At 45.5% G+C, this 142,692-nt stretch overlaps 5 protein-coding genes across 11 annotated transcripts in view; 1 reads left to right on the top strand and 4 right to left on the bottom strand.

The window, feature by feature from the left end:
• Gstm4 (glutathione S-transferase mu 4) overlaps nucleotides 1–4,330 on the bottom strand; it is a 5,065-nt gene extending 735 nt beyond the window's left edge. Inside the window, exons 1-8 of one of the 2 annotated variants that reach the window (XM_005076624.4) lie at nucleotides 4,127–4,330; nucleotides 3,875–3,950; nucleotides 3,436–3,500; nucleotides 3,057–3,138; nucleotides 2,860–2,960; nucleotides 1,902–1,997; nucleotides 1,712–1,822; nucleotides 1–166 (exon numbers count right to left, since the gene is read on the bottom strand). The exon at nucleotides 1–166 is cut by the window's left edge and continues 735 nt beyond it. In XM_005076624.4, the coding sequence (XP_005076681.1) occupies nucleotides 77–166; nucleotides 1,712–1,822; nucleotides 1,902–1,997; nucleotides 2,860–2,960; nucleotides 3,057–3,138; nucleotides 3,436–3,500; nucleotides 3,875–3,950; nucleotides 4,127–4,162 (657 nt within the window). In that variant the 5' untranslated portion in view covers nucleotides 4,163–4,330 and the 3' untranslated portion in view covers nucleotides 1–76. Of the gene's footprint in view, nucleotides 167–1,711; nucleotides 1,823–1,901; nucleotides 1,998–2,774; nucleotides 2,961–3,056; nucleotides 3,139–3,435; nucleotides 3,501–3,874; nucleotides 3,951–4,126 lie in introns of both variants that reach the window. The other variant, XR_005879356.1, reaches the window with a different exon arrangement.
• A 26,372-nt stretch (nucleotides 4,331–30,702) lies between these two features.
• On the bottom strand, nucleotides 30,703–42,637 carry Ampd2 (adenosine monophosphate deaminase 2). 3 transcript variants are annotated; one of them, XM_005076629.4, is made up of 18 exons: nucleotides 42,504–42,637; nucleotides 37,380–37,510; nucleotides 37,031–37,161; nucleotides 36,651–36,719; nucleotides 36,447–36,558; nucleotides 36,012–36,198; nucleotides 35,635–35,776; nucleotides 35,434–35,523; nucleotides 35,093–35,222; nucleotides 34,194–34,388; nucleotides 33,975–34,106; nucleotides 33,665–33,828; nucleotides 33,254–33,380; nucleotides 33,004–33,167; nucleotides 32,611–32,731; nucleotides 32,179–32,352; nucleotides 31,908–32,018; nucleotides 30,703–31,779 (listed from the first exon to the last, which is right to left on the bottom strand). In XM_005076629.4, exons 1-18 carry the CDS (start codon nucleotides 42,511–42,513, stop codon nucleotides 31,573–31,575), a joined length of 2,397 nt encoding a protein of 798 aa, XP_005076686.1. In that variant the 5' UTR covers nucleotides 42,514–42,637; the 3' UTR covers nucleotides 30,703–31,572. The 3 variants fall into 3 exon arrangements, with proteins under 3 accessions (XP_005076686.1, XP_005076684.1, XP_040607999.1); XM_005076627.4 differs by lacking the exon at nucleotides 42,504–42,637 and adding an exon at nucleotides 41,552–42,426; XM_040752065.1 differs by lacking the exons at nucleotides 32,179–32,352; nucleotides 42,504–42,637 and adding an exon at nucleotides 41,552–42,435.
• Nucleotides 42,638–49,865: 7,228 nt separating this feature from the next.
• Nucleotides 49,866–59,455, top strand: Gnat2 (G protein subunit alpha transducin 2). Its single transcript, XM_005076630.4, has 8 exons — nucleotides 49,866–50,041; nucleotides 52,367–52,409; nucleotides 52,654–52,795; nucleotides 53,430–53,587; nucleotides 55,052–55,180; nucleotides 55,390–55,519; nucleotides 57,723–57,876; nucleotides 58,449–59,455. The coding sequence occupies exons 1-8, from the start codon at nucleotides 49,924–49,926 to the stop codon at nucleotides 58,637–58,639; spliced, it is 1,065 nt and encodes a 354-aa protein (XP_005076687.1). The 5' UTR covers nucleotides 49,866–49,923; the 3' UTR covers nucleotides 58,640–59,455.
• Nucleotides 59,456–64,043: 4,588 nt separating this feature from the next.
• On the bottom strand, nucleotides 64,044–103,794 carry Gnai3 (G protein subunit alpha i3). Its single transcript, XM_005076631.4, has 9 exons — nucleotides 103,552–103,794; nucleotides 83,316–83,358; nucleotides 83,072–83,213; nucleotides 78,014–78,171; nucleotides 75,114–75,242; nucleotides 71,595–71,724; nucleotides 71,069–71,222; nucleotides 67,003–67,213; nucleotides 64,044–66,911 (listed from the first exon to the last, which is right to left on the bottom strand). The coding sequence occupies exons 1-8, from the start codon at nucleotides 103,667–103,669 to the stop codon at nucleotides 67,023–67,025; spliced, it is 1,065 nt and encodes a 354-aa protein (XP_005076688.1). The 5' UTR covers nucleotides 103,670–103,794; the 3' UTR covers nucleotides 64,044–66,911; nucleotides 67,003–67,022.
• A 2,513-nt stretch (nucleotides 103,795–106,307) lies between these two features.
• On the bottom strand, nucleotides 106,308–112,629 carry Gpr61 (G protein-coupled receptor 61). 4 transcript variants are annotated; one of them, XR_001196854.3, is made up of 3 exons: nucleotides 112,502–112,629; nucleotides 107,388–109,506; nucleotides 106,308–106,809 (listed from the first exon to the last, which is right to left on the bottom strand). XR_001196854.3 is itself a non-coding variant. In XM_013118071.3 (3 exons), the coding sequence occupies exons 2-3, from the start codon at nucleotides 108,967–108,969 to the stop codon at nucleotides 106,733–106,735; spliced, it is 1,125 nt and encodes a 374-aa protein (XP_012973525.1). In that variant the 5' UTR covers nucleotides 108,970–109,506; nucleotides 112,502–112,629; the 3' UTR covers nucleotides 106,308–106,732. The 4 variants fall into 4 exon arrangements, 3 of the variants coding, with proteins under 3 accessions (XP_012973525.1, XP_012973524.1, XP_040607997.1); XM_013118071.3 differs by having other exon boundaries at nucleotides 107,922–109,506; XM_013118070.3 differs by having other exon boundaries at nucleotides 106,308–109,506.
• Between the last annotated feature and the right edge of the window lie 30,063 nt (nucleotides 112,630–142,692).

Raw genomic sequence — 142,692 nt, 5'->3', positions numbered from 1 at the left:
TGGAAAGAAGGAAGTGCCAGGGCTACCGGAAGTTCAACTGTCCCAGAGCCCCAGGTTCCCCATTCTCCCTCCTGCCCTACTTATTGCCCCACGTGGCCACCCTTGTATACAGAGGTGTTCGGAGGAAGCGGCTACTCTTCATGTAGGCAGAGATCTTCTTCAGTCCCTAAGAGTCAGAAAAGAAAAAGAAAATGTAGGTTTGCTCTGGGCCGGAGAGGGCAGTCAACTTTCTCTTGCTCACACTGCTAGTAAGTGGCACACATCTCTGGCCTCCGTCTCTCCAGGGCTATACTCTCTTGGCACTCCTTTCCTGGTCTCGCTAAGAGACCCTGCCAGTCCATCTATACAGACATGCTCCTCTTGCATACATGAACTCCATATTGCCTGGTTTCACAGGACAAAGGGACACATTGGCAGATGACCCCTATCTCGTCCAATGTCTCGGCAAAGCCCAGGACAAACTTTACAGATACAGGTAGACCAGAAAAGAAAAGCCAGGCTCGCCCAAATCATTCCCTAAGGAGAAAACCAAACTCCTGCACCTGGTACAGAGCTTCAACCAATCCTGTCTCCAGTCTTGGCACAGGGAGCAGCCTCAATGACAGTTACATGTGCTATTGGCCTTGTACCAGGAGAACGAGCCCCCAGAAAATCTCTAAAGAGTTCAACAGAGTCCAGAGCTGCTTGTATCCAAGGGACCAAGTTCACATTTAGCCTAAAGCTACAGCCTTCAGCTCTCCCCAGCCTCTTCCTTCTCAAAGCCACTCAGTTTGAACCAAATGCTGAGGACTAGCTGAGACAAGGAACGGGAGAGAAAAATGAGTTCCAGACTGAAACACCATTGGACTGAGGTCTCCAACCCCCAAATTTCTAATAAATTAGGTGGTGTGGGTATCAAACAAGTAGTCTCTGGTGAATGAGGGCTCCCTGGCACCCGGGTAGTGCCACACACACCTCCCAGCCTGGTATCCCAGATGCTATCCAATACAGTCGGTCCCAAGATGGGTCTAAGGACCACCTTTTCCTTTCTTCCCTGGTATGACATGTGCCTCGTACAGAAATCAGGAAATACAAGTGAAAATAAGTATATTGTGACATCTCACATTCAACAAGTATATTGGACACTCAAAAGAAAAAATGAAAGGAGGGAGAAAAGCCTATGACACACATTTCAGGGTAGAATTCTCCAACAGGGGCCCCACACAGGTCTCAGCAAAGCATTCAGCAGATCAAGTATAAGTGTTGGTTACAACCTGGTACATCATAGTCATGGGGGATGTGAAAGAAACTCCAGCTACATCACAGCATCCTCCTTGGACCTGCCCTCCTAACCCAGGCTGCATCCACAGCACAATTACTCTCTACATCCTGGTACTTCACAGAATCCTCCTTGGACCTGCCCTCCTAACCCAGGCTGAAGCCACTAACTGCTGCCTTGAGGATCAAGAAGTAAACGGACCCAACACAGCTCTGCTGGTGCTCAGACCTGGAGTAGGTAAGTGACCCTCTCCAGTTTCACATTTCCTTATCTGAGCAGTGGGGCTGAATTCCGCCCACCCTTGAGGAACGCTGTAATGTAATGTATGTAATAGACATAAGGTGTTGAGCACAGACTCTGGCAGAAAGCCACTTATTCTGAACTTCATCTCCAAGCCCAAGAAAACCTCAGGGAAAAGCTGACAGCCCAGATGGAGGGGGATCAGGGCATCACCTCAAAGCGGGCCACAAAGTCTTTCAGGTTTGGGAATGCATCCAGACACTTGGGTTCGAATATAAGGTGCAGGTCCAGGATATCATAAGCAAGGAAATCCACAAAAGTAATCTGCAAAGGGCCAAGAATTAGGGGGCATGAAATTCTGTCCCCTAGGAAGAATTATTACCCCCAACTTCTTCTCTTTTACCTTTTCACCAACAAACCATGTCTGCTTCCCCAAGAACTGTGAGAAGAGCTTCATCATTCCAGGGAGCTGCTCCAAGTACTCTGCTTTCAGTTTCTCCTGAAGCAGAAAACAGCTGTCACCATGGCAGTGTCCGGGTTCATCAGTACTATGTATGGTCCTAAATGGCCAGGGGTGGGCAGCCATCTCCATTGAGATGGTGACCAAATCACTGTCCAGGCTTTGATTTAACATATCAGCATTTCCTTACTAGACTCCATGGTAGCTCACCCCACCCTTCAAATGCAATGGAAAGTGGAAGAAGACTAAAACACCATCCACAATGAGGCATCATCATTCCTGACACCTAAATCTGTGAGTGCCTGGAGCACTTGGCAGGCAACATCAAAGAAGTGAGAACTAAAAGCAGTCAGAGGAGGTGAGAGGTCCACACCAGAGGTTCCAGAAGAATGACACATACTTGAGTTCCCCCATAAACTGAGGAGTATTCGAGACTGAAGGAAAGAAGAGAGAGAAAGTACTTCAGGCTGCTCTTGAGTACCTACAGAAATCATGCTGACTCATGTGGGTGTGGAACAAAGCACTTTGAGATGTTGGAAAGGGCTCTGGGGCAGTCCTTCATCTTGGACTTCTTTTTCTAACCCTTTGAGTATACATGTATTTCATGACCAGCAATGATGTGACCGACCTGGCGGACATGACTTCACTCTCTAGGAGCTTAAAGTCCACCCCGGGAAGTCTGGACTGCACCCAAACATAGGTAGGGCCTAAGGAAGAGTGTTCATTTGACAGTTCAGTATTATGGGGACTGCTGGTGAAAACACAGGAAACATCCTGGAGGATAAGTGGCTAAGAAATTCAAAAGGCAAATAAGACCTGTGCCGATGGGAATCTTCGAGAGCTGACTCCTGACCCAAATGCTGCCTGGTCCAGCCCAGTGTGGAAGGTGGGTAAGACTCACAAAGTCTGGGCTGTAACAGACTCTGGCCAGCTGATTGGAGACATCCATAGCCTGGTTCTCCAAAATGTCCACACGAATCCTCTCCTCCTCTGTCTCTCCACCTGCAACGCACACAGCACACTCACCCTCAGCATCCCACCCCAGCGAAGCCAAGGAGGATGTCCCCCATGCCCCACCCTGCAGCCAGCCCCACTCACACAGGCCGTGCTTGCGGGCGATGTAGCGCAGGATGGCGTTGCTCTGGGTGATCTTGTTCGATCCATCAATTAAGTAGGGCAGCTGTTTGGGCAAGCAAGGACAGTCGGATGGGATATGAGGTCCCAAACTCAATTCCCTGAGTTAAGACAGACATGTGGCCATGGGGCCTGGCACTCAGTGTGGCTAGCATGGGAAGCCCTCCATGAACGCACTGCACAATGAATGGAAGAGCTGGACACAGCCCGTCACAGAAACACTGTGCAGCCACCAGGGATGGGAGCAGATGAGCAAAAGCACTGATCCCAACCCCCCTCAGCCAGGCGAGGAGATGAGGTGGGAACGCCATGCCCTCCCTCACCTCCCCTTCCCTGCACCTACATTGGGAAAGTCCAGGCCCAGTTTGAATTTCTCACTCAGCCATTGGCTTCTATCATAGTCGGGAGCTGTGGTTGACAAGATTACACAAAAAGAAATCAGCCTAGTGTCCAACACTCCTATTTCCAGGGATCTGCAGCCTCACACCCCCAGTCTCACAATCTATGATTCCAGGGATGAAGAATGTTTGGGACCGTGGCCCTAGATCTCTAAGCCTTACAGAGGTTTAGGCATGTGGGGAATGTGATCTAACTTCTGCAGGCGTAGGGGGACCCACCCCTCCTCCTCCAGGCTTCCGTATTGAAAGATCAAGCCCACCCTCTGGAGGTTTCTGGAAAAGGCAGATTCTAAGTCCACCGATAATGTAGTGGAGGTTAGAAACGGGTTGCTAGGCACTAATCGACAGGAACAAGGAAGAAGTTTGACCAGAAGAGTTCATTACCGTCCCCCATGGTGTATCTCTTCTCCTCATAGCTTGAGTCTGTGTATTCCAGGAGCAGGCGAATGGCATGAGCCAGCTGGAGAGATAGGTCAGGAATGGGGGATTTCTACGTGACTTCACCTCCGCCAAGTGAGAGCATGAGTGCAAGACTCTGAGCTAGACAAGCAAAGGGATTCCCCTAGACCCCCTCCCCGTCACCGCTTCCCTCATCCTTGCCCCGCGATCCTTCCCACACGTCAGGTGGTCGCTCACCCCACGGATGTCCCAGTAACCCAGTGTCATGGGCATGGTGCTGGTGTCAGGGACTGAGTCCACTGGCCTCCGGGGTAGGCAACTTTGACTTTATCCTTGTGCTCTATGATAGCTGGGCGGGGCTTGCGCCCGGCGTGGTCCTGACGCTTTAGGTCGGGCCGGCAACACACACCCCGCTTAAGGCTCTTCCCCGGACCGCGTCACCTGCAGAAGCAAAGCTAATAAGCTCCGCCCCCAAGAGGCCGGAAAGCGTAAGTTGCGATTCCGCCTGCAGTCCCGCCCCCATCCCGCCGAGCCGCTGTTTGTCAGACAGCCCTGGCTGCTCGCCCTGCTGCCTTCGGAGTGTCAAGCCACAAGGGACTAGGCACTTCATCCCTTTGTCAAACAAGACAGACTCCTGCCGGGCTCTGCCGAGGACCGTAGTACGAAGGTGATGTCTCTCTGTCTGGCGGAGAGTAGTCTCTGTTTAGAAGTACATCTGAATTCAAAGAGATTGTTTCTATCACAGATAAACCTTTGATTCAAAAAAGTATGAAAATGAAAATTTTGATTGTTCATACATGGTCAGGATGTCTGCTCATATTATTCAGGGACTTAAAACGAGTCACGTGTCTCCTAACAAGTGTAGCAACTTTCTCTATTTTGTGACCATCCGAATGTACTTAAGCAGACTTAAACTTCCAGAAATGACCAAGGCACTTTATAGAAGAAAGCATCCAGCATGTTGGTTTATTGCCTGAAGTTATCACTTCCCTTACTTATATTGTTTTCCCTACCCATTATCAAGGATAGAATTATTTCTCCATGGCTCCCAATGTTTTTGTATGTTTGATTTTTGTTTTTTGAGACAGGGCTTCACGATGTAACTCTGCCTGGCCTGGAACTTATTATGTAGACCAGGGTGCCCACAAACTCACAGAGATCTGCCTTCTGCAAATTTTTGCTGTATGTATTTTGTCCAGTCCCATAAACAAGTCAGCCTTTACGAAATGGAATCCATTGTTCCTCCTGGGAGTTCTCCCAAATTATCTGTGCTTGCCACATTTTAGAAGGTTTCTGGTTCTCCTTACCTAAGCATGATTTCTTGGTAGATGATAGTTTGAATTATCTGGAACTTTGTAAGAACTGGTTGGAATCAGAGCAAGTGAGTATACAGGAGAAGGTATCAGCCTAGTTTCTCATGGGAGACAGTAGAACACAGATAACTCCTGAGGAGTGAGTGTCTTTGTTATCATAAGAGTGGGTTACTTTGTGTCTCAAGATGTCTCATTTTTAATTAGTTAATACCTCTGTGCAACATAGACATCATTGAGTGGAATTAGAGTTCCTGCAAAAAAGGTTCGGATAGCCCCAAGGAAAGCAAACATCTGTGGCAGTCAGAGTAACCCCATATAGATTAAAATTGATTAGCCTTGCCAATAGGCTTCTAATGACCTCAGGGGGAGCCTAAAGCTTTGCAAGAGTGGAGATTGGAATCAACGAGGTGAGAGAAAGTTGTAACACGAATAAAGAAAAGACCCAAAGACTGATATTGGGCTTCAAGCTGAAGTTCAGAATAGCAAAGCAGCCGGCCACTGGCTTCTTTTTTTTTTTTTTTTTTTTTTTTTTTTGTTTGTTTGTTTTTTCGAGACAGGGTTTCCCTGTGGCTTTGGAGGCTGTCCTGGAACTCACTTGGTAGACCAGGCTGGTCTCGAACTCACAGTGATCCGCCTGCCTCTGCCTCCCGAGTGCTGGGATTAAAGGCGTGCGCCACCAACGCCCAGCGCGGCCACTGGCTTCTTACCTCTACCTCAGGCTGAATGGACTGGTCCTGTCACCATGAGCTCTCAGCAAGTCTCAGACTGTAACCTCTCCTTAGTGTGGCTGGAGAATGAATGCCTCTCTGAGACTTTGCTTTTGTCTTACATACTTCCATAATGTTGCGATTAAAGGTGTGAGCTATAATTCTCTTTTAGACTGATTTACTCTAATGTATCCCTGGGTGGCCTTGGACTCACAGAGATCCGTCTATCTCTTCTTAATCCTGAGTCCAAGGATTAAAGGTGTGTGCCTGGTTTCTAAGGCCTGTGGCTGACTTTGCTTTCTGAATCCTCAGGCAAGTTTTAATAAATAATAAACAATATATCACCACAGAAAGTAACTACCAAAGAGGCCTCTTTCTGAAGTTTTTAAAAAAAAGCATCTGTGAAATCTTTGCTGTCAAAATCAAGTGAGTGTCTTTAAGTCAGCAATCACCAGATGCAGAACTGCAGCAGGGATCTGGGAGAAACAGAGGACGCGTCATGGTCTCTTAAGTGACAGGTGGAGTGTACATGGGGGTAGACATAGAAGAATAAAGACAGGAGAGAAAATGCTTTAGACTTTAGAGGGCTTCAGAGGGGAAGATGACGATAGGAAAGGACTTTGACTCCAAATGCTAACTTTATCAAAGTCGGGCACAGACACTGTTCACTTGTGACTCAGCATATTCTGGAAGGTTCCTAGGAATCTCATTTTAAGATTCCCAAGGTTGCTTCGTGTGGTGGTTTGAAAGAAAATGGCCCCCAAAGGGAGTAGCACAATTAAGAGGTGTGGCCCTGTGGGAGGGAGTGTGTCACTGTGGAGGCGGACTTTTCGGTCTCATATATGGTCAAGCCATGCATGGTATTTGAGACCACTTCTGGTTGCTTGCAAGTTGTAGGACTCTCAGCTACTTCTCCAGCACCATGTCTGCCTGCATGCTGCCATGTCCCACCATGATAATGGACTGCACCTCTACACTGTAAACGAGCCATCCAATCAAATGTTTTCCTTCATAAGAGTTGCCATGGCCATGGTGTCTCTTCACAGCAATAGAAACCCTAAGACAACTGGAAAGGTGACTCAGCAATTAAGAACACTTAGTTCTCTTGCAGAGGACCTGGGTTCAGTTTCCAGCATCTTCATTGGGCAGGAGAGATGGCTCAACCATTCAAAGGCTAGGCTCACATCCAGCATCTACGTCAGGTAGCACACAACCTCCAGACCTCCATTGTTACGTGCACATATGTGTACACACATACACACACATCAAATAATAAATAAATCTTTAAAAAATGTTTCCAATAGAATAGCTCAGTGCTTTGGAGGGAATATGTACCCTTTGAGCTGATCAATACTTTGGCGTTTTGTAAAATCCTTTTTATGTTGGTTCCAGGGAAACTTTTCTCAGGCTGCAGATAATAGATAGGTGTTTTGATAATGCAGCTGGTATATCCTGATAACACTGGAGGTACTGAATGAATCCCTTGCACTCCTTGATTATATTTCACACAGCATCCAAGGTTGGGGGGTGAAACTCTCAAACACATGGACCAGCATCTTACTAACTCTTCAGGCGGTCATTCTTGGGCCTAGAAAGGATTATCTGGTATGCATTAAAGCTAACGGTGATGTGGGAAGCTGTGGGAAGCTACGGGTGCTTTGCTCATTTAGTTTCCCAATTCTACTAGCTATTTATATTTTTCCTGAGAATTGTGGAAGATGAGAACAGTAAGCTTTGAGGGAAAATACAAACTTTTCAGAGTGCTTTCATGTTAACTTTATTTTTTTTGTCTTCCATTTCTTTTTTTTTTAAGTTTAAATTTAGATTAGAAACAAGGTTGCTTCACAAGTCAGTTCCAGGTACCTCTCCCTCATGTTAACTTTAAATGAGTGTTATTCCTAAATAGAGAAATGGAAATTTCAGGTTGCAGAGCAAAAGCCAAACAAAAATTATTTCTGGCCAGCTAAAGCTATCCAAGGAAGGGAAAGCTTTAGTTTGACCCTGGGGTGGGGAGGGGAGTGAGAAATGATCAGAGCACATTCACACTCTGCCGCGGGAGGCAGTCACATTAAATCCATGCCAAGGCTAAAGAACCCTCAGGATCCATGTCACACCATGTCACACTGGCGGGAGGACGTGATATCTGTGAAGTCACAGCACCAATGCTGCTTTATTATTGCTGCTTATTTATCACTCGGGAGACATTTTTTGCTCAGCTCCCTTGAAGTTGCTTAAAAATGTGAGCAGACATCCCGACCATGTAAGAGCTCTCAAAGTTTCCCATTTTTCTGCTTTTTTCGAGTCACATATTTGTGATAATTGGAGCCACCTCTTCTAATTTTTCCAAAGATTGTCTTTGCTGTGTGATTATAATCTTTGTTACCTCGGCTGTGTTTAGCTCACTGTGTACCAAAAGCGCTACTCTGAAGTTCTAGGTCCTGTGCTTAACAAATATTCCTTTTAATTATTGCAGCTAAAGTCCCTTGTTTGTTTTATAGGTTTTTTTGTTGTTGTTGTTGCTGCTGTGGTTTGGTTTGCTTTTAGTCATAGGTGTTTGGTTTTGTTGAGACAGTCCTGGAACTCACTATGAAACACAAGCTGACCTTAGCCTCCTGAAAGATGGGACACAGGGTATGAGTCCACCACAGCTGGCTTAAAATTTTTGTTTTCATCTCTTGTTTCAGTTTTATAATTTGCCAAGGCCAGAAAACACAGCATTTCCAATGCATTCAAAGTTGACAGAATCCCACCCCTAAAAGAAAAATTACCTACTATGAGATGAATGCTTTTCCAGATGGAAGATTCAGGTAAAGACAATTATTTCAGGCACCAGAAGTGATTTCATTCCTGATGTAGTCTGTGTTTTAAGAGCAAATTTAGGTCTGTGGTAACACTTTCAAAGACTTTTAAAATGATTTGTATATGTGTCTGTGTATGGATATGTGAACGTGAGTGCAAGTGCCCATGGTGGCCAGAGGCATCCAATCCCCTGTGCAGGAAGTTGTGAGCCACCCATTGTGAGTGCTGGGAACTGAACTCAGGTCCTCTGCAAGAGCAGGATGTACTCATAACCCCTGACCCATCTCTCCAGTCTCAGTCATAACATTTTAAAATATAAGAAGAAAATAAATCAAGCCAGGGCTTATAGGTGACTGTCTAATAAAAGAAAAAGGAAAGATTCAAGAGTGAAAGAACAGAGCCGGGCTGTGGTGGCGCACGCCTTTAATCCCAGCACTTGGGAGGCAGAGGCAGGTGGATCTCTGTGAGTTCAAGGCCAGCCTGGTCTACAGAGCTAGTTCCAGCACAGCCTCCAAAACAATACAGAGGAAACCCTGCCTCAAAAAAAAACCAAAAGAAAAAAAAAAAGAGTGAAAGAACAGAGAATTAATAGAACAATTATGTGAAAACAAAGCTCTAGGAACCCACGTATAAAATAACTAAGTCACCTAGCATGTAAAACCCAGACCATTAATCCAGTACTTCAGCATGCTACTTCTGTGACCATTGATTTTCACACATAGACTTAAAAAAAAAAGATTTGTGATATATTAAAGCTTACTTTCTTTCCGTTTGAGACAGGGTCTCTGTTGGCAACCCAGGCTCTCTCTCTTTCTACCTTCGCCTCCCAAGTGCTAGGATTACACAATGTGCCACCATGCCCAGCTTAAAGCTTTAAGTAAGTTTTTAAGCACATCGTGTAGTTCTGTTGACTGTAAGCACAATGACCTACAACAGATGTATACTACATGTTCACCTTGAGTGGCTGAGGGCATGTACCACTCAACAGTAGCTGACATTTTCTGCTCTGTTAGCCTCAAGCAGACTCCATTGTTGTACTACTCTATGTTTGTACAAGTTCACCTTTGTTAGGCATCTCCTCTAAGTGGAATTATGCAATATCTGTTTCCCTGTAAAGGGTTGATTTCACCTCCCTGATTTATCCATGTTGTATGTTGCAGACTTTCTTTCTTAAGACCAAATTAATATAACGATTTTCTTTATCCATCAAGATCATTTAGGTTGTTTGCATACATTGCAATAAACAGAAAGATAGCATTATCTCTTTGAGATATTGATTTCAATGTGGGAGGCACTTATATCATTAGATGTGGAAATATTGGGATCATGTGGTAGTTTCTCTTTTAATTACCTCCATACTGTTTTTCATAGTGGTTTCACCATTTTCTATTCCTGCCAACAGTATAAAAGTATTTTAGTTTCTGTACTTGTTATGGGGGTGTGGGGTTAGCTACTCTTGCTGGGTATGAAATGACAGTTCACTGTGGTTTTGATTGCCATTCCCTCATACCTGTTAGCCATTCCCATGTCTTCTTTGGAGAAATGTCTACTTTGGTCCTTTGCAAAGAAAGTTCAACAACTGCAAATCAGTCAATCGGAAGTGTCATGTTAACAGAATGAAAGATAAAAATAATATGTCAGTTTAATAGATATAGAAATAGCATCTTGTAAAATCCAACCACTCTTGTTGGAACCTGGTCAAAAGAATGATGAACAGAGAACAATGCTTGAGGATCTATGAGAAAAGCTCCAGGAAAAAAGGCAGAGGGCCCTTACCTCAGGTGCGTATTGTTCCCTGGATTGTCCTTGGATGTGGTTTTGTGCCTCCTGTGTTAAACAGTTACACTGGATTTATAAGACATGTTTACTCTTGTTGGATGTCATAACATAGCTATAGAATCCAATCTGATCACTGCACCCTGAATCTGGATATGGCCTTTGGCCTTGCTTTCATGACTTCCCAGATATAATCTATAGAACGTCCCAAGCAATTGTGTTTTAATTGTTTCTGTCCTGAGAAAGCTCTGGGAAAGGGCTGCTCTGTTAATATTCAGTATGTGCTTACTGGTATCTATTTTCTTGTTTTTCTGATCATGTTTTCTGAACTCAAACAACCTTCCTTGGATCATCACTTTCTTTGTTTCATTACATATAAATGTACACTAAAGCTAAAGTAAAGTCTACAGCATTTGACTGTAGTTCATCCATTGTTTCAGGTTCTCAGATGCCAGGTCTTACAAATACATGCACACACACAAAACCTCAAAAACTAGATACAGAAGCTTTTGAGTTTTTTATACTCACAAGTCAACTAGTTATGTGAACATAATAAAATCCATGTGTAAGAAGCCTACATCATAATTAGCTGTAAAAATTGGGACTTTTTTTCCTCAAAGTTCATATGTAGACTGAGTTTCTTTCTCACCTCTCCCAAGCCGTTTAGCCCCAAATAAACACACGGAGGCTTATATTCATTTATAAACTGTTTGGCTGATGACTTAGGCTTCTTATTGGCTAGCTCTCTCTTAATTATTAACCCATTTCTATTAATCTAATTATTTCCACATGGTCTTGTCTTACTTGAGAAGTGTCCAGACCTATTATTCCTTCCTCAGCTACATGGTGTCTGCTGGTGGCTTCTCTCTCCACATCCTCTCCCTAGAATTCTCCTTGTCTGGTAGCCCCGCCTATACTTCCTGCCTGGCTACTGGCCAATCAGTGTTTTATTCTTGAACCAATAAGAGAAACATATACAGAAGAATATCCACCATCAATCATATGTATGGGCATTTTGCCTGCATGTGTGTCTATGCACACCATGTTCCTTATGACTAACAAGGTCAAGAGAGGACACTGCATCCCCTGGAACTGGAGTCATGGGCAGTTGTAAGCTGCTATGTAGATGCTGGAACTTGAACCTGGGTCTTCTTGCAAGAGCAGCCACTGCTCTTAACCACTGAGCCATCTCTCCAACCCCCTCCTCAAAGATCATAAACAAGGCAATCAAAGATAGCTCTCATAGTTTCTGTTCAACACAACACTAGACATTGTGGCAAGCAAAAGAAATAAAGGCACCCATACCGCAAAGGAAGAAGAAAATTTACCTCAATTTACAAATTTCATAATCCTACACATAGAAAACCTTAGTGTGTTTCAGTGGTAGAGCACTCTCCTAGTATGTGCAAGGCCCTGAATTCAATCCCTAACACCAATAAAAATGAATAATTAGGGCCCAGAGGAATTTGCTTAGCAGTTAAGAGCACATACTGCTCTTGCAGATGACCTAAGTTTGGTTCCCAGCACCTATATTGAATGGCTCACAAGTGCTTGCAGCACCAGCCCCAAAAGATCCAATGCCCTCTTCTGACTTCCTGTCCCTACATACACATACCCACAGACAGGTACACATAATTTTAAAATTATACAAAATCTGTAATCTTCTTTGGAGACTTTGGGTTACTATCAGGATATTAAAGGATTTTTTTTAGTTAACATTTAAAATGCCACATTCTGTAGCTGTCTGGAAGCATTAAGAGTGTTTCCTAGGTAAATCTGGATAGACAACTTTGTTTTCAGTTATTTGTTTTAAGCTTAACCTTTGAAAACATATACAGGGGACTGAGTAACGTTCATCCCTGTTATAACATTTTTGTGTATTTAGTATGGCTACAATGACAGTGTAGGATCTGTCTGGAGAACTGGATTCAACCTGAGAGGCTGTGGAAGGATGTTTTATTCAGAGCCCTCCAGTCTAACTGTAACTGGTTTTACCTTAGCAAACAGACAGTACATTTAAAGAGACAGAGAAACTTAAAATTGTCAGTGACAAGACTATAGATCCGCTGCAGATGGAACAGGCAGGATTTTTGCGTGAAATGTGCGCCCTACCGGGCCCTGGAAAGGCACAACATTCTACAAACAAGTCATATACATAACAGAGCCAGTGAAAGAATAAAACTGTCAGTGACCAAAATAAAAGGCAAAAAGGTAAATGAATTATGTCCGGCAGCAGAGTTTGTTGGCAGAAGCTGACTAGATTGTCCTTCTGTCTAGGCTGGGGGAAGGAAGGAACTCATAGCAAAAATAAAATACCATTATGTCCTTAAAACCATTATCACCTGACTGATTTTTAAATTAAAAAGTTTATATAATTTTTTAGAACAGAAAACTCTAATTAACAGAGTAGATTTTATTGCTCTTTAAAAATGGGAAGGCACAAGTCAGAAATGGGAGTCTCTTGCTCCACAGACTGAGGTACACTCCCAGCCCCACATCTCTTTGTCGGTGATTGGCCATGCTTGAAGGGCTGGTAAAATGTACTTATTCTTTTTCCTGGTAAAAGTTATGTGAAAAATTTAAGCAACCACACATGTGATAGAGAACCTACACATAAAACTTAACAGTGACATGAACAAATGATCCAAGTAGAAAATGGGCAAAAGACCCGAACAGACATTTTATTACCAAGGACATATAGATGGCAACATCAGTCAAAAAATTAAACCAGAACCACAAAAGTCAACTCACACTGGACTCGGGCTTGGAATTTGAGACCTGATTCTCTAGAAACCTTAGAAGGAAACACTTTGGGACACTGGTCTGCCTAAGCAAGATTTCTTGGAGATGACACCAGATGCACAGACAGCATAAGTAAAAATAGACAAGAGGGACACACCAGGCTTCAGCGTTTCTGCAGAGCACAGAACCAACCGGGCAGGGCGGGGAATGGACACACATTTGTGAATTACACACCTGGTGGTGAAGGGCTGATACCTAAGGCAGACAAGGGACCCCACTACTCAGCATGAAAACACGCTCTAAAGCCTTGAACTATACATTTAAAATATAATTGATTCATTGGCCATCCTAAATAAAACAAGTTATTAAATGTATCTGAACAGGCAGAAAATCATTCGCTATTCTGTGCACACACCTGGGTCTCTCTGTAATTACTGCTGTCAATGCAATTAACTGTCTAGTCTAATTATTTTCTTTAATTAGAGTAACCAATCTTTTGTTTTTTTTCTAGACACAAAATAATCCCAAGGGGTGTTTAAATTTTTAAGCTATTTTTAAATTGTATTTATTAGCCTATTTTGGAAACAGGGTCTTAGTTATCTCAAGCTGGCCTCAAAGTCACCATGTAGCCTGGATGACCTTGAACTGCAGACCCTTCTGATTTCTCCTTCATGCTGGAATACAGTCATGGGCCACCACACTTGATTTATGCAGTAGTGGGAATTCAACCCAAGTCATGCTGGGCAAACACTCTACCAACAAAATTACATCTTCAACCTCTTTAAATTGATTTTCAACTAATATATAAGAAATTATACATATCGGGTTGGAGAGATGGCTCAGAAGTTAAGAGCACTGACTGCTCTTCCAGGAGTCCTGAGTTCAATTCCCAGCAACCACATGGTGGCTCACAACCATCTACAATTCAATCTGGTGCCCTCTTCTGGCATGTAGGCAGAACAGTGTATATGTAATAAATAAATAAATCTTTAAAAAACATAAAAAAGAAATTATACATATCAACCAGGCAGCGGTAGTGCACACCTTTAATCCCAACACTCCGGAGGCGAGGCAGGAAGATCTCCCTGAGTTCTAGGCCAACCTGGTCTACAGAACAAGATCCAGGACAGCCATGGCTACACACACACAGAGAAACCCTGTCTCAAAAGTGTGTGTGTGTGTGTGTGTGTGTGTGTGTTCACCTTATTTTGTTTATACATCATATAATGTTGAAATCATGTTAAACAGGGGCTGGAGAGATGGCTCAGTGGTTAAGAGCATTGGCTGCTCTTCCAGAGGACTGGGTTCAATTCCCAGCACCCACATGGCTGCTCATATCTGTCTGTAACTCAGCTCCAAGGCTTCTGACACCCTCACACAGACACACGTGCAGGCAAAACACCAATAAACATAAAATAATAATAAATCATCTTAAACTTATGTCTCACTTAATTATTTCTTTTACAATTAAAAATGCAGAATCTCCGGCTTTCTGAAGAACATGTGGCATTATTGTTAAGCATAGTCACCTGTACCATAACATACCAAGGTTTCTTTCATAACTCAGCACTTTGACAATCTTTCTACAAGTATGTATCTCACATTACCTAAACCTTCTGATAAAGCTAAAACAAACACACATGTATTGTCACCTCTAGAAGTAATTGCATATTTTGTTATTCAACTGCATAAGGACAGATTAAAAATTGTGTTTCATAACCAATGTTTTTGGCTCTTCCCCCAACTCTTAAAAACTATTTCATTTGCCTGGAATCAGAAGCCCCTGTCCAGCTCTGAATGGTGATTGTCTTAGTTAGGGTTTTTTTGTTTGTTTGGTTTGGTTTGGTTTTTTGCTGTGAAGAGACACCATGGCCACGGCAACTCTTATAAAGGAAACATTTAATTGGGGTGGTTCACTTACAGTTTCAGAGGTTCAGTCTATTGTCATCGTGGCAGGGAGTGGTGCTTGAGGAATAGCTGAGAATCCTACATCTTGCAGGCAACAGGAAGTCAACGACACTCTAGGTGGTATCCTGAACATAGGAAACCTCAAAGCCCTCCACCACAGTGACACACTTCCTCCAACAAAGCCACACCTCCTAATAGTGCCACTCCCTGAGATTATGGGGGTCAATTACATCCCAACTATCACAGCCCACTCTCTGGTCCCTATAAGCTTGTAGCTACATCATAATGTAGTCCAACTTCAAAATTACCCATAGCCTATCACAGTATCAACAATATTTAAAAGTTCAGAGTTTCTTCTATGATTCATGTAATCTCTTAACTGTAATCCCCTATAAATTCATAATAAAAAAAATCACATAGTTCCAACACATAATGGAACAGGGATATATGTTACCACTCCAAAATGTTGGGTCAAAGCAAGACCAAAAACCAGCTGGCATGTCTGATGCCAAAATGCTCTTCAGATCTCCAAGCCCATTCAGGTTTGTGGAATGTAACACACCTCTTTCTTTTGGACTGGCTCCACTCCCTGTCAGCTCTCCTCGGCAGGCATCCCACAACTCTGGCGTCTCTAGCATCTTGGGTTCTCTAAGGCAATCCAGGATTCAACTTCATAGCTTCACACAATGGCCTCTCTACTGGGCCTCCATTCAGGGACACCCTGACACGTGCCTGCTCTCAGTGACTTTACTCCATGACTCCTTTCTTCTGTCTTTAAACCCAAAACCACACAGCCAAATCTGTCAAGTTCTGCTGCTTTCTGGAGCTGGAACATGACCTCCTTGTTTAATTACATCTTCACCAGCTTTTGGTTTTCCTTCACTGCCTAAGCTTAGCTGTCCTTGAACTCGCTCTGTAGACCAGGCTGGCCTCAAATTCAGAGACCTGCCAGTCTCTACCTTCCCAGTGATGGAACTGAAGGTGTGCCCCACCACACACAGCTCTAAGCTTTTCTTTAATTCCTTTTCACAAGTTAGAAACTTACCTGAGTGGGATCTTTCCCTGAGGTCATCATGCCCTTTATTCCATTTCTTAATCATTTATCTCCTTGAACACAGAATTTAGTTCTATTATACTTCCTGGTTCTTTTTCTCCTCAAATTTTTCATTTTGTAATTTACCCTGCTCAGCTTGCTCCTTTTCATTATAAATCTTCATTGGAGTTACCTCTAAAAACCACACAACAGAGTCTATACTAGGCTGCTTTGAGACTTCTTCTGCCAATGGGATCAATCCAAAATTTAGCCTCAGGCAGACTCGAACAATAGCAAAAGGAGGCAGCCATTTTCCTCATCAAAATATCACAAGAACAATCTATAGGCAACATACTAAAACTCTTCTTCTCTGCAAGCTCTTGAGTGAACCTCCCACAGTTCAGATAACTCTTAACAGCACTGCCTTCCATGCTCCCACTAGTATGGCCTAAAGCATTCCACTGCCTTCCTAACCCCAAGTATCAAAGTCCAAATTCCTACAAACATATAGTCAGACCTATCACAGCAATACTGCAGTTCCTCGTACTAACTTCTGTCTTAGTTAGACTTTTTTATTGCTGTGAAGAGACACCATGGCCATGGCAACTCTTATAAAAAAAACATTTAATTGGGGTGGCTCACTTACAGTTTCAGAGGTTCAGTCTATTGTCACCATGGCAGGTGCTTGAGGAATAGCTGAGAATCCTACATCTTTCAGGCAACAGGAAGTCAACTGACACAATGGGCAGTATGCTGAGCATAGGAAACCTCAAAGTGGTGCTCCTACAGTGACATCCTTCCTCCAACAAGTCCATACCCATGCCAACAAAGCCACACCTCCTAATAGTGCCACTCCCTATAAATTTATGGAGGCCAACACATTCAAACTACCACAGTGGTAGTTCACCTTTGACTAAATTCCATGCAGGCAAGTCACACACAGCCATTGAGCTGCTCTTCTAATCCTTCCCATCCGAAACTTCGCCCCTTCCAGCCTGACACCTGCCCCCTGCATGTTGTCACCAGTGATACCAAATTCTGTGTCTACCTAACTGCAATGCAAGTTGTAATCCTAAAAGACAGACATCTAAATGTTGTAATCCTACCTGTCAAAATCCCAAAATATTAAAATATATATCTGAAAAAAATCACAACCTCAAAATATTAAAATCCTGAATGTGGAAATCCTGAAAGCCGAAAAGCACAACTCTCACTGAAAAAAAACAAAACCAGGTGCATAAGACCAGCAGAAAGCAGGACTATACTAAGAGAATTAACTTGTTCTGTGATTTGTGGACCATTGGCCAGGCAGGAAGAAGATCTAAGAGTGTAGTGATGCATTTCCAGGGCTTGCCTGGGTGTTGCCAGAGATTAGATGGAAGCTTGAGCAGATGAATTGGAGAAGGTCCACCTCAGTGTGGTACTGTTACCAGACCTTTGGGGTCAAAGCCTGGAATCCCGCAGTCCCAACAAGGTAGGCTGAGCCATCTGTCCCCAACACACCAATTAAAGAGGCAAGTGATGCTAAAAGCTCAGAAAGGAGATTTATTCAACACACCAATTAAAGAGGCAAGTGATGCTGAAAGCTCAGAAAGGAGATTTATTCAACACGGCACACCGGAAAGAACAAATAGCGAGGTTGGGTGACACTCAACTCAGCCTTTGGGGTACAGATGTGAGTGAGGGGTTGACGTAAGTACTCACAATTTCTTGGCTCTGGTCTGTCTCACCTGGAGGTCTGACCAGTAACAGACTGTGTGAAAAAGTCTTCGTGGGAGGTAAGTTCCTTCTCTGGCTGGCACCAGGACTCCAGTCTTTCCTTTCTTTCTGTGTGGGGTTCCTGGGAATTTTTTAAAATTTCTGAAGCCTGTTTCAACAGTGTGGCAGTACAATCAAGTGCTTCTCTTCAACAGCTTCTTCTGCCAGGACAGACACAGCACCGTCTAGGCTGCCCAGCTGCAGAAAACAAACATAGAAAACTAACTTGTCTCTGAGCGTCTAGGCTGCCCAGCTGCAGAAAACAAACATAGAAAACTAACTTGTCTCTGAGCGTCGAGACCAAGCATCCTGCTGTTGCCTTGGACACCAGCATTACAGGTGTTCTGGCCTTTGGGTTCCAGCACCTGTGCCAGCAATCCCAAACTCGAGCTTTTTAAAGTAGTCTCCCTTCACCCTACTTATCAGCACTAGATTTTACAATTTGCTTTGCTACGTATCTCAAGTTTGCATCATTCCAAATCATGGAAGTATAGATTATGCAAAGACCTTCATTGTTCTAATTCACTGCAAGGTCTTCCGTTTCTGCAAACTTCATTCTTTGGAAGTTCAGTATCATCATACTGACTCACTGGCTTTGTATGTGAGCACTACCCGTGCATGTAAGAATGTTAAACTTCCTTGGTAAGCGAAGACGTGGTTTTTGTTCATCTGCATTTATGGAAGACAAAGTTCCTAAGGGTCCCACCTCTTTCTTTGATCAAGTGCTTATGCTATGGTGACTTGCTGAGACTTTTGTTTTCTTCCAGATTAGCAGTACTGGGGATGAATGCAGAGTCTCACACGTGCAAAGACGTTACCACTGAGCTGTACTCCCCAATCCCATACTTTGGCTCTCTCTCTCTCTCTCTCTCTCTCTCTCTCTCTCTCTCTCTCTCTCTCTCTCTCTCTCTCTCTCTCTCTCTCTCTCTCTCCCTCCCCCCCCCCGCTGGTCAATACAATACGGAGAGGCCTGCCTCTTGCTCCTGCTGCCATGCCTTCCTCGCCATGATGGACTCTGTCCTTCTAGAATTGTAAACAAAAGTGCTTTTTTTCTAAAGCTGCTCTACTCGGGGTGTTGTATCACAGCAACAGTAAGGGAAGCATTATCTCCACCCTTTGTTGCCTTCCCCTCATCCTCCCCTAGCCTTCAGTGTGTTACTCACCTTTAACCCAGCGTGTGGGAAGAGAGACAAGCAGAGTAGTTCCGTGTGGGCTATGCAGCAAGTTCCAGGCCAGCCAGGGCTACATAGTGAATCCTCTCTCAGTAACAAAACAAAAGCAGAGTGTGCTTTCTGACACTAGCGCCTCTGTTTACCTCATCCCTCCTTAGCACATTCAACTCAAATTTAATTTCAAAACTCATCATAGAATTCCCATTCTATATCTGGGGCTCTTCCTAAATCACCTTTTGAGTCATATCTATAAGTCCCGCTCTAGTCTGCCCGCTGACTCAGTTTACCCAGTACTGCTCAACACTTATATGGACAATATTTTCTCAATGCATAAATCCAGATTCCAGCCTCTGACCCAAAGACCAATACCTGACTTACTACACCTGGTATTTAGCTTGAGGAAGCCAGAGACGTGAATTCGGTGTTCATAATCCCCTGGATTACCTCTTCTGCCTTCCCCTTCCTATAAAATCGTTCTTCTAGTTGTTCTTCATATGAGCAAAGAGGACAGAGATATTAGACCCCCAGCTGCCTCCTCTCTGTCTCAGAAATGAGGCCATGCCTCCTCTGCTGCCCGCTGTCCACCTTCTGTATCCCCCACTCTGAACAAACAACTCTGATGCCCCATCCCCGAAACTGGCTTTGACTTGTGGCCAGACACCCCTAGGGGAAAGTCTAGAAGTAAGGCATTTCTTCCTCTCTCTAGTCTCTTGCTTTCATGTCCTATCCGTCTGTCTCTCCTTCTCTGTCCTCTCCAGGTCTGCCATTGTGTTGGACGTGGCTCCCTGTTCTCTTCCTATAAGGATTCAGGCATTATGCTGGCCTGCCCCTGTCACCTGGCGTTCTGCACTCAGGCAGTGCTCTAGTCAGCCCAGGGTTCCGTGAGTACAGTCTACATGCAGGTGCATAGGACCCTTTAAAAGAAAGACCTCCACCCACTTAGGACCCTTTAAAAGAAAGACCTCCACCCACTTAGGCTTTCTTGCTCTGTTTCTGCTGTTCCATCTCTCTCTCCCTGTGCCCCTTCTCCGCCCCTCTCTCCCCTTTCTCTCTCTCCCCCTTCTGCCTTTTCTTACTCCCTTCCTCCAATAAACTCCGCGTGGGTTTGTTGAGTCTCGTGGCTCGTGTTTTCATCTACTCCTAACTGGTTTCGTGTTCCATTTACTCTACTCTTACCTGAAACAAAAGAACACTTACTCTTCTTTTTCTTAATGAAGCTCCTCTCCAGGTTTCAAAGGGAAGCCTCTTGTATAAGTGACTTTTTGTTGCTATGATAAAATACCACGGCCAAAAAGCAACATGTGGGTAAAAAGGTTTATTTGGGTATTTGGTTCCAGAGGGAAAGTTGGTAATGGCCGAGGGGCTATGGCAGCCAGCCAGCAGCAGGAAACAGAGAGAGCACAGCTTCAGCTGCAAGCACTCGGAGCAGAGGAAAGCAAATGTGATTCGGAACAAGAAAGGAAGGAAGGAGAGAGGAGGGAGGGGGAGAGGGACGGGGGGGGATGGAGAGAGGGCTCAGAGGTTAAGAGTCCTGCTTGCTGCTTATGGGGAGCAAATGATGTCCTGAGTGAATGTCTGTTATTGACAAGGGCCCCAGTGCCTCAGACCCTTAGGAGCTGGCAAGCCTTCCTGTTGATAGTTTATACAGAGAGAACGGACTGCAACTTCCTCCTCCTAGATGGTTACAGACTGAGACTTCTCAACAGAGACCTGCCACTGGGACTAGCTAACCCCAGACCTGCCGAGTCAACATGTTAAACAGGAAACTCCTGATGTCCCCTAATTACTAAACCTCCTGATTATTAGTAGATGCAGTTGCAAATTAAGTTAACTACTTTGCTGTAAAGACTTAAATCCCCACCATGTTTCTGGCATCAACAATTCCTTTAGTGCCCCCTGGTGTTCAAATGTGCAACTACAAAGCAGTGGCCCTAACGTCCCTTTAACCCATTATATGGAAGAAACACACACAGCTCAACCACACAGCTACCAAAAGGGGAAGATATTTTTCTTAAACCAAAGATGCCATCAGTTCCGTGAGCTATTAAGCCTATATCTTCCCAGAGAGTCCACTTTTTTCCCTGATTCCCACAAAGATGGCATGGGGTGAAGAACAGCCATGGGTTTGCACATAACACAAAGGCCTGGCGAGGTGGGACAGAATGTGCCAGAGAGAGAAACACCAGGATCCCCTGCACCGGGGGAGGGGGGGGACTCTTGGTGTGAGTATGCAAAGTATGGCCACATCGGTAGCACCTCCAGCTCCACAAACACTGAGTTTCTGTTTGGTACAGGGTTGAGGTGGTATGGGAGCAGGGGTGGCTGGAGTATCAGGTGATACAGGCTCATACAGGAGGCCATCTGCAGCTTCCATACCCAATCAGGTGGCAACCTCAGGCACAAGAGGCAGCGGTGGGGCAAGGGGGGGGGACAGTGATATGGTCAAGATATATTGCATATGTGTGTGTATAAATATATATATAGCAGTTTCATATATATATATATATGTTCATATATATGAACCTGTCAAAGAATAAATTTTCAAAAGTTAAAAACCAGAAGTATCAATGATAACTCAGCTGCCCCAGGTTCAGGCCACCACAAGAATAAAACAGGTTATCATCTCATTAAAGCCCCTTGGCCATCGGCATGAGAAGGCCATGCTGCCCACAAGGCAGGAGCTGTGCCCGCCCACAGAAGGAGGCCCTTCCAAATGCACAAAGGCACCGCACTGCAGAGTAGCATCTCTCTGGCCAGGCACATCGACACAGAAGAAGCAACGCAGAACAACTCGTACTTTTCAAAACCATGGCTGGCTTCAGTTCCCTGCTCCCCAAACCACCCCTGGCTGACAATTTTACAAACACTGGTTGGTATTTTGGGTCTTTATGCCAGGTGGCTCAATGATTCACTTAGCAACTCCAGGACTGGTCATCTCTAGACGCCCAGCTGAGGATCTGTCCTGTGAGGCCTCATCCCCCAAGAGCCTCCTAAACATGTGAAATTGATCTCCTCACCCCAAAATGCCTCTGCTAATATAGCCATAACCAGGGATTAGAAGAGCCTATCACGAGCCAGGAAGTAGTGGTGCACACCTTTAATCCCAGCACTCAGGAGGCAGAGGCTGGTGAATTCCTATGAGTTCAAGGCCAGTCTGATCTACAGAGTGGGTACCAGGACATCCAGGGCTTTTTCTTTTTTTAATGTGAGTTCCAGGGATTGCACTCTGGTCCTTGTGCTTAGAAGGCAAACACTGTACCTCCTAAGCCATCACCCCCAGTCACTGGAGACCTAGTTACTAAAAATTATTCTAGTGGCATCAACAAAAGAAGGAAGTGTAAAATTTATGAGTAGAAACACAATAAAAAAAGGTTATCCTGGGTGATCCCTGGCAGAGTGAGTAACACAGGAGAAAATGCAGCTTGCCAGGCAGGACAGGCTGGTCAGAATCTGGTGAAAGACCAGGGAACTGTGGGTTCTGCTTTGTCACTACCGTAAAATCTCACCTGTGTGTCACTGTGTCTCAATGTGAAATTCAGATGCTCCAAGATAACTTCATCTGCAAGATTCTAGAGCCCAGAGGTGGTATACCACAATGGCTCACCCTGGAATCTGGAGTCGGGCTGACACGAATTCGGAGCCTTGCTCTACATCACAACACGGAACAACCAGGAAATCCCTTAATCTGTAGGTTAGAGGGTCCACCTGTGAGAGGCAGCTAATAAAGGAAGTCCTGTCCAGTGAGCTGTGCGAATCTGAAAGGGAGAGTGATGCAGGGACAGGAATGTGACACATAGAATGAATGCTGGCTGGCTGCTGGGGGCTGGGCGCTCAGGAGCTTGAGAGGAGGGCTGCCGGTCTGGGCCCACAAAGCATTCTAAGATCCATGCTCATGGGCTCCCTCCAGAGCCGGGCGTGTAGTAGGAACACAGGAGGAGGTCCGGAGAGTTAAAACAGACACTGGCGTGCTTGCCTTTCCAAGTGTGCCCAGACCCTTCCTCTTTCCCCTCCCCCCCATCCCGGACCGCACCATCTCAGCTCCTCATTCGGGCCTTTTTACAGGACCCGACCAAAATCTACAGGCTGTCCCAAAGAGCTCAAAGGGTAAACACTGGGCCAGGAGTCTGATGTTGATCCTCGCCTGGCTCATTTCCTAGCCCGAGTCAGGCGAGGTATATGGCCACTCAGCTGTCTATGCGGTTATCCCCTCTGAACAGTCTGACCCCACCTCGCTCCAAAAGGCTTTGAGGCTTTTAGTGGGAATAATCACACTCTTGTTTAACCCACAACATTCTAGTGAAAAACTAAAGGTGGAAAGCAGGTGCCACAAGACAGATATTATGGTTATGTTCTCCAAAAGGTAATCCACCAAACTTCCCTAGATCTCCCAATAGAATTTTTGACGCAAGCCCTGAATTTTCCAAGTCACCTGTTCAAACTTACCTCGAAATACACAGAATGTGATCCCTACAAAACAGACCCCCACAATAGAGCCTGTGCTGTGGTTTGGATGTGGGTATCACTCACGGGCCCATGTGTTGAAGGCTTGCTTCCTAGCCTGTGGCACCAGTGGCTAGAAAACTGAGGGGGCCTCCCTTTAATCCCAGCACTCGGGAGGCAGAGGCAGGCGGATCTCTGTGAGTTCGAGGCCAGCCTGGTCTACAGAGTGAGTTCCAGGACAGCCTCCAAAGCCACAGAGAAACCCTGTCTCAAAAACCAAAAAAAAAAAAAAAAAAAGAGGTAGGGCCTCCCTGGAAGAAGTAAGGTAACACGTGACGTACCCTTGAAGAGGATATTGGGACCCTCCCGCTGTGTGATGCTTCTTGGCCTCCATGAGGTAAGGGGACCTCCTCAGTCACTACTGAGTACTGTGTTGTCACCAGTCCATAGCAAAAGGAGCAAGCAGCCAGGGATATAGGCCTCTGAATGACAGCCAAAATCAACTTCTGCTTTTAAGTTATCCCAGGTATTTTGCCCCAATGACAGAGTTAACACACCCTGATAGGACATTTTGTAGACAAGAGGACGAAAGCTCAGAGTCCATACAATTTCCCCAAGAGCTCATGTTAATAAGTGACAGTGTACCTTGAAATTGAGTTTTAGTGTACAGCAGCAGGAAAGAGTGGGGCTTGTCACCATCTCTCAACACTGCACATGTCTCAGTCTTCAGTCACTGCGCCAGCCAGTCATGACACCATGGGTAGTCATGCCACCCCATCTTAACGTTTGGTCTTTTTAAAACACACACACACGTGCGTGTATTAAAGGTCAGAAGACAGCACAGGTACCTCACCTGAGACAATTAGGCTAGACTAGCTGGCCAGCGAGCCGAAAGGAGCCTCCTGCCTCCGTCTCCCCAGCACTGGGATTCCAAGCATGTGGCCCCAAGCCCAGCATTTTTGTTGTTTTTGTTTGTTTGGTTGGTTTTGGTTTTTTAGACAGGGTTTTTCTGTGTAGCCCTGGCTGTCCTGGAACTCACTCGATAGACCAGGCTGGTTTCAGACTCAGAGATCTACCTACCTCTGCCTCCTGAGTGCTGGGATTAAAGGTATGCGCCACCACTGTCCAGCTAATCTTTTTTTTATTGTACATGTTATTCTTATCTTATATGTATGGGTGTTCTGCATATCTACATGGGTGTCTATGTATCATATGCCCACAGAGGTCAGAAGAAGTTGGGCGTCCTAGAACTGGAGTTACAGACGATTGTGAGCTGCCATGTTGGTGCTGGCAATTGTCTAGAGGAGCTGCCAGTGGTCTTAACCACTCTCCAGCCATTAACTACAGATCTTAAACTGCCCCTCCTCTGATGCCCTTCTCCACCCCCACAGTGACCAGCCACATCCAGATCACACAGAGTGGCTGAGAGTCAGCTCTACACTTTCCAGTTGAGTCATCCGACAGTTACTCAACCTCACTGACCCTTGGGTTTCTCTCTTTATGAGCAGGAGAATGCCAGACCTGGAAGTGAACACCTGAAATCTCAGTACTTACAAGGCTCAGTGGGGATGACTGTTGCTAATCAAAGCCGGCCAGGGCTACACAGTGAGCCCCAGCCTGGGATATAGAGAGAACCTCTGTATCGAAAAGGAAAGAGTAGCACTATGATCCTGGTTGACATCCAGAGCAGCCCTTAGTACATTACACACACAGAAAGAGCGAAGACCTCTGTGTGCAGAGGTTTTATCCCGCTAGAAACAAACGCAAGTCCCTTCATTTCCTTTCTTAGGGCCCAGGCTGGGGGAGGCTGGTCTTCACTCCCCCACCTGCCACATGTCTCAGGGCTCACTCTCCCAGCTAACAGGCTCATAACCCGGCCAGGTCCTCATGAGCAAAGTGGAGACGGACACTAACCATTCTAGTGACTGTTTGCAGACAGGCGCCAAGGCTGCTGCAGAGTCTGCTGCTCTACCCAGCCTGTTCCGCCAGGCAGAAGCGCTGACCTCAAGACCAGACCTAAGCAGATTTTCTCTGGAAGAGGGCTGGGGACGGGGCTCTCCTGAGCCCTGTGCAGACCAGGTATCTGATTCTGAAGACTGTCCCCTCAAGAATAACAAACATTCCAATGCATCCCTGTCCCTCATTCAATGTAACTCTTCTCTGATTTAAACCAAAGGGGCCTCTGTTGACTTGCTTTTGTCTATGAGTAACTCACTTAATCTAGAACTGGCTACGACTACAATCATGCTGTGGGCTCTGGAGTGTTTGCCAAAAATCCAGTTTACAAATTGTTTTCAAATATAGTGACATTTGTATGGGTACTAACATTATCAAATACTGAAGTTGACATGTTATTTTCTTTAAACATTTGTTAGTTTCTATTTTTTTCCTCATTTTACAGCCTTCAAAGTTCTAGTTCCATAGCTTTTCTTGAGCCTTTGAAGGTCTGCATCCACAGACAGAGGTCTTTCCTGGGTCACCCCAACTCTAGGCACTGCAGAAGGCCTTGTGGCTTCTCCCCGCAGAGACCACCTACCCCAGGTCGTTGACCAGGCAATGTCAAGCTGAACGACTTTACTCCCATTTAGAAAACAAAGTGGGTCATTGAACATTAGGTGTGAGTTAATGTTTAGAATTCTATTGGACTTTCCTTGAGTAAATTCACCCATGAGGCAATAGGATTTGGATGAGCACAAGGAGTGTCCCCACCTACTCCACTCCAGTTCCCCAGGAGGGGGCGCCCAGAGAGCAGCCCAGGTCACTGGCCCTTTGAATAGGTTTTATGATTGCAGTGCTTAGGTGTAGACTTCACTCTGGGTCAGCCCTAGGGTCACAAGGAGGGAGGTTCTTGTCCTGTTTGCATGGACTGTTTTGGGCATTTTAAAGCACTGATTTTAAAAGCCAGCACCAACCATTCCCCTACACTGCAATCAAGAGGCAGTTCCTGTCCCGGCCAGGACTGCATGAGTTCAAGGGCAGTCTTTGCAGGGTGGTAAGGGGCTGCCTCCCTCAGAAGGGGTCCACAGTCATCTCCCAAGTAAATCCCGGGGAGGGGCTGGCAGGGGGGCTATAGGAGAGGTCTGGCAAGGCAGAGCAAGGAAAGGCTTTCACTTCATTCTAGCAAGTGAAATGGACATCTTAATGAAACACAAAAAGTAAGAACCTAGAGACAGATAGTGGGGTTCAAGCTGATGGTCCAGAGAAGCGTAGCAGCCAGCCACTAGCTCTTACCTCTACCTCAGACTGAAAGGGTGCTCCTGTCTCCACAAATCCTCAGAGTGCAATGCCCTCTCGCCACAAATCCTCAGAGACAATAGCTCTCCCTGTCTGGAAACTAAATCTGCTCATGAGACCCTTTGCTCCTTCCTTTTCTACCTCCCTAGTGCTGGGATGAAAGGCCTGGGATCCCAAGTGCTGAGATCAAGGGTATGAGCTCTGTTATTCTTCACTCTTGTGTAGCCCAGGGTGGCCTTGAACTCAGATCTGTTTGTCTGTCTCCTGGGTCTGGGGATTAAAGGTTATGTATTACCACTGCCTGACTCTATGGCTTGTGGTTAGCTTTGCATTCTGAACTCTCAGGCAAGCTTTAATAAATCATAAATAATATATCACCTCCATTACCCTTTTTCGTCTAATACAAAAAGAAGGCAACAGCTAACATAAGAAAAACTATATACAATAAGTACAACAACTATATACAATGTATACAGGCAGTAAGTACATCAACAATGTCTAGTTCATTTGCATTTGACAAGTTCAGAAAAAATACTCCATTATCTAAAATTTATGTCCAGTCCATTTGCATTTGACAAATTCAGAGAGAATACTCCATTATCTATCCTATCTTGGTGAGTCCAAAGTCTTGTACCTAATTGCTTTCTATTCTAATTCGCATCTTAACCTGGTAAGTCTATCTTATGGGCATGTAGAATCTCAAACCTTGTGCAAACCAAAGCTAAAGTTTACCAAAATCTTACCTAATGCTTTCAATCCAATGATGGGAAGAACCCAGCATGAGGAAAGCACTATGAATAAGAATCCATAAGCACAGAGAAGGAAGCATCTTGCCCATGGTCACAGGGACCAGCAGTACAGCTAAAGCCCGTGTGTTATGGCTCCATAGTGCATAGCCGGTCACGCACCCCAGGCTGACTTACTACTGTCTTTTTGATTAAATGTACACATACGCACATGCCACGGTGTGCACACATGCCATAGTGCATGTTGCTGGAGGACAATTTTCAAGAATCAGCTTTCCCTTTCCACAAGGATCCACCCAGTGTGTCAGGCTTGGCAGCAAGTGTCGTTACCTGCTGAGCCATTTCACAAGCCCAGGTCTAGTTATTATGGTAAATCATGGGGCAAGGCACAGCAATGAGAATCAACATTTATATATTATTTTAACGAAATGTTAAAGATGTGTTAATAATTTTAAAAGCAAATTTATTTATAATAGAATCTTGACTGAAAAAAAAAACACTTGAATTTACCATGTGGTGGCACACACTTATGACCCCAGCACTAGGAAAGCTGTGTAAAATGATCAAGAATTAAAGGCCAAGCCAGTGGTGCACGCCTTTAATCCCAGCACTCAGGTGACAGAGGCAGGAGGATCTCTGAGTTCAAGACCAGCCTGGTCTACAGAGTGAGTTCCAGGACAGCCTTCAAAGCCACAAAGAAACCCTGTCTCGAAAAACCAAAAGATAAATAAAATAAATAAGATTATAAATAAAAAAGTGGGAATGGCAAGATGACTCAGTAAATGGTTGCTGGTACCCCTGACAACCTCAGCTCCATTTCCAGGACTCACATGGAGGAAGAGGAGAACCAAACTGAACGATACAGACACTCCATGACAAGTATACATGCACACGCATGCGCATACACACACACACAAATAAATGCAACAAAAAAATTTGAATCAGATGCAGCCCTAGGAGGCAGAAACAGGCAGATCTCTATGAGTTTGGGGCCAGCCTGGTCTACAAAGTAAGTTCCAAGACAGGCTCCAAAGCTACTCAAAGAAACCCTGTCTCGGAAAAAAAATTTTTTTGAAGAAAATAAATATGTAAAATATATTCATGCATACATATAGCTCAAGTGTGCACATTATAAGCAAACTCTTGGTAAAATTGGTAGGTAAGGATAGGATTTGTACTTCCTATTTTCCTGTATCTTCAAAGTTTTTTTTCTACTCAGGCATTTTGTTTATATGTGTTTTTGTTTTATGCCCCTAGAAAAAGAACCGCGGGGTCTTCCCTCCTGTGTATTTTCATCTCAATTTTTCATGCTTCATGCTGCCACCCGAGGCTCCCAAGTCAACGGGGTGGGAGTGGATTATTCTCCCCGTTTTACCTTGGTCTCCAAGCTGCATGTCACATTTGGGGCTGACCATGCCACACTTGTTTGGCCTAGCAGTGAGGCTCACTTTCCCCGCTCTGTAATCAACAATGACTGCCAGCAAAGCCATGCTTCGTCCTCAGGTGGGAACCAGGCTAAGGATGGGTGTGCATCTCTTAGCATTGTTTGCACTCCTGAGAGCTCCAGCCAGGAAATTCATGTGTCCCATATGGCAGTGCAGAAAGTTTTCTTTTTAGCTGGCAAAGCCTTCCTTACCTTTTACAGATTAGTTGCTCCTGGGCTGCATGTGCAACTCACTAACCTAGTATATGAAACGTCGGCGTTCTATCACTGGCATCGCAAAATCAAATTTAAAAAAAAGGAAAAAGATTCACTCTTGATAAATGCTTGAAAGTTCTGCAAAAAAGAAGACCAAAGTCCAGTTGATATGAAACTGGAGCGGCTGCTAAGAAACAGTGATGTACTGGGAAACGCTGGGCAGGAAGATGAAAGGGAGGATTTGACTTAATGACAATTCAGGGAATGAATACGGAAGTCCTCAGTGCGGTGTGGGACAGGCAGTGCTGGCCTTCAAGGGATGTAGTAAGTACATCTACTAATTCTGCTTGCCTGGTTTCCAAGTTAGCCCCCCTCACCCTTGAAAAGCATTGTTTTGGGGGAGTGCAGACCAGGCCCAGTGAGGCGTGGAGACCCTAGACTGTCTCCAATCTGTTGCTACCTCCAGAGCCCATTTTTCTAAGCAGAAATCAGTCTGGGTGTTTGCTTGTTTTTGTTTTTTGGTGTGGCTGTTTTTGTGTATAGCCTTCAGCTCATGCTCTAGCTCCAGAATGACTAAAATGGATTGGCTGGGAGTCAGTGGGAGTCAGGAGGGGAAGTAGAGCTGCTTCGGGTCTCTGGGGCACCTGCTGCAGTCTGAGGCCAGACGCAGATGGGCCCTCCTACCTGCGGGGTGTCAGGGGTTAGGGAGTGGGGGCTGCTGTCAGCCTCCATGGGCTCCCAGCCAAGCCCTCCATCACACAGGCTTGCAATTCGGAGGCAGGAGGCTCCTAGTCCCTCTCCACCCAACAGCGGCTGTGGCGAGTGTCTGTTGCCTATGCAGGAAGTACCCTGGGTTGTCCAGGGCCTGTCTACTTCCCTTCTTTACAGGCACAGCAGAGTCTCGCCACTTCAGTGGCAAAGAGGTGCGCTGCAAACTGCACCACAGACTTGGGGTGGAAAGTGAATTGTAGAGACGAATTCAAATACAAGCAGCTCCAGCTCCTTGCAACACAATCTGACAGTGATGTCTGTCACCACACCTGCCACCTTTGTGTCAGAATCCCCAAGGGAGAGATCTGGAAAGAGTATTTTAGACAGGCTACCCAGAAGGCCCCACAATTTTGAAACCACAGGCCTCAGCAGGCATGAGGGACATATGTTCCCTCCTACCATGCTGTCCTAAGAGGCTGCACAAGGTGGAAGGGTGCCATCCCTCCAAGCTGTGTGACAAGGACACACCATGGACCTGGAGGCACAAGTCCCCTTCAGAAGGAGCAAACTGGACGAGGGCTCGGTAGGCATCTCCTCTCCCACAGATAACCCAGTCAGTGTACAGATGCACTAACCCACTTCATCCAAGCCATGCGTGCACCTCAGAATGGGTTGTACCTCATGGCTGTGACAGCGCCCACCCGTGATCCAAGCACTCAGAAGTGTTGGCAGGACCACAACCAGCCTTCGAGACACAGAGGCCCACACTGTGCTCCACCCAGACTGCCTTGCCACTCACCACCCTTTCTCTCCCAAGAGACCTTCGCACGCCTCATTACTTAAATAGTCTTTATTTCTCATGCACTAGGAAAATGGGTCATATGAAACACTATTCTTCATAGCAAAGGCCTTGGTCTAGAACTTAACACAAGAGGCTAACTGGGATCTGGATCTGGCCAAAGACCTGGAAACCCTCAAAGGTGGTGCCACCCCCAGGGCTAATGGCAGACCCAGTATCTTCCAACTGCAGCAGCCTCCAACTACAGACACAGATCAGGGCAGCTGCGCCCTCCCACAGGGGGATAAGGGAGCTGGTAACAAAGGGACATTTGGACTGGGGAGGACCAGAGGAGGCTGATGGGCAGTGACTTGGCAGGGACATGTCCAGCCCCTGAGCAGGCCTCCCGGGCCATGAGCAAACCCAAGCCCTGCTCTGCCTAGCACAGATGGGTCACAACTTCACAGACGCTGAGCAGTCAGTGCCATGACAGAGGGATAATGAGCCCCTCCTGACTGCCCCAGGACCACATAAACAAGGGGGGAACTCAACTTGAACTCTAGCCAAAGCCTGGATTCGCCGAGGTAGGGCTCCAGAGGCTAACGGGGTCAGTCCCACACAACTATCCCAAGCCCCTGTGGACACTGAAGACACCACAGGACAGCCAGACCTCTGACAATCCTGGGACGGGTCACTAGCAGGGCCAGCCCTTAGATCTCAGCCATCAGGGACCACCTGAGCCAAGACAAGAGTGACGCAGATTCCGGGACTTGCTCTCACTGAGGAGGCCTAGAGGCAAGACATGGTCAAAGACATGCAGGACAGAAACAGAGACAGCGACATGCAGAGACCACAGCAGGTGGAGGGGTCCAATCAGAGACACGATCAAGTTGCTGAGATGGACAAGCACTGCATGAACTTGGTTCACTAAGGCCCTGGGCTCATGACAAGGCCCACTTCCTCTGGGATGGTCTCCAGCATCTCACTCTGGACGGCCTGTGTGATAAGCGCCAGCTCCTGGCACAGGGTCTCATGGCGGTAGCCCACTCGGATGTCTGGCACATTGGTGCGGCGGATGTCATTGCCCTCGGGGCCCTCCTTGGTATAGTTGGGTCCCAGCCAGTGGCTTTTTACCTACAGAGGGTATTGGTAACAGGCAGAGCTGCAGGGAGATCCAACCCTCACAGGGACAAGGTCAGGATCCCAAAAGCAAAGGGAGGCAAAGCGGTGGTGCCCAGCCCCAGGCAGGCTGAGCATCATACCTTGTGGGAGAAGCCACTCATGAGCACACTGTTACGGGCCAGTTCACACATGTCACAGGAGCTGAGCTTCCACACCTGAGTGGCAATGCTGTACTCCTCCATCAGGGGTTCCTGCACAGGCCAGGTTCCTTGAGAGAGGCATCAGGCCCCTGAAGTCCCTCCCTCCTTAAGGGCTGAGCTAAGTGTTGCTATGCTCCACCAGCAAAGACCCGGAGGCAGCCCACAATCCCCTGGACGCCTGCCCTCGGCTGCCTGCTGGGCTGGGTCTGACCTTGGTGAAGTGGAACTGCAGGGGGTCATCTGTGGACAGGGAGACCATGAGGCCACGGGACAAGTACTCAGGGAGAGGGTTCCGGTGGTAGCTGAGGAACAGGCTGTTGTTGCTGAGCGGGGACATGGCAATGCCGATCTGAGCCAGGTAATACAGGTACTGCAGGACCGGGGCCTGGACAGGGAGGAGGGGTGGAGGACTCGTCAGGGGGCCTCAATGCTGGGAGGGCATACTGCTTCTGGGGCACGGGGAAGGGGGCTCCAGGCTAGGTGTCACAGAAGAACGGTGAATCCAAGCTGGGTTCCTCCACTAGAGGATGGGTGGGAAGAGCTAATTATACTGGGAAGGAGGAATCTGATCTCACGGCTGGGTGAGGAGGAGGATCAGGAAGGCAAACAGCTGCTTGTGGAGGCTGGGGGTGTAGACCCTGACCTTGCGAAGAAGCAGCCCGTGGGAGATGTTCTCGGCCAGCATGAAGGCTGACACCAGGTGGTGGATGGGCCCAGCCTCCCCGCAGTGCGGCCTCAGCACAAACGTATGGAAGCCCCTCTGCCTGAGGGGCGTGAAGACAGAGTCAGCTCCAGAGCCTGGGCACATGTAAGCTCACCTGACTCCAGCTCCCACACCAGCAGCCCTCCAGCTAGTGACTATGGGGGCCTAGGATGAAGGGCGGGGCAGATGCTTGACTGGAAAGATGAGAAATGAAACCTAAGGGCAGAGAAAGAGCTGGACACGGGAGCAACGTGTGAGCCGGGGTAGTAGCGCCCTCAGCTCAGGGTGCTCAAAGCAAGGCAAGCAGAGCACCGGCACCCCTAGGACGAGCACCTGCGCAGGTGGTTCAGCATGGCCATGTTAGCGAAGGTGTAATACAGGTAGTAGGCGTAGGGTGGGTTGTCCTCCTCCACCCAAGCTTCCGGGAGGGGACTCTCCAGGTTGAAGACATGGTTCTCTGGCTTGGACTCATCATCCACACTGTCAAAACCATCCACCTGGCAGAGGGTCGTTGGTCAGCCCTGGAGCCACAGCCAGGTCTGAGCCCAGCTAGCCTGCCCTCGCCCAGCCCATGCCAGCTCACGTGCTCCAGAAAGAGGTGCAGCTCTGGGTGGCTGGCAGGGTGCACTGTAGCCTCAAACAGTGGCAGAAAGATGTTCTCCAGCATCTCTTGGAAGTTGGCCAGCTGGCCCTTGGTGCGGTACACGTCACTGCAGGGAAGACAGGGCACAAGCATATGCAGGGCCAGCAGCAGGCCAGTAAGAGTCAGAGCTGTCATGAGAAGCACCAGGGCGTGTTTGAACCACAGTAGGAAAGTGGGACATCCAGAAAGACCAGGCTGGACAGACTGCAGGTTGGCCTGGGAGGCCCTTCCTGGCACTCAAGAATGCCTAGCTTGGATACTGAAGGCTTAGCCATCCCAGCAGAACAGGAAGCAGGCCCTGCCCCCTTGTACACAGCCCTGGAGCTTCCGCCCACTCTAAGGGACACTCACAAGAGGCGGGGCACCTGCACCAGCCAGCGCACATTGGGAGAGTGCACTTTGTGCCCCACGGCCCAGCGTGCCAGCTTGTCCCACTCGTCCCTCGAACGCCCGTAGATGGACAGCCGGAGCTCTGCGTTCTGGTATTTGCTCTCCTCCAGGTCTGACATCACCTCCTAGACACCAGAAGCAATCACATCTAGGTTCTTCCTGCCCGCGTACCCACCACATATGCTCGTCAAGGCTCTCACCTCCCTCCGCCTGTCACTGGAACCCTCTTACACATGGGCTCTAGCTCCGCAGGGGAGAGCGGCCTCCATACCTTGATGATGTGAGCAAAGTACTTCCCAGAAATCTTGTTGTCGGTTTTGATGAAGATCTCTCGGAGGACAGATTCCCCGATAGGGTTGTATTTGGCATTGAACTTGTCAAATCGGTGAAAGGTATTCCTGTCCTGGAGGAGATGGGAAGGCCTAGGTCACGCTCCTGACCCCTGGCCCTAGCGCTGACCCAACCCCCCAGCCCATCCCATGGGACAGACCGCGTGCACATCAAGTGTGTCCACACTTAAGTCATAGGCAGTGAGATTCATGCTCTCGAAGACCTCTCGCAGCGTCTGCTCGCGGCCCTGCTCAACATGCACAATCTCCTCCAGATGTCGCTTCATTGCCCGCTTGATGAAGCGCAGCAGGTGCTTCTGGTTCATGCAGGATGAGGCATGGATGTGCGTGTCCACCTGCAGTGGAGAAGGACTGCTGGGCCCACCAAAGGCTCGGGTCGTGGGACTTCAGCCAGCAAGGGTTGGTTTCTTATACAAACATGAGGACTACAGTCGCCATCCCCTGAACCCACGTAAATGTCAGGCATATGCAGCAGCTTACCTAAAATCTTAACATGAGAAAGGCAGAGGCAAGGAACACAAAAAATAAGCTGTCTAGCTAGACTAGCTGAAGCAACAGACTCTGGGTTCAAGTGAGAAACTCTGTCTTAATATATAAGGTAGAAAATACCTAATGTCAGCGTTGGCCTCCCCACCACACATGGATAAGCTTGCAGTATGCAAGCACACATGTGCATGCACACACACACACACACACACACACAATGTGACCACATAGTCACAGACATGCATATACACATGCACACATACCACATGCACATACAAATGCTAAGTTGGGGAGACATGGCCCAGCAGGTGAAGGCATCTGCCACCAAGAGTCAATTCCCAGGACCCCACATGGTGGAAGAGGAGACCTGACTCCTGGGGATCTTTCCTCTGCTCTACACGCCTAAACTCATATATATACACAAGTCACATAATTTAAGTGTAGTCATTTTTTAAAGGAGAGGGCTCTCCATATTTATTGAGTGCTGGGGGAGACCCCGGCTTTGGAAGGGAGATATGGATCAGGGCACAGAGGCCACAGGCCAAGGGCCCACCTTACGGATATTGTAGAAGTCCCGGTGTGGCACTTTCTTCTGAGCTGCCAGCTCCTTCATCTCATTGAGCAGGACATGCATCTGGAATTTGGAGCTCAGGTACTGTAGTCGGCGGTAGCAGAATGACTTTCTGGGCAAGAAGAAAGAGGAGAGAGACTTAGATCCCGATGGAGGAGGTTCCTAGGCAGGAGGCAGGAGCACACAGAACAAGGGAGTAGGTGACTAGGGAGTGGTAGGAGACAGAGTGACAGTTGCCTGGGGCAGGGCGGGCGGGGCGGGGCAGAACTGGGGATGGAGAGTCTGGGCTGTGAAGCAGCTCAAAGGGACAGGTGGAATCTTACATGGGGCCATTGATAATCAGGGCCATCAGCACATTGACGTCAGCTACAAATTCCTGCAGGTCAGGGTACGGAAGCTCCACCTCCGGACAGCTAGCGTGCAGGAAGCTCAGGTGAGGAGAGCCAGCCAAGTCCTCTGGCCCCCTCCCAAGCCAATGCATTATTCTATATGGGGTACCCCAACACACACCACACCCCTCTTACTGCTCATCAGGGTCCCTGCGGGTGTAGACATGCACCACACCACGCACCATGCGCAGACCCAAGCCCAGGTCCCCAGGCATGGTGCTTGGCTCACAGTGCTCATATGGGTGCTGCTCCAACGCAGGGGGGTGCACTGGGGCATCTGCAAAGGGGAAGGGAAGAGCCAGAGTCAGGCCTGCAGCTGCCCAATCTACGGGCTCCACAGAGGACCAGGTATGTCAAAAAAAGAGCAGCTATGGCCCCACCCTCCCCCCTCCTGATGTCAAGAAGCTAGAAAGAGCCTGGGTGAGGGGAGACGCAGGCAAGGCACAAGTGCCTAGGCTCCAAGCCTAGATACCCAGGGAAGTTGGGGTTTGGGGAGGGATGGGAGCTCCCACCAGCAGACACAGGGGTATCGGGGCTCTGCTCATAGGTTCGAGTCTCCAGGGGCTTCTCAGCCAGCTGCTGCAGGTAACGGCGGGTGGTGGGGCAGAAGCTCTGCAGGGACAGGGCCATGTACTTCTCCCGGATGAAAAGGGCCCGCACTACGCTTTTGGCTGCGTCTAACAGGTCTGTGAATGGCACCTGAAGACATGGACAAGCAGTCATTTTCTTTGGTCTCTGTCCACACTCAGGTTCATACTCACCCTGTGGCCATCCCCTAACCTCAGACTGCCCACCCCCAACTCCAAAGGCTGCAAACCCAGTCCTGTCTAGTCCCAGCTTATCAGTGAGCCCAGCACCTCTGCTACTCCAGGCACCAGAAGAGAATTCCCTCTCTAGCTCCCACCAGTTCCCCAGGCCAGGACTCTCTGGCTTCACCCTACACTCACCCCACACTTCTCCTCCCCAGAGATGATGACCCGCTGGAATTCCCGTTCCAGTACCACGTCACGCTCCCAAAGACCCCTGTCACCCTGTCCCTCTCCTTGCTCCTTGTAGAGCCTACAGGAAAGGGAGACAAACAAGGATTGGAGACAGCCTCGGCACAGCCCCCAGCTCCACAGGCCCTGAGCACGTCCCCTTCCCCTCCTCACTGTAAGTCCGAGTCACTGTCTGTCTTCAGGAAGTCTTGCTTGGCCCGAAGCAGAATATCTGGCTCCAGCCTAGAGGTGAGAGGAGCAAAGGTCTCGTACAGGAAGAGCAGTGGCTGCGGCAAGCGGGTCCCAGCACCGTGCCAGCTGCTGCGCACAAATCGTCATGTGTGGGCCTCACGGGCCGGGCTGCGGGCCCTGGGATGTTCTCAGCCCACTTCAGAGATGAGAAAGCAATCCCAGAAGGAAGTTTATACAGTAGACTCCTAAGCCTCCCAGAAGATAGAACCAGCAGTGGCCTGGTTCCAAAGAATGTGCTCTATGCGGCCTCCCGGGTGGACCTTAGAGACAAAGGAACAGGGAAGGGGCAGCAGCAGGCTCACTTGACATCTTGGCTGATCTGCCTTTCCAGCCGCTGCCTCCGCTCCTCTAGCTGCTCGATGGGGCTTGCCTCTGGGAACTCATAAGGGGCACTGCGGAGCTCACTCTCGGCCAGTGAGCGGCTGAACAACTCCTGGTACCAAGCAGGGAAGGAGGAAAGGTCAGGAAGCCATGCTTTCAAGCCCTCTGCCTCCCTCCCCTGCAGAGCCTGGGCAAGGGGTGTGGGCAGGAGCCGGGTTCCTGGGAAAACTTAGGATCAGGGATAGCCAGGCATGAGCTGAGAGGTGCTGAGGCAGAGGGTATAGCGACAGAGGTAGTCTGAGGTGAGGAGGTGTGGGGTGCCAGGTGTACCTCTGCGATCTCCTTGCATTTGCCATCCATAGAGGTGCGAAGGTCGAGCGGGAAGTGCTTGAGGCAGGGGGCAGTGCCCGGCAGGGATCGGGCAGACTGCAGCGCAGAGGCCCCTAGACTACCCCGAGCCTCTGCAGAGACAGTGATGACAGGGTCAAGGGGAGGAGGGGCAGGACCTGGATGCCTCTAGAAGCCAAGAGCCCCTTCCTACCCTGGGGCCAGAACCTATTAAAAGCTAGGGCCTAGACACTGGGCAGTACTTCTACTGAGACAGAAGAGCCAGCCATGTGGGGCTCCCAAGGGAACTCATCCCCAAACTCAGGGATGAGGTCCTGTGCCCGCCTGTGGAGCAAATGAATCAACTCTGCAATCAGAACTTGAGGTGGGGGTGGCCCACTCCTTTAGATCAAGAGAATCTATCTGCACATGACTATTTTACAGAAAGGGTGCACATGTGCGCACACACAGGCACACACACACACATACACACACACACACACACACACACACACACACACACACACACACACACACGGCACCACTCATTTGGGATCAGTGGCCACACTAAGGACCATCAGCTTCTAGGGCATAATCCAGGGTCAGATCTGCTCCTGACCTAACAGGTCCTTCCCTGAGAACAGAACAGTAGTCTACTCTCCTAAACATGCAAGGCAGAGCCAAAGTACAGTAGTCACTCAGCTCTGACCTAAGCAACTATCAAGGAAGAGGACCTGGTTGGCAAGGAGTCCTCTCTCCCCCTGGAGGCCTGTCCTCTCCCCAGGTCCCCAGAGCTGCCAGAATGAGAGCTGATCCTAGGCTACCCTTCCCACTGCTGGCTGCCCCTCTGAAAGGAGCTACCACAGTCTACATCACTTGGAAGCCCTAGGATCTGGGCTGGAGGCCCCATGAAAGGGAGAATTAGAAGCCAGGGGTCTTTCTACATCAACAAGGGCAGAACACCTCTGCATGGGCCCCACCACGAGGCTGATACTGAAGGTCTGAAGCTGCTCATCTCCTGGACTGCCTAAGCTCCCAGGCCACCAGGAAGGACCCTTCTCGGGTCCTTCAACAGTCTCAGCCTCCTCCTGCAGAAAGCTGTCCACAGACCATCTGGTTCTCCCAGCCAGCTGTAAAAGATGCAGCCCCCCAGGAACCCCCCCCACTGTCTTAGAAAAGGATGCAGGCTCTGTCTAGGCATTCTGCCTTAAGGTCTCGTACCTACCACTTCTAGTGCTCCAGGCACAGTACCAAAGCTGGACAAAGAAAAAGGTGCTTCACCTAGATCAGGGTCCAGCTGCCAACTTGCCCTGGTCTCTACTGGAACCCTACCTGCAGAGTTCAAGAGTGCTCTGGTCAGCAGCCCTGTGCCCCTTGCCTGTTTGTTTGCCTTGTGAAGCTGCAGCCAGTCCCCCAGGACAGCTCAGGGGCTGGCATGGGTTGTACCAAGTGCAGCTATAAGCAGGGGAGACCCTGGGATGGCCCCAAGTAGGGGGCTGGGAGAGTTCAGGGGAGTTTAGAAACCCAGAGAAGGAGCAGGAGTTGGGAGATGAGAAGAACTCTAATTCTAACAGGGACCTTAACCTCTTCAGCGCCAGTGACGCCCACCTAGATCCAGGGATCTCTACAGGGAGAAAGAAGACAGGCTGAGATGGTCAAGGCAGCCTGGAAGGGAGGGGCCTAGTCTCCTTAAAACCACAGCCCTAGGGGACAGAAAGTGGACACAGCCTGGCTGGCCAAAGGGTAGGAGAGACAGGGAGACCAGCCACGCTCCCGAGCATCAGGCCTCTGGGCAGCTTCCTCTGTCCACCACTGTCTTTTGGGCCCTGACTACACTATGGACTCTTGAGAGATAAGGCCTTGGCTACATGCAGAGGCTGGCTGGTAGTCGGGCCACTGGCCTAATCTGGGTAGGAGCTAGTTACAGAGGCTTCTTAGTCTACAAGCTAGTCCCAAGTCCATCGTCAGGGTAGGGGCAAGCTATTCAGGAAGAGTACCTTGGAACATGGGAGCAGCATGTAGAAGACACACAGGGCTCCACTTTTGTTTATTTGCTTGTCTTAACCTCTGGACACGGGCTATAAATGGGTGAGAAGTGGCCTTGTCCTATCTGGCCACAGCCCCGGACTCACAGGGGAATGACCTACAAGAGTTCTGTAAAGCTTAGGGCTCTGAGCTCATGGGGCTGCAATCAGAATTTCTTGCGATCCTCCAAACACTTAAATGGAGACCCTTAGGTGAGGAGGGCGAGAGGCCCTCTGAATCCTGTGCAGGGGCAAGGCTGCTAAGTAGGGGACAGCAGAGAAGAGAAAGGAATATTGCAGGGGTGAAGAGGCTCTCCCTTACTAGAGAGCAGAACTGGAGGAAGAGGCAAAGATCAACACCTACCCACCCAACCCAGGGCTTCAAGTCTCTGATTATCAAGAACCTGCATCAGAGGCCGGGCAGTGGTGGCATAGGCCTTTAATCGCAGCACTTGGGAGGCAGAGGCAGGAGATCTCTGTGTTCGAAGCCAGTCTGGTCTACAGAGCAAGTTCCAGGACAGTCAAGGCCACACAAACAAACAAACAAACAACCCTGACCTACCTATCCTCTTAAAGACAGCTCCAGACCATTTGGGGGTTTTGTTTTCTGTCTTCTGCACTCCTGGGACGGCCTGAGGCCTTGTGTGTGCTAAGGAAGTCCTCTACTACTGAGCTATCCTCCCCCTTTCCTAGTTTTACTTCCAGGCAGGACCTTACTAAGTGTCCAAGCATACCTGGAACTCATAATCCTCCTGCCTCAGCTAATTACAAGTGTGCATCACTACCCCCAGCCACCAACGCTTCTAAGTCCCTGAAGGCCGACCACAGAGCTGCAGAAAAGAAGTCAAAAGCTCTCAATTTAAACCCTTTCCTCTCAAGGAAACGCTGGGCCTACAGAGCAGTGCTGGGTGAGCAGGAAGGGTTCCAGCAGCCACAGTCTGCCACACAACTGCTAGATTTACCAGAGGTGACACACCAGCAACAACTTCCATACTCCCTCAGGCCAAGGCCCGTCTCCCTGGCCCAGTGCCAAAGGCTGGCATCACAACAGCATATAAACAGCCCAAAGCCAAGGGGGATCACCCCCATCAGTTCCAAGATTCTGGTGGACTAGCAGCCCCCTCACTCATTATCAAGACTGCCTCATTAGGCCTTGACCCCAGGGACAAGATGCTCTCGGGGTCTAACCATCTCAGGGTCTCCGGCTCAGCAACAGAGTAACCAGCACAGAGCTAGTCCCAGTGCATACACCTAGAAGACTCAGATCTCACACCTCAGCACAGCACAAAGCCCTAGCCAGGCATTTTCGGCAGCATAAAAACAAGCTAGAGGAGGGCAGTCATGGTGTAAACAGAGCTATGACGGGTTAAGAACATCCAGTCACCGAAAGGGCTTTCTTTAGTCAGAACACTTGAGAGCTGCAGTCACCCACCCCCGTGGAAGCACAAACTCAAGGAGCTAAGTCCTCACCAGAATGGACACTCACCACCACACAACCGGCTGCAAATGGTACAGAGATGATGCCCACCTAGTCGGAGCCAAACCCAAGGGTGCAAGGTACACAACCCACCAGCCATCTCAAGGACTCGCCACTCTCCTGAAGAGACTCATAACACAGACCAGGAACAGGCAAACAGCAAGGATGGCGGCAACTGAGCCCAAGCTCTGGTCTATGTGCCAGCAATGCCTGACCCCAGACGTCAAACCCCACTACCCTCACCCACCCATGAGGGAGTTCTAGATCTAGGGTCTCAGAAAGAGTAAGAACCTGAGCCTGCCTGGTGTAAGCACCGGCACCCAACAGGGTAGCCCGTCTGCAGAGCAGCCGTCAGTCCCACACCCTCCCTACTCCATTCACTTAGAATTCACACAGTCTCTGCATCCGCACAAGCAGACACGTGTGCATATACGCCTCTTCTGCACCCACATGACACCCACTCCTTGTTACAGAGGGCAGCATCCCTGACACCAAACCTCAACACACCCCCCACCTCCCTCCCTGCGCCACCCAAACCAGTCAGTCAGCTCTGGAACCGAGGTAGAGAGGCATCATTGCAGAGAGGGTGCTGAAGAACGGGTCCCCTCTCTGAGGCACTAGGTGGTCTGGACAGGAGGTGGAGGAGACCCATGCCTGAAGCCAAGAACACTTACCTGGAGCAGCAGCGGAAGCTTGCAGGCTGGCCCGCTTCTTAAAGGGATATTTGGCCTTGGACTTGCCTGGCCCAGGATAGGATGCCATGGCTGGGGCCAAGGCTACAGCGGAGGAACCTCACCGGCTGGGGCCAAGCTCTCTTACATCCAACCCCTTCCTCCGCCCCGCCCCCAGCGGGAGTGACTGATGCAGGAAGCAGCGCCCCGCAGGCGGAAGAGGCCTTGGCCACGATTTCTGATGTTGTCTAGGCAACCTCGGGGAGTGGGGCCTCCATCCTGCCCCTTATCCCTCCCTTCCCACTCCAGTCCCTACAGTGACGTGACTGACGGTGGCTGGGGCTGGGGTGGGGGTGGGGACGCAAAGAAAACAGATGGAGCAGCGCCAGCTCGCAGCTCTGCACCACCCGCACCCCATCTCGGGAACCCTCACCCCTTGCCAAAGCTTCAAGGCAAAGAAGCCAAAGTCCAGGCTAGGCTGGTCCGGGAGAGAAAAAGAACCAGCAAGAATACAGCCTGAGCTTCTCCAGCCTCGAAACCCATTTCCTCCAGGGACGGGGCAAGCGTACTCATGAAAACCCAGAGCCTCTGGGGCAGAGCCCACACTTTCCTTCTCCATCTGACCCCAGATCTAGGGACAGCCCAGCTCAGGGAGAAGGAGGCTGCCCTGAGAATTCGAGCCCAGAGGGGAGGGGCCTGTCTTGGGAAAATTCCACTGACCGGCAGAAGCTGCCTCCGAGGAAGACAGGAAGAGTCGGAGGCAGGGTCCCGTTGAGGTCTGTGGGAAAGACCCCAGCCTCCTGCCTGTCCCTCTGCCTGCACACTCAAGGTCTGCTTCCCTACACCCTCCTAGGGTCTGCTCACACCCCCTAGCAGGACTTACCCTCCTGTCACCCAGACAAGGCACCTTTGTCCCGGGATCCCCCTAACGCCAACACACGCGCCACACGCTTACCTGAGGCCATACTGCCCGAGTCCCGAGTGGTACCAGGGAGGCTGCCTAGTCTACACAGCAGGGAAGCACGGCTGAGGAGGGGAGAGGGCCCCACGGGGGCGAAGTGGCGCCACTGGCCCCTGCACCCGCACTGAGAGGCGGGAAGGAAGGCTGTTTTCAAAATGGCCAGCTGGACGAAGGCGGACTCCCGCGGACCTCAGGAGACCCCGGTGTCGCAACCCCCAGCCCGCACTCTAGAGGAAGCAGGCCACGTGCTCCACAGAAAACCGAACCCGGAATTCGCCTAGGGTTCTTTCACTACTTTCTGGGTATCGATTAGAGATCCGAGTCCGTGGCCGGGCTGCGGGGAGTCTCGCAACAGGTGCGACCCCGCCTAAACCTTCCCGGCTGCGCGCCAACCTCGCTTGCCCCAGGCCCCGCCAATCCTGCGGCCACGCCCCGTTCGGCCACGCCTCCGGCAGTCTGGCCACACCCCCACCATTTTCCCTGTTTCCTTAACGCCACGTGGGCAGCCACCGGGCCGGGGTTGACCTTCCGTCTTGGGCGACTTCAGTGTGTCAGTTTCCTCATCAGTAAGATGAAATATGGTAATGACAGTATCTCATTCAAAGGAGTTACTGAAGACTGAATGTAAAGTCCCTTTGCACAATGCCTGGCACAAAGTCAGGAAGCTATTATTAGGGTCCCAGAATCCATTTTAAGCAGAAGCCCTGCCCTTCCATTCTCCGCATTCCCACCTGAGTCTGTTTCCTTCTATTAGCAATTGGCCTTGAAGGCCGGCTTCCTCATCCCACATTAGTTTCTATGTTGGGTGGACTAGCCAGAATGTCTAGGTTCAAATTCAAGCATCGCCACCTACTTCCTGAATGACGTTGAACTTCTCTGTGCTATTTCTGTAAAATGAGTATCTGTTCTATATGATACTGGTGAAGATAAATGAGTTAATTATAAGTGCTTAGACCTGTATCTGGCCTGTAAGTTACTACCCCTCCCCCCCATCAGTGTTCATATAACATTGTTTGACCTGGGATCCTTACTGCAACTCATTGACGTTCCTTGTGGGTTAAGTGTTTTCACAGGGCCACAGACGGCCTCCCAAACCAGCATTCCCATATTCAAGAGCCAGTCTTACTTAAAGGAAACCTGTAAGGGCAAGTCCCCTCACTGCCACTAATTGCCTTTATGAGAAGCAATTGGTCCCTTCCCTATCCTTGCCCTTGGGGGAGTCCTTTGCCACCACCCCCACACTTCATCCCTTCCCTCCTGTCCCCACCCTGAACTCTGGGTCCTGAGCCCCATTCTCTCTATATCTGAGGCGGCCTCCAGGGTGTCTCCTGTCCACCTGTCTTAAATGTCGTCGTGGGATGGGGAGACCAATCGGCAGCAACATCCCTCTGCCTTACAAGTGAGAGGCTATGCCCCCCACTGCAAAAAGACAAAAACACAAACAAGAAACCCCCTACAGTGGCCTTGGGAGGGCAGTGGGGAAATCCAGCTCACAGAGCATCAAAGACTAAAATAGAACAAGAGATACCTTGTTCTTACTTTGTTATGTTTAAATATCAAAACAGGGCCACTGAAAGCTCTCAATACAGAGAGGGTGTATTGAATACATTAGTGGCCATAAACACTAATATAATCTAAGAACCATTTGGCAAAATATAATCAAGGGTCTCAAGTTTTATTGTTTTGACCCAGTAATCCACTCCTAACAAGTCTTTTTTTTTTTAAGATCAAAAAATGATTTTATTGGTGTTTAAAGGGAAAGCCCAGGGCACGTAGCTTGTGACTCTCAGCAGATGCCTGGAAGACGTTTTTAAAAGAGAAAGAAAGAAGTTGTATCTTTCTCAATCAGAACTCAGGAGGATGGGCAGACCCAGCAGCTTCTAGGGATTTCTTCAAGGGATGGGAATTACAAAACTGTTCTTTTAAAAAAGAGTTATCTGAGCCTGGGCAGTCCCAGAACTCAGGAGGCAGAACCAGCAAGATCTGAGTTTGGTGCCAGAGGTCAGCCTGGTCTACAGAGTGAGTTCCAGGACAGCCAGCTATACACAGAGAAACCCTATCTCAAAAAACCAAACCAATACTAATAATAAAAATAAAGGGTTGTCTGAAAAATATCCACAAAGTTGTTCAATATTGCAATGTTTACCAGAGAAAATTTGGAAACATAAAGGCCCAACAACAGGGGAATGATTTTGTTTGTTTGGTCAGTTTTTGGTTTTCCAAGACAGGATTTCTCTGTGTAGCCCTGGCTGTTTTGAAATTCTGTGCAAGCTGCCTCAAGCCACCACCTCCCAGCTAAACAGAGGAATGTTCCAACGAATGCAATGAAATACAGCCATTAATACTATTCTTGGAGGATTTCTTTAATCATGTGAAAGTGTTTATAGCATAAAGTTAGGTGAAAGGATGTGTGCAGAGAACTACACAAATAAAGTGGTCCTAATTGTGATACATGTGATATATACACGGAAAAGAAACACAGAAAGTTACAGTATAATCAAGAGAATGAAAACCAACAAAAATCCTGCAGGACTCTCGAATCACCTGCAATATTCCCCAGACTTAGAAAGTGAGGTATTCTGAATATGGCCCTTAGACACTGTGAGAATGATGGCTTCCAATAGTGAACAAAATAAATCCCAAAATTAGTCAAGTACCATGTGACCATATAGATGCTCATTTATATTCTGGTAAGATGCAAATTTTGACATAATTTTAAGGGTCACAGCCTTCACTGTGTGAGGACTATATCCAGACCTAACTATCTCCCCAGCCAATAGGTGGCAATCCTGTTCTCCACCCAACCCAGGCAAACCAGTTCATGAATGCCTCCATCTTGAAGTCCTACCAGCAACAACACACCCTTCACTATAGAACTCTCCCCCACCCACTTACTTCCAGGTTACGTGGTCTCTAGTGATTGTTGGGAAGTCCACCCTGCTTCCAGCTAAACATCAGTGTCTCACCTACTCAACACAGGCAAAATTTCAGTGGGGCTTCATGTCTATGCAGAGTAGAGACTGGTGAATGAAGGAATAGGTCATGTGTGGCCTTGGACTTTCTAGTATTGAAGCCTTAACGCTGCTTCAGTCTCTGGGACGTCCCAGCCTCTAAACATAGCTTCCTCCTCCTAACCAATTTACATCATGGCTTCTCAGCTGGACATTCCTGCTTTTCTAACCTTCGGCTCCCTGGTGATGTCAGTCTGACTAGGAACATACCTCTACTAGCAGATGTTGGACTTGGGAGAAAACAGCTGAATCGTCCCAGGGATACTGGCCCAGGGCAATTCCCTAAGCCCCCATCCTATTCCCAGACCTTTCTAGAATCAAGCTTGACCCAGCATCAACTCTTCTTACTCCCTCACGTCAGTCACCCAACACTGCATTAACAGCACCATGCAGTCGTCTCTGTGATGGTCTGCAGGTCAGGTGCCCGCCTGTCGTTCAAAGCCCTTCACCAGCTAGTCTCAATTTCCCTTTCCTGTCCTCATCTCCCAGCCCTCCCGTCCTTTCGTGTCCTGTCACATCAAGCTTTGCAGTCTCCCTAAGTCCACATTTACCTCCCATCTTTTCTCTTTCATCCTTTCCTCTCCCTAGACTCACATCCTCCATTTCTGCCCACCTGGCCCCCTGTGGAAACAGTCCATTTCACAATCACCCCTTGCTTTCAACATTAGTGTTATTAAAATGTGGTCCTTCTGTAGCACAGGCTAGCCAAGAACTCTGGGTTCTCAACTTACTGCATGCTCTGTTAAGGGCATGAGCTGCTGGCGCTCTCTCTCTCTCTCTCTCTCTCTCTCTCTCTCTCTCTCTCTCTCTCTCTCTCTCTCTCTCTCTCTCTCTCACACACACACACACACACACACACACCGTTTTTAAAAGTCACAATAGATGTGTGTATAATGGCCTCTCCTTCCAGAGGGTGGAAGCAAGGTTTTCAACAGCTCTGAATCCCCCATCATTAGCACCTGCCCTTTAATTGTTACTCCTCATGTGGACTGCAAGTTCCCAAAGGCAATTCTTCCTGTGTCAGTGTCCCACACTCCATCTGGGGCACAGCTTCTTACTAAATGTGTGGCAGATCCTGAGATCTCCTTCACTTAGCAAACATGCCCAAACTCTTCAGGAACCGGGATCGCTTTCACCCAAAATGATATGGCCATCTAGGGCTGTGAACCAAACACCTGGGTTCCATCCACACACCCTCATGCAGACGGGGGGGGGGCTGTCACTACTCTATTCTTCACTCACCTCTAAAACAGGCACTGTACTTCCTGTGCCTTCTTCACCAAGACACTGTCCCTGAATGTAATAATCAAATGTGACAACCAGGGAAGGCAGGGGGTCTGAGAGTCTCTCAGCTCAAGTGTGAGAGTGGAGCGTTTCCTCCTATGGCTACAGATCAAGCAGAGGCAGCACCCGAGTCTGTAGCAACAGCCGCTGGGACAAGAAAGGGTGCAAGTGTCTCCCCGTGTGTGAGTCCAGCTGGGGGTTCCTCTCAAGCACAGGCCTCCTGTCTGCGGTTTCCCCATTTGCTCAATGGTTTGGTTCTTTTTCTCACCCAGTGGGATGGGTTAGGAAAAGGAAGACTATTGGCTTCTCTATTTACTAAACCATGGGACCTGAAATAAGCTGCAAAGCCACCTTCAGCAAAGGCACAGAAACGGTCGGGCACAACCCTCTGCTGTCCCTTCCTGTGAACAGTTCGGTCTTGAGCACAGGTCTGGTCATGATGTGAGTTACCAGGGCAGGGCAGCGCTGGTGGTATAATTACTGGAGCCTCCTGGCTAGGATTCCAAAAACAGTCACAATTTCAGAGACTCCTGTTTGCCCTTAAGTCACTCAGCAGTTGCCAATCTTCGCCAGGCACCTCAGCAGCTGTTTCTCCTCAGTCTGGAAGGTGGGCAAAGGAGGAGGAGAAACCGCAGCTCCCAGTGTCCGGTTGGGGGCGGGGGCACCAACTTCTCCTCTTTCCTCACCCAACTAAGGGTGCAAATTTAGTCTGTTTATCTTAAGGGTTTTTTCTTTTTTCCACCTTGGCTCTACCTAGGAATCACCTGGGGGAAAATTTAAATCTCATGCCTGGACTGTACTTCAAAGCAATTTAATCAATCTTTAAAAACAGACAAGTAAAACATTTGGGACTGGGGATGTGGCTTAGTTGGTGGAGAATTTTCCTGGCATACACATGGGCCTGGGTTTGATCTCCAGCACCAAATAAACTGGGCTTGAGGGCATATAATTGTGGTACCAGGACGCGGGGGTTAGAAATTCAGGGTAGTCCTTCAGTACACAGGTCCAAGTCTACCCTAGGCTACATGAGACATAGCTAAAAAAGCAACAAACATCTTTCCAGTAAATGCCTGTGTATACATCCCAAATTGTACTTTTGCAGGGTTGAGTTTTCAAACTTGCCAGATGATAACCACATACATTAGCTTCATTTCAGGCTCCAAAATTAATAGTAACTGAAATTCATAGATTCTAAAACACATTCTAAACTATTTCACAGTCATATTTCAGGAAACAGACATAAGGAGCAGGCAATCTGGGGGAGAAACAGTTCCTTCGGGCAGTTCTTCCCAACCTTGAAACCCTGTAGGTCACCCGAAGTATTGTTAAAATGCAGATTATTTCTTGGACTTTCTGAGCTGAGGTTTGAGACTGCCTTCCTAACAAACTTCTAGGGATCTGATGTGGCTGTCCCTTGCATTACACATGGGTAGCAAAGGTCTAAAGAAGTGGTTCTCAACCCGTGGGTCACGACTCATCTGAGGGGTTGAATGGCTTTTTCACAGGGGTCGCATATCAGCCATCCTACATATCAGATATTTACATTACAATAACAGTAGCAAAACTACAGTTATGAAGTAGCACCGAAAATAATTTTATGGTTGGGGGTCACCACAACATGAGGAACTGTATTAAGAGGGTCGAAGCATTCGGAAGGTTGAGAACCACTGTTCTAAAGCATCTCTAGGTGAGGGGCTGCACTGGGAAGAATCAATTAAATGAAGCTACTGGCCCTGAGAACTCTGGCCAATAAGGCGTGTTCAGTGTCTGTGAGGCAACGGTTAGGTTGCACCCTTACTCCCACAGGACAGACAAGATAAGGGCGAGGGGGCAGAGCTATCCCAGCCTCTCCGTAGGCAGAGTCCAACTGCCCAAGGGAGAAGTCTGTTGTGTAAGGTGACACTGACATACTGCCCCCACAAAATACCAACAAAGTTCCCTTAACCAAGTGGAGCCCGTGTGGGGGAAGGGGAAGCAAACAAAATCTCCCTACCACATACTCCCTTTCCTTTTTGTCTTCACTTACCAAATATTTCATTAGGACCCACTAGTAAACCACAAATTCAAGGTAAATCACAGTTGGTCTGTGAATGGAAGAAACGTACAGAGGTAAATAAATTAGAAATACAAAGAACAATATGAATGGTAAGTACTTGAGCCTGATGTGGTCGCACGTGCCTTTAGTATCAGCACTCACTCAGGTAGCAGAGGCAGATGGGTCTCTGAGCTCGAGGTTAGCCTGCTCAAAGCAAACCAGGGATACATAGTAAGATCCTGTCTCAAAAAAAGAAGAAGAGTCAGGCGGTGGTGGTACACACCTTTAGTCCCAGCACGTAGGACGCAGAGGCAGGAGGATCTCTCTGAGTTGGAGATCAGGCTGGTCTACTTAGTGAGTTCCAGGACAGCCAAGGATACTCAGAGAAACCTTGTCTCAAAACCAAAAAAAAACAAAAACAAAAAAAAAAACAAAGAAAAGGAAAAATTCTCTCTCTCTCTCTCTCTCTCTCTCTCTCTATATATATATATATATATATATATATATATATATATATATATACACACACATATATATAAACCAGCACAAAGGAAAAATAATAGCCCCTGGAGCAGCAGCACACACGTCTTTGCCTAAAACCAAGACCTTATATAATCTGAAGATTCAACTTGGGGAGTACCAGTAACCTTCAGCTCTCCAATGCAAGTGAATCCACAGGAACAGAAGCTTTTAGGTGATGAGCTCTTCAGAAAGGAAGGTGGCCATTTCCTCCCAGAGCTCCAGTACCTGCATTCTACCCTGCTGTGTCAAAACCCAGATCATTTCCCTCACTGTAGACCTTCAGAGTCTTCGCCCTTTGACTGGCAGAGCTTTTAATTGGCTTGCCCTGTCATACTGCTAGATATAAAGGGGGCAATCCCTAGATTAAGAAGTAGTTCTCCAGCTGAAGTCGAGTCTGAAACCACGGTAGGCAGAGTGCAAGAACCAGCAATCCGCATTCTCATCCAACTTTCGTGGGAGCAACACAATGCTACTCTATCCCTTCCTGTTTCTCCCAGACAGGAACCTTACTGGAAATTTTAAGAGCTAGAGAAAGAGGTTCTCCTCTGAAGAGACAACAGAGATGGGGAGTGGAATCAGCGCTGAGGACAAGGAACTTGCCAAGAGGTCCAAGGAGCTGGAGAAGAAACTGCAGGAGGATGCTGATAAGGAAGCCAAGACTGTCAAACTGCTGTTGCTTGGTGAGTGACATGAGAGATGAGCTGTGGTTCTTCTTTGTTCTTCGGGTGGGCTGAGGGGGTCTGGCCAACCCCACAAGAAGGGGAGGGCCAGGCGTGCTCTTCTCATCCTGGTCCAGTCTCAAGCTAGCTAAGAAACCAAGCGGAGCTTAGAGCTAAGTTAATATGGAGCCTGCACAAGTCACCACAAGGGCACCCAGAATGTCAGGGTCACTGGAATTGTTTTATTTTTCCTTCAACTATGAATAGTGCAAGGGCAAAGCTGGGCTACCCAACTGCAACAACACTCCTTTTTTGGTTCAACAGCTACCAAGAACCCTGGCCATGCAGGCACACACCAAACCTGCAGTCAGAGAACTATGGCATACAATGAGTGAACAGAACTGTCTCAGTCATGGATCCATAAAGTCGCATGATCCCAACACATAGTCCCAAGGATAAGCCTACTGGTTTCTGACAAGTAGACTGGATCCTTCTCCCTGCTTTCAAAATAAATGCTGGAGAACCTGGTAGGGAGGGGAGGGCCACAGGGAAGATGGCATCTTTAACCACAGAATGCCCTCCTGGCTTTCTAGTAAGTAATTGCTCTAAGCTGCTGACATCAAAGGCTCGTCCATTCTAAGCAGATCACTGGTTGATGTAGAGATGGTAAAAGCACCTCTGTGGGTCAGTCATAGGAGCAGATCATGGTTTCAAATAGAAAATAAGAAAAACCCTAGAAACAAAAACACCAATGGGACTCCTGAAGTGGGGTTGCTGGATCTATGTAGCAGAAAGCTGGCTGCCTGGGACAGGTTTCCATAAAGAACCTGGAGACCGGAGCAATAAAGACCAAAAACACACTAAAGGGGCCTATTTGTAAGCTGGCCCCAGGCTCTGAGGAATTCAGGAGTCACACACAGGAACAGGTGCTGATGGCCCCAGGCTCTGAGGAATTCAGGAGTCACACACAGGAACAGGTGCTGATGGCCCCAGGCTCTGAGGAATTCAGGAGTCACACACAGGAACAGGTGCTGATGGCCCCAGGCTGAGGAATTCAGGAGTCACACACAGGAACAGGTGCTGATGGCCCCAGGCTCTGAGGAATTCAGGAGTCACACACAGGAACAGGTGCTGATGGCCCCAGGCTCTGAGGAATTCAGGAGTCACACACAGGAACAGGTGCTGATGGCCCCAGGCTCTGAGGAATTCAGGAGTCACACACAGGAACAGGTGCTGATGGCCCCAGGCTCTGAGGAATTCAGGAGTCACACACAGGAACAGGTGCTGATGGCCCCAGGCTCTGAGGAATTCAGGAGTCACACACAGGAACAGGTGCTGATGGCCCCAGGCTGAGGAATTCAGGAGTCACACACAGGAACAGGTGCTGATGGCCCCAGGCTGAGGAATTCAGGAGTCACACACAGGAACAGGTGCTGATGGACCCAGGCTGAGGAATTCAGGAGTCACACACAGGAACAGGTGCTGATGGACCCAGGCTGAGGAATTCAGGAGTCACACACAGGAACAGGTGCTGATGGACCCAGGCTCTGAGGAATTCAGGAGTCACACACAGGAACAGGTGCTGATGGCCCCAGGCTCTGAGGAATTCAGGAGTCACACACAGGAACAGGTGCTGATGGCCCCAGGCTGAGGAATTCAGGAGTCACACACGGGAACAGGGACTGGCAGATCTTTTAAGCCTAAGCAGATTGTCTAGGTTCAGGATAAGCAGCTTAGAGGAAACAAACACAGGCAAGGTGGGAGGAGACTTAGGGATCAGGTCAGTAGAGGCCTGGAAGGAATGTGAGTTCTTGATGGGCAAGAGGACCGCCTAAATAAGGACATTAGAATGTTTTAGCCAATAACAGACACCATCATGGTAGGGAAAACAGTATCTCAGTGAAGAGCCCAGTTCTTTCCAATCCTAACAAGACTATTGCCTATGTCAAAAATAGGCAGTGTGAATATCTTAGAGGAATTTCTATGAATCTTCAGTGGTTTCCAATGGGAAGATTTCTTGAGTCCCAGAGGCCACAAGCCATCTGGAGATACTTGGTTGTCACAACTAAGAGTGGGATGCTAGTGGCCTCTAGTGGGTAGAGACCAGGAATGGTTCTAAACAGCTTACAATGTATAGGGCGGCCATAAAAAAAAAAAAAAAAAAAAGAAAATCCAGTCCTCAATGCAAGTAGTGCTAATGGGGAAAAGCTACTCTAAATCCAGGTTGAATGGCCTGAGCTCATGGTATCTCTCAGTAAGTCTCCCAGAGAGCACAGTTCACATACCATCTTCTGGACCATTGAGGAGAACTGGTGGGAACTGAAGGCATGGACATTTCCCTTCTAGGTGCTGGAGAGTCAGGAAAGAGCACTATCGTCAAACAGATGAAGTGAGTGGCAACAGAACCCCCGAGGGACTGAGGTGCAGGCATCAGTGGAGCCCATGCTGATGTTGAGCAGAAGGGTCCTTAGCTCCAAAGGACCTGATTTTCCACATCCCTCCCCTCACCCTGCACTTGGAGACAGCAGTAGACATACAGGGGGTTTCCTATGACCCTTATATCCCCCCAGAGTCCAAATCCCTTAGGTCTGGTTCTCAGGTACTGCTAAAAGTTAAGTGTCTGTTCCTTGAAGGATCATTCACCAGGATGGATACTCGCCAGAAGAATGCCTAGAGTTCAAATCTGTCATCTACGGGAACGTGTTGCAGTCCATCCTGGCTATCATCAGAGCCATGTCCACACTAGGCATTGACTATGGTGAACCAAGTTGTGCGGTACGTGATTAATGTTATCTGGTTCAGGGTGGAAACAGAAGAAATAGACAAGAGACCAACAAACCACAGGTAAGTCGGGTAAGAAAAAGTTCTGTGTAACTCAAACTGCATCTGCCAAGCTTCAAATCATCTTAGTTCTAGGAGAGTAAGGAACCTCTACCTTTATAACAAATGCTTACAAATTCGACTCACAGCATCTTTTTGCCTTTTAATCTTATTTTATCACTTAAATTCTCTCTTTGAGCTTCTTGCACTAGCCATGGGACTTTTATAAGCTAATACACTAACCTTTTATACACTGAAATACACTAGGTTATGTACTGCAGGGCTGATTTTAAATTTTCAGTCCCTGCAGCAAAGGACCTATACTTTCTAGCCATCCACTTTCAGCCTAATCTGAAGTCTAAAACCTGAAGGATCACCTGGAACTATCCTCTAGGCATCCCAGGACTGGCTACATCTGGAGAACATGCTCAGAGTAAATTAGCATGCTTCCTTAAACTGTGTCTTCACTCAGACCTTAGACTTTGGTAGCAATGCAACACGCTTTCCATTCAGCAAGTTCCCAGAAACCTCCTGGTAAGTCACTAAAGTCCTCCTAGCTCATTCTCAATCACATTTCTGGATTACACAGGATGCAGGTCGACAGCTCAACAACCTGGCTGACTCCATGGAGGAGGGGACCATGCCTCCTGAGCTGGTGGAGGTCATCAGGAAGTTGTGGAAGGACAGTGGCGTTCAAGCCTGCTTTGACAGAGCTGCAGAGTTCCAGCTCAATGACTCGGCATCTTAGTAAGACTCTGGGGAGGAGGGGGTTATGATACCCAGGAGAAACCTCACCCAGCCTTAAGTTCCAGGCTGTGGGAGCTGCAGACCCACAAACTGAATAACGGCTATAGAGACATTACCCTGGTTTGCATTCCTTTACACTGCCTCCCTGCAGCCTATGAAGCTGAAGATACAAAATTCAAAACAGGGACTCTGCTTAGCAGTCCTTGGTCCTATCTCAAGAGGCAAACCAAAGAAAGATGGTCAGACACTGAGACCATCAACTTTGCAAAGCTGGTTCCAAAATGATAAGAGACACAGTTATCAACCCTCAACAGTACAGTATCAGAAGTAGGCATGAGTTTTAAGACCAAACAAACTCGTATTTACCCTGCCACCTCATCTTGCAATAAATGTATCATTTGGTTTCTGGAATCTTCTCTTCCTAAGTGAGATTCTGTCCCTGCTAGGTACATAACATACACTCTATCTCAGGGGCCTTGTTTGTACACTAGCCTTCAAAGTACATTAACTCCATTTTCTAGTAGAAAACCTGCAGTCAGGCGAAGTTAGTTAACTTGGCAAAGACTGTGTACATAAACAGCAGAGGCTGCACTTGGGTCCACAACCACACAACTACAAAGCTGAGTTTCTATAGTATGCCACCAGGTTTTCTTATTTTGGGTTGAGACAGGGTCTTACTTTGTAGCCAAAGCTGGCCTGAAACTCAGTCCTCCTGCCTCAGTCTCCAAGTAATCCCTCTGAAGTTCTCCTTTATCTGTAAAATGGGGACCTGAGTCTCCAAGTCTCAGACTTGGTGAGAATTTACATATGAGAATATATGGTGTACACCAGAAATGCCAGTTTTCCTTCCCTCTCCATATTAAGTCATCTTATTTCACATCTGCCCTCTTTCTACCCTTTGTGAACTCCTCATGATCTTGAGAAAACTTCTAAACACACAAAAGTGGAATACACAGTGAACAGGCTAGTTTGCAGCTGATTCATGGCCTCTCTTAGTTCACTTAAGCCCCCTCCCACTGGATTATTTTTAAATACTCTGCAGCTATCACATCGTCCTAACAATTTCATTATGTATTTAAAATGCAAAGAAGAAATATCAAAGTGTGTTCACATTCCCATTTGAGTCAGGAGAGAAGGTTCACACATTGCCTTGTCTTGCATCTTCAGGGTCTCTTTCAATCTATTTCCTGTCTTGATGGAACTTTGGACACACATTTAAACAAGTCTTATTCTAGAGTCTAGAAAGGCTTAGTCAGGAGGACAGAACACTTCCTCATGTGGGTGTGGCCCTCTGCCCCTTTCTTTCCTAAGAACACGAGCGTTTGTACAATCCTGGATTCTGTGCTGAGGACTCCAGTTCTACGTCTATCACTGTATTAATTGTATGCTGGGGGAGAACCTTGGCCTCCTTTAGTCTTGACTTTGAAGACTGTAACATCACCAGTGCCACTCTCTTTTTGCTAGCTACCTGAACCAGCTGGACCGGATTACAGACCCTGACTATCTCCCTAATGAGCAAGACGTGCTTCGATCCAGAGTCAAAACCACAGGCATCATCGAAACCAAGTTTTCTGTTAAAGATTTGAATTTCAGGTTAGCTTTCAGTTCCCTGGGGCATCTCGGGTCTCACAGCTTGTTTCTTGGCCTTTGCTGAAGCCCAATCCAAATTACTGTCCTCCTGCTTCTCCTATTTCTGATTTTGCTAACTGATCCCACCAAGCAGCCGCCTCTCAGGGTGAATACCAAAGACAAATGAGTCACACGTTGGCCACACCCATGAGAACAGCTGTTTCTTCCCTTAGGATGTTTGATGTGGGAGGGCAGAGATCGGAGAGAAAGAAATGGATCCACTGCTTTGAGGGCGTCACCTGCATTATTTTCTGTGCCGCTCTCAGTGCCTACGACATGGTGCTGGTGGAAGATGAGGAAGTGGTGAGTGGGGTTGACACCAGTTTCCGTGGCACTGGTCTCATGGCCTTCTCCAAACCTTGTCATTTCCCTGCCCAGCTGGCTAACACTGACAGCCTGGGCATCTCCTAGCAGAGCAAGCTCTGCCTCGGTTTATTTATTTATTTATTTGGTTTTTCGAGACAGGGTTTCTCTGTGGCTTTGGAGGCTGTCCTGGAACTCGCTCTTGTAGACCAGGCTGGTCTCGAACTCACAGAGATCCGCCTGCCTCTGCCTCCCGAGTGCTGGGATTATCTACCTCGGTTTATTAATTACTCCAGAAAATTCCTTTTCTGCTACGGGTTCTAGGTTAGCACTTCAAAGCTCTAAATACTGAGCGTGAGTAATGGGTCTGAGATTAGGAATCCAAGCATCTGACAGCCATCCCAAAGCCCAAGAGGAAGTGATGCCACCTGGAGGCAGGGAGATGAAGACAGTGCAAGCACTTGAGATGTCTACGATGCGCCAGTTTCCTCCTCTGAGCTTTGAGAGAGTCAAAGATGTGAAAACACCAGTGTCCGTGTTGACAGCTACTCAACAGAAAATACAGCTTTTACCTCGCTGTCTCTCCAGCTTTGGTCTATCCCACTGTCAGTCACTCCAGTTTTGGTTTATCCCACTCACTCCAGCTTTGGTCTATCCCACTGTCAGTCACTGCAGCTTTGGTCTATCCCACTATCACTCCAGCTTTGGTCTATCCCACTGTCACTGCAGCTTTGGTCTATCCCACTGTCAGTCACTGCAGCTTTGGTCTATCCCACTGTCAGTCACTGCAGCTTTGGTCTATCCCACTGTCACTGCAGCTTTGGTCTATCCCACTGTCAGTCACTGCAGCTTTGGTCTATCCTGCTGACACTTCAGCTTTGGTCTATCCCACTGACACTCCAGTTTTGGTCTATTCCACTGTCACTGCAGCTTTGGTCTATCCCACTGACACTCCAGTTTTGGTCTATTCCACTGTCACTGCAGCTTTGGTCTATCCCACTGTCAGTCACTCCAGCTTTGGTCTATTCCACTGTAAGTCACTGCAGATTTGGTCTATCCCACTGTCAGTCACTGCAGCTTTGGTCTATCCCACTGTCAGTCACTCCAGCTTTGGTCTATTCCACTGTCACTGCAGCTTTGGTCTATCCTGCTGACACTGCAGCTTTGGTCTATCCCACTGTCACTCCAGCTTTGGTCTATCCCACTGTCACTCCAGCTTTGGTTCTCTTCCCTTCTCTTTAACTGGAAGGGTTCACAGTGGAACACTCTGTACCTTTTAGCCAAAAAGGTCTTCTTACAGCATCATTTACATCCCAAGATCACTTCCATTTTACCCTGAGTTTACCAGGTATTTAAGTATCAACAGCAGGAGCATTGACAGCGAGGAAAGGCTGCATATCAGTTTTCCCTGCTTAGATGACAAGAATGAATCCAAGTCAGCTGATGGCACACTTCAGATCCCTAATGGCCTGTTCCCTAAATGCTCTAATGTGGGTACTGGCTAATGCTGGACTCTGCAGACACACCTCTCCTTCTCTCTCTTTTTTGTTTTGTTTTGTTTTAGAGACAGGGTTTCTCTGTATTGCTTTGGAGGTTGCCCTGGAACTCACTCTGTAGACCAGGCTGGCCTCAAACTCACAGAGATCTGCCTGCCTCTGCCTGCCGAGTGCTGGGATTAAAGGCGTGCACCACCCCAGTCCGGCTCTCCTTGTCTTTCAAAGTAGCTATGAGGAAGAAGGAAGAAGTGCTGATGTATGGCTCTGGAAATCCACCCAAACTTTACCTGTGGCACTGGGGCCAAAGAATCCATGTCACAGTCATGCCCCAGCTAAAATCTGGGACCCCTGACACAAGCTTAACAAAAGCGAGAAACAGTGCTAATTTGGACCTGGTTTCAGCCTAACAGCGGCACTATGGATTTTACTTGGGCTCTGGCAGCTAAAGATCTCCACAGACACATGTCTTCTTTAGCATAACTCTATGAGGAAACCGAAACTCTGGGAAGCTAATAAACTCCCTCAAACCAGAGCTATTAAAACGACAGAAAGGAAATTTGAATGTTTAGTTGTACCCCATCACACTAAAAACAGATGATCTGTTCCCTTGCTTTGCCTTTATATTTGGAACACGGGTCTGTTCGGTTAGAACAGGAATAAGCAGACACTCATCCCACAAGCTGATCCCCACGATGTTTCTTCACCAGAATCGCATGCATGAATCTCTGCACCTGTTCAACAGCATCTGTAACCACAAGTTCTTTGCGGCCACGTCCATCGTTCTCTTCCTCAACAAGAAGGACCTCTTTGAGGAGAAAATTAAGAAAGTCCACCTCAGTATCTGTTTTCCGGAATATGATGGTAGGTGCAGACTGCTGCAGACAAGAGTGATGTGGTGATGGGATCGCCTCACCCCACAGGCCAAAGGCACATAAAGGGGCTCACCCAGCAAGAGGAGACAGAGACCTTTCCTCCATTCCGTTGTTTCCCTCACGTGAGGAGGACCTGCGGGCAGGACAGAGCCTCACTCCCCAGTCACCTGCAGGCAGGACAGAGTCCCCAGTCACCTGCAGGCAGGACAAAGGCTCACTCCCCAGTCACCTGCAGGCAGGACAGAGGCTCACTCCCCAGTCACCTGCAGGCAGGACAGAGTCTCACTCCCTAGTCACCTACAGGCAGGACAGAGTCCCCAGTCACCTGCAGGCAGGACAGAGTCTCACTCCCCAGTCACCTGTAGGCAGGACAGAGTCCCCAGTCACCTGCAGGCAGGACAGAGCCTCACTCCCCAGTCACCTCCACAAAAGACAGAGCCTCACTCCCCTAACAGTCCCTGACTACATCTGTCTACTACAATACTCCAAGAAGCAAATTCGTCACCTGAAAATTGAGCACTTAGGTTAATTTATTCCATTTTACTTATTTCTTTTAACCAGGAAACAACTCCTATGAGGATGCTGGGAATTATATCAAGAGCCAGTTCCTTGACCTCAACATGAGAAAAGATGTCAAAGAAATCTACAGTCACATGACCTGTGCTACAGACACACAAAATGTCAAATTTGTGTTTGATGCAGTTACTGACATTATCATCAAAGAAAACCTCAAGGACTGTGGGCTGTTTTAATGCGCAGTTCCTCAGGTGTACATTCTACAAGCAGGCTTAGCATCTGAGAGGCTGTATATAGAAATTTAGTCAACAAGAACCAACACACGACAAATAAGCCATTCTGTTGGAGACACAGAAGGCATGCCTACAACTGTTTTCAAGTAGTGTGGCTAGTACAGCTTAAAGAATGTGTGGTCAAGGATCCTAAGACCCAGGTTCCAGTACTGGTTCTGCTTAGCACAGTAGAAATTTTTTCTGCTGCAAAATCCCCTCGCCTATATAATGAAGGTAACTTCCTTACCTACTTCACAGGGCCATTCTCAAGAGCACAAACCTAACTGAAGGGAAAGCACATGGAAGCTGCTATGGTTAGCCACAGAAAGCCCATGAAGGCATAACTGATAGATACAACACTTGGCTATTAGAATAAACTATTTCAAAGTGTTATCAGCAAACCTTCCTTACACTGAGCGATAAACTATTAAAAATTAAACCTGCCCCTGGGGTTTTACTAGCAGATCAATATGCCTCAGCTCAGAAACCTGGATCACTGGAGAAAGCATGTGAGCCTGCTCATTTCTAAGGCACTCATTCAGAAATGACCGTCTTTATCATCCCTCTCCCCTACCCTGGGTTCCGAGTTTCCTTTCTCTATAACTAACTGCCTAGCTACAATGCAAGAGTGTCTGGCTGAACGTGAGGACATCAACATACCCCCACTTAAGACTGCACCGCCGCCACTTCTGTATCATAGAATCTGAACAAGCAACCAATCTGAATTCTCATTCCAACTGCTACATGTTTCACAAGAACAAAGGCGACCGCTGAGCTTGTTTTAGGCACTGGAAATTTTTGCAGCTGGGTCCACACAAGGCTGGCTGCAAACATCTTCCCAAACAAACCAAGGGTAAATTATTCCTTTGAACTCCTCTGAGGGGAAATGAAGCTTGCATTTATCTTGACAGGAGGTGGTGAAGCCATGTATAGATTTAGCATTTACAACTACTAGTAAGGAAAGCACTTGGCATCCATGGTTTAGTGTATAAAAGAAAGTGTCAATTACAATGAAAATCTGCCCCTTGCCAGAAACACCCATTCACACTTAGCTGCTTCCAGCAATATTAATACTAGACTAGAGCCAGCCAGCCTCATGAGCTTGAAAAAAAAGCATCGAAGAACCAATCTGCGACCACTAAAATGAGGACTCACTTCATAGTCTGAACAAGTTAAATGAACACACATACATACATACACACTCCAACCTGCCAGAATCACCATAGGAAATACTCTAGGTATGGCTAGTAACATCAACAAAAACCCCTTCAATCAAAAATAAATAATAAACAAACCCCATCTGGCCAAAGCACTTGCAGAAAAGGTAGTATAAGGATTACCTCAAATGGCACACCCCAGCCATCAGCAATCTGTCCACAAACTCCTATAGCAGGTTGAAAAAGGCTGTGGTTCTCTCTTCAGAGTGATATTCTGTTTGCTTTTTCTATTTTTATGAGATGGGGTTTCATTGTATTGCCCAAACTGCTTGAGTTTGTGAGTTCAAGAGATCCATTTGCTCTGGTGAAGAGGACTACAGGCATACACCAACACTCCCAACTCAGATTTTTTTTTTCAGATTCTTATTTTATGTGTTTGAGTGTTTTGCCTGCATATGTCTGTGAACCACTTGGATGTTAGTTGTCCACAGACATCAGAACCTGTAACTAGAGTCACATGATTTGTGTTGTGAGACACCATGTGGGTGCTGGGAATAGAACCCAGGTCCTCTGGAAGAGCAGCCAGTGGCTTTTTATTTTTTTTCACATTCCAATCCCAGTTCCCCCTCCCTCCTTTCCTCTTACTACTCCCCCCTCCTCCCATCTGCTCCAAGGAGAGGGTACGGCCTCCTCTAGGAAGTCTACCAAGTCTGTCCCATCATCTCATTGAGGCAGGACCAAGGCTCCTCTCTACCTCCCACAGCCGTGTCTAGGCTGGGCATGGTATCTGTCCATATAGAATGGGCTCCACTAAGTCAGTCTGTGCATTAGTGTTAGATCCTGGACCCACTGCCAGTGGCCTTATATATTGTCCCAATCACACCATTGTCACCTATATTAAGGGAGTCTAATTCGGTCTTATGCTGGTCACCACTTGTCAGACCTGAGTCAGTGATCTCTCACTACCTCGGTCAGCTGATTCTGGGGGTTTCCCCATCATGGTCTTCACTCCTTTGTTCATATTATTGCTCCACCCTCACTTCAAATGTACTCCAGGAGCTTGGCCCATTGGTTAGTTGTGGATTCCTGCATCTGCTTCCATCTATTTATTGAAGAGGGTTCTAGCTTCTCTGGGGTTGCAGATTGTAGGCTGTAACCAGTGTTTTTAAACTACTGAAGCATCACTCTGCCCCTCAAAATGCTTTAAAATGCATAAAATAAAATTAAGAATTAGAAAGGAAGCAAGTAAATTAAGCAATTTTATTTGTACTCTGGATCTTTGAGTTACAGCCAAGAGTAGTATCACACAGCAAGCACTGCACTCAGGAGGCAGAAGCAAGAGATCTCCATGAGTTCCAGGCCAGCCACACGAGAGAGACCCTGTCTCAAAAAACAGAACCCGGAGTGTGGTTGTCTATTCAGGCCCTAAAACAATTTTACCTCATTTGTTCCTTATAGGAGAGCCTCCCCCTCTGGACTGGAATGAACTGGCTTCTTTGCTTCTCTTTATCTCTTTGGTTACTGATTTTCACACAAAACTTGCCCTCTATTATAAGAGCCAATGGAACAGGACTTCTGACAGAACAATAAAATTCTCAAGCCAAAACCAGAGTTGCATTTTAGTTCTCTCCCGTTTTCTGACAGATATTTTAATGTTTAACTGGCTCACAAATCTACATAACATACCTTGCATCTCACACAATTATTTTATTGGCAGACAGAGGAGAAACAGTGACTCCTGAAGGCCATATCCCAGCTGTTTTTCAATTGACATGAGGATGTGGTTACATACATTAACAACACTGCCTAATACCTAGTCAGTCACCTGCTCATCTGTGCCTCTGAAACTTGGCAGGGCTCACCTCCAAGGAGAGGGAGGCACGCAGTTGACATTGCCATGAACCTTTACTCCAGCTAACCCTGGCAGGCTGACACTGTCCCTCCACTCCACTCTTCAGAGCTACAGAGAAAGTCAATTTCTACTTTTACATAAATGGCCTGTTTCGGCTTTGTTTGCTCGCTTGTGTTTTTAAAACTCTGTCTCACTGTGTAGACCATGATGGCCCCAAACTCACAGAAATCCATCTGTCTCTGCCTCCAGTTGCTGGATTAAAGGTGTGAACAATCTGGCTAAATAGAATGTTTTTATCTCAGTCTTTTTGATTATGGACATGAAAAGCATTTTGTGAAGAAAACACAAAAAGGTGTAAAACCAAATCTACACCATTTTTCTGCTGTCTTTTCTTTTGCCTCATTAAAAAGTGACATTAGTCACTATTGTTAGATGTCATATCCTTGGAAGGCCAGCAGAAAGTGTTCTCACTAACCCTGCCCTACTGCCTTCTACTGCGACCTTAGGATGCTGAATTCAAAAGGAACTCAACTGAGATAAACAGGTTCCCAAACTGAACTTAGCAGTAAAACAGTGTTAACGAGTTTGTTTGTTTGACAGCATAGGTTCCTGTTTACACCCTTAGACGGCAGTGAGAGACCGTGAGGCACTTCCCTGTCATAGCATGATCAAACACTGGTGACAACATGAGTGAAGACTGCTAAAACTTCACATAAATCTGATGAGCTTTTGAATACTATGATGACAGGACAGGACAAATACTGTATAAACCCATTTATCTGAGGTATTTAAAACATGAAAACAGGCCTGGAAGGAAGAGAGACCTGGGAGAAGAAATACATTTTGGAGATAATAATAGTTAATGCTATTCAACTTTATACTTAATTACAAAACTTGGGTGTTCTTGTTATGTATTCTTTCCTGCAATAAAAATAATGGGCAAATAATTAGCAATGTGCAGGTGCACTTTCTGCGGATAAAGGAAGAGCAGCACCAGTCATTCGGTGAGGGGCACACATGCTTTCAGAGTTTCTACTCCGATCACAACACTTACACTGTCCCAATCGTATTCCCTGCTCTTCTCCAGGTGCCACGGTGGCGAAGCTGAGGGAGGGGAGGGGAGAAGAGAGCTAACCTCCCACTGCCTCTCTACCGGGCACAGCCCCGGAGCACAGATTGCAGCAGGGACAGCAAGCGCCTTTGGGGTGCCGCTTGCTAACAACGTGACGTTTTTGTAGGTCACACAGGCATACTGAGATAGTGGAAGGGAACGTAGCAGTGTGAATGGAAAATAAGGATGGCTGAAATATAAAGCAAAGGTCTTTGCCCTCGTGCATGCAGCCCATCTTTGAACAACACAAAAGGAATCTAAGACTGAAAGCAACCTGCTCAAAAGTTTATGGCTTAGGAAAAGCCAAGAAAGGAGCAGAACTTAGTAAACCAAGTAATTCTCAGGCTCCTAAGATTCCTAAGAGGTCTCAGGACTTTTGTCCCACATGAGCAAAGATAAAAAGAAAAAAGTAATTTCTTGTATTCTATTCCTGGGGGACTCTCACAGACAAACTTCGCAGTTAAACTGTCTGAGTAGTCCAATGAATATTGAAGTGGGCCTAGAGATAGTTAAAAATGACATGATAAGCCGGACCACACAAAACCAATGTTAATACACTGCAATAATGTGTCACCATTTATTACTTCTGCCACCTTGTATCCCCCGTAAGTGCACATCCATCTGTTATTACATATAACAATCACTTGTCATGGGACTTTTAAACCTTTCACTGCATAAATACATACTATACACAAATGAAGTAGAAATATATGTTTGGGTATTTTAAGTGTCTTGAAATTTTATATAAAAATTAAATACTCTGCACCTAAGATGTAGGAAGGTTTTTTGACCCACCAATCCTTACACCAACAGTTTGTATGAAAGGCACTTTAAAGGTGTGTGTGAAAATATAAAAAATGTAAGACATTTCTATTTTCTGTGTATGAGTGTTTTACCTGTATATATGTTATGTGCACCACTTGTACCTGGTGTCAAAGAAGAGGGTGTCACAATCCCAGGGACAGGAGTTACAGATGGTTGTGAGCTGCCATGTGGGTGCTGGGAACTGAAATCAAGTTCTCTGGAAGAGCAGCCAGTGCTCTTAACCCGAGTCATGTCCCTAACACCCAGAAGAATTCTAAATTCCTGTCACTCGCTAGTGACTTTGAGATTATGCATGTTCTGTAATGGATACATGTGTTCTTGTCAGTATTAGTCTGTTCTGTTGCCCTCAACTTTTGGCAGCGTTGTTTAAGGAATTTAGTAAAGCAAGCAAACAAAAAAACAAAACCAAACAAACAAAAAATATTTTCCATGGATGTCTTTGTGAAATTTAATTTAGTTCAGTTTAGTCAGGGAATCTGCACAAATTAACCATGTACCCCAGGTGTCATCTCATTCCTGAGAAGCATTAAACCAAGTCAGGCATAGTATTGGGCCCAAAAAACAAAAGTATCTAGATTCTAAAGTATCTTGCCCTTCACAGAAGTAGCTCTAAACAGTAATTCTGTGTGTGTATGGGGGGGAGGTAGGTGTGTAGCTGGGTGTGTGATAAGCACCAGTAATGGTTTGGGGAATTTCACAGTAGAAGGTGTAGTCTATTACATGCCTGAACTGATTAGGTAAGGAAAGAGAGTCCATCTCTCCTATCTGCTCCAGCTTTCACTCAGGAGAAAATGTGGCTGTCAATAACAAAGGCTATGGTTGCTATCCTCCCAAGGCTAAAGTCTATTGTGTTTTATTAATTCAACATTAATTTTCTTAGCTGACTTCTTAGATGGTCCAAAAGTCTGGCCACCTCAAAATGAACATTATCTATCACAAAACTCCAGCATTTTCCAGAGGAAATGCCTAACTTTTGGCTTCTTCAGTTATAAGCACCAATCTTTTTTCCTCCAGGTTCATAGGATTAACTCCCACACTCTGACTCTGCCTAAGAAATGTTCTTCAAAATATAAAGCAGTGATTTGAAAGCCTAGCTGAACAGAAACACTTTCACAGTCCACAGCTAGGAAGTAAATCTCTTCAGACAGCTTTAGGTGATTTTCCCCCACAGGTCATTGTTGAAAACTCAAACTGCCTCCTAACTGTCCTAAAGGCAGGCACCTGGATGGTGAGAATGTCTTCAGTAAACAGAAAGCAAATAAAAGTGGTATGTAGAAACAAAGAAGTGGAGAACTTGTATTTTTAATTAACAGAAAGGTTTAAAAAATAGACAGATTCAAATGAAAATACAAAATGCATTCTAAAGTAAAATTAAATTTGGATTATCTATCATTTTAATTATTAACACCATTTCACTAACCCCAAAGTATAGAAAAGTTACGAAAACAACATTTCACTAGTTCTTGTTTCCGGATGTTTTTATATTACAGAATACAACAAAGAAAAGACAAATTCAGAGTAAGACTTAGGAAGCCCTACACTGTGGGAATTAAGTCCATTGCTGATTGAAATCAATGCTTTTCTTTCTTTCAGATGGTATTTTCCTAGCCCTAAAGAAATGCTTGTCAAATAATAGTTATACTGTCTGCATAATAATGATTTTCTGTGAGAATTAAACATTTTAAAAGCTGCCAGCAAAGGCACTGGTCACTTCCAAAGCGGTTCTGACCACCAACCTTTTTAAATGAGTAAGAGGTAACATCAAAAGAGGAAACGGATCCAATCCGGAAAGACTGAACCTCAAAAGGCACTGCTCAAACTACTGATCTGAAATGCTCAAAATGTATTCGCTGTCTGCCATTCCCCAGTGGTCCACTCAGTGTTTAATGACATTTGCTATACATTGTACAAAAGGACTGTAGCTCTCAGCACAAGCAGAATGTAAATTGGGAAGCTAATTATGACTCATATCCCTTGTACATAGACTGGACATAAAGCTCTCAGTCCTAGATTTGATAATACTACTACATCGAAGAACTAGACTTTCAGAGACCCCCCTTCTACCTAAACCCACTCTCCGACAAAGGCCAAAGCAAAGGGAAATACAAGACAGGATTTCCAGAAAGGACTAGTTACAAGCAGAGCAATCCTGGACTCTTTACTCACCGTTTTAATACTGCTGCCAGCTGTAACAAATTAAAATCTGTACACATGACAAAATGGAAAAAAGTTCTAAAATGCAAGTTTTAGAAAAAGAACATACTAAGGATCACTACTACAATTACCATTGCAACAGTAAAAACGATGGCAAACAGGGATTTGGCACCACATTTGAAAGGAAAAGCATGCACTGCTGACACACTTTAGATGTCTCCAAACCAAAGGTCACAAAGATGGAAAACAAGGGGCACCTTATACAACATTCTCTGTGACCAAGACAAACAGACAAGAATCAAAGTGGCCAATTTAGTAGATATGTAGCAGCAAGTCACTGGTCTGAATTTAGCAGTTTGCACATCTAATTGACAGCTATCCTGGGTGAGTCTGTATCCAAGAAATGGAGTTTATCATATTACGTCAGTATTCATTTAGTAATTTGGTAATCAGCATAAACAAGGTTAATCTTCAACCATAGGCTTAAAGAAATGAGAGCTAGAAGCATACTGTAGAATTCTCCAAAGTAACTGTTGTTTAGAAGCCATCATGGCACTTTAAACATAACAGTAACATAAATTTCGGTCAGAAAAGCTGTATTAATGTAGTCCCAATAACCAGGAAGAATTAATTATGGAAATATGGGAATATTGCATACCAAGAGCTAAAAACAAACAGTTCCTACTAAGAGGAATATTTTCAAGATGTCTGGTCGCATCATGTGCATAGTTAAGACTGAGTTCCCAAGATTCTTTTGCAAACAAGATTTTTTTAGTTTTTCTTCTCTTGATGAGAAAAACCTTAGAAATTAACTACAGGTGATTTGTTAAAAAGGAAAAGGTGAGCTATATATTTAAGTTCCGGAATGCAGCAGCACCTCGACTTCAATATGCCCTAAACATTTGAGACTATAAAATCCAAGTGATGCCTTGATGAGTCAACCATAGTTTACAGTTGTTCCAATTCCGATGTGTGATTTGAACATCTCATGCCAACTAAACATTCCCTAATACAGAAGATTGTGCTAAAGAGTGCTAAGATTCTGCATGCTGCTGCCATTCCCTGGTCCCGCCATGCTTGTAGCTGACCCAAGAGACAGCAGGTGATATCTGGTCTCGACACTCCTCATTGTAGTAACTAAAAAAGAAGAACATTGTTAATTAGAAAAACATTTACAATGGCAAAAGACACCACCATAACACTGCAACTAAGCTGTCTAAAGTTATACCTTTTACTAATGCCATCCTCTCAATAAAGTCCACATTCCTTTAGGTTGTTTTTAATGATGACATCTGTAACAGCATCAAAAACAAACTGCACATTTTTGGTGTCTGTGGCACAGGTGAAGTGAGTGTAGATCTCCTTGGTATCTTTTCTTCGGTTCAGATCTTCAAACTGGCACTGAATGTAAGCAGCTGCCTCTTCGTATGTATTGGAACCTGAAACACACAACCAACATTGTCAGCTCAAATTGTAACAGCTGCTTGCACCCAGCTAAATTAGGCCATCAGTATTTACTTAAGAAAGGCAACACAACACATTCGATTACAAACAGAATTCTTCCTCCATTTCTATTGTCATTAGGATTTTCTATAATCATTAGAATCTTCATGAAAACAGACTACCACTGTGCCTAAAATAAAACCAACACACAGACACAGACACACAGACACACACAGACACACAGACACACACAGACACACACACACACACACACACACACACACACACACACACACGGAATTAGGAAAGTAACAAGTTTCACTTCCTCTTCATTTAGATTTATCAGCTGAAAAAGAAATCTAGACAGTACACAAAGAGCTAGAAGAGTCGGTGGGTCCGATTCTAGAGAATGAAGCTATTTAAAATGGCACATTTTACCCCTTGGAGTGAATCTGAAATAAGGATTCCAAAAAGGTAAAGCATTCATTTAAAAATCATTCCCATTTTAAAGAGGCCCAGGCAAAGGCAAACTAGCAGATGGGAAACAAGTGGGAGACTAGTAACATCCTTTGCCACATGGTCACTCTCATCCATGACTTCGTCCCTCATCCTCCCGTGCTGAGATTCAGGAATGACTATGCACAACTAGTAACACACTTAGGGTTAGGTCTATTTCAATAGAGCTGTTGCTTTTTAAGGAGTAGGGGCAAGAGAAGACCAACAGTATGCCTATTTTTAATATTTGTAATTAGCACTAGTCGTCTACCTTCCACACCATCTTTTGGCCTTGGGAAGCCTTTAGTTAAGACAGACTTAGAAACTGCCTGTTTACCCAGGTAATCTATAAAGACAACATGCAGTTGTTTCCATAAACCAGAGACATTTTCAGTGAGATCAAGCATGACAAGAAGTATCAAATCAGTGCATAAAGAAGACTGGGAAAGAGAGAGGAGCTCATAAAAGAGAATACCACAAAGAGCTGAGTGTTGGTGGCGCACACCTTTAATCCCAGCACTAGGGAGGCAGAGGCAGGTGGATCTCTGTGAGTTCGAGACCAGCCTGGTCTACAGACAGAGTCCCAGGACAGCTTTCAAAGCCACACAGAGAAACCCTGTCTGGAAAAACAAAACAAAACCAAAACCAAACAAACAAAAAAAACAACTACATAGAATAAAGAACTAAAGGAAGAATACTTAGGTGCCCTAAAGCATGTTTCTTGAAATCTGAAAGAAAGCTTCTAAATTTAAAAGGGCAGCCAAGAGAAAGGGGAATTTTATTCAGTAAGAACATATACTGGTGCCTGGTAACCCAGGACTGTAGAACAGAGGCGGTGGGAAACAGTCTTGAAGCTCACAAATGGCAAGAGAGTGAGGGATCTTTCCCGTGTGTATAGTGAGCCACTCAACGTCAACCTTTCTAGTCAAGATTCTTTCCCTGCCCTCAACAAGTGCGCCTTCTACAAGCACACCTAATCCTTACCTCCTTACTCTAAACAGATGACATTTTCAACATTCCGAAAGTCAAAGGGTTTAAATTACCCCCTCAAGTATCTCTTCTCTGGTCCAAGAAGAACCTTCTATGCTGATAAAGAAATCTAAGACTAATTGTGAGGCCAGTGCTGACACCCTCATAAATGGGGCCAGGAAGAGGGAAACAGTGCCCTATAGAGTTGTTTTTTTTTTTTGTTGTTTGTTTGTTTCTTTAACTTTATGTATAAGTGCATGCACATGTGTGTAGGTGCCCACAAAAACCAGAAGAGGGCACTGGATTCCCTGCAACTGAAGTTACAGGTTGTTATAAGCCATCATATGGGTGCTGGGAACCAATCTGAGTCCTCTGTAAAAAGTGATCTTTACCACTGAGCAATCCTTCCAGTGCCTCCCATAATTATAAGGAAATTTCACCAAATATATATTTAACCATTTTTTAAGTATGTTACTCTAGAACATTTAGTATATTCATGACATTATATAACCACTACCATCCTAGTTTGAAAATATCATTTGAGAAAAATACTCTTGTTATCATTAGGTAACATGCCCCCCCCAAAGTATGCTTCCTTTTTTTTCTAAGGATTTGCCTATTTTAGATATAGTATATAAAAGGAGCCGTACATTATATGGCTTTTGTGTTTGGATTCTTTTACTTAGTATAGTGTTTTTGAGGCTTATTCAAGATGTAGCACCTACTAGTATTTAGTTCTTTTTATGACTGAGTTAACACTCTACACATATGCCACAATTTGCTTATTTATGTTAACTTGAATCTTAATTCTTTTTTTCCCACCTGCTTGTTTATTTTTTATTTTGGTTTTTCAGTACAGGGTTTCTCTACAGCTTTGGAGGCTGTCTGATCTGTAGACCAGGCTGTCCTCAAACTCACAAAGATCCGTCTATCTCTGCTTCCTGAGTGCTGGGATTAAAGGCGTGTGTCACATTCTGGCTCCCACCTCTGCTTCTTTTTTCCTATTTAGCCTATGAACATTTTATATCCCTCTCTCCTTATTTTATAGCATCTCTCTGGTCACTTCCTTGATCTCCAATATGTTAATTACTGATGTTTTCAAATGTGTATATATAAAACCTAACCTTTCCCTATGTTCCTAGCATAAAAATAACCACTATCTGGTTGTCCCACAGATACTGCTAAACCAACATTCCTAAATATGAGTTCAGATCAAGCAAAAGCATCCAATTGAGACACGAGTGCAGACACATTTGACTTCTCATTTCCTAACATTTGCTGTATCTTTTCATCTGATTATAAAAGAACACCGCATCTCAGATAACAAAAGTCCCTTCCATGGAAACAGCTAACTCTGACTTTACACAGCTTTGACAGTGGTGCAGTCCTGCCAGCCTTACTAGTTTGTGATTCCTAATCTCAAGTGACTGACTGGTCTACAGCTTTTTACCATCTTTAACCAGAGTCTTTTCCTAGAAACCTGAACTTGAGGTTAAGCAATCCCAGTGCAGCCTCACTGTTTTAATGGAGGAGCACAGAAATGGTGGTGATGCCATCTTATGACCGAATAGCCATGAAAGTTGGTAAGTGAACAGAAAAGAAAGAATAAATATGGAGTTGAGAAAAAGAGATACAGATGAAGGCTACTCCATTAGAGAGGTGCCAGCAGCAATTTCAGTATGAATTTCATTCTTACACCCACCTGCATCTTTGCCCTTGGCTTCTAAGATGCACCTCCTGGCTCTCAGCAAAAGGTTTTCTTTGTACCTAAGACAGCCCTGACTAACCACCTTACTATCTCACTACACTACTGCTACGGCGCTGTTCCAACCATACGTACCCACCGAAACTCTTCACTAGTTCCTCACTGGCACAGTGGGGGACAGAAGGCTGGCCTCACTCCTTCTACCGCTTTGAATTCCACTGCTGCCATATTCAGAACAAGCCAGGCCACTTGTTGGCCTCCATACTGTCTTACGTGCAATTCCCTCTCGATATGCTTTTATTCTACCCATGACTTCCACAGCATCCTTTTAATAACTCACATAACTGCTATTGCCCCTAGAGAAAAAACACACTGACTCCACCAGGGCTGAACTATCGACTCTACTTCTGGTAATATATATTTTACATTATAAAGCTATTTGTGAATTTCTTTGTGGAACTAATATTAGTTTCTTAAATTTTATTTTTTGTATCTCTTTGGACATATGCTAAAATTTAATTTTTATACTTCATTTTCCTCAAAAAAACCAGGACACTAATCTCTGAAGTAATTAAACTTAAGGATCTTACTCAGACACTTAATTCTGAGGTCACTGTCAGTGAATGTGTGAACCATCAGTGCTGACCCAAGACACAGCCACAACAGAGCCCATGACCTTTACCTGTGTATTCTGGATAACAGATTGTTAACGGGCTCCTCTTTATCTTTTCCTCAAAAAGGTCTTTCTTATTAAGAAAGAGGATGATTGACGTGTCCGTAAACCATTTGTTGTTGCAAATGCTGTCAAACAATTTCATGCTTTCATGCATCCGGTTCTGAAAAACAAACAGGGTTACGACAGGTTAGCATCAACATGAAAGCAGATTCACTTATATACCCAGGTCTTAGGGCAGCAAAATGAATTATGGAAGACAGGCTCTAGTATAACTTGAAGCTGAGTCAACCGTGATTTGTATAATTCTTGGGGTTAGGGAAGAGAAGGGATGCCTGACAAGATGCGGTCCTGTCCACATAATGTGGCTACCAAGAGCAAATGGGGAATGGAACAATTGGTTTAGGGAATCTAACCTCACTGACAAGAAAATAAAAGGCATTAAGTTTTGATTTCTGTGAGCAAATGGGAGCAACCCATCTTCCTGAGTTACGTTGTTTCCTAGATGTATGGTGGATCCAAAGCTTCAACATACCATTTCCTCATCCTCGGCCAGAACAAGGTCATAGTCACTGAGGGCCACACAAAAGATAATCGCTGTCACTCCCTCAAAACAGTGAATCCATTTTTTTCGTTCTGATCTTTGGCCACCTACATCAAACATTCTGAGTAAAGAAAGAAAGCACAGATTCAGCAAACTCACATTCATATTTCTCCCTAGACTGTCATGTTTAAGAACCTCCCCGTTATCACACTTTCAAACCCATTTATAACAGGAAAGACAAGGATCAAATCAAACGTGTCTAAATAATTGTCAGTGGCTAAAAGCAGAGCCCACAGCCGAGCCTCCCTCCCTTTCAAAACATGTACTGGATGTGCCAAATGTCAGCGGAGTTAAGAACTAAAAATGGATTCAAGGAAGGAAGGAAAAGAAAGGATAAACGAAGAGCTGAACAGTGCGGCTTAAGATAACTGCAGCCATAACAACCAGTGTTTGCTGAGTGTTTACCATGGTGCCAGCCACTACCCGAGGCCATCTGGCACTCTAACTCCAGTCTCTATAGACTCCTCAGCCCCACTATGCTGCCGCTCAAACTGGCTTGTTTCTGCACACCCATCTTGCATTCTGACTCCTAAGTTTATCTGCCTTGTGTTAATGGAATTATACAAGGAAAATTATAGAAAAAAATTCAATTTTATTCTAGGAGTCTAAGAATTTGATCAATGATTTTTCTTAAAATCTGTGCCAAGTTTGGGGGCAATGATTATAATCTTAGCATTTTGGAGGCTGAGAAAGAATGGCAAGTTCAAGGCCAGCCTGTCTACACAGCAAGACTATCACAAAAATAAACTTAACCAGTATTTCCAACACCTTACCTTGCTTGAACCTAATCAGCAACAGCAAAGCCTCACTTGTTCACACACTGTGTCTACTCCAGATTTCTTTTAGACCTCTAAGCGCTAAGTTTGTGTCAACAGTGCTGTGGTTACCTCCTACTATGACAGGAACAGTGGCCCTAATTTGTCTTTTCGTCAATACCTGAGTCTGATGGAATCAGCATTCAAATGCTCACACACTCTCAAGATCTGTATCTGATAGCAATGGTAAAGTTTTTAAAGGCTAGTATTTGCTACACTGGTCTAATGAATGAAATCTTCAGCAACTCAGAGCCTAAATTTCCAGGGATTTTTCACCACTACAGATTAAGAGAAGTAAGGTTCCCATGATTTCTCTAATTATGTTTGAAGTGAATATACATCCTATCTCTTCCTGATCCAACTCTTTCTTGGAAGATCTTGCAGTTCTTTGCAACCTTTGGTCTTACATGACAGCTAAATGATATAATCACAAGTTGGCCTTAATTCAGAGTCGTACTGAAGATTTTAGAAAGACTAACATTTCACTATACAAATCTTTCAAAGAGAGGCATATTAGTACACCAACAATTCCACTTTACATCCCATTGCCTATAAGTCCACAAAACTAGAGAATGCTATAAATTCCCAATGCTGGCTTTTAGTACATAGTAACACAGTATTATTCACTAACAGATCAACATTTTATAAACATTACCTCATAACTGAGAGGCAAGTAAGCAATTACACAATGCCTTGCATATGGTAGATGCTCAATAAATGTTTGAATAAATGGATAGTGGTTTTGCCTAGAGAGAAGAGGAAAAGGAGAGGTGATAGTACTTCATAATCAGATATCTACATGCCAATAATAAAGTGGATGTGGCACTAATCTGACTTGCCTACTGACGCTTGCTTAGAAAGAAAGTTACCTTGCTAAAGATCAATCTATGATATCAACCAGAAATGTTTCCCACACTGAATATTGGTCTTGGTATTTAATTAGAACTGAATTATTAATTTTATAATACACAAAGAAGCATCTCATTCCTATGGCTTCACAGGTAATCCATATAGTTCCTGCTGATTTTGTTAATTAAATCACCAGTACTTAAGCAGCCAGTTTACCCTAAAACCATTCACCAGGTTCCAAATCCAGTTTAGTGTGTTAGGATTCCAATACCTTTCTGGGAGGTGGTGGCTCACACCTTCAATGCCAGCACTCAGAAGTCAGAGACAAGCAGATCTCTAAGTTTAAAACCAACCTGGTCTACAGAGTGAGTTACAGGACAGCCAAGGCTACATAGAGAAACCCTGTCACAAGCAAGCAAGCAAACAAACAAAAATATTACAATACTTTGCTGGATGGTGGTGTGTACATCTTTAATCCCAGAACTTGGGAGGCAGAGTCTGGTGGGTCTCTGAGTTCCAAGCCAGCCTGGACTACAGAGTGAGTTATGGGACAGCCAAAGCTACACAGAGAAATCCTGTCTTAACACCCCCAGCCCCAAGATTCCTATACCTCAACTAGTACTAGTGTTTTAGTCCTGTGTGAACTTCTTCATTTGAGGATCTAAGGTAGTGGTTCCTTTTGTATGAAATAATGCTGACTTTCACATATCACACATAATCGTAAGCAAGTAACTTCTTAAAAACTTATCATGCAGCCGGGCGGTGGTGGCGTATGCCTTTAATCCCAGCACTCGGGAGGCAGAGGCAGGCGGATCTCTGTGAGTTCGAGGCCGGGTTGGACCGATAGCCTCCAAAACAATACAGAGAACCCTGTCTCGAAACACCAAAAAAAAAAAAAAAAAAAAAAAAAATTTATCATGCCTTGAAGGAAAAAAGGTTATTTCCAACCTCAAAGGTCACAAACAGAAAAAGGAACTAAAAACAGTTTTAGTATTTTTAAAAGACCATTAACAAAAAGAGAAGTGGAGGCGTTTTCTAAGAATTACTGGTGCTATAAGAAAATTCTTTTAAGTGGCACATGCCTTTAATCCCAGCACTCGGGAGGCACAGGCAGGCGGATCTCTGTGAGTTCGAGGCCAGGCTGGACCGACAGCCTCCAAAACAATCAGAGAAACCCTGTCTCAAAAAAAAAAAAAAAAAAAAAAAGAAAATTCTTTTAAAACACTAGAATGTCCTCTAAAACAATGGCTGTTTATGCTATCAAACCACTGTAAAACACCTCTATTCCCAGGCCTAATCTGCATTGCACTACAAACTTAATTGAGCACAATGCTGCACATACATCAATACAAAAGCCAAGCCAAGTTTAGCTCCGCCTCATTAAACTTAACTGGAAAGGGGACCAGCAAGAGGAATGATGCTGCTAAGAAAATATTTCTACTTTAGTATCACAATGGCAGAACAAGCCATCTATGAAAGATATTTTCTACCTATTCAGTACTGTTGCAATCCTTCTAACAACAGTCAATACCTATTTGGCAACTAAGAAAAAAGTCTTGAAAATAAATGTGAACTAACACAAATTAGAAATTACATGATTAATTCTAATGATAGGTAAATTGTTAATTAATTTTACATTCAATTTCCTCTAAATGAATATGATGCTACCTGAAGTAGGAAAAAAAATGTGTGGGCTCAATCAGATGAAGCATTAAGCTAATGGCCAATAAATATATTAAGTTCCTAAACCAAGGAACACTGCTAACAAAAAAGGCTTGTAACTTACTTGAAGTATAGCTCTTTGAAGGTGAAGTGTGTCTCCACAATGCCTGTAGTTTTCACTCTTGTCCGAAGAACATCTTGTTGAGTTGGAATGTAGTTGTTCTGGGATATTCTATCCAAATCATTTAGGTAACTAGATGAAATATACATTGGTTTTTACTTGGTACAGTCAACCATGAACACAACAAGTCAACAGACTAAACTATCTGCTTGGCAAAAAGTATATTCTGAGACTAGCTGGGTACTAGCATGTGTAAGGCCCAAGGTTCAATCCCAAGTACCAATAAACCACCAAAAAAAAAAAAAAAGAGAGAGAGAGAGACCCTGAAACTCAGCAAAGGGACAGAAAAATATTAAATCTTCAGTATCACAGAATGATGGGGGAGGGGGAGAGTAAATCTAGCACAGAGAAATTAATAGCATCTATACATAGTAACAAAAATGGTTTTAAATATACTGTGAAGGCAAATTTTAAAAACATGGTAATTTTATTCCTGCTAAAGAAAACTTCCTGAAATCTAATATAATGAGTTAAATCAAACCTACAGGTGGCACAGACCTGTAACCCTAGACTCCAGAGTTCCAGGAAAGCCTGAGCTAGATAGTAAGACCTTATGAAAACAAAACACAAAAAGATTAAAACAAAAGCTCTCATATATTTACATTTATGTCAGCCACATAATAACTATTTGACAGCTTATTCATTAGAAAATGGCATTTAAATTAAGAAAATTAGAAGAACTATATTCAGTGAGATTATAGGTAGACATTAGTACAAGCCTGTAACCCAGCACTTGGAAGAGAAAGGTGGCCACAAGTTTGGAATCAATCAGGAAGATATATACACACACAGGAGTTTCAGACCAGCCTGGGCTATGTAACAAGATCCTCTTTCAAAACAGGGGGAAGAGAGCTGAGAAAGATTTAAAAAAAAAAAAAAAAAACAGCTAAATCTTCATTGATTCCAGACAAAAAAGCTGAAGAGCAGGTGGCACTACTTTAAGCGTGTTATTCAGATCTTCTACAAACTAATTACTAGGGTCAAGCTCGGATTAACAATTATGGAAGGAGGAAACTCTACAGACAGAGCTTACACAATATGTGACAGAAGAGGCAATTAAAAATCTACCTTTGAAGCTGGGTGTTGGTGGTGCATGCCCTTAATCCCAGGCAGAGGCAAGTGGGTCTCTGTGAGTTCGAGACCAGCCTGGTCTACAAGAGCTAGTTCCAGGACAGCCTCCAAAACCACAGAGAAACCCTGTCTCGAAAAACATCTACCTTTGATGACCACTGAATTACCTAAACTATCACTGTGCATATAAAAACATTCTTATTTTTAAAAAGTGGACAAGAATCCTTTTACTGTTTGCTAAATCATTTCCACTAAAAGAGTACATAAGCTTCACAAATACCATTTAATTTCTTATAACAATCTGTGACAAAAATGAGGATGGAAAAATATACTAGTAGAAAATACCCTAACAATCAAAAATACTTTATCTGGTTCAGAGAGCTACAGATGGCAAGCACTAAACAGACACCCCCAAAAAAGCACATTTAAAAAAGACTCCATGAACATAGGTCTTGAAAATAAATCTGTAGCCAGGCTGTGGTGGCGCATGCTTTAATCCCAGCTCTGGGGAGGCAGAGACAAGTGGATCTCTGTGAGATCCAGGCCAACCTGGTTTACAAAGAGAGTTCCAGGACAGGATCCAAAGCTACAGAGAAACCACCTCAAAACAAACAAACAAAAAAAGAAAACAAAATAAGTAAATGTGTAGGGGCCAAAACAGGATCCCATGTAATAGTAAAGTACGAGTAATGGTTACCAGTTCTCCAAAACAAATACTCAAGAGAATTTTCTTGACAAGGAAATGAGCCAACTCCATTCTATGACACAACTTCGTCATTCTATACAAGTCTACTACCATAGTCTGGTACAAGATGTAAACTCTGCTGGGTTTTGTGGTGCAGGCTTGTAATTTCAGCTATTTAAAAGCTAAAGCAGAGGGATCACAAGTTGAGATCTGCCTGGGCTATAGAATGACTTCAATGCCAATGAGTGAGATTGTATCTCAAAAACTAAAGAGGCTGAGGATGTACAGCATGTGCTGAACATGCATGAGACTTTGGTTCAATCCCTAGTATGCACCCTCACACACACACACACACACAAGTAAGTAGTATTGACTACTACCAGAAGAATTCATAGTACAGCCAATAGAGAGAGTATAAAAAGGGCTACCACAGCCGGGCGTTGGTGGCACACGCCTTTAATCCCAGCACTCGGGAGGCAGAGGCAGGTGGATCTCTGTGAGTTCGAGGACAGCCTGGCCTAAAGAGAGAGCTCCAGAACAGCCTCCAAAACAATACAGAGAAACCCTGTCTTGAAAAACCAAAAAAAAAAAAAAAAAAGGGGGGGGGGCTGCCACACCAGATGTGGTGCTGCACACTTTTTTTAATTCTAGCATAGTAAGCAGAGGCAGGTGGATCTCTGTGTGTTCAAGGCCAGCCAGGGCTACAGTGAGATCCTGTCTCAAATACAACAATAACAAACCAGGGTGTGTGTGTGTGTGTGCGTGTGCGTGTGTGTGTGTGTGTGTGTGTGTGTGTGTGTGTGTGTGTAGGGTATGTCCAATTTTAACTTCCCCCTCCACCTGGCTATCAATGCCTTGTCCTATACCTATACACAGGCAACTCACCTCTACTAGAGGTCTCACCTCCACTTGCTTACTATAAATGTACCACAGGATAGCCTTAAAATAAGACAGCTGTAATAAAGGATCCTATAGACCTCTGGACATTTCTAATACTTCAACATTTCCTTAAGGATAGGTACTGAACTTGCTCTAGAATCTCCAAATCATTTTCTATTACAGTTTCAAGGGGGAAAAAATTACTTACTAGGAAGCAGAATCGTTGAGCTGATACTCCCTGGACCTGCTGAAACATGCCTGCACCCCACCATCTCGCCAAAGCCGTTTAATCACACCTGCGAGTTCTGAAGTCATGACTCCTTCTTCAGCACTGCCAGCTAGGACGAATAACTGTCGGGCATCATCCTGAGGAAGAGTTACGAGAGGAACAGATGAGTCCCGCTTCTTTAAGACTAGATGAGTCTCATTCTACACACACTCATGCACTTGAGCGTGTGCACACACACTTTAGATGTCATACCACCACCCTCCCGATGGACTCACAATCCTCTATCCTGATGACTCACGATTAATGACGGGGTAGGGGTAAGGGATACTTACTGGTCTGAGAGACAAATATATGTAACAGATTTCCATTCTGTTACAGTAAGCCCTTAATAAGAATCCGGAGCATTGCCCAGTGATAAAGTACATGCTGTATAAGCATGAGGACCTGAGTTCAGATCCATGTAAAAGCTGGATGTAACAGCACAAGCCTGTAACCTCAGTGCTTGGGGAGCAGAGAAAGAAGGATCCCTGGAGGTCACTGGCCTACCAGTCTGGCCAAAATGGCATGTTCCACATTTGGAGAGACACTGTCTCCAAACAAGGTGGAAGATGGCAGAGGAAAACACCTTGAAGTCGACTTCCAGCCTCCACACTCTATGCCCACATACATGTATGCATGCGTGCATATTCCCTAGACCTGCTAGGGGTGTAGCTCAGTGGCAGAGCACTTGCCTATCATATACAGAAATGAAAAGATTTACACATGAGAAGTAAACACGGCACAGGGCTACGACATTGATCAAGTTAAGGCAAAGGCTGCTTGCTGCTTCCCCTTCACTACAGACAGCAGACTGGAAGGCGATGAAGCATGAAAGCCCAGTGACAGGAACCAAGCCCTCAGGGAAAATTTTTAGTCTCTAGATTTCCTAAACGAACACTATTAACATTCTACAACAGGGAAAGATGGAAGCAGGAGGGGAAATGGCAGCGGAATGACGTGATCAGAATGTCACGAGTTTCAGACAGGAATTCTAGTAGTTTGCAAGTCTTAAGGTGATATGAGAATTTTGATGATTTTAATTTATCTTATCCACTCCTTCATGAAAATGTAAAACTGAACTCAGCAAGGCAGTGGTGGCACACACCTTTAATCCAAGCAATCAGGGAGGCAGAGGCAGGCAGATCTCTAAATTCAATGTCTATAGACTGAGATAGGACAGCCAGGGCCACACGAAGACTCCCTGTCTCAAAACATCAAAACCAAACCCAATCTCAAAGATTTCCCTATATAAACCTAATATTTACAACCTCAAAAATTCCACGTAACTTTTTTTTCCTCTCTCTTTTTTTTTTTTTGTTTTTTTTTGTTTTTTGTTTTTTGTTTTTTGACAAAAAACAAAATTTCTTTGTGGCTTTGGATCCTGTCCTGGAACTTGCTCTTGTAGACCAGGCTGGTCTTGAACTCATAGGTATCTACCTGCCTCTGCCACCTGGGATTAAAGATGTGCACCACCACTGCCCAGCCATTTATATCTAAGTAGTCATTAACAACAAAAACTAGCAAGCAAAAAAAGCATTGTGGAACACAGATACAGTAACACCTACAATTTGTACATCTACCTAATCACTCACAAAGTCACACTTAAATTAACTTTGTCAAATTCTGCCATCAAGATCCTGTTTAGGGCTGGAGAGATGGCTCAGCGGTTAAGAGCACTGACTGTTCTTCCAGAGGTCTTGAGTCCAATTCCCAGCAACCATATGGTGGCTCACAACCATCTATAATGAGATCTGGTGCCCTCTTCTGGTCTGTAGGCATACATGCAGATAGAATACTGTATACATAATAAAAAAAATCTTTAAAAAAAAAAGAATCCTGTCCAATACTCATTCTGGTAATAATGTAGATCTTCTCTGCAACAAACTTCATACACAATCTGCATTTCACACTCTTGTTTCTTTTTTCACAAGGTGTGAGAGGGTTGTATGTATGTGTGTACATACACGCATGTCTGTACATACAGGAGAGCCAGAGAAAGATGTCAGATGTCTCTATCATTCTTTGCCTTATTCCCTTTCGACACAGTCTCTCACTGAACCTCAAGCTACTGGTTAGCCAACAAGCTTCCAGGATCTGTCTGTCTCTGCCCCCCAGTACAGGGGCTACAGATACATAGGACCATGCATGATTCCCTTTTAATGATGGTACGTAGGATTTGAATTCAGGTCTTCATGCTTACACACCAAGCACTCGTAGCCACTGAATCATCTCCCCAGTCCCTTCTTCTCTCTTTCAAAATAATAATGATGATGATGCAATAGATAGACAGACAGAGAGCAAATGATTAAGAAATGTTTAAGCATTATACAAACTGCCAAACACACTAAATAACAAGACTTTTTTCATATATAGTATATTACTTTATGTAACATACATACAAATTTCAGGTCACTACACAAGATGTGAAATTTGACCTATACTCTAGCAGATATACAATTAACTAAGCACCTGTATTTTTTCAATACCATATTATTCAAATTTTAGAAATTTAAAAATACTATATACTGGTACTGTTCTAACTCTGAGAATATTCTTAATTGCTCACCAGCCTGCTCTAGCTGCCTCAAAATAAAACCTCCTCTGTAGCCTTACAGAATCCACTCTTTACAAATTTTATACTTCTTAAACAGATATGAAAGAATACTGTCCCATACTTGGCTCTATTCTTTTCTTTTCACTCTCCAGTAACCATTAAAACCTAGAGTAATAAAAAAGATAAATACAAATATAAACCCTTAGCTATGAGAGAAAAAAAGAACTTTGAAAGTTTATTTTAAAAGGACTTTTGATTAGGCTAAGTGGATGTTGTAAAGATAGATGACTCAGGAATCATGAGGAATTAAGAATGTCAGGTCTACCTAGTGACACAAGAGTATTACTGATCCCAGCTGTGACTGTGCGTGAACATGAGCATATGTGTGGAGCAAAGGACAATCTCAGGTACTGTTGCTAAGGAGCATCTGTTTGTTTGAGGCAGGGTCTCTGTTTGGCCTGTGGCTCACTGATTCAGCCTGGCCAGAGCACCCCAGCATCCTCCTATCTCTGTCTCCCCAACACTAGGGTTATAAGTGCACACCATTAGTACCTGGCTTTGTTGTGAGTCCTGGGGACCAAACTTAGGTTGTCATAGCAAGCAAGGACTTTGCTGGCTGAGCTCTCTCCCCAGGCCCTGATGACATCTGATGAAAGAAGTAAATGAAAGGGAGTAATGGTCAAGAGAAATCGAGGTGGACAGATGATGGGAAGAAGTAAGGAGAGCAAAAGGAAGACATCTGGGAAAGTAAGAGGAATAAATAACAGGAGAAAACGTCAACAAAGAGAAGAAAAAAATCAATAACCACAGTAACGCTAACCAACTATAAAATACAAAAAATATTAGAGAGAAGTAGCTAGATGACATGAAGGGAGAGAAAAAGACAGAGTTCTAGTACAAAAGAGAAAAGTCAATGAGAGACAAAGAATGGAAAGGGGCTAAGATAGGAATAAAAACTTGACTTTACTTGAACTCTCAAATTTCCCAAAGAACAGAAAACTAGCCTGTGCGGGAAGATTACCGTGAGTTCAAATCCAACTGACATAGTCTAAGACACTATGTCTAAAAACCAAAAATGGGGGTCTGGAGGGAAGGCGTAGCAGCCAAGAGCATGCACGGCTCTTGCAGAGCCAGCGTTGGAGTCTCCGAACCCACATAAAGTAGCTTCCAAGTGCCATAATTCCAGCTCCAAGGGGATCCACATGTATATGTGCATATCCACATCCAGACACACATATACTCATAATTTAAATAAAATTCAAAGAGAAAAGGGGAAAAAAAGCAGGAAATAGCCTCTGGGCTAAATGTTGTTCACTTACTCACTCACCTAGCATTGCTATGCCCAGGAGGAAAGAAGAGGCCTAAACTATGTCATATGGCAATGAAAGTCACTCACATTTTCCTTCCCCTTCTTTTTTGCCATTCTTTTCTCTCAGAACCCTTAATCTAGGTCCTGTTCCCTTATTTCATCTCAAAGATATATCTACTCAAGAACAAACTGAAACCACAATGGCCCTTTTCATATTTTCCCTTCAGTTTCCCACTTATCAAATATTATCTTGCACTTGATAAACTGAGTAGCTGGTAAGAGTCCCTAAGGTACTCACAAGCATACAATTTTGTCTTTCTAGACAAAGCCCCAAAGTCACTTCCATTTATTTTCCCATGGCAAATAAATGGTCTCCTGTCTCCTGTCTTCATTTTGGCCTTTTGTCCACTGGCATCAACCATCTAACTTCAAAACTGCTCTCAAAGTCTACTAAACATTATTATTTTAAATTCTGATGTGTACAAAGCATTAAAAAGTTATATTTGAGTAAGTAATAATCCAATTATGTAACCCAGAGTTCAATGTAAGATAGTGATAACATATTTTTGAATACCTGAAATCAATTCTAAAATTGGGGAATTTGTGTTTATGTCTTTACAGAATTTCTTTTGGAAAACTGTTTTTTTTTTTCCCCTTGACCCCCACAGCTCAGAAAACAGGGCTAAATATGCAATATGTCTTTCAGAGTAAAATTACTATCATCAACTACTATAAAATATGTCAATTATACTGTGAAGGAAACTACTGAAACTTAAGTGTATCTACAGAATCACATTTCCAGGGCTCTGCTTGAAGCAGTAACTTGCTGTCTACTGAGTCAGATAGCCAGCACTTCAAAAATAAGCACACAGAGCCAGGCGGTGGTGGCACACGCCTTTAATCCCAGCACTCGGGAGGCAGAGGCAGGCAGATCTATGTGAATTCGAGGCCCGGCTGGACCGACAGCCTCCAAAACAATACAGAGAAACCCTGTCTCGTAAAACCACAAAATAAATAAATAAGCACACAGTATTTTGCACCATCTTATCTTCTTGTTCCCTAAAACATGACGCAAATTTGACTTAACTGCATCTACAGAAGAGCAGCAAGCGAAGAGGAAATGAGAAATACTCACTGCTCTGGCAGCTTCCCCAAAATCAATCTTTAGCCGTCCCATGGCTCTTATGATTGCAATGATGGACTGAATAGTATTACTGTAGACAACTACTTTATACTGTTTACATTCATCCTCTGAGTAGCCATCCTCATGAATGATTCTTCAAAAAGAAGAAAACCACAAGTCAATACTATGAATGGAAAATGAAAACATTATGAACTTTCTATAAAGAGGGAGAAATCCAGGCCCTGTGTGAACTTACTTCATCTGTTTCACAATGGTACTTTTACCAGATTCTCCAGCACCTGAAAAGAAATACAACAAAAATAGATTTTGAGTTTCTTTGTAGGCAAACAAAGGTATGGAGTAATGTGACTGGTTAATGAAAAACATAGGTTCCGTTAAATTTTGGGGAGTTTCTCAACTAAAGCATTTTGCTTTCTTTATATTGTGCAAAACAAACACTACTCAAGGACAACAACACAAATATTTTCAGTAACATCAGAAAACACAATATACTCAATGAACACAGGCAAAAGAGCAATTGCAAATTTGTGGCCTATGGCCTACTCATAGTTATTAATTCTGTGACCTGTCAATGGACCTAAGGAATGTTCCAGAAGCAATCCTTTCAGTCACAGGGCTAGAACATTGCCTCTACCTTTCATGACACAGCTCCTCTTCCTGGAAGGGTTGTACCACCCTCCTTAGTCAACTGGAATCACTTAGGCTAAAGATCAAAGGTCAGATAAACTTTCAGATCTTGAAAAGTCTGCCTGCTAGATCCTCCCTGCTCAATAATTCTTCCATCTTCCAAAATGCCTCTTAAAACGTTACATCACTCCATCATCAAATGCTACTTCTGATCCATAAATGACAACCCTGCCCCTTTTGTTTTAGAAAAAGGCAACCAGAGAACACCACCTCATTTTTATAACCAAATCTACTAATCTACCGTATCTCCATTAATATTCTCTAGCTTCATCAATAGATAAGCTGTCTCTTCAATGCCCTTTACTGCTCTACTTATTTACTTATCTCTTTGTTTCCCCTCCCCTGTGGCTGCTGGAGTGTCCAGTATCACTGGAATGTTACTGTTTTTCTCCTCTTACTGTCAGTCTTAGCACACAAACCATTATTCACACCCCACCCCTACCTTTCTCGGACCCCCACACACACCCATTTTCCTCTCTACTACTCCATTTTCCCTGTGCCTCTTTTAAAAAGCTCTATTCCATTTCCTCATTTTATGGGGGGCCGGGGCAGGAGCAACAACACACATGACAGAACATATGTGGAGGTCAGAGGGCAACCTACAGGAGTTAGTTCTCAACTTCCTCCTGAGGATCACAGGGATCAACTCAGGTTTTCAGACTTAAAAACAAGCAACTCTACTCACAGAGCAGCTATTTTGGCTACCGCTCTTTGTGTCTCTTTAGAGCAAAATTTCCCTAGTGTGTCATCTATACTTAAAATCTCCAATTAAACACCTCCAAGCCATCCCCACTCTCCTGAAGCCATTTCTCAAGGTCTCCAAGGCACTTGCACCTTTGACATGCTGAGTGATCATTTCCTGGCCTTACTCTGCCTTTCAAATCTGCTTTTTCCAAGTTGGTTCTTGTCTTTTTACTATCTTACCTAATTTGATAGTTTGAAGCACTATTCATGAATGAAAGTTAACCTCCAAAGAGATGCACACATCAGGATATTCTATGTACTTTGCTAATGCTAACTCATTCAATCCTCACAACTCTGTAAGACAGACACTATTACCCTCATTTTATAACGAGATAAATGAAGCAGAAAGGTCAGGGAAATTGTCCACAGTTACACAGCAGGTGACAAAACAGACATTTCCATTCAGCTTCACTTCAAAGCTGGCATGTGCTAGATTCCCAAAGACCTCCAATCTTACTTTCCAAACTTGGCTTTAAATTCATCACCTGCCATATATATCACAGTAGATGTCTCATAGGCATCTCAAACTTAATGCCCAATATTGAGAGAGTTACTCATTCCCCATATCTAGCTCAAACAAAGTTGCTCTTCCTTCAGTCTTGTCATCCCAGTAAATGGTACTAACATTTAACTAACTTGCTAAGGTCAAAACTGGCAAGCGGGGATGGAGAGACGGCTCAGAGGTTAAGAGCACTCGCTGCTCTTCCAGAGGTCCTGTTCAATTCCCAGCAACCACATGGTGGTTCACAACCATCTGTAATGAGATCTGGTGCCCTCTTCTGGCCTGCAGGTATACATGTAGACAGAACACTGTATACATAATAAATAAATCTTTAAAAAAAAACAACCTGCCAAGGAATAATGGGGAATGTTCTTCTGTATATATGTTTCTCTTATTTGTTAATGAATAAAACACTGATTGGCTGATTGACCAGACAGGAAGTGACATAGCTGGGCAAAACCAGGATACAAACAGGGACAAACAGGAAGTTGTTCTCTTCTCTGTAGAGATGCTGAGCAATCATCATGTAGCAAGCAAAGGAGTTGCAGGTCCGGCACTCCCCCATGAGCCAAGACCATATGGATTTACTTAGATTAATAGAACTTGGTTAATAATTAAGACAGGGCTAGCCAATAAGAAACCCTAGACAATGGCCAACAGTTTCATAATTAATATAAGTCTTTGTGTGTTTACTTGGGGGCTGAGGCAGCTGTGGAGCCAGGCAGAAATTTCGTAACAAAGGAACATAGAAGGAACACAGAGATGGAATGAGGGCTCCAGTGTTAATACATGTTAAATATTAGTAAAATCTGGTATATATTTTGTTTTTGCTTTTGTTTTTTGTGTGTGGTTTTTCAAGATAGGGTTTCTTTGTGTAGTCTTGGCTGGCCTGGAACTCTCTCTGTAGACCAAGGTGGCCTTGAACTCTGTGGGGTCACATGTGTATGGCACGCCTGTCTGGATCATGCCACGACACTGACAAGAGTTGCCTCATGGCCTCTATTTACACTCAAATTATAACATGTGGGCAATAAAGTCCAATGTACTCTGGTCGCTGCCTACCACCTCACCCTCATTTCTGTTCTGTCAACGCTCTTGTCAAGCCAGCTTCTTTGTGTTTCCTCTAACATGCAAAACTGGTTCTTACCAATCTAGATTCTGACTCACAGTTTCCACATTTGCTGTTCCCTTGGACTGAAATAATTTTTGCAAGATTTTCTTCTTCGCTCACATCTCTGCTCCTCTAGAACATTTCCTGATGAAATTACCTGAGTATCTGCAACCCCACACCATCTCATTTCTTCACAGCATGTATCTTCACAACAGACTTACTTTTCTCATCTTCCCACTAAAACAAAAGCTCTGCCAAGTTGTTCTTCCCTGTGTTCCCAGGGGCCCCAACTGGTCCTGATAGCAATTAGCCAAATAATTAATAAAATAAATATTCAACAAATGTGTTGAGAGATGGCTCAGAGCACTGGCTGCTCTTCCATAGGTCGTGAGTTCAATTCCCAGTAACAACATGGTGGCTCACAACCATCTATAATAAGATCTGGTGCCCTCTTCTGATATGCAGGCATACATGAAGGCAGAATGTTGTATACCTAATAAATAAATAAATCTTAAAAAAAAAGATAGCATCTAAATATAAACACCCAAAATAACTACATACTTCCAGAATCAAGAAGTTTTTATATGGGGTGGAGAGATGGTTCAGTGGTTAAGAGCACTGGCCACTCTTCTGAAGGACCTGAATTCAATCCCCAGCACCCACATGGCAGCTCACAACTCTCTGTAACTACAATTCCAGGGCATCTGGCATCCTCATAAAGACAGACATACATGCAGACAAAACCCCAATGTACATAAAAAGTGAAAAAATCTTCAAAAAATGTGTTTGTATATATGACTTTATCTCTGTTCTTAGTACAGTATTCAAGTAGCACCGTGTCTTTCTTATGACACTGTCAAAAATATGAAAAACTTTTTCAGTTCTGGGGAAAAACAGACATGCATGCTGAATGTTTTTTAAATTGTCAAACTCAGAATTCCAGACCATCCCATGTGAACATTAGTGTAATGAAATACTGAATGTTCTGCTTTCAACATTGAAAATGGTATTCCTACTGCTCATGTCTGATTCCTTTGAAAGGCATTACAAAAATCACCACTGATTTCTACCCATCTCCCTAAGTTCTACTCTATGAAAGCATATGTACGTACGTGTACACACGTACACACACACACACACACACACACACACACACACACACACACACACACACATACACACACACACACAGAGTCAGGCATTATGCTGGCCTGCCCCTGTCACCTGGCAGAATGCACTCTGGTGCAAAGGACCCTTTTAAAAGACCTCCACCCACTTGCGCTCTCTTTCCCTTTCTCTTTCTGGCTGTTCTCCTGAGGCAGACAACACTTTTCCTCTCTCCCTCTTCTCTTCTGTCCTCTCTGTCTGTGTCTCTTACCTCTTTTCTTTCCTTCCCCCACCCTTCCCCTTTCTAATAAAACTTCTCACTAAGCCCTGTCTGCCTGGCATGTTTGTCCCTCCGCCTCAGTCACCCTCGCCTGCCTCGGAATCCAGCAAGGTTCCCAACGTACTTTGTCATAACAACACCTACCTCTACGCTGTCCTACTTTTCTCATATTTCTCAAAGGTTCCCTAGATAACATCATTTTGGGAGCTGGGAATACAACTCAGTAGTAGAACACTTATCTGGCATGTGCAAGGCTCTGGGTTCCACCACCTGGATTTCGAAAAGAAGGAAAAGAATATGTCTGCCTGCCCTTCCTTTTATTATTACTCTGCATATTTCTCCCCTAGCTTTTATTAAGGGTCTGATCCATCCCATAAATGAAGGCAACTCTTACTGCCTACAGGGTTTGTTTTCAGTGTGTGTTACTAGGTATGTGCTATGCATAAAGAGTGAGTCACATTTTATATCAAAAGGCATTAGCCCATTCAGTCTGTAGATGCTCATAAACAGTGCCACCACTGTGTCCATCTTCCAAGTACATTCTGAAATCTGAGTCATTGGAATCCACTCACTATTCTAGATGTCTTAGTTAGGGGTTTCTATCACTGATAAAACATCATGACCCAAAGCAACTTGGGAAGGAAAGGGTTTATTTCATCTTAACAAATCTAAGGTCACACTCTATCACTGAGGGAAGTCAGGGCAGGAGCTCAAACAGGGTAGGAACATGGAGGCAGAGTTGATGCAGAGAGAAGCATGGAGGGGTACTGTTCACTGGCCTGCTCCTAATGGTTTGCTCGTCTGCTTTTTGTTTAGGGGGGAGGGGTTCAATACAGGGATTCTCTGTGACTTTGGAGGCTGTCCTGGAACTAGCTCTTGTAGACCAGGCTAGTCTCAGACTCACAGAGATCCGCCTGCCTCTGCCTCCCGAGTGCTGGAATTAAAGGTGTGTGCCACCACCGCCCTAAGTCAGTCTGCTTTTTTATAGAACCCAGGACCACCAGCCCAGAAGGCACTACCTACAATGAGTTGGGGGCCCCCCTGATCACTAATTAAGAAAATGTCCTGCCCAGGCAGTGGTGGCACACACCTTTAATTCCAGAACTCAAGAAGCAGAGGCAAGTTCAAGGCCAGCTTGGTCTACAGATGGAGTTTTAGGAAAGCCAAGGCTACACATAGAAACCCAGTCTTGAAAAAAAAATTCTACAGGCATGCCTACAACTAAATCTTATGGAGGCATTTTCATAATTGAAACTCCTCTTCCCAATGACTCTAGCTTGTGTAAAGGAGGCATAAAACCAGCCAGCACACTAGCTACCAAGGTGTAACATAATTTTCTCTCTCTTCACATATCTGAGCTTGACATTGTACTATTATATTACTATTATAATTTTCTGAAACTTCCAGTTCAAAGCTCCTTCCTCTTCACCATTCCGAACAGCACAACTGTACAAATCACCAACCAGCCTAAGGACTCCAACACCCTCTATGACTCTTTCCTCTGAGGTCTGGCTCAGTCATACCTCTGAAATACAGTACTCAAGCAAAGCTCTCTTGAATAGCATTCCGCTCTTAAATGTTGTCCACACTGTACTTCCCTCAACAACTACATATGTAGATTTTGTACCTCCTACTTTTACCTACATCTTTTTTCCTACATTACTTCAAAAAGTAAGTTTAAAGAAACACTTACTTGCCTATCTTCAATCCACCAGAGAAATAATAGGATACAAAGACTGGAATAAGTATAGACTACTGCAGAGAAAAACTCCTGCTTGGAGTAAGAGGAACTGAAGATGATTCTGTAGACAATAAGAAGGGGAACCAGGGAGGGGACTATCAGGGAGAGAACGCTGGGACGGTCACCCCATGCTTCTCTCTTTCTTTCATCTAACTAAAGCCAGTCCAAACAAGGTCCTAAGTGTATTATGTTCTGTTCTCTTCATATGCCATGAAGCAGGATGAATTTCCCCAGATGTAAAACAGGGACCACAGAAAATGCTTTGGGCAGTGCCTGGTCCACAGTAATGCTTAGTGACTGTTAGCCTGCTACTGTTTAAAATGTCCTCACTGCTGAGAACATTAACAGTGACCTTAGGGCCTCAGAGAATTTTACTTTCTAAAAACTACTTTGATATTGATGTTGGTACAAATTCCTTACAGAAATGGCTGTTGTATTCAGCAGTTGTTCCAAAGAAAAAGAAAAAAAAAAAAAACTCTAGATTGATCTGGCTTCACACATATTAAAAAAAAAAAAAACTTGTATGCTAAAAACTACAGAAAACTACGTCAATGCATTAGTCACTTTCTCCACCCCACCCTGAGGAACAAAAACTCTTCCTTGGGTATATCTGTGGTCCTGTCCACTATCTCCTCTCTTGGCCTCAGAACTTTTTTCTTCCACGTGTCCCCACAGGTCTAACTTGTGGTACCAGAGGCACCTTTTTCTTTTTAAATACTTGTTTCTATAAAGAAATTGTGACATTTCTACTAACTCCACATGATAACTAGAACAGAGTCTAGGCAGCTGAGTCCCAGAGAGACTCTACTCATGAATAACCTAGCAGTGTCAGACCAATACTTATACATACATACATGCGTATGTACGTACGTACACACACATATATACATATGAGCAACAAATACATTTTATTTTTCTATTTTCATTTTTTAGCTGGTGATGCCATATAGTAATGAACTCAATCCAACAATAAATTTTAGTGCTTCTGTGCCATGTGGACTATGTGATCTTGGGTAAGTTACCTGACTGCAAAGTCTGCCTCCTTATCTATAAAGAATCAAGAGCTTTGGCCTAGACTCTACAGTTACACTCAAAGCTCCCTTATTCTAATACAGGACTCTAATCAAAACCCCAGATCTACACCATCCTAACAACTCAACAATTCAAAACAACTATCAGAGCACAGGACAGTGGGAAGCATCAACGCAAGGAAGAAGAGCTGTCAGACATGCCAACTCCTATATGCATGCTTGGCGGTACCTCACCTAGCAGAGCATTCAAGTTTACACTGCTGTTGGGATGGGTTGGGCTGAGGCAGGGGGCTGGGAGCATGGATAGCACAGAGAAGGGAGGGAAAGATGGAACTGAATTATGAATCCCTACTACTATAGATCAAAAGAGCACAAACCATGCTACTTCCAATAGGGAAACTACTGATTCCACTGTGGAATCTACCATGTGGATCCTGGGAATCACACCCAGATCATCAGGTTGGCAACAAGCACCATCTTGTTGGCTCCATAATTCATCTGTTTAAAATTTATGCATGTGATATGTCTGCGTGGAGTATGTTTTATGTACGCACATGCACGCAGGTGCCCTGAGACCAGAAGAGGACTTAAGGCCCCATAGAGCTGTAGTTACAGGTGGTTGATTCACCTGACATGAGGGCTAAGAACCAGACTGTGGTCCTCTATAACAACCAGTAAATGCTCTTACAGGCCACCCTCCACTCCCTGCTCCCTGCCCCCACCTCATGATTTCTTTTTTAATAACATAGTAAAAATTTAGATCAACATTAAGAATATTTCACATAAAATGCTTTCCAATACCTTGCTGCCCTTACAAAGGACCCAGGTTTGGGTCCCCACACCTATATTGATTGGGTGGATCATAATCAACAGTAACTCCAGCTCCAAGGGATCAATGTACTTTTCTGACCTCCATAGGTACCTACATACATACATCGAAGACAAAAGATGATCTTTTTCAGAAGAGGGTTAGAGAGATGGATCAGTGAGTAAAGGCACTGGCCACCAAGCTGAACCTGAGTTCAACCTCCAGAACCTATGTGATGGAAGAAGAGACCTAGCTCCCTCAATTTGTCCTCTAACTTCCACATGAACATGAACACTGGGTCACACACACACACACACACACACACACACACACACACAGAGTTCTTCATTTCTATTTAACAATAGAAATTGTTATTGCATGCCTGGAACTGCTGAACATTAAGGCTTCACATGCAATTCAGTTCAGGAATTCAGGTCTGGTGGGAGACATTGGAGGGAAGAGTTTCCTTGTCAAACTAGCAAGTTTTCTTGGTCAAAAGTATGAACATAGTTTTTCATCCAGTCTACTAACCCTCTAAGCATGCTAAGCCTCTGTGTGTGTAGACGTCCCCAAACACCCATTGAAGGCAACCTTCAGTCCCTGCTGAGGCCTTCCTTGAGTTCATCCAGGCCCAGCAACGAGTTCCATGTGCCTGGCAAAGGTTCCTCCCTGTTATTATCAGTCCATGGGCTAATGTCTGAAATTAACTCAGGGCTGTTCCTGTCAGACTCTTGTCATTTACCTCTGGCCTGCCGTGCAGCTCTAAAGTATGTATTTGACTATCTTTCCTGCTTCCTTTGGCTTGTTATAATCTGTTCATTAGTTTTAATTAATATAGCTATGAAACCCTTTTCAGCGTAACATGAAAACTCTCTCATGCTTTTGTACCTAACCAGGCTTAACCTGGCCACAGGACACTGTAACACAAGTACTTGGTCAAGTTTTGTTTGCCTGTTGGTTTTCTTTTTTTAAGTATTTGATTTTGTGCCTGTTTAGAACACTACCTTGAAAGTACAAACAGTGCCTTCTTTCTGTGGCCCACTCCCCCAAAATCCCAGAGCACAATCCAGAGCAGAGGAGACACTCAGCACCTAGCTGTTGGGTGAATGACTTAGGCACCTATGATAGTCAGTGGTTGCCCAATCACATTTTGTAAATGCTACTTGCAATGGACGGCATTTTCAATGTGGGCAGTTAATAGAGAAATTTCCACTCCTCTGCTCTCTTTACTCGGTTCTAAACTCCCACTTCTGGTTAGGCTTTCAGCTCTTATCCTAGGACCAAAATGACAAATTTGGACTCAGTGCTTGCCTCACTTCTCTCTGACCTTCCCCCTGGTCCCCCCCGCACCCACCATTGTGTTCCAGTGGAATAAATTGCTATGGAACTGTCCATCACTGCAATCCTACACTTGAGGATGTGAGACAGTCGACACGCATAAGTATCTGTCCAGTGGATGAATGAGTATCTTAAGAATAAACTACGGCTGGGGATGGTGGTGGTGGTGATTGTATATGCCTTTAATCCCAAGAGGCAGAGGCAGGCGGATCTCTGTGAAATCAAGGCCAGCCTGGGCTACATAGTGAGTGCCAGGACAGGCTCCAAAGCCACATAGAAACCCTGTCTCAAAAAGATAAAAAATAAAAAAAAGTAAAAGTAAAATATGGCAGTAAATTGCAATTAAGACAGAGATCATGGCTCTCTTTTGAAAAAGTTACCTATCATCAAAAAGACTTAAAGGGTATTATGAGAAAATTTTTGTAAAACATTAATAGGTATCTATTTCTTGATCAAAGTTTCAAAAACACATATTGCAAAAGACAGTTTTTACAACAAATGGTGCTTGGAAAACTGGATATCCACATGCAAAAAACTGGACTGTCGAATGCCTTTAATCCCAGGACTTGGGAGGCAGAGGCAGGAGGATCTCTGAGAAACCCTGTCTTGAAAAGCCACAAGAAAACAAACAAAAAAACAAAAAAACACCCTGCAACTAGGTTCCTCTCTCTCACCCTGTATAAAACAGTTAGAAATATATCAAAGCCTTAATATAGAGCTGAAACTCCAAAACTGCTATACAAAAGCATAAAAACAACACTTTAGCACCCAGGCATAAAGAACTTGGAAGGACACCAATAGTTCAGGACTGTAAAAATGAAAAATGGGAAAATATCTGCCCCATGTATACCTAACAGGATATGTATAGACAATAACTATAAAGAACTCACAAAATTAAATGTCCTAAAACTGATCTGACTATGCAAGTGAACTGAATAAACTTCTCAAAAGAAGAAGTACAAATAGCCAACAAGTGTATGAAAAAAGTCTTCTTAGTCATTGGGAACATGCAAATTGATACTACATTGAGATTCACATCTCACTCCAGTCAGAATGGCTACCATGAAGAAAATAAACAATAAAAAATACTGGGGAGGATGTGGTGAAAGAGAAGCCCTTATATAATGATGGTAAGAATGTAAACTAGTGTAACCACTATGGAAATGAGTGTGGCAGTTTCTCAAACAACTAAAAATAGAACTATCATGATCCAGCCATACCACTCCTGTGTATATAGCCAAAGGAATCAAAGTCAGCACACCACAGAGATACTTGCACATCAATATTTATTGCTACACTATCCACAAAAACTAAGGTATTGAACCAGCCTAAATGCCAATCAAAAGATGAATAGGCCGGGCAGTAGTGAATTTGATGCCAGCCTGGTCTACAGAGCAAGTTCCAAGACTGGCTACATAGCTACTGGAAAACCCTGTCTCAAACAAAACAAAACAAAAAAGGTGAATGAAGAAAATTTATATTTATTGTACATAAATACACAATGGTGCTTTATTCTTGGCCATAAAAAATAAAGAAATTACATCATCAGCCAAAAAATGAATGGAACTAGAGATCATCATGTTGAATGTAATAAGCCAGACTTGCAAGGAGAAATACATATATACAGACATATGCCACTAGCAATTTTGGGGTGGTCAGGTATTCTCAAATTCTACCCTGAGTTTGATCCCTGGTATTATATAAACCAGGTATGGCACCACACATTTATAATACCAGTGCTTGGGAGGTCAATGATCAGGAGTTCAAAGTCATATTCAGCTACCTAGGATACATATAGACATACACACACAGGGAATAAGTAGGCCTTTAAAAAATAAGAAGATCAACTAGCTTACATCCATAAATCACTGAAGACAGGGTTTCTCTGTATTGCTTTGGAAGCTGTCCTGGAACTCACTCTGTAGACCAGGCTGGCCTTGAACTCACAGAGATCCACCTGCCTCTGCCTCCCGAGAGCTGGGATTAAAGGCATGCGCCACCAACACCCAGCCTTTTTTTTTTAAAGGGAAGCTCATTCAACTTCCCAAATAATACCAAAATGTTATCACTTAAGACTACGTACAACATAGCCAGAGTGCTGGTGCCTAGCTGGTTAAATGCAGACTGTGGCTTTGTTCCTCACCTTTGCATAAGGATATCTGGAAAAATCTTGGCCTATGATGAGTAAGTTTCCTTTTCTTTCTTTGAAAGCAAGGCAAAAAAAAAAAATTTGGTGCTAAATTATATGGTATTTATGCATGCCATGACTTAAAACTATTTTTTATTTGGAATTAAAGGAAATAGAAATGCTACAAGCAACTCTAATGCATCAGCAGCCCAAAGATCTCATTTTAATTCATAAAAATAATTCTTCATTATAGTGGGAAATGTTTTCCAAAGCTAATAGCATTGCTAATTCATCCATTAAACCCATATATTTTGCAATGGTAGAATCATACCCTAACTCAGACCCTCAAATAATGGCAGCATAGAGCACTTCTACATTCTTATTTAATCAAATGTAAACACCACACTTTAAAGAGACATTAACATTAGAACATTACAAACACATTCCACATATATCGTCACTGGGAAGCTTAGACAGGAGGATCACAAGTTCAAGACCACCCTGGCTACATAAACTGTCAAAAAAAATTTTTTTAAGGAGAATGGGGGAAGGAAGGAGAGAACCTTCATCTATAAAAGACAATCAGAAATGCATAATCATAAATAATAGATGAATCTCCTGCTAGACAGCACAATATTAGAAACCACAAAGCTCAATAAAGCCTTAATTAGATTGACCCTAGGCCAGAAAATGAGCATTAGTGGAAAAGCTGATAAAATTTAAATAATGTACTAAAGTTAACATTTATATAACAGCATTAATTTCTTGGTGATGAAAACCAACTCACACAAGTTACCTTCAGACTTCCACATGTGTGCTGTGGTGTATACACCCATCCACATCCACACGTACATCCTCCCACATTGAGTGAATGAATGCTTGCATGCATACATGCATGAAAGAAGGGGGTTCCTGAAACTACTTTCCCTTTTCCAGACAAGTTTCTCTATGTAATCTTGGCTGACCAGGAATTCATTATGGAGTACAAGCTGGCCTTGAACTCAGAGATCTGCCTGCCTTTGTCTCCCAAGTGCTAGTATGGAACTAAAGCATGCACCACCACTTCTGGCAGAAAATTACTTTTAAGTTAATGAGAATTTTCTGAGATGTAAAAGACTAGCATCTTCAAAAAACATATATGAACATTAAAACTGTTTGCCCACTTAAAAATAGGACTTAGTAATACAAAGAAAATGCCCATAGAATACAATAATGATGTATCATAGCATAATACTATCTCAGTTAATTCTTAATAGTCTTTTTTAAAGATTTTCATTTTATTTTATGTACACTGGTGTTTTGTCTGCATGCATGTCTGTATAAGAGTGCCAGACCCAGCTGGGCGTTGGTGGCGCATGCCTTCAATCCCAGCACTCAGGAGGCAGAGGCAGGCGGATCTCTGTGAGTTTGAGGCCAGCCTGGTCTACAGAGTGAGTTCTAGGACAACCTCCAAAACAATACAGAGAAACCCTGTCTCGGAAAAAAACAAAAAAACTTGGAACTGGAGTAACAGTTGTGAGATGCCATGTGGTTGTTGGGAACTGAACCTGGGTCCTCTGGAAGAGCGGTCAGTGCTCTTAACCGCTGAGCCACCTCTCCAACGCCCTTTATAACCTTTCTTAACCTTAAGTTCAACGTGGAAGTCAAAGGGAGGTTCAGGTCTAAAGACCAGCTTCTCCTAAAATTGATTTCTAAGCTCTGAGCAATTATCCAGGTACAATCAAATGTGGATTTTTCAAGCATTCTCCTTTGCTTAGTTGACAACAGATATATTAATTTCTGTTGCAGCCAAAGAACACAAGAAAACTCACTTACACAGAGTACAATATCCAAACTAGAACTGAACGTGTTCCTAACAGTGTTATTCAGTTCAAACAGTTTGAATTACAGCAATGATACAGCTGATCACTAATCAGGTAACAGAATAACTGGGATAGATAAAGGCTTAAAGATAACGCCCACCAACTTGCTAGAGCCTAAACAAGAGCAATACTAAAATGAAGGCAATACAGAGAAAATCAAGTACAGAAATAACTTTTCTTCTCTACTGAATATTTACACCCTGGGCAGTTTATGATGCATGTTTTCAGTTTTTAACTGTCTTCCTAAGCAGGTCTAGGACGTTAAACTAATTTCAACCAAACTAAATAGGAAAACTAACACAAAAGTAGTCATCTTTATAACTTGTTAAATTATATTAGTTTCATAATCAAGGGACTCCCTAAGACCCAATTCAAATGCCTCACTGGTTCAGAGAAGGGAAAAAATGAAGCTTAGAGATTAGAACCAATCTCATAATGTTCAGGCTTTATGCCCTATATTATATGATGTCTCCATTTCTGAACTGAGCTACCAATCCAGTCCTAAAAGATTTATAGACACTGGTGTACTCAATTCTGCTGGCTAGAAAACACATTTTAAAACTAATAATCAGGACAAATTTAGTACCCATGGTTCTCCATCTTTCATAGTATGGGCCCCTACCTTAAAATGGTCTTTACTATTACTATGCTCACTGCTGAGTATTTTAAAGCATCTCTCTTCTCACTTCCCTTGAAGTGTCACGAGGGAAAAATAACCTAAGGCCAACTAAACGCCTTAAGAAAAAAAAACGACAGCACAGGGAGTTAACTTATCTGTATCCCTAAAGCTGCACTGTCAAATGTTTTTTCCTACTCCTTCACAGAACCTATAAGCAAAGGTTTTGCTAACAACATAGTCTGTTGTACCTCTTTCCTTAGTTTTGGATCTGCCCCCCACCCCCACGCCAGTATTCTTTTGTAAAAGCAGTAGACAGAAACATTGGCTGGAGAGAAACCAGAAATAATGAAGCATAATCCCAGTAAAAACACACTGATTATCTGTATTTTTTAGCTATTTAATTTAAATTTAAAGTAATTAAATCCAGGTGACTACCTATTCTGAGTTGGGTGGTTAATAACAGGACATCCTATATCCAGGTGAATTTAAACCCATCTGCCAACCAAACAAAATGGCAACTTAATTCTAAGAATAATCAGATATGAAAGAGAAACAGAAGCAGTGATGTGCTTGCTTCTTCAATATTCCCACCTCATTCTACGATGTCCAATTTAGATTTAATGAACGCCTATGAGGTATAGACTGTCATTCAATCATTATTTCTCCAGCCATACTTTTTACTAGAGAACTTACCTACCTTGACATGTGAAAAGGTCAGCCTTATAAACTCCATCAACTCTACCTGACACTCACCACAAATTCTGGTTAGACCGATCTGATACTTTCCCAGGAATCAGGATTAGGGATCCTGGAAGCCTGTGCTAGACAAGACTTAACTACTAGTTATGGCAGCATGTGAGCCAGAAAGGGTGCAGAAAAACCAAAGCTGAAGGCTGGTGTATGGTGGATGAGGAGTATTAGAAGGAAACAGAAAGAGATGACATGAAGAAGAGGCTTAGCTAGCAAAGCAGTGTATGCAGACATTCTGCTCTAGACGTGAGGAGGTATTGCAATTCATGAGCATGCAACCTGCTTGTATTTTGTTTCCTACCTATCCTTAAATGCTATATGAAGCTGCCTATGTTACTTATGTCTTGTCTACAGACTCATCTTTTACTTGTACTAGTGTGTGACTGTTTGCTGTTCCTTACAGACCTTTAGATTTTAGCATGCCCTGTAATAAAAGATACAAATTCCTAGTCTTCCTGCCTAAAGGACCAGATAGAAGCAAGCGCGTGCATGCGTGCGTGCATGCGTGTTGCGTGTATGTAAACATATGGGCATGTGTATGTGTGTGTATTCATTAAGGGTGACATTAAAACAGCACAAGGTTCCATAAAGACAGGGACAGGGCATATCCACTTAAGAACTTCAGTAAGAGCAGCTCCAGTTTCACTAACCCTGAAACAGATCTCTCCATCAAGAACCATTCTTAACAGAAACAACTGCCCCCAAACTAAAGGACTTTTATAAGTGTAATCAGCTGAAATTATTTTTAAAAGGAGCACAGTTGCAGCCTCAATTTGGAAGTCACATGCCCTATAAATCTTCTAAGTACTGAACGCCTACTCCATATTTATCATTGTCTACAACAGTACAGCCAGAGAACATCATGAAGGACATGGAAAGGTGCTATATTTTCATGCTGCAGAAGAGATGAACACACTCATATAAAAGAGGCGGCTGGACAACTCAGCACCCACACAGCACTCCATAACTATCCTTAACTTCGATTTCAGGGAATCTGAAACCTCTTCTGACCGCTGTGGGCACAAGGCTCACAGGCAGTGCACTTACATACAATCAGACAAAACACATAAAAAATTAATCTAAATGTCTTTGTTATTGTTGTTTTGTTTTTTCAAGACAGGGTTTCTTTGTGTAGCCACAACCACCCCACTGAGAATCTTATTTTCAACAACCACATTCCACTAGTAATTTGCAAACTAAATATGAATAACAAATTGTATAATATAAAATCTAAATATAGTATTCCAACTCACGCATGTAACTTAGGTTTCATAAAATAAATTACCAGGACAAGATTAGGAATTGAAGATCTTTGCATATTAACATGAAGAATGTCAAGTGACTGTCTGAAATACCCTTCAAGAATAGAAACTAAAATGACACACCTCAAAGGCATTCTAAGAAGTTGCCATTTATTGATTCTTATCTTCTAAACACTAACACTAAGCATCCTACATAATGCCATTTCATATTATGAAACAGGAAGAATCATCCCTACTTACATAGGTGAATATAATTCACATGATTAAGTGATTTGTTTTGAATTTCACAACCAGTAAATGTAGATGGGAATTTAATTTGGTTTTGTCAGAATCGGAGGTGGGAATTTAATTTGGTTTTGTCGGAATCCAAAAGCAGTGTCTTTATTCATTACACTAGCAACTTTTGTGACATCATGACATATATTGGAAGGTTTTGGTAGAAGATATCTTTCTTTTTTGTTTTTTGTTTGTTTTTTTTGTTTTCAAGACAGGGTTTCTCTGTATTATTTTGGAGGCTGTCCTAGAACTCGCTCTGTAGACCAGGCTGGCCTCCAACTTAGAGAGATACGCCTGCCTCTGCCTCCAGTGCTGGAAGACATCTTTCTTTACAAGATTGTGTCATGAAAATGAAAAGTATTACAGGTTATTAAATAATGAACTGGTATAAACCTTGTAAATAATTTTTCTCTTCAAATTATCAAACTGAAGAAATTTACAGAGAGATTCACACCAAAACAGTCCAAACACTATTTCAACTGCTGTCAATTTGGAAACTATAAAATGCTCTCAGAGCTGGGTATGGTGCCACATACTTTTACAGTCCTGTATGCTGGAAGGTTGAGACAGCAGAGTTCCAGGCTAATTCAAGCTACACATACAATAAGCCCCTGTCTCAAAACAAGAGTTAAAATCTGAACATACAATTCCAAGTAGCACATCTACACACCACCCTAAACACACTGGTTGGGAATATTTATACAATTCAGTTGCAAACTCTGGTTAAACAGCAATTTGGCATAACAAGATCTTCCCAATACTATCTAATGGAAATTCAAACCAAAGGAGAAATTACAATACTTTCTTAGTAATGAGCCTGTACTAATTAATTAATTAAAACTTCTATAGTACTTTTAATCTGTAACATTGATAAACAGTTACTATATAGTTTTGCTATATATTATTATCATATTTAATCCTCCCAGCAATTCTGAAGGATCTCTACTTTCTGCATTTTTTTTTTGGTTTTTTTTTTTTTTTTTGGTTTTTTGAGACCGAGTTTCTCTGTGTAGTTTTGGAGGCTGTCCTGGCACTCGCTCTGTAGACTAGGCTGGCCTCGAACTCACAGAGATCCGCCTGCCTCTACCTCCCGAGTGCTGGGATTAAAGGCGTGCGCCACCAATGCCCGGCTTACTTTCTGCATCTTAAAAGTAAAGAAACTGAGGCAAATGAAAATTACTTTCCTAAGGTTACAGCTAGTAAATAAACATGAATTAGAATCTGAACCATTCTGACTTCAAAGCCCACACTTCCATCACTAAGCAAAATTATAGCCACAGACAAAAGAAAATATACAAACCAGGAAAGGCAAGAGAAGTAGATTCCAATTTAAATTAAATTGGATAGTCTCATAGTGTTTAAGTAAAAATGGCTTACAATGCATCAAAGGAAAAGTTATGAAATCAAAAAAAATGAGAGGAAGGAGTAACTGGAATATCATACAGGGTAGTTTTTTATATATCATATAGGTATATTTTACTTAAAGAAATATCATGAAAGGTCATTTTTTAAAGTGTTAGATTTATTCGTGCTATGCCTGAGTGATTAACCTCCACGTATGTATATGTACCTTGTACATGCCTACAGGTAGTTGTGAGGTGTCATGTGGGTATTGAGACCCTCATCCAGATCCTCTGTAAGAATAGCAAGTGATCTTAACTGTTAAGTCATCTCTGCAGTCCCATGAAAGATCATTTTAATTTCACATATGCATCATGATACAACTCAGGTTAAGACCAGTTGCTTCTGCAACCTACTTCGACTTACTGGTTTAATTTGCTCAAAATATTGCTGGTTAAAAAAAAAAAAAAAAAAAAAAAAGCCGGGCGTTGGTGGCGCACGCCTTTAATCCCAGCACTTGGGAGGCAGAGGCAGGCGGATCTCTGTGAGTTCGAGGCCAGCCTGGTCTACAAGAGCTAGTTCCAGGACAGCCTCCAAAGCCACAGAGAAACCCTGTCTCGAAAACCCAAAAAAAAAAAGAAATCCTGAGAAAAAAGTTTTTCATGGTGTGATACACACCTGTAATCTCAGCTATAGGATCTCATGAATTTTGAGACCAAGATTCTGTCTCAAAACAAAACAAGCCAGGCGTTGGTGTCGCACACCTTTAATTCCAACACTCGGGAGGCAGAGCCAGGCGGATCTCTGCAAGTTTGAGGCCAGCCTGATCTACAGAGTGAGTTCCAGGATAGCCCCCAAAACCACAGAGAAACCCTGCCTCAAAAAACAAACAAACAAACAAAAGCTTTAAAAAAAGAAAGAAAAAAAAACTGGTAAAAATGAAAAACCAAAGGTTTAATACTTTGACTTTAAAACTTTTCAAATTATCTAAGTTATGGTGTGCTTAATTTTTTTAATTAAAGGTCCTGAATAAAGATTTTTTCACAGATTCGTGGATAGTTCTGCTTGCCTAAGTTTTTTAATGGTCAATATAAATTAAATCACAGTGAAGGAGAATACATATTTAATTTCATAAGTTGACTGGTCAATATAGAAAATGCTAATGTCAGGGGCTAGAGAGATGGCTCAGTAGTTAAGAGCACTGTCTGCTCTTCCAAAGGACCCATATTCTATTCCCAGCAACCACATGGCAGCTCACAACTGTCTATAACCCCAGTTCCAGTGAATGACATCCTTACACACACATGTGGGCAAAACACCAATGTATATGAAATAAAAATAAACCATGTTTTAAAAAGAGAAAATGCTAACGTCAATGGTATGATGATATATGCTGTAACCCCAGCGCTGGAGAAGCTGGTACAGGAAGATGGAGAAAACTTGCATAGCACATGTACTGTTTCATACCGGCCTTCTGAAAGGCTCCCATGAACCAACGTCCACCATAGGCTTGATCAAACTGGCTGGCTACTAGTAAATTCTTAAGTACCTGCTAAGTACCAAGAACCATGTTCATCCACATAAGATACCTGTTACATAGACTCTGGCAGTCTAGAACTATGACTTGACTTCCTATCTTCTAGAAACTCAAACTCCACTGCACAACCTTTTCTTTATATCCAAGTTGTCACTTAAAGCTTCCACCACGTAGAAATAAGCACCCAGCACATCCTAAAGCACAAAGTAGGTCTGAGATTATGGTGGCTGTCCTCTGGAGTGTCACAACGTGAAATTGGTACTCTACAGTGACTCCTCAGAACTCAATTTATCTAAAAGTTCCGCTGCTTACAGAACCTGTGACTCCTACATATTCTCATCTAACAAATTCCTCAAAAATATGATTATTGAATGTGGCTGGATTTACTGGTAAGCTAATACCAGAGATTTTTTACGTGATTTACTGGGCCTATCAAAGTTTACATCTAAACTGTGCTGACTAAAACATGTCTGACTATATATAAAAGTCACTTAAATTGAGTATAAGGCTACAAGCTGTAGTCTGGAAGCCAATATTTTTACTTTAAAGACCCAATTAAAAAAAACTCCCCCCAAATTTATCACAATCTTTACTGTAAATACGCCCCATCCCATATATTATCGCATTTTAGCTCTATTTCCAACGCTCATTACATCCCCACTGTAATCTACTGCCCATTAATCCTCTATCACAAACCCCAAAGATGACATTCTTTCAATTCTCTCAGCTTATACCATCCCTATCCCTTGTTGAAAAGTATAGCCGGCCTCTGATCCAAGTACCGTTCTTTTATACCTAAGAACTTGTCATTTATTTCACCCGCCTCCCCCTTTATGTTCCTGGACAATCCACCTCACTAACAGTCCAAAAACTACGTGCGCTCTTTTACAAACAGCAGGCTTTTTATGTGACCCCTCGGTCCTAGCTTCTCCAATCACCCAATCCTTCCAGCTTTATTCTTCCACACAAACCCAGGACAGGCCCACCAGACACCGTACACTATCCTCCTCAACACGTTCCAATCCGATGTGAAACCTTCCCTGACTTATATCGGTCCTTCCCTTTACCGAGTCTTTCCCGGATTCTCAACCCAGCCTCAAAGCTCTAAACTCCCCAACTCTGCTAAGCACCATCCCAGTCCGGTTACACCCTCTCCAACCTGAAATCCCCACGCCTTCCGGGGCCTCAATCACCAAGCCCAGAACTCGCCCCATGCCGGGCACCCATCCCCTCCCGGTCCCTTTGGGGTCCTTTCCGCCGGGCTAGTCAGACCCCTATCAGCTCAGCCTGCTCCCCGGGCCGGACTCCCGGGAGTCTGGGACTCCAGCTCCGCCCCCAGCCCCTCACCGAGCAGCAGCAGCTTCACTTCTTTGGCCGCTTTCTCCCCGTCCTCCCGCAAGTTGCGGTCAATCATCTTGCTCCGCTCCACCGCCGCCTTGTCCTCGGCGCTCAACGTGCAGCCCATGACGGCGGCGGGAGAGGGGCCCGGGTCCGGACTCACACACCGCGGGAACCACAACTACACCGGCTGAGACGCGTCTGCCGCTGGGCGGTGGCCTTCTCCGTCAGCTCCCCTAGCGCCCGGAAGAACCGGATATCTGCTGTTTACGACACTTCCGGCGACGCCCAGCGGCCGTTACCATTTAGAGCACGGTGGCGGTAGGGAGCGAAGGAGGTACGGAAAGCGGAAGTCCCGGGGAGACCGGCTGTTCCCGTGGAGGCATGGAGATCCGTCGCTCCGCACCTCCCAGCCCTAATACCCGTTTACTTCTTGGGCTCTCAGGCTTGGATAAGCGTAGACAAAGAGGGACTTCCAGTTCGCACAGAAGGTTTGGTGGTGAGGACGGGATTCCTAAAGAAGAGCTCATAGCCCTCTGGAAATTTCACCTGGGAAAAGTCTCCCTGGCCAGAAAAAACCTTTTGATCTGTGATTACCGATCCTGGGTCTCTGCCCGAAGCCGAGTGTTGGACACTTCAGCCAAAGTTGTCTCAGTCTGATCTTTGAAATGGGAACAAACTGCCTCATGCTTCCTCCTGCTCTTAATTAAAGTATACCTTAGTCCTTCTGCTACTACTCTGAATTTCTGTGAGCTGTCCATTTGCCTGGCACTCCTATGTTGGCAAAGGGTCACTTGACTTCTAGCAAATAATGGAACATAGAAAATAGGTGTCGTTCATATCATTTCCATGTTTCCCTTTCTCCAATATAAACCAAGGGCTCTTCATTAGGGACTTAGTCCCATGCCCAGAAGCAAACCAGTACATCCTTCTTGAACAAGAGTTCCTATATGATAACCACAGAAAAAGGGAAGTTTAGTAAAAAGTTGTCTCTCTAGTATCACCAGAAGATTTGTAAAAAAAAGTATAACCTTGTGAAGGTAATCCTAAAATATCTTTCTTTACTGCCGAATAGCCCCACAGTGAGTCTCGACGCTTTTTGGAAAGGTCACCTTTTTTTGCAGCCATTGAAACTTTTCCTGGAATTTAAAATTATTTCTCTAGTAGAAACTAAAAATGCAAATTCCCAACAGAAAGGTCTATATTTTGAAAATTAATTAGAACCATTTAATCAGAAGATTACCCTCATCCACTTCACCATAATGCTTATCAATTCCAAGTCTAGAAAGTGTCCCACTCATTTCCAAGTGACCACTAAAAAAGAAAGAGGCTGCTTTTCCTTTATGATCACTTCTGGGGCGTGGGGGGAAACACAACATTTATTGAATACCTACTTGCCAGGTATGGCTAGGTGCTTCCGTGTCTCATCTCTTAATCCTCACAACAACCCTGTGAGGTAGGTAATATTGGTCCCCATTGTACAGATGAGGAAATAGGCTCAGAGAAATTAAGCAGCTTTCCCGTGTCCACACAGTAAGTACATCTAACTGACTTACACTCTACACCTATTTCTACCAGGCCTCTAGAAAGTAGTGCTTGAGGGCACCTGACCACAGAAAGTCTAAAGTTTTTTGTTTTTTTGTTTTTTTTTTTAAGTCTAAAGTTTTTATCTAGGATGACAGTCACCTCAATACCAAGTTGTAAGCAACAGTAGCTGACAAGATGATGGTCCCATTCTGTTGCTCCAGGAGCACCTGTGAAGAGCTAAGGATTGTATATTGAACTTTACCAATACATCTTGGTGACTAGAAAATTCCTGGAAAGTGGTTACAGCAAAGGCTGTGGAAAAAGTTCTCAGTATAATAACAGGGAAAGTTTTACTTCCTTTATGATCTGTTCCTACAGCCAGGAAAAAAAAAAAAAGCAAGTGAATTCTTACATGCCAAACTTACTAGTTAATGGCAACATGACCTCAGTGTCAGGTTATTTCAATCTGAATTAGAACTATCTTTGCACTTAAGTTCCTTTTATGTGAAGCAAGGGTTGGAGGGCAAAGCAAAAAATAAATAAATTTAACAAAATGGCTGCCAAGCAATGTTTCACATACACACACACACACACACACACACACACACACACACCCCACACCCATTCAGACCTGCCCTGTATTGGGTTCACACTGCCATCTTCTGGCAGTTTCTGGATCTAATGGCTGATTGGTGGATTAATAGTCTATGAAAGTTTTATCTTACGATGCAATAGGAGATTTCTCAGCATGAATTCATCTCAGAGGAGAGGAGGGAATGGTGAACATGAAAAGATTCTCCTCCTCTCTGTGTATATTTTCTAGGGGTTTCCTCCATGTAATAGGCACTAGACTAGAAGAACACACAAAAGGTAGGAAGAACGGAACCTGGACCTTTACCTAGTCCAAGAGGGGAAAAAGCTGTCTGCCAGGTTTAATTTAATGGGTTGTTTTCTTCACTAGAGAGCGTTGTTTACACTCCACACCTTCCACAGCCTGCAGGGAGGCTCTGTGTACCACTTCAATGAATTCTCAGAAGTCAGAGCCATGGATAGACTCTCCATACTGCACTACTTTATCAGTCCTACATACTCTACCAAAATGCAAATTTCTGATCAAGTTAGACTATGAACTCCTTGAAGGCAGAGACCACACATCATCTGTGTGTGTCCCAGAGAATGCTATCGTTCAACTATTTATGCATTGAATAGAACTGAAGGAGTCAGTGCTGATATCAATATAACTTTTATCATAAAATTTATTAGTTGTCCAAAGGGAAAACTACTCCACTCCAACACACTTTCCCCCTTTGTTTTTCAGTGAACCAGAAATTTGTTCAGGTATAGACCACATCACCTTCTAGTTCTGCCATAACCCTTTGGTTTTCAATTGAGGGAAGTGGAATGGACAGGAGGTCCCAGATAGGTAGCCTGTCCAGCTTGCAATTAATCCCTCTGCATTGCAAATACTTTTGCTGATACTAACCAATATGGTTCCTATAGTCTTAAACAATAAACAGCAAAGCCCAACTCTCTGCCCTCTCTCCCACCTAGGGCTGCAGGTAGGAGACACAGAGTTTTCATCACAGAAGCTAATTTTGAGAACAATGAGAACAGGGAGGCATTTCATGGACTGTGGAAACCCCGCCCTTCCCCTTGCCCAACCTTAGTCTCCTGTACCCGATTGTCCAGGGGGCTGGAAGTGGGTCACTGCCATGAGGAGAGAGATCAGGGAGGCCAGTCCTGGAAAGAAAAGATTGGCAGTATTATTGATCAGAGTAACTTACCTGGCCTTTCCGTATCCAGCCGCGTTACCAGTTCAAGCCCCCACCCTCAGCTCTCTGACCCCCAGGCATTCTAGTTACTCAAAAGACAGGGAGGAAAGGAGCAGCCTGTTTGTCTCTGCTGAGATCGGAACCCATACTTGATCTCCTACACGCAGAAAGAGAATGGGAGAGAGCTGCAGAGAGTTTTCCTGTCTTCCCCTCCGCTACCCTTACAAATCCAGGAAAGAGTTCCCTCTACTGGTCTACTCACTTTAAGAGAAATCTTGTGCACTAACTTTTGAAAAGGAATCTATTAACTCATGGTAACACTCGGCTACAGTTTTGCTCTTTTTTGGACCTAGTAAGCAATAGATGTGGGCCAATTCCTTACCTTGTTTCAGTGTATTACCCTGAACTATTATACCAGAAGGAAATAAACCTCAATGGTCCCCAGAATAACTCTGTTCCTAGCTTGCTGCTCCAATGCCTACCCTTGGAAATTTTCCCTGTAGCCCGAGGCATGACAAGTTCCCTGGTAGAAAGGCGTCGCCTCACCTTTGTGGCCCTTTTCTCTTCACCATACCCAGGTTCCCTCCCCCAATAGTCAAAGATCACAGTCAAGTCCAAGGCTTTGGCCACATGTCCATCCTGTTGACTCTGGTCCTGACCAAGGAAACACGAAGCAAAAGCTAAGTCCAGAGACCCCAGCCCAAACCCCAGCCAGATGGAAAAGGCAGTCCTTAAGACCATAAACCAGCCCCAAGCCTTATTTCCCTCCAGGGGTCCATCATGACTGCAGCCTTTGTGAGGGGGCAGGACGGAGGTAGCTGTCAGACATGATGATGTCGCTGGTGAGTTGCTGTTCCAGGAACTCGGAGGTCTCCTCAGCAATCTGACCTGGGATTCGAAAATCAACAGCAGGCGGTGGCTCCTGCTTAGGGCTGGGTAGGGGCCTGGAAACCCAATTCTCAGAGGTCCCCTGGAGGAACTGTAGGAAATTCTCCTCAATAGAGCCCTCCCGACTAGGCAGCCTCAGCTCCTCCTCTGGAGCTGCCTTGAAGAAGCAGACAAACTGTTTGCTAAGCTCACCCCGGATCTGACGGTTGAGACACCCATAGAAAAAAGGATTGGAAGTGAAGCAAAAGTAGCCAATCCAGGTCACCACGTTCTCCACCTGCCCCGTTGAAATGGGCTGAGCGCTCAGGGCAACGTAGAGATGGAAAGAGAAGAAGGGCAACCAACAGAGCAGGAACTGTCCTCCTACGGCCAGGAGGACCACGGCTGCCTTCCCACCCCCAAACGTCCGGTGTGGAGTGGTCTGGTGAGCCCCAGAGCTGGTGACCATCGTAGAACGGCTGCTGAGAGACTCAGAGCGCTGCCGGGGTGTCTCCATCCACGTGGGCAGCGGCCCATGTTGCATGGCAGCCACACGAGCCACGCGGAACATGCTGCAGTAGACCACAAAGATCAGGATCAAGGGCAGCAAGAAGTAAAGGACAGCGAAGACCACCACAAAAAGCTGGCAGTAGGCACTATGGCTCCATTGGAGAGAACAGCCTGGGTTAACACTGGGAGCTCCTTCCTCCCAGGAGACCCGTCCCAACACTGGCACAGATGCCATGGCCAGGGCCTTTATCCACACGCCCACCAGCACGGAGGCCACCAGCCCCAGGGTCATGCGTACCTCGTAGCGCATGGGGTGGACCACATAATAGTAACGTTCCACATTAATGGCAGACACCGAAAGGATGGCCAGGCTGACAAAGCAAACGCTCAGGAACAAGTAGAGGCGACAGGCCACCTCTCCGAAGAGGGCGTGGTCAAAGAGGGCAGAGCTGGAGAGCATGGCCAGGGGCATGAGGGTCAAAGCAGCCAGCAGGTCCACGAGACAGAGATGGAAGACAAAAACAAACTTTCGGAGGGCGGGTGTTTTGGCGATGACAGCCATCACAGCAGCATTGCCAGCCACAGCAGTCAGGTCCAATAGGAGCATGAAGAAGAGAGCCACGGATTCTGAAGCCACGTCCTCAAGTCCCAACTCGGGGACACCGCTGGCAGTAGAGGGACCTGGGGTTTGAAGAGCTCTTCCCAAAGTGGACGAGTTTCCTGATGACTGGGGAATGGGTGAGGACTCCATGGGGCCGAAAGAGGACACCCAGGGCACTTCCTGCTACAGGCCCATCCCCCATCCTACTCCACAGCCCTGGGATGGAAAGCCCCAGGCCTAGGCTTCCACTGGAGCCTGCCGGACAGGCCCTTATCAGTTCCAAGCTGGGCTCCTCTGTGGTAGTGCCAGGCCAGGCAGCTCTGAACTCAGGAGCTCATGTCCGGTTTCTGTCAGGAGGTGATGGGAAGTAGCAGACAGGTAAGGGACCGATGGTCACATACTCACAATACTCCACCTTTCAAGTGGTCTCTGGTACCTCTTTTCCCACTTCCTTTGCTAGTTCTCCATGCTTTTCTTCTCTCTTGAGGGCAATTCTAAATCCTCTGTCTCCCTTCTCCAGGGTCCTGCTGAGCCCTGAGACAGTGCTCTGGCTTTAGGGTGGCTGTGTGAGTTTTCTGATTTTTCATCAGAATGGGGAGCAGGAGAATAAGATTCAGCTTCTAGTTTCAGGTCTGGGCATTACTCACTCTGCAGCTCTTCTGGACTCCAGTTTCCTCACGAAAGCATCTGTGAAAGGAAAGAATGACACCTAGTTCATAACTGTTCACAGGGTCTGGTTTGGTTGCTTAATAAATAGCAGTACTGACCACATAGAATAATGTTTACGTGGTCTGCACACGCCAGGCCCTGTCCATGCGCTTCATGCCCGTCAACTCATTTCCATCCTCACACGATCCTGTGACACAGATGGTGTGGTCTCCGTTTCTCCACAGATAGACCTACAGCCCAGAGAAGTCAAGGAGCATCCCCAAAACCACACAACACAGGAGAGATAAGTTCAGGTAATCTGGCTCCAGGGACAGTTCTTTTGACTACTGTGCCGTTCTATGCAGGAAAGTGGTCTCCCTATCCACTAGAACCTAGGTGTGCAGAAAATCATTGTTGAACCTGAGCAGGCCCTAATGTCTCTCACCACTTTGAGGCTATCACCTAGAAAGGACAACGGTGCTTTAGTCCCCACTGATACCATCACTCCCCAAACAAAGAGCTGCCAGTGTGGAGTGATGAGGGATCTGCAGTGAAGATAATACCCAGCTGCAGGGAAAGCCAGTGCATCTGCTCCTGAGCTCCCAAGGCCGGGGGGACACGCCATTTCCGGGGGACAAGCCATTTCCAGGGGGACACGCCATTTCCAGGGCACACACCATTTCCAAGCTGGCTGCCCTACCTAGTCTTTTGTTTGCTTGTTTTGTTTTGTTTTTGAGACAGGGTTTCTCTGTATAGCCCTGGCTATCCTGGAACTTACTCTGGTTTCTCTGTGTAGCTCTGGCTATCCTGGAACTTACTCTGTAACCCAGGCTGGCCTTGAACTCAGAGATCCACCTGCCTCTGCCTCTTGAGTGCTGGGATTAAAGGCATGCGCCACCACCAGGCTCAGCAACCTGCTCTTCAGCATCTCAGGATGGTTGCTGCTATGTCCTTGCTGGTGGAAGAAGAGCATTCACCCCAAAGCCCTCTGGGTTCTGGTCTCCTCCCATGTCCTCCTGAGAAGGGTGAAGGTGCTGGGGGGGTGGGTAGAGGACTTTGATTATAGAATTAAGTATACATAAAGCAGACAAAACCAGACTAAATCAGCACCTCCTATAGCTCCTGATCAAGCGGCAGGTCGCATCTGTTTTATATGTCATTGTTCACATTGAGCTTGCACGTAATCGAAATAGGTTGGCCACAGTGTAACACACACACACACACACACACACACACACACACACACACAAATAATACAGTTTGCTGAGTTACACAGCATAGAGACAAGCCACGAACATGTCCAGTCTGATGGCCGTTCTAAAAACAAGTTAAAAGTTTTCTGGGCCACACTTTCAGCAACTGTGACTTGGAAGGGTTGGACTAGAAAATCATCAAACTTCCTACACCAAGTTTTTTACTACTCTGTGAGTTCCTGGGTTGGAGCACCTGGCGGTTGCTCCATTTAAAACAAACAAACAATAACAACAACAACAAAAACAAATGAACGAACGAACAAACAAAACATCCTTTCTACAACTGCAGTGAAGAGAACCACACAGCCTGCCAGAGCCTCGCTTCTCTCAAAGTTACATTACAATCACCATAGGCTTGGGGCAGAACCATACACCTTGCACTGATCCAACGTCTTACATGCCATGCATGCATTAAGTGTTAGTGCAATTCTTGTGAATTGAGTCAGACTCAAATTGACTAATTGAATCCTGGCCCCAGAGTACAAATTCCCAAAATATTCAGTCAGTCATCTGTGTGCCAGCCAGGGGATTTTCTTATGAGGAGGATAGCCCAGGCTCCTGGATTTGCGACTTCCCTAACTTTGGACAACTGCCTAGAGACTTGCCTCTCTCCAGGGAGATGTCAGATTCTCATAAGACAGTCTACCAGGAAAAATGCCTGAAAGAAATCCTAGAGGATGTGCCTTTACCCATTACTCTCCATATCTAGTCTTCCTGGGAGTGAGGCCGAAAGATGTGGTACCTAAAGGAGAAAGAGTTCACTATGTGTACATGAATAGCAGGAGTCTAATCCAGCAAGACCTAGCTACAATCCCTGACAGAGAAGAGTGGACATTGTTTTCATGTGGACACATGGACATATAGGGGTGCTATGCAGCCATGATGGAGCCTTGGGCAAGAAAGCACCGCCACCCCTGTCTTGTCAAAATTTCTACAGTGACTTCAAAATTCCAGGATTCCAGTTTACCTCACAACAGACAGACCGATATGCTTAGCTGCTTGGTACTCTTTCATTGATGGAAGGTGATGAAGGGGAGGGCCGTGGTGTGATGGCTTCATAGGGGAAACCCAAGGAGTCTGACTCCACTCTTAGCTCAGGTCATCATGCCTTCTACCTCAGTAGACGCTCGCAGCCTCCCACTGCTTCGTTCGATAACCACCTCCAAGACCTTTCGGTACCCGGAAGGCTTTGCCACTATAGGGTCTGAGTTCTGCTCTCTGGCAGGGCCATGATCAAGTGACAGATATCCTCATTTCAGGACGTAGGACATGCACACGTGCCTAGCCCAAGGCCGCATAGGTGTTGTTAGGATTCACATGTACCTGTTTCTCACATCCAGAGCTTCTGTGCCAAGGATCAGAGCTGGGCCTACCTTCAGCAAGAATTTGGCCCTCTTAGGCCAGGAGAGATTTCCAGGGACCTTCAACACCTCTCCTTAGCAGAGCTGCCCACACCCAGGACTCAGATGCCCATCATCCTGGAATGCCGACGGGCCTATTCCTAGGATGTGGGGACCTATCCCTATGACACAGAGCAAGGCAGACAGAGAATGCTGTCTGTTGCAGGATGTGATCAGCCTTCTATTTCTAGGCTTTAGAGATGCCCACATCCCGATACTACCTTGGGACACCTGGGAGCCCATCCTCTGACAGAACTGCCCACCATCCCATCCGACAGGGTGGGTTGCCCCTTGGAATGCCACCCTTCTGTAAGGTGAGGTAGCACTCACCACCAGGCCCTGACTCTGGCCCCCATTCCTGGCCTAGCCAGCAACTCCTACCTTTGCTGAGCAGCTCCCAGCTCCTATGTGATAGCTGCTCTCAGCTGATGCTTCTCCGAGGCTGCTGAAGCCTGAACCACTGCAGTAAGCGGAGAGAGGCAGCCAGCAGAGCAGGATGCTCGGAGAGCTTCTGGGTCCTAGTGGCCTCCTGCTTTCCACCAGCCCCTTAGAGCCACTTCTGGAGCAAACAGCTGGACCTCAGGGTCCCCAGGCAGAGTGCTCTGAAAGCCTCGTCCCTCATATTTCTCTCAGGGTTCTGGACTGCCTCTCAAAAGCTTCCAGGAGCCAGCTCATGACAAGCAGGCAGGGGAAACCCTCCTAATCGGTCTGATTAAAAAAAAAAAAAAGCCCTGGGCCCTTAATAACTGAGTTACCTTGGGCGAGTCATTTCCATTTGGCCTTTGTTTCTTATCTGTTCAATAGGATTATGGGATAGATGGTCCCTGAGGTTTCTGACAGCCATATTGTTTATTGCATGGTTCTGTATGATACCAGAACCAAGGTGCTTCTGTAGTAGGTAGATCAATGCACAGCCAGAACCCCAAGACTATACCTTTGGAAAAGCTGAGGCTCCTGAGGAGGATTCATGGTTTGACTCCTTCAGAGTGTAGCAAATTCATATAGCAGACAGATTGAGGGGTAGCAGTGGAATTTTTTTTGGTTTTTCGAGACAGGGTTTCTCTTGGCTTTGGAGGCTGTCCTGGAACTCACTCTGTAGACCAGGCTGGCCTCGAACTCACAGAGATCCGCCTGCCTCTGCCTCCCGAGTGCTGGGATTAAAGGCGTGTGCCACCAACGCCCGGCTAGCAGTGGAATTTGAAGGGGAGTCAAAGGCCCTGCACTTGCCCCCACCCAGAGCACATCACTCTTATTCTTAAACTGTATCTTTATTTGGAATGAAGCTGTGAGGGCTGTGGAGACAGGGGCATCTGACATCTCCTGAACTACCACACCTCTGCTCCATGAAGGCGGAGAAGCCAGATTCTCGGGAAGGCTCAGCTTGGTCCATACTTGCAGGACTGGACAGAGCCAGGAGCATCACAGAGTGTCACCACTGTGTGACAAACCCTTAGAAGTGAGAGAAGGAGTCTGGCCTCCTCCTAGCTAAGAAGGACATTGTCAGTGACCGATACCAAGAATAGGAACCTTACACAGAAGTTACCATTTCCACAGAATATGCACTCAGTAGTTTCTCTCTTCTAGGTTTGTCCTATGTGTTTGTTTTGTTTTGCCTGAGTTCGTGTATGTGCACCACCTGTGTGCTGCCCAGGGAGGTCAGAAGAGGGTGCTGAATCCCTTGAAACTAGAGTTATGGATGGTTTCGAGCGATCGTGTGGGTGCTGACAACCAAACCTGGGTCCTCTGTAAGAGCAACAAGTGCTCTTAACTGCTGAGCCAACTCTCCTGCCCCAAGGCATCCATCCTCTGGAGGAGAGGAGAAGATATTGCCCCAAGTCTACACCCCATGTAGCAGAACCACTAGCTTGAACAGGGAATTCAAATCAGATCTGGAGCTGCCCCCAGAGCCTCATGGGGGGGGGGGACACCTGTATATTGAACACTTCCTTCTGGCTCCAAGGGAATTCTAGAATTGCTTACTAGATCTCACCCAGGGAACTCAGAAGAATAGGCTGCCTTTATTATTGTTGTTGTTTTTCAAGACAGGGTTTCTCTGTGTAACATACTATGTAGACGAAGCTGGCCTTGAACACAGAGATCTGCCTGCCTTTGGCTTTCAAGTACTAGGATTAAAGGTATGTGCCACCACCACCCATTGAGGTTGGCCAAGAGAATTGACTCCCTAAAGCTGGTAAGTGATCTGGGCTACCACCAGTCACTATCTCTGAATTCTTAATGAGTGGTGGACTCATGACCTATGACATCTTTAGTCCTCATGCCAATTTTTTTTTTTTTTTTGGTTTTTCGAGACAGGGTTTCTCTGTGGCTTTGGAGGCTATCCTGGAACAAGCTCTTGTAGACCAGGCTGGTCTCAAACTCACAGAGATCCTCCTGCCTCTGCCTCCGGAGTGCTGGGATTAAGGCAGCAATTACTTCCAAGGAAAAGGGTACATGGTGAAGTGACTGCCCAGATCAGATACAGCCAGAACCGATATCTGAATCCAGTCTGTCTGAAGATAAAATGTTTTCTCAGTCGTCCCTGGCTGCCTGGCCTCTCTGGAGTCCTGATGTGACACTAAGACAAAAGCACAGATTGATCAGGACCCAGAAGCCCTTGCAGGGATGCAGAGAGAGTTAGAGCAGACAGGATCTTTGCAACAGAGGTGCAGACAAAAGTACTAGACAGGCCAGGAAACCATGGTTCGACTTTGGGTGAACTTTGCTGGTTAGAAGTAAGACCTCGGCTTCTGAATTGGCTATGTATTAGTTTTTTTCCTATGTGAAAAGGGCAAACTCCTCACTCCCCAGTGTCTCTAATGGGTTACAGAGGCAATAATACAGATGGAGTGTGCTTCCCAGGGAGCTAGTACAGTTATTATGGCTGGCCAATAAGCTGGTGTGGGGCCAAGGGCAAGGTCAGGAGTCTTTTACTAAAAAGCTACTGGGGAATGGGGTAGGAAGGAGATGGTGGGTTCTATGTCATCTTCCCAGATGCTGGAAGCCATCTTGGATGGGGAGCAGGAGAAAAAGAACCAAGAGCAGGGGGAGGAAACAGCCTAAGGCTGTAGCAACAGATAATAGCAATGCTGGTAACAGTAAGGGGCCTGCTGTTATCTCTTGAGGTCTACTCAGTGGGGGTTCAGAGTAGCTGTTGACATAACACCTTTACTCTAACTTTCCTCCCTCCTTCCCTCCCTCCCTCCCTCTCTTTCTTTCTCTCTCTTTCCTTATTTATTTTTGAGAAAGTGCCTGGCACTGTAGCTTAGGCTAACCCCATGTGATCTTCCTGTTCAACTGGATGTTGAGGTTACAGTTCTGAGCCATCATACCCAACTCAATCCCTCCAGCACAATGGAGGAGGCGAGAGGATTAAGGGAGAGATACTAGATGTGGTCTTCCAAATCCCACCAGCTCCCCTCGGTCTACTGTGACCCCTAGGACTCCTGTCGCAGGATGGGGGACGACCCCCTCTGCACAGTGCCATGTCTCTTTTGAGGGTCAGGCGGAGCCTTGGGAGCGGAGCCCTATGTCACTTCATCAGTATTGTTCATCCCATCCTCCTGTTTCCGCCCAGGATGACATCTTCAAGCTGAACGGGTTTACCTTCTGTCTGTGCATCCTTTACTCTGTAAACACTGAGTGACTTTCTGCAAGCTCCTCCCCTCCTCCCTGAATTGCTTAGTGGTACCCTCCAGTCCTTCCCTGCCAAAAACTCTCAGGAAAGAGCTCCATCAGTCCACTCACACAGAGAGCAGCTTCCTGTGCTTTCTCCCAGGAATATTAGCAATTGAATGGGACACAAAGGGAAGGAGCAAAACATTAGGACAACAGCAAGGACCAGGAGTGTCCCTGAGATCTCACTATATACAGAGTGCCCTGAGATCTCACTATATACAGAGTGCCCTGAGATCTCACTAAATACAGAGTGCCCTGAGATCTCACTATATACAGAGTGCCCTGAGATCTCACTATATACGGAGTGCCCTGAGATCTCACTATATACAGAGTGCCCTGAGATCTCACTATATACAGAGTGCCCTGAGATCTCACTATATACAGAGTGCCCTGAGATCTCACTAAATACAGGGTGCCCATTAAGCCACCTCTTCTCCTGTCGGGCCTCACCCCAGCATGCCAGCACCATCCACTGGACACCCAACCATTCCACCCCAACACAGATGCCCAAAGAGCAGGCTCTCAGCTGGGGCCTCTCCACTGTGGCTCAGGGCCTAGCTGTCCAGAGACCCCAGCATCAGCACCAGGGAACCTGCTCCCTAGGCATCCACCTCCCCTACCCCCATCTGAGAGGGCTGGGCAGAGGTGAGAGCCTTTCCATTCCTTTTGTTCCCCCACAGTCTGGCCCACACCCCCTGCCAGGAGCCGAGATCCAACAGTATATTCAGCCTGCAGCTGCCACTGGTCATGTGAGCCCATTGCTAGGTTACAGGAACCCAAAAATAAATCCTTCCCAACCAGATTAGAAACTGGGGGCCTTGGATGAACCAGACTCAAAAGAGTGGCAGGAACATCCACAGTGAATGAACAGGCCTGGCCGTGCTGTCTGCTTCCTAACCAGCAGCCAGCCTCAACCCTGGACCCCCAAAGAAAAACTGCAGACAGCTTCTGCTTCCATAGCAACACAATAAACAGGGTTATGGGCCGAGAGGCCATCTCAGTGGCAATCAAGAACAGCTCGAGCCTCGCTTCTCTATCAGGAGCTCCCATCCAACACCCTCGCCAGCCGGTTCCTCGGATAGGCCTCACCCCACACTAGAGCCCTGTGCCGCTGACCATTTGCCTGGGCCCCGGGGCGCAATGAGGACCAGTTGTTCTTTTCAGCCAGAAAGCAGGCGCAATGCTGGGCCTTTCATACAAGCAGTTTCCTCACCCAGTCTTCTGGGTCAGTTTTCATAGCTCCAAACGTGGAAAAGGAGGTTCAGAGAGGCTACTGGGGTTCAGCACCACTTGCTGGGGAATGGAAGAGGACAGGAAGCACCAAAAGAGAGAAGGGGAGAGGGTCCCTCAAAACCCTCCCCCTGGGGCCAGTCTAATTGCCCCTACTCGCTCTGAATCAGGGTGCTGTCTTCACCGCATTACCTCTGCCTCCTCCAAGTGAGATCACAGCCTGGGGAGGACACACAGCACACACAGAGCCTCCGCGCCCTCCCCCCCCGCCCCTGTGGCCTCCAACGCTGGTCTTTTAGGAGAAATGAGCTCTGCCGTTGAGGCCTGGGGAGAGAGAAGACAGAGTACCAGAGCAAAGAGTCTTCCGAGTAGAGGAGTCTAGCGCCAATCTTACAGATGACTAGACCCAGAGGGAGACATATTTGCCCCAGGCTGCACAGTTAGAGAGTGAAGGAGAACCAGACCTGGAGATTCTGAACTCTATGCCCCTCCCCATGGCTCAGGGCAACCTGGAGTTCTTCCCAATACCCTGACACCCTACCTCAACTTACCTCAGTTCCAAGCCCCTCCTGATTGCTGTACTCTTCAACAAAGGGCTTCCTCCCCACCCCCAGTCAGGCTCTGAGAAGGCAAAGACTGCCCCTTACCCTCACTGTAGAGGCCCAGCTCCCCAGTCTGCATATTCCTACCCCCTCCTGATGCAGCATAGCACCCCTCCTCACCCCCTTCTGTTTCCAATAGTCCAAACCGCAGACTGCAGTTGACTCAATGAATGCCCATTGTGTGCGCCCCTGCTCTGTGGGATACAAAGATGAAGCAAACTTTGCCTCTTTCTGCAAAAAGGCCAGGTCATAAACTGTAAGGAAGAGTCAAAGTGCTATGCAGAGCTGGTGGGGCGGGGACTACTCCATGAGGAAACGGAGGAGGCTTTCATGAAGTGACATGAGCTCTAAAGGAGGAAAAGGATAGGGTTTGACTTGATTTTCTTCTAAAAACTGAAAAGTTATCGTTATTGGACTAGAGATGTTTTCAAGTGGAAGGGTGCTTGCCATAGCACGCACAAAGGCCTGGTTTCGATCCCTACCACAAAGACTGCATAAACTGAGCTCAGTAACACATGCCTGGAATCCCAGTGCTGGGGAGCTGGAGGCAGGAGAATCAGAAGTTCAAAGTCATCCTTGACTACATAACAAGTTCCAGGCCCCTGTGTCCAAAATTTTAAATTATTAATTTATATATCTATTGCGTATGTTTGCAGGTATGTGTGCATGTTCGGGTGTGTGCACATGCGTGTGAGGTCAGAGGTCAGCCTTGGGTGTCTTCCCTCAGGGTTCATCCAGTTCATTTGCTTGATTTAAATTGTGTGTGTGTGTGTGTGTGTGTGAGAGGGGGGCAGTATGTGTGGGCACTTGGGGTTCTCACCGTCTACGTTCACATGGGTTCCAGGGATCAAACTGAAGTTATCAGGTTTGCGAAGCAAGTGCTTTACCTACTCAGCTGTCTGACTGATGCCATTTTGTTTTGATTTTTTCAACAGTTATTTATTCTCTTTGTGTTTGGAGAGAGAGAGAGAGAGAGAGGGTCCCAGGGATCAGTCTGAGTTCAGTCCCACTTTGTTTATTTTGGTTTTTGTTGGTGTTTGTTTTGAGACTCAGTCTTTCACTGGGAACCTGGTCTTGTTTTGAACCTGGTTTGTTTTGAGACTCAGTCTTTCACTGGGAACCTGGTCTTGTTTTGAACCTGGTTTGTTTTGAGACTCAGTCTTTCACTGGGAACCTGGTCTTGTTTTGAACCTGGTTTGTTTTGAGACTCAGTCTTTCACTGGGAACCTGGTCTTGCTGCTGAGTGGGCTGGACCATAAGCCACCAGGTGCTGGGATTACAAGCACACAAGACCAGCCTGGATGTTTTTGTGTTTTGAGACAGTGTCTGACTATGTAGCCCTGGTGGTCCAGGAACTCCATCTGTAGACCAGGCTGGTCTTGGACTCACAGAGAATGCCTGTCTCTGCCTACCAAGTGTTGTGATTAAAGGTATACTCTAATATGCCCAGCTTAGCCTGTTTTTTTTAAAACAAGGATTCTAGGAACCAACTCAGCCCCTTATATGCAGCTTTTTACCACCTGAGCTATCTCCCCAGTCTCAACTCACACAGCAGCACATAGAAATTGTATGGCCTACAAGGCACTACCTGACATTTTGACAATTGTACACAATGTGTTAATAGGTAAATGAGGATAATTAACATCACTACAGACATCATTTCTCTCTTTTAAAGATTTACTTATTTTTATTTTATGTTCATGAGTATTTTTGATTTGTTTATTTGTTCAAGACAGGGTTTCTCTGTGTAGCCCTGACTGTCCTGCCCTTGAACACAGAGATCTGCCTGCCTCTGCCTCTGGAGTGCTGGGATTAAAGGCAGGCTGCTACCACCACCGACTGTATATGAGTGTTTTGCCTGTGTTTATATATGTGTACTACATGTATTATGCCTGGGGCCTATGGAGGCCTGAAGAGAGCGTCTGATCATCTGGAACTGGAGTTAAGGTGCTGGGAGCTGAACCCAGGTCCTTTGCTATAACAATACAGGTCTCTGCAAGAACAGTCAGTGCTCTTAACCACTGAGCCTCCAGGTCCCCACCCACCCCTTTTTAAAGATTTATTTATTATGTACACAGTGTTCTGCCTGCGTGAATGCCTGCAGGTCAGAAGGGGGCACCAGATCTCATTATAGATGGTTGTGAGCCACCATGTGGTTGCTGGGAATTGAACTCAGGACCTCTGGAAGAGCAGGCAGTGCTCCTAAGCTCTGAGACATCTTTCCAGCCCTCCAGGTTCTTTTTAAAATGTTATTTATGTGTATAGGTGTTTGCCTGAATGTATATGCAGTGCCTTCAGAGAGCAGAAGGAGGCGTCAGATCCTCTGGGACTGGAGGTACAGACAGTTGTCTGCTGCCCAGTAGGTGTTGGCAATTGAACTCAGTCCTCTGATAGAGCAGCTGTTGCTCTTACCCTCCAGCCCCCCTCCCATTGCCATTGTCATTTATTTATGTTGAAACATTAAACCTACTTTCTAGGAACTATTTTGTGTTTTTTGTTGTTGTTGGTTTTTTTTTGTTTGTTTGTTTGTTTTTTTTGTTTTTCAAGACAGGGCTTCTCTTTATTGTTTTGGAGCTTGTCCTGGAACTCGCTCAGTAGACCAGGCTTGCTTGGTCTCGAACTCACAGAGATCCACCTGCCTCTGTCTCCCGAGTGCTGGGATTAAAGGCGTGCGCCACCACTGCCCGGCTCTTTGGTTTGTTTTTTAAGACAGGTTCTTACACCCAAGTGCTGGGATTACAGACATGTGCCTCCATGCTCAATTCTAGGAGCTATTTTGAAAGTCTACTACCCTCTGACCACAGTTAGCTTGCTGTGCTGTAGGACATTAGGAGCTACTTCTGGGTGGGATGTTAACTGTGAGTGATGGAAGGAAGCTGAGGAGGCGAGGTTCAGAAGGAAGGCACGGGCTTAGTAAGTCATGGAGAGTAGAGAGTTTAAAAACTGTATCAGAACTTGCGTGCGCCACCTCATTCTCCATGTGTTCCTATGTGCTTCGATCCTGTTGCGTCTAGAGGATCCCGATTCCTGGGTGTCCCCCATCCCCTCTGGCTCACACATTCTCTCTGCCTCCTCTTGCTGATGGTTCCCAGAGCCCTGACGGGAGGGATTTGATGGAGACATCCTGGTTAGGGCTGAGTGTTTTGAGGTCCCTTACCCTCTGCACACATCTGGTTGTGGACCTCTGTATTTGTTCCTATCAGCTTCTCTGATGGTGTCTGAGCAAGGCACCAGTCTGTGAGTACAGAAGAATGCCATTAGAAGTCATACATTCCTAGCAGGGCGGCGGTGGCGCACACCTTTAATCCCAGCACTAGGGAGGCAGAGGCAGTCGGATCTCTGTGAGTTCGAGGCCGGGCTGGACCGACAGCCTCCAAAACAATACAGAGAAACCCTGTCTCGTAAAACCAAAAAAAAAAAAAAAGTCATACTGTAAATATACAGTAGTATTTGCTTTTACCCTAGGCTCCTGAGCTTTCTAGTCTAGGGTTCAGGGTCACCCAAGCAGTGTCAGGTGTGGATTGCCTATCTCCAATTAAGAACCAATTGCAAATAAAAATTTAGTTTTCTCACTAAAGGGAGTATCACTGGGGAAACTAAGTGCTTTGAAGGGTAGAGTACATGCCCAGCAGTAGATGGCCAACAGAAAATGGACTTGGCAGTGTTTTTGGAGGTTCCTTGTCTCATAATGTTGTGTCAGAGCTTTTTTAAAAAATTTTTTTCTTTTTAGCCCCCACACACAGGTTCTTTTTGTATATATTATGGCTCCCAGTTTTGTGTTTTTATGGGATTCCTGTGAGAACAAGTGGGTTCTGCCTTATATCTGTTTATACTTCTATATCTGTTTCTTATGAGTTTTCTTGGGCTCTTTTCCTTTTGTTTGTTTTGTTCTAGTCTGATGTGTTTGTCTTCATTTTGTCTTATCTTATTTTTATGTGTTTGTTTTCTAATGAGAGAAAGAAAGGGGGTGGACCCAGATGAGGGGAAGTAGGGATGAACTTGGAGGAGTAGAAGGAGGGGAAGCTGTAATCAGGAAGTATTATATGAAAAAAAAAATCAGGATCCCTGAATGGAGGTACACCCTTGTAATCCTAGCATGGGGGAGGTTGAGGCAGGAGGATCATGAATTAAAGGTTAGCTGTCTCTAAAGAAATATCAGAGTCTGTGGCTCAGATGTTAAAGCCCTGGTGATACAAACATGAGGATCTGAGTTTGGTCCCCAGAATTCACGTAAAAATAGCAGGAGTGGTAGCAGGTGTGTATACCCCAAGTGCTGGGGAGACAGGGGCAGGAAGATCCCTGAGGCCTTTTGGAACAGCCCGTTTAGCCTCGAGGGTGACCTCATAGCCACTGAGAGACCCTGTCTCAAAAGAGATGAAAGGCGTTTCTGAGAATGATACCAGAGGTTGTCCTTGGCCCCCATACGCATGCACATCCATGTGCCCATGCACTCATCACACAAGAGCACTTTCACATGCAGGGACATGTACATGCGTGCATACACACACACAAGGAAAGAGACAGGGCACAGAAGGAAAACGGAAGGCAGACGAAGAAGAAAAGAAGGAACTATCAGGACATCTTTAGTTTTTCACTTGATGGGAAAGTAATTTGCATATAGGAAACAAAGAAGAATAGAGAGGGAGCTCTACAGGCTTGCAGGGGGTTTGTAAGCCAGGCTGAGAGGACAGACTTGGAAATCAACACAGCAAAGTGTTATGAGCAAGGAAATGTGAGGCTATCACCACCGATTTTTGTGAGTCGATGGTCAAGCATTGCTGAACACACAAGTTCCAGAGAAAAGGGGGCTAAACTAGACACTTGGGATTTCCCTTGTGTTTTGGGACCAGAGAGAGGAGCACAAAGTGCCTATGTCATGAGGGAGCCAGGGCCTGGGAGCTGAAGGCAAAGGAAGGTCAGAGTGAACACTGAGAAAAGGACAGGTCGGAGGGGAAGAGACAGTGGAGAGGGTGATCTTCGGGTTTCCAGTGGGGCTTTTAGAGCCTTGGCCCAGGTAAGTGTGAGCAAGCTGCATGTCCAGTCTTTAGGGGAGGAGCAGAGCAGCAACGTGAGTCCCTGGGAATCACCCCTCTGGATTCCTGATGTCATAAGGAGCTGCCCAGCCTGATCTGCACACATGCGGTACCCTAGGCCACTCAGATTAGCATTTCCGCTTGGGATGCCCAACTAAGGACCAACTCCTTTAGCTTTGGCCTAAGAATAAGGAGCTGGGCTGGGTTTCCCACTGGAGGGAACCAAAGCATTCCCAGGTCTCTGGCCTCGTTCTCTAGGGGTCACATCTGCTCTATGCCTCTGGGGCAACTGCCCCAAGTGTCTCATGGTTAGCAGAACCCAACCAGGTCCTACTGGGCCCTGGGGGAGCCTAACTCTTCCTCTCCAAACTGGCCAACCACCTTGTGATCTTTTCCCCAGCAAGTCTCCTTCTGTTGTCGTTCTCTCCCTGTGAGTCTTGGCTACCAAAAAACAGAGTCACACCTTCCTGGGCTCTCATTCTGGTCTGACCCCAAGTCCTAGAACTCTCAAGCCTCTTTAGGGATAGAGCTTGTGAATGCCCCCTCGGAGATGGGTGATGACGAGTGGACAGTGGCATGTAGACTCTGTCCCTCCTACAATCTAACCCTCAGGGATAATCTTAAGAGAGTCTAAATCCGCCTCACACTGAGATAGGGGTCTCTGGATGGGAAGGATCTAGATGAGAAAAAGAGAACCTTGGCCAGGTATTTCTGGGCTCTCAGCCTGCACTGGTAGATTTTAGGCACAAGAGGGCAGTGTTGGCCACAAGAGCCCTGAAGAGTTACTGCAGTGTCTCCCTGCACAGCTTCCCTCTGCCTAACCCACACCCGCTTTCATTATCCGGGGCCCGTGTGCTCCCACATGCACCTTTTCACACTTCTGCAGTCTCAGCAGTGAAGGCTGGACAGAAGGGACGGAGGCTCCAAGAGGTCCCAAAAGGCTGCAAGGTGGATTTGGTGAACCGAGGACCCCGCAGCAGCTCTGTGTGACCATGCAGAGGACCCACTACACTTGGAGACCCTCTCCCAGCTTCTCCAAGCCTCAGCTTCTAATGAATAGTTGAGCTAGAGTCCTAGTTCAACCCTAGTGCAACCCGCGAGGGTCGTTTATTGTATGTCTTTCGGGTCCGAGTCTGCAGCTACAGTTTTTGGGTGGCTCCTCTCCGTGACTGACAGCTTTGGAGGTTGGGCAGGTGGGGTGGGAAAATAAATGACAGCATTCACTTTCAGACTCTCCAAATGGGTGGTTCTCAGAATCACAGCCAGGTAGAAACCGTGTCCAGGAACTACGAATGGGCCAAGAAAGGGATGGCCATATTCAACTGGGTCTGACTGGTTTATATTTGAAGGTGCAAATGGTACCAGGTTTAGGGCCTGGCTAAAGAATGTATCAACCCAGGCTACCCCTAAATGCCATGGGACCATAATGAGCTGCCCCGAATCAGAGCCTAGAGCCCCGCCCCCAGCCTCCTCCAGGCCCCTCCTTCTCTATTCTTCTAACTTTTGCTCCCAGCTCCCCTCTGAACCCTCATCCTACATTGTACACGGCTCACAGGCTTGCCCATCCCTCAAACCAGCCCCTCCCACACACCCATGATCCTTGCCTTGTGCCCTTCTGACCCCAACTGTTCTCTCTCCGGTCCTGAAATTACACACCAGGCCCCGGCATAGTCTCTGCGGCACCTCAGCTTCCCCAGTGGGGCATCTGATCCGGCACTTGGGTCTTGACCCTCCAAGGACAAGGTGTGGCCTGGTTCTACACTCTGCGCCCCTATTTCTTCCTCGGTGCCCCATTTTCTCACTTTTTCTACCTCTCCTTTAGGTTTGGTTTCCCTCCTTTGACTGACTCTTTCTCTCTCTCTCTCTCTCTCTCTCTCTCTCTCTCTCTCTCTCTCTCTCTCTCTCTCTCTCTCTCTCTCTCTCCCGTGTGTGTGTGTCTGTCTGTCTGTCTCTCTCTCTGTGTGTCTCTGTCTCTATCTCTGTCTCTCTCTCTGTGTCTCTGTCTGTCTGTCTCTGTCTCTCTCCCTCTGTATCCTGTTTGCAGTCTACCAGGCTCTGGGCCGTGGGCCTCAGCTCCCCACTCTGTGTGACTTTGCCTGAATGTCCACCTTATACTTGTTGTCTCTCTCCACACCCTCACTTCCTCTGCAGCGAGTACACGGAGAAGCTGATCTATGCCTCCCTGCGTGAGGGTATAAATAGCAGAGGGAGGCTGGGCCAGCAGCCAGACTTGCCAAGCCCCTGGCTTGGACATCTGGGCCCTGTGAAGGGCGAGAACTAGACAGGGCCTCAGGTCTGCGGAGCTGGAGGGGATCAGGGTTGAAGACCCATGCACAGAGTGCCTGGAAGTAAAGGGTGTGACAGTAAGCGGGGGTGGGGAGTATCTCACACACACACACACACACACACTCACACACACACACACACACACACACACACACACACACACACACAGAACATGTTTCTGTAGTCCCAACTTCTGCCTCTGGAGAAGGAACTCAGCCAGAAACCCTCTCAACGGCCACTGGAGGGCCTGCCTATTCCTCCAAGGCGCAGATGCAGGGGCCCAGGTGGCGGCCAGCGGACTGCAGCTGGGGGCTGGAGGGGAAGCTGCGCCCTCAGGAAACAGGCCACACTTTCACCCCAGCCAGTTCCCGGCCTAATTAGAGACCAGAACGGCATTGATCGTCCCTGAGCTCATTATGTCACAGCTGGGGAACAGCTGGCCAGTCTTTTCCAGGCCATTAGCTGCGCCATGAAGTGGAGAAGAGGCGGGGTGAGGGAGCAGGGATCAATACCCTGTCTGTGTGTGTGTGTATGGGGCGGGGGAGTAGCTTGGTGGCTGCCTCCCCTGGCACTCTGGGCTGTGTTTCTCTCAGAGGCTGCCTCCTGCTCACAAGCTTTGAGTTCCCACGTGGGAACTGAGCCCTAGCCATCCAGGAGCCTGGAGAAACAGACTGACTCGGGGGCCAATGCTGGCCTGATTCTGGGGACCTTTCCAACCTCCTCCCAGGGCATTGGGAGGGGAAAAGCTCATATTACCTACCCAGTCTCAAAGGGAACCTTAAAAGTCCAGGTCCTCTCCACTGTGCAGGAAGATGACACCCAAGGCAGCTGTTTCTCTTGGCCCCGGGCCACTTCAGTGCTCCTCTGGGCTCAGTTGGGTTTGGTTTCCTGTGGGATGGGAAAATGGGCAGGAGCACTTCTGATCCTTGGGGAGCATGAGGGAAGGGGTGACGGCTCTCTGTAGGTCCCATCCTGGCCTGAGGCTTGGCTTGGTGGCACCTGAGGCAGGTGTGTATGCTGCCTCACCCCAGGAGCCTGAGGGAACCCAGCATTGCTTAAAAGACTGGCTCTTTACCTTCAGGGTTTGAAGTGGCAAGTATAAAGGGAGGGACACGCCAAACCTCACGGCTTCTCTCTCGTCTGACTGACTGAGAGGGATGGCTAGCCTGAGTGAGCTCTGAGGTCTGCTGGGCCTCACTGACTCTTCTACCAGGTGCCCCGTTACCGCCTCTTGTGAGCACCTCATGTTGAAACTTCTGTAGCCTGGAGGTCTCCAACACACGCTTTTCTGGCACAGGGCAGGAGTAGAGTGGATCTGTTGGTCTCCGTCCATCCTGCTCAGCACCACCATGAGAGAAAGCACCAGTTCCTAGACCTCTCACAGCCCTAACTGCATTGCCAGCCCGTGATCCCACCCCACTGAACAGAGGCCAGGCTACACATAGCACACTCTGCACTCCTGATTCCTGTGATGGCCCCTACGGGCTCAACAGTGAATGACGACGCATGGACAGTGGTCTGAATTCTAGACTGGAGTTCTACCCGGGCCCAGCTCCACCCCTTAGAAACCAGCACTTGGCTCTAAGTAGAAGCCCATGAAAGGAAAGGGCACTCAGAATGAAGAGGCACAGATGAGGAGGCTGTGCCCCAGTGAAGAGGTTTTGCTGGAGCACACCCACAGGCTGACTGGAGATCAGATTTCCCAGTTCCAACTGGGTCAGGGTTGGTAGGTTTATCACACGGCCTAATGGCCTAGCTCTGAGATCTTCTCCAACAAACCAGCAAACCAACCCTCAACCTCCCAACCCCATCCCCATGTCTATGCGCCCACCTGCTTCACCCTCACCCCCTCCCTACTCTGGGCTCTTAGGACAGTGAGGAGTTCCCACCACTGCTGCCAGAGCCATCTATCAGATGAGAGTCAGTAAAGAGAAGCAGAGACCACTGGGATCTGCTCTGTCTGGTGTGGGGCTAGGCAGGGCTCAGGGCAGACAGAACCTCGTGATAAGTTGGCCTCAGCTAAACTGCCTCCAGCCAAGTACAGGGAAATAGAGGTGGAGGGACTAGAGGTCAGGGTTGCTCTTTCCTCTGACATCGGAAAGGAAGGGGACATCTTCAGGAGCTAGAAGATGACGTAGCAACAGGACGAGGAAGCAGGGAGGGCATGCAAGTGATTTCTGGGCCAGCTTCCTGGAGCCATTGGCAGACACTCTCATCTTCATTTTCTTCTCTTGGCTCCAGAATAGGGAGTGAGTGACAGCCTGGGCAGCAGGAACTAAGATGCTAACCCCTGTGGTTCTAGCTGGGATGTGGGGGCTGGGGGAAGATGGCTGGACCAGCTGGAGCAGGGGCAGGAGTAGGGTATTTCAGGGTCAGAGATCTAGCAGTAGATGTCTTGTGATTGGAAAGGGGAGCACTGGGAAGCCAAGGACATCAGAAAGAGACTCCCATCCAGGTGGGAGGAAGGGGCCCAGGAAAGGGAACAGATCGAGATGAAAATGTCTGCGGTGAGGAGCTTTGCTGAAGTCCCGACTTCGTTCCCTTGGGTGCCATGTATTAGCACTGTGGCCCATGGCAAATGCCAGACCTGATCAGGGCAAGTTCTGATCTGTAAGAAATAAGCCATCAGTTCTTGCTACCCAGGTTGCTGTGGCTTTGAGGCTTACATGAAGGAATGTGGGTGTGAGGCTTTGGGAAGTGTTCAGACCTCAGCAATGATTTTCATTAGCCCGTGCTGCCATCCATCAGTGGGTGGGTGGGCAGCATTAGGACCCTGATTCCTAAGCTGTCAGGGTAGCTTGTATTGTAACACTGTGTGCACAAGCATTTCTGTCACTTGTAACAAAAGGGCTTTCCTTCTAGAAGGGACTGCCCAGGCCACTTGAGCAGATGTTTACGAATCTGTAATAGCATACATCATCCCCACAGCATCTCTGCGTACACAGAGAGGGCTGGAAATCAAGGCTTCCAAGACATGTGCACTCACACACCTGCTCACATGAACACAAACACACACAGCATTGCCAAGCCATGGCATCTGTGCCAGCAGCACCTCTTTCTGTGACCGGGTGTCCTTATTTCTCAGTCCACTGAGAGTCATCTCTTGGAAAGTCACCACACTGAGATAATACCTAGATGGACAGCCAAGAGCCATGGGGGCTCAGGGCAGCTCAGCATTCATTGGCTGCAGTTTCCTGAGAGAAAGAAGATACATACTGCTGTGTCGTGTCTGCTGCCACATTTTATGACTTACAAAGTCTGTCACGTATATTATTTTATTAATATTTAAAGCCACAGGGTACTCTTATGGGGGCAGTCCTGTCAGATGAGGTGAAACGGCTTCTTGCAGAGCCTCTCTAATTGATAGGAGACAAGGTCAGAACCTAGTCTAGGTCACTGATCCCAAGTCCAGTCAGTCTCTGACACGACCACCTCTTTCTCTCACTGTTAGCTCTACCTCTCTCTTACATGTCTCTCCTGACAGACTCCAAATTTCAATTTATCCATTCTCCCTCTGATTCTGCCTCTCTCTCTCTCTCTCTCTCTCTCTCTCTCTCTCGCGCGCGCGCGCGCGCACGCGTGCGTGTGTGTGTCTCTCTCTCTCATGTGTGTGTGTGTGTGCACGCATGCATGCCTTACACACACATCTGATACATTGGATAGTAAAATACAAACATAATGTCCTTTTATCACTTAATACTTCAGTATATACTTAATAAAGAAAGACATTGTCTTACATAATCACAATATAGCATTGCCGTTGTTGGTACACAACAATGTTCAATTCAAATTTCACTGACTGCCCTAATGACATTGCTTACAGATCTAGGTTTCAATCCAGATCCACAATTATGTGTGTTGCACTTAGAGTTATCTTTTATTCTCTTTCAATCTGGAACATTATAAATCTGTGTATTCTCTGTCTCTCTGTCTCTGTCTCTGTCTCTGTCTCTGTCTGTCTGTCTGTCTCTCTCTCTCTTATACCTCTCCTCCTGGTTACCTTGTAGAATGTCTCTCAGTTTGGGTTTGACTGATGTTGCCTTAGTGAAAAGATTCAGGTTCTATAGTTCTGACAGGAATCACAGAAGCAATGGTGTTCACTATTGTTTTCAGTTCATTTCAACCAGAGGTATACCGTGTTGATATGTCCCATTCCCTGTGACATTAGCTTATGTCACTTGGTTAGGATGAGGTCAGCCAAGTTGTTTCACAATAAGTCAATAAGTATTGTGTACTTATCAATTAGTAAGTATGTGTGGGGAGACATTTTGAGGTTGTGTAAACATTTTATTTCTCATCAAAATTTCACCCAGTGGTTTTAACATCCACAAATGAATCTTGCTTAAATTATTTATTACTATAAATGATGATTGCTGCCAAGTGGTGATTTTTCTAACTTTATCCTTTTTTATATTTATCAATTGGCATCCTATTGTAAGATAAACACTTCCCTTTCCCCTTTATTTATTAATGTATGTACTAATCCATTCATAGTTTACTCAATGGGTTATAACCTAATATCAAAATGGTTTGTACTGCTGTGTAACTGGCCTCAGGTTTGACCTGTGAGCACACCTTTAAGCTGAATTTTCTATCCTTTTGACAAGTTTATGAAATTCTTTGGTATTCCTTTCTAGTGTAGGATATTCCAGGTTTACTAGTAATGTCTAGGCTGATCAGCTGAGAGAGAGAGAAAGAGAGAGAGAGAGAGTAAACAATAGTTAGAAACCAAGATCTGAGTGGTTGGGGTACTTGTTGCTATTGCTTTTCATATCTTTCAGGACACACAAATGAGTTCCTAGACTACAATAGAGAAATAACTTTACAAGTGCTGAGGAAGTGACTTAGCCAGTAAAGTTTGCCACGCAAGCACAGGGTCCTCAGTTTGGATGCTCAGCACCCATGTAAACCCAAAAATTAAGGTGGTGAGCAAGCACAGATTCATATACACACCTACACCAAACACAAAAAGAGATGCTTGTATAGACACGCGTGCACATGCGCATGTGCGCGCACACACACGCACACACACAGAGAGCTAGCTACACCTATTTATATTGCAAATATGAAGTTGGAATTAATTACCTATTTCTTACCAGTACACACACACACACACACACACACACACACACACACACACACACACACGTGCCCTTCCACACAGATAACTCCAAGATTACAAGAGAACACTGCTCTCATCCTCAATATATCATTTGTTTGTTCAATCTCTTTGATCAGAATCAACCTACTGACCACATAGGCTGCCATCTTGGTCATGGGTGCCTCCAGTATGCAGGTTGGGGCAGTCAAATCATGATTCCAGACATACTGGCCACACCAGCTATGCCGGCTGAGTCCTGCATCCAAAACAAAGGTGAGGGGAGAGGAAGGGCAAGTTCTACAACTTTATGGGTTGAATGTATTGAAGAGTTCATTCTTATCACGCCGTGAAACCAGTTCCTCCATCATTCCAACACCTGTCATGTCGTTCAAATAAATTTATTCCAACTGCAGAGAGCTTTAGTGGTTCTAATAGGGTCAGCGATTTTAAAGTTAATGCTAGATTAATTTAAAGAAGATAATTTTGAGACAGGGTCTCACTATGTAGCGCTGACTGGCCTGGCACTTGTTATGTAGACCAGGGTTTAGACTCGTTAATTATATGTTAATCTGCGAAGCACACTCTTGTTTACACACTTTTGCATTCGTGAAGCACTTTGTCCTACTTTATATCATGCCCATTCAGATGACAAAATACAGGCTCTTTGCCACACAAAAACAGAAGTTCAAGCAATGTATATCAAAAACTGACTAGCTGTTTACCAAACTGTTTCCTGTTTACTTCCTGTGTACATAGCTTGACTACATTATCCAAGGTCCCCTGAGGCCAGATTTGCTATTATGACCAAATCTTGGTCCAGTGAATGGACCAAGCAGCAATGATTAATACCAGTTGCAGACTTGACCTGTAAAACCTTCCATATAATTGGGCAGGATCCCTGTTTCCTCCTGCATCTGCCAACTGAACGCAGAGGATCTGGTAGAGAATTCTAAAGTCTGTGCAGTGAACAGAACCTTTAGTGGTTAGGGCTGCTTCCCAGTATCACCAGCTAGGCCATTCATTGCATACCTACCTACATGAAGCTATGCTGCATCTTCAACTGAGATGAGCCAGTGATGTTGGGGGTTGTGATCAGCTCACCCTACCCAATAGAGAAAGTAAATAAATTATCCAGATACAACATTAAAAATGCTAAAGTCTAAAATTCCCATCAGATCAGGCCAGATAACAAGACTTGGTACCTGGGGAGGCTCCAAGCCTGCCTCTGACTATCCCCAAACAACATTTTTCTCTTTGATTCAAGTATAACATTAGTCCTACCCCTTCTCCTCTCCCCTTTGAAAGGGGTTTGTGACACAGATGTTGTTCTTTACCCTTTTCCCAGGTTTGCCTTTCTGCATTTGTCTTCAGCAGATGAAAACATCTGGTTTGTCTAGCATCTGTCCTCTAGTAGAGGGAGGCTTAACGCCTACTACAGAGAGTCTCTTTGTTGAGGGGAAGGGAATGGCCCTTCAATTTCCTGCAAGTGGCTCTTGCAATCGGTGTGAAGGTGCTAATAGGCTCTATAGACAGTGATGGTCCAAAATGCCTGGCAGGCAAACTGATTCCTTCCTTTGTCCGCAGTTGGTTGGGCAGTTCTGCTCAGGTGGAAGGCACCTCCACATCCTGTCTTTTTGTAAGTTCTGTGCTAACTCTGCAAAGTTAGTACAGTCCAGGCTGCCAAAACTCTTCTGGGGCTGGAGAGGTGGTTTAGCGGTTAAGGGCATGAACTGCTTTCGTAGAGAGCTGAGCTCCATTCTCAGCATCACATCTATAGGTTCACAACTACCTGTAACTCCAGCTGCAGAGTATCCAACACTTTCTTCTGGACTCATGTGCAACCCCCCTGATACACACATATTTACATATAATTAAAAATAACAAAAGCAAACCAAAAAGAGGAAAGAAAAGAAACACCCGGAGGCAGGTGTCGCTCACCCTTTGTTTTCAAGACCCAGTGAGAGGAGAGGCAGTGTGGTAGCTGCAGAAGGAGAAATTCATTCTGGAGATGTGGCCATAAGAGTTTTTCAGCATGGAATTCCAAAAAAGCACTGCAACCAGATTTTAGACTTATAGTCACAAAGTTGTGTTTCCACACAGAGACAAAGTTCCAAAGTCATTACACCTCATTTCATAAAGAGGAAAGAGGGACCAGAGTGATTAGGGAGCACATCCAAGGTCACAGAGGTAGTCAGGTCTGACTAGAGTGCAGGACAGCATCCTTCTTTGCACTTTCTTCTTTTATCTGCTAGCCCAATGGGAACCACTCAGCTTTAGGAGTCAGAGTAGCAGATGTAATTAGGAGACTAAGTACTGGAGTATGTGGTCCCTAAGGGCCCATCCTTCCATGCCCTTGGCCAACCTCTAGCCTCCCTCTGAAAGCCTCTGCCTGCTTCTTTGAGAAGCCGGGCTCCAGCGCCCACTAGGGAATGACATAAACAGTCTGTCTGGGGTGAGTCTCTCAATTCCAAGGTGAAGCAGAAGAGTGAACATTTCCACTTAGAGCTCCAGGGAGGGCATCTGGGAAGGGAGAGCACCAACAGACTGGAAAGGCATGGAAATTTCCCTGAGCCCAGAAGCATGCTTGGAATAGTATCAACTGCCGCATCACCACTCCAGCCCAGCCTTGTTAGTGAGGCAAGCCGCAATCAGGGAGATAATTAGCTTGCTGTTATTTATTCCCTGTGCTAATCAGCAGCCCACTGCTTGCACAGTGGAGAGGGCTTCCGCCCCCAGAGCTATGGGGGTTCTCGGGGACCTCTAGCTACCAGTCAGAAAACAAATAGTAGAAGACAAAGGGTTGAGGAAGGGGACAGAGGGAGGAGGAGACCTGGACCCCAGGCCCCAGGCTCCGCTGCAAGGCTTTCTGCTCAGTACACAGGGGAGAATCAGTCCAAGCATCACCGGGAGCTCTGGGCCACTCCACCACGCTCTTCATTTTGTTCTTGGGCTGGGCTCTGGTCGATAAAGGGCGGCTGGTGTTCAGCTCCCTGTTCTGCCTCACTGCAGTCAAATTGCCTTTTTCCAAGGCGACTTTCAAAAAAAGATGACATTTATCAAAGCCTGCTGAGTGGTGACCTTGGTGGGAGGGAGAAAGGGCGGGTGTGCTGTCTGTGGAAGCAGGCACAGAAAAATGAGGAAAACCTGCTGGGAAGGAAATGCTTTCAAATCTGAGTTGTTGAGACAACTATGGGGAGATGGCCCTGAGTTTGGGCAAAGGCAGTCTGTGCTCAGTGTACTCCCCTCTGTCCACTTTGGCATCCTCACCAGCTGGCTCTCACAAGTAGTCTCTGGCTTCCACCTCAACAGCACAATGAAGACGCTCCATCCCAACACTAGCCACCAGGATGGGGTCAGATTCAGGATCAGTGACGGTTCCAGAACATCCACGTGGGACAGGCTAAGAGGTTGTCAGTTGGTTGAAAGCAGGAATTGGGGGTGGAGGGTTAGATGATTTGTCCTGAAGTTCATTTGTACAGAAAGTGCATTGTTGTTGTACTTTAACAATACATCTGTCTGGAAGGACATAGTGGGAGCCTTTTCTTCCTGCTCCAGTAACCCTTCGACCCTGCTGCTTCACTGGACATCAGAGTTGGAAGAAGACTAGAGGTCATCGGTCCCTCTCTGGTGCTATGCAGGACCCATTTATAGATTGATTTCTTTCTCTTCTCTGGCTTTCTGAGCCTTTGGTACATGAGCGAGCCCTCACTGTCACCACATCCCATGACCACCTGTGTCTTGATTTCCTTTATTTAATTGTAACATTGAGAAAAGAGGCAATTTCTCTTGTGTGTGTCTTTATATTCCACTCGTGTACTCCTAAACACTTGAAAGAGTCCTTGCCATGTGTGAATGGGGGGTGTATGAAAGAATGAATGGGAAAAATAATGAATGGACATCTGTGCAAACTGGTCACGCACATGATCACTTCCTATGATGGGAAGCTCACTGCCTCAAGATGGAGACAATTCATCACTGAAATGTCAGGGGATATTTCTGAACACGGAGTAGAAATCTGTTTGTCTGGCTCTTTTACTACCCAGTTTTACAGTTATGTCATTTAAAGGCCAAGGAGAATAGATGTTCTCAATCTAGCAATGCATGAAGTCTACATGTCTAAAAAGTGAATGTAAAATTGCATGTGTGTCTGCCCATGTGCTTAGTGGGAGGCAATCTGCTAGTATTACCAAGTTTCTGAAACACACTTCATTTCTTTTCTCTTTCTTTCTCATAAACATTATATTAGATGAACAAAGGGCTTGCTCTCTTGTTTTTCAGATTTTATTGTTTATTTTTAATTATGTGTATGGGGTGGGGAGGAGTTGTACACATGAGTGCAGTGTCCATAGAACCCAGAAGAGGGCATTAGAGCTCCTGGAGCTGGAGTTTTGGTGATTGTGAGCCACCTGGTATGGGTGCTGGGAACTGAAGGAGGGTCTTTGGAAAGAGCAGAATTTGCTCTTAACTGCTGAGCCATCTTGTCACTCCTATGCTTACTTTTAAAGATTTTTCCCTGCCAACTTTTCTGAAAAGAACGCAGACCCCAGGTATTATACACCCTGAACAAAACTCTGCTCCACTAATTACAGTAATTAGATGGAGATTGGTCAACATATCAAAATTAACCATGAATGGTTGGGGCACACAGAAGCCCCAAGCTTTACCAAGAAAGTGCTTGGTAAAAATTCTGCCCAGAGCATCCCCACACTGGATGGCAGCAATTTGATTAATTCAAGACGTTTTTGTTTGTTTGTTTTTCGAGACAGGGTTTCTCTGTATTGTTTTGGAGGCTGTCCTGAAATTCACTCGGTAGACCAGGCTTGGTCTCGAACTCACAGAGATCTGCCTGCCTCTGTCTCCCGAGTGCTGGGATTAAAGGCATGCGCCACCACCGCCTGGCTTCATTCAAGACTTTTTATTGGAGGTGAAGTATGTCCTTGTGGAAACCAAAAAAGTAAGTGACTTTTGGATTGCCAAGTCTCTCTCTCTCTCTCTAACTTTTTTTAGACTTTAAAACTTTTTATTCATGAGTGCTTTCCCTGCACAAATGTCTGTGTGCCACATGCCTGCCTGGTGCCTGAGGAAAGCAGTGACCCTCCATGTGGCCGCTGGGAATCAAACCTGGGTCCTTCACAAGAACAAGTGCTCTTAACCACGGAGCCAACTCTCCAGCCCCTGCAAGCCTCTTTCTACCATTTCAGAGCACTGTCTCTAACTTGTGGAGGCTCTGGGCCCAGGGTTTCTGCAGATAGCACCCTGGCTACCCTTTGGGACCCTGCAGCAAATCTCTCTTCCCAAAGACTGCTATGTAAGATTGTTGTTGTTGTGATGATGGTGATGGTGATGATGAAGATGATGATGCTAAGACAAGGCCTCCCTATGGATCTCTGGCTGGCCTGGAGTTCACTGTGTAGACCAGATTGCCCTTGGATTCACAAAGATCAGCCTGCCTCTGCACCCCACGTGCTGGGATTAACGGTGTGCACACCACACCCAGGCTGTCTAGGACTCTTCTTTGCAGCTCTGATGACTCCAAAAGATGCATCAGTCTACACCGTTCAGAAGTGCTTATCATGCTCCATCGTCCCTTGTGTATGAGCTATCAACGTGCCCCCAGTGTCTCCACCTAACCCTGCCCAAATTACATAATAATGACTCTTAATCTAAGGGTGCAAAGAACCACTTAGAGTCACATTAAATAATGATTTACAGACCCCACACTCCAGAATTCTAAGTAAGTCTGGAGATGGGCTTTGGAACCTTCTCTCCAGGTTCCTTGGATGTTCTGCTGTAGGCAGTGTGAAGCCCACATCTAGAAAACATTGCCCTAAGCCGGGCATTGGTGGCGCACGCCTTTAATCCCAGCACTTGGGAGGCAGAGGCAGGCGGATCTCTGTGAGTCTGAGACCAGCCTGGACTACCAAGCGAGTTCCAGGACAGCCTCCAAAGCCACAGAGAAACCCTGTCTCGAAAAACCAAAAAAAAAAAAAAAAAAAAAAAAAAAAAAACCACATTGCCCTAAAGGGTAGCATTCCCCATCTTCCCTGGTCAAAGTGCCTCCCATGATCTTAATTATGAAGAACCTCATTCAGCACTTTTTCAAGATTTATTAATTAATTAATTTATTTATTTATTTGGTTTTTCGAGGCAGGGTTTCTCTGTATTGTTTTGGAGGCTTTCCTGGAACTCGCTTTGTAGACCAGGATGGCCTTGAACTCACAGAGATCTGCCTGCCTCTGCCTCCCGAGTGCTGAGATTAAAGGCGTGAGCCACCAACGCCCGGCAAGATTTATTTATTTATTATGAATACAACATTCTGCCTCCATGTATGTCTGCACGACAGAAGAGGGCACCAGATCTCATTATGGATGGTTGTGAACCACCATGTGGTTGCTGGGAATTGAACTCAGGACCTCTTGAAGAGCAGTCAGTGCTCTTAACCTCTGAGCCATCTCTCCAGCCCTCAAGATTTATTTTTATGTTATGTATCTGGGCGTTTTTGCCTGAATGTAGGGATGTACACCACGCACACACAGTACCCACAGAGGCCAGAAAAGGGCACTGGAACTGGAGTTACAGACAGTTCCAGGTCCTCTGTAAGGGCAGCCAGTTAGTTCTCTTTAACCTCTGAGCATCCCTCCAGCCCCAGTTTGAGCTGTTAATAAACTAGGTCTTTTTTTTTTTTTTTTTTTTTTTGGTTTTTCGAGACAGGGTTTCCCTGTGGCTTTGGAGGCTGTCCTGGAACTCGCTCGGTAGACCAGGCTGGTCTCGAACTCACAGTGATCCGCCTGCCTCTGCCTCCCGAGTGCTGGGATTAAAGGCGTGCGCCACCAACGCCCGGCTAAACTAGGTCTTATAACTTCTACTTTCTGTGTGAGAAAACTGAGACTCAGGATAATGTCTCCATAGTCTCACAGCTAGTTAACAGGGTGGAACTAGAGTCCAGCTGCCTTGGCGTAAATCCAGGGATCTTCCTACTAGACCAAAAAAGCCATACCACCTACGGGGAATCCTGAACTTAGCAGGCAGTTGATTGGTACTTGCCAAATTGAATACAATCCGTGTATCATACTTTCTAGGTCCCAGACAGAGGAAGAACTATTGCTAAAGCACATTTAAACCCCCCTTTACCCAGCCTCACCCTGAGGCCTGTAACATAGTGCTCGGCCCCAGGGACTCGGCAGATGTTTGTGAGCAAATGCATATGATGTGATTACTAGACTGTGCACAGCTCCATCAGCGACCTCTGGCTGTGCTCCAGGCTGTAAACGAGCTTCCCAGAACTGATCTGGATACTGCAGCTGTAGTCTGACCCAAACGGAGTACAGCAGAGATCCCGTAGTCTTAAAGGAACTGCTCTCTGTGCTGGGGGCTGGACCTGTCGGAACAGCGAGAGCCTCTTGGGAGCCGGCAGGGATGGCTGCGGATTCCAGGTCCTTCTTGCTTGTTCAGCCCTACTGTGGCTTCCTCATTACTTCCTAATCCTTCTTAAGTTTTTTTCTTCATTGTACGCATGTGGGTGTCTTCTTTGCACATGTGTCTGTGTCCACATGTGCATACTGTCTGTGGAAGCCAGAGGGTGTTAGATCTCCTGGAGGTACAGAGGGCTTTGAGCCTCTGTGTTGGTTCTGAGAATCAAATCTGGGTCCTCTGGAAGAGCATCCAGTGTTCTTGACCCCCTGAGCCATCTCTTCAGCCCCTAGCTTCCCCCCATTCTTTAACACCTAGAACTCTGTCCATAAGCTCCACTGGACTCTGGAACACAGGACTCTGTAGAACATAGGTCACAGACCACAGCTTTCCCCTCTTCTGCGTGTTGTTCCTAATAGGCTTGTCGTACACCGACACTCAGTGAAGCTATGATTACTTACGCAACATCAGACCCATCGACATTCCATCATGGACAAGGAAAGAACTCAGGAGGCCCCACCCTTCTCTGAGGGACTACTGACAGTTAATTGTGGCTGGGACAATAGGTGTGGCTTTCTTCAGTGATGTGGCCATTCATAAACTGCCCACACTCCAATAAGCAGTCTCCTACCTATACTTGTGCAAGAAGGCTTGAGTCTCTCTCTCTCTCTCTCTCTCTCTCTCTCTCTCTCTCTCTCTCGATGGAGGCAATTCACAGTGAAGAAGACTTTCAGTGGGAGGAGGGGTGATGAAAGAGAGTAATGGGGTGTGTGAAAATGAATACAGTTCATTATATACTGTAGTCAGTACATCATCTATGTGCATCCTCTATGTACATAATATATAAGAATAAAAATTGAAAAGGACTCCAACCAAAGTTGCACGGACAGCCCAGCCCACTCCTCCTTCCAGGTGTGTGTAGTGCTAACTGCCTGCTAAGAGTCTCTATTGGGATGTAGGAGCTTGTTAAAGTCTCATGACCCTATTAGGCAGGTCTTTTTACTGTCTCAATAGTATAGCCTAGCTGGGCGTTGGTGGCGCATGCCTTTAATCCCAGCACTCGGGAGGCAGAGGCAGGCGGATCTCTGTGAGTTCCAGGCCAGCCTGGTCTACAGAGTGAGTTCCAGGACAGCCTCCAAAACAATACAGAGAAACCCTGTCTCGAAAAACAAACAAACAAAAATAGTATAGCCTAAGTAACACAGTGAGGGGCAAGCAAGGGCAGGACGCCTGGCTGCTAAGACTGCACTCTAACCACAACATGACACTTCTCCCTCCTGGCTCTTACTGCTCTGCCAGCTAGCTGTGAACTTGACTGTTAACATCTCTTATAACCTGGCCAGTCTGACGCTCTTTTTACCATAGGTAAGGGCCACACCAGCCAAAATTACAATAAACATGATAATCACTTAAGAATATTATAAATGGTTGAAATTCCTCAAGGAAAATTGAATTGGACTCAGAAAGTATAATTAGACCTGAGCATGGTGACACACAACTTTAATTCTAGCACTTGGGAGGCAGAAGTGGGTAGATTTCTGGGAGTTTGCAGATACCCTGGTCTATATAGCGAGTTCCAGGACAGCCAGGGCTGTGTAGAAAGACCTTGTCTCAAGAAACAAAACAAACAAACAAATCAAACAGAAAAGAAATAAAGGAAGGAATGAAAGAAGGAAGGGAGGAGGGAGGGAGGGAAGAAGGAAAGAAGAAAGGTTAGAGGAGAAAGATCTGTTTACATAAAGAGTTAATTAAATAAATGGCCTCAGGTCAGGGAGAGAAATCCTTAGCTGTTTGTTTAACAATTATCCCATCCCAAGCTGAAAAGCCCGACTTCCTAAACTGGAATATTAAACTCTCCAGACATAATACAAACTAGTCAAGAATTTGTATAATATGAAAATTAGCTGAGAAGTTTCAACATTAGCTAGGATTTAATTTTAGATTTGGAAGCCTTCTTAAAAAATCAAAAGAAGGGGTTGCATGAACAGGAGAAGAAAATATTTTCAGGTTCATGACAAAACTCCTTAATTAAGAAAAATAAAAGCCAAATCCCCTTTAAAATAAAGTAGTACATCAGGAGATCTAGGGGATTCTTGTTTGTATCCATGCCTTGGAACCCATCGTCCACCTTGGGACACCTGATTTGGAGCAGGGAGACTGTGGTAGTAGAATCCTGTCCTTTAGGGATGACATAACATTTCAAACCATGAAATTGTCAGATATATTTCCAAGAAATGTCTGTCTGATGACTCAGTTCAAGACTATTTCTAGATGTTCATATGTGAGTATCAAAAGTCAAGAAAATGTTCATAATCTAGATACCTGGAACAATCACTTCCCTGAAGGCCGGGCAGCCCTGACCTAGAGCTGTAAATTAAGGCAAGTCCTATCAGATAGGTTTGATTACCCTGAAGAGCCCAGAGCACTGAAAACTGTCCGTGGTACCCTTGGGCCCACACCATTGATCCATTTCCAGCCTTCAGTCAACATGTTTGTCCTTGTGGTTTGTGCAGACTACCCAGAGCTTTCAGGAAGTGTGCATGGTTGAGGTGACAAAGGCAAGGGGTGGCAAAGGGGGAGTGTGACATCAACTGCCGAAAAAGGGGGATGGGAAAGACATCAATGTATGAGCATGATCAGAACCAAGTAAGTAAAAGAACAAAGGACACAAGTGACAATTTATAAGGTGGGAAGTGGCGACAGAAATTTCCTCGGAAAAAAGTGCAATCAGGGACAAAACACAAAGGGAAACACAGGTGAACTTCTTGATATAGGAAGAACGCAACTCGATGGTGAGCTCTAAACCATCATCCCTTTAAGCAGATCTCAGAACGAAGTCTCTTTTGCTAATGCTCCAAGATAACCTCATTTCATAGGCTCCACTTTCTGGAGATGCTGAAGCTACTGTTATTACTATCACAAAATGCAAGAACACTTAAAGTATTTCAGTTTGGGGCTGGGCAGATGCCCAGCAGTTAAAAGCAACTACTGCTGTTCCAGAGGAGCTAAGTTCCCAGCACCCACATCAGGGGCTCACAAACACTGTAACGCTAGCTCCACAGGATCTGACACTGTCATCTGGCTTCTGCAAGGGCACCCACACATGGTGCATGCACATGCATACACATGTGTGCACGCTCTCATATCCCCTCTCCACATATGCACACATGAACAAATCATTTCAAATAAAGCTAATTTATGGACCCTTGTTTATTATTTAATTTAAATGTTTAATTATATATTTTAATTATATATCCAATGCTGGTCTTTATCAAACTTAGGGTTTCTTCAATGCTAGGCAAGCACTCTACCAACTAAGTACATCCTCAACCTCAAATTTTTGTGTTCTCCAGTCCCAAAAGTTAGCTTCTTAATAGGGTGTCTTCCCCCACCACCCTCTGCTTTGGTTTTATTCTATTTTTATTTTGCTATCTATCTATCTATCTATCTATCTATCTATCTATCTATTTTTGGTTTTTCAAGACAGAGTTTCTCTGTATTGTTTTGAAGGCTGTCCTGGAACTCGCTCTGTAGATCAGGCTGGTCTCGAACTCACAGAGATCCCTTGCCTCTGCCTCCCTGAGTGCTGGGATTAAAATATATGCCACCAACGCCTAGCTATTTTTTTTCAAGACAGGGTTTCTCTGTGTAACAGCCCTCGCTGTCCCAGAACTCACTTTGTAGCTGCCTTTGCTTCCCAGGTGCTGGGATTAAATGTGTGCACTGCCCCACCCCTTCTGCTTTGAAGTCAGTATCAGTCAGCCCAACAGGAAAAAAAAATTCTTCTAGTGTGGAGGAAAGCAATCCACCCAGTCTTATAAGCTAATAGATACATGCAACATCTTTTGTTCAAGTCCTGAACTAGCCAAAAAAACCCTTGAGAGTGTACTGAGGAGCACTGGGTTGATCTATGTCAGCAAGAGGAAATGAACACACACTGTAAATAACCTGTTGCTATTTACCCTGCACACTTTTGTTGTGAACTAATGGACAGTTGTTTGATCTAAAAAGCAGCAGCAACCAAGTTATTATGAGTCAGTTCTCTATACAATGCCACCCAAAGGACGTTCTGGGACAATGCCTTGTTCAGTGTAGCTAGGAAAACTGGAGGTGTGGTTTCTAAGGCTATTTATTTGTAATTAATTCAACTAGCTACCTGTGCTGACTCATAGCTACCTACTTGAATGGCAGACTTCTAGCCCCTTTCGACTCAACCCACAGTCTGTGGATCTGCAGCATTCATACCACCATGTTAGAAACACAGACTGCTGGGCCCTCTCTGGACTAGCGACTCAGACTCTCACTGCTGACAAGACTCCTCACTGGTTAGTATGCATATTAAAAAAACTCAAGTACAGTCAAGATCAAAAGGGAAAGAGGATATCTATCCAGATTATAGATACATAGGTTGCCCCTATCTTAAAGCTGGCGTCCAGCACTGCGGGCCTTTTTCTTTCTTGCCAGCCGCGTATTCTCCACTTTCAGTGACAGTAGAAAGAAGAGAGGGTTAGGAGGAGAGAGCCTGGAAGGGTGGAGTCTAAAGGGAGAATAGGGAGATCAGAGTTAGGTAGGAGGATGCGGGGTTTTTTTTCCAGGGATATTTGCAAAAAATACAATGACAGTATTTCCTTGTTAAAAGAACAGTCATGATTCCAGAGACCATGTGTGAGATAACAGCTTCAAGATGGTCCCCAACAATCCTCTTCTACTGGGATTCATGACCTTATGGGGGTCTCTTTCCACCAGGGTCTATGTGGCCAAAGTGGAGATGACAGCAACCCTTTAAAGACCAGAGTCACTGTGACTTCTGCCTGCATGGTTTCGGACCTCTTGCCCTAAGGGAAGCTGTCCTGTCCTGGCACTTAAGCAGTCTTCAGACCTCACCTTCCTGGAGAGTCACTGAATTCTTGCCAACAGCCAACCATCTGAGGGATTCATGTGACTCTCTGAAAGTTGACTTTTTCTCCCAGTCAACTTTTCCGATGACCAGCTTGCTTGTGACACGTACCTGCAATGGAGAAATCTGCTGGCCAGGACTGACTATAGCATGCTTCTCAGGACTCTCTGGCTAACAGAAACTGTTCCACAGCAATTAGTCTCGTGATTAATCCTTCCCTCTCCTCCAAAAAGGACCACCCACCCTCCCTGACTTTTTGCCCATGCTTGGATTAAAGAGGGAAGGGGGAAAAAAGATCTTTTCAAATCGTGCATAAGGTTAGCATGCTAATATCCCTA

The sequence above is a fragment of the Mesocricetus auratus genome, unplaced genomic scaffold (assembly GCF_017639785.1).
Source record: "Mesocricetus auratus isolate SY011 unplaced genomic scaffold, BCM_Maur_2.0 Super-Scaffold_100009, whole genome shotgun sequence".
Lineage (NCBI taxonomy): Eukaryota > Metazoa > Chordata > Mammalia > Rodentia > Cricetidae > Mesocricetus > Mesocricetus auratus.
The sequence above is the reverse complement of the archived record's forward strand: the minus strand, read 5'-3'. Positions and strand labels throughout refer to the sequence as shown.

Coding starts and splice junctions, on each gene's coding strand:
- Ampd2 (XM_005076627.4), bottom strand. CDS start 41,639: ATGGCATCCTATCCTGGGCCAGGCAAGTCCAAGGCCAAATATCCCTTT. Junction 36,199..36,446: donor CTGGGGAGGAGAAGTGTGGG/GTGAGTGTAGGG, acceptor CCATGTCTTCAG/GTGCCATTCACAGACCTGTT. Junction 35,524..35,634: donor CGCAGGGACCCTGATGAGCA/GTAAGAGGGGTG, acceptor CCTGCACGCTAG/CTGTCCGGAGGTGGAGCTTC.
- Gnat2 (XM_005076630.4), top strand. CDS start 49,924: ATGGGGAGTGGAATCAGCGCTGAGGACAAGGAACTTGCCAAGAGGTCC. Junction 52,796..53,429: donor ATGGTGAACCAAGTTGTGCG/GTACGTGATTAA, acceptor TGGATTACACAG/GATGCAGGTCGACAGCTCAA. Junction 53,588..55,051: donor CTCAATGACTCGGCATCTTA/GTAAGACTCTGG, acceptor TCTTTTTGCTAG/CTACCTGAACCAGCTGGACC.
- Gnai3 (XM_005076631.4), bottom strand. CDS start 103,669: ATGGGCTGCACGTTGAGCGCCGAGGACAAGGCGGCGGTGGAGCGGAGC. Junction 83,214..83,315: donor ACCATTGTGAAACAGATGAA/GTAAGTTCACAC, acceptor TTCTTTTTGAAG/AATCATTCATGAGGATGGCT. Junction 71,223..71,594: donor TGGCCGAGGATGAGGAAATG/GTATGTTGAAGC, acceptor TTTGTTTTTCAG/AACCGGATGCATGAAAGCAT.
- Gpr61 (XM_013118070.3), bottom strand. CDS start 108,969: ATGGAGTCCTCACCCATTCCCCAGTCATCAGGAAACTCGTCCACTTTG.